This window comes from Narcine bancroftii, chromosome 6 (assembly GCF_036971445.1).
Source record: "Narcine bancroftii isolate sNarBan1 chromosome 6, sNarBan1.hap1, whole genome shotgun sequence".
Classification (NCBI taxonomy): Eukaryota; Metazoa; Chordata; class Chondrichthyes; order Torpediniformes; family Narcinidae; genus Narcine; species Narcine bancroftii.
In genome coordinates, this window is record NC_091474.1 from 5,348,837 (window position 1) to 5,473,310 (window position 124,474).

The 124,474-nt window shown below is 42.8% G+C and overlaps 2 protein-coding genes and 1 long non-coding RNA gene across 4 annotated transcripts; 2 read left to right on the top strand and 1 right to left on the bottom strand.

Annotated features, from left to right (window-relative positions):
• Nucleotides 1–26,109: 26,109 nt before the first annotated feature.
• Nucleotides 26,110–42,116, top strand: LOC138735632 (CCN family member 2-like). 2 transcript variants are annotated; one of them, XM_069883717.1, is made up of 5 exons: nt 26,110–26,181; nt 26,347–26,494; nt 32,041–32,289; nt 36,490–36,704; nt 41,749–42,116. In XM_069883717.1, the coding sequence occupies exons 1-5, from the start codon at nt 26,158–26,160 to the stop codon at nt 41,998–42,000; spliced, it is 888 nt and encodes a 295-aa protein (XP_069739818.1). In that variant the 5' UTR covers nt 26,110–26,157; the 3' UTR covers nt 42,001–42,116. The 2 variants fall into 2 exon arrangements, with proteins under 2 accessions (XP_069739818.1, XP_069739817.1); XM_069883716.1 differs by adding an exon at nt 26,777–26,993 and having other exon boundaries at nt 26,127–26,494.
• A 14,671-nt stretch (nt 42,117–56,787) lies between these two features.
• ada (adenosine deaminase) lies at nt 56,788–112,777 on the top strand. The gene is made up of 11 exons (XM_069883718.1): nt 56,788–57,025; nt 71,789–71,850; nt 78,736–78,858; nt 86,900–87,043; nt 96,259–96,374; nt 98,386–98,510; nt 102,525–102,596; nt 103,026–103,127; nt 103,504–103,571; nt 105,984–106,113; nt 111,321–112,777. Exons 1-11 carry the CDS (start codon nt 56,870–56,872, stop codon nt 111,420–111,422), a joined length of 1,200 nt encoding a protein of 399 aa, XP_069739819.1. The 5' UTR covers nt 56,788–56,869; the 3' UTR covers nt 111,423–112,777.
• LOC138735635 (uncharacterized) lies at nt 108,422–117,991 on the bottom strand. Its single transcript, XR_011339831.1, has 3 exons — nt 117,246–117,991; nt 116,325–116,514; nt 108,422–116,226 (listed from the first exon to the last, which is right to left on the bottom strand). It is a non-coding gene; the product is annotated as an uncharacterized lncRNA (long non-coding RNA).
• Between the last annotated feature and the right edge of the window lie 6,483 nt (nt 117,992–124,474).

The following is a 124,474-nucleotide window of genomic DNA, read 5'->3' on the forward strand; positions in this document are numbered from 1 at the left end:
TCAACGAGACGTGAAGAAAAATAAAGGAAGTAAAATTTTGCTATTGCTGGTTCAAAAACGTGGATGATTTTTAGTCTCACTATGGGCTCTGATGTCCCAAAGGCTGTTAGATATTTCACTTAAAGATATAAATAAGCTCATGAGTATCTGGTTTACCCAAAACTTAACAAATCGAAGAAGATCATAGGTAGTCTTTCTTGCACGTAATCTACTTTTAAAATGCTCTCTTTGGTTATTGCCCAATAATTGCATCTATGGCATGTGTGGAATTTCTCATTTGCATTTACACCAATCCCTATGTATTTGGTGTTTCTGAAGAATAACAGATAATTGCATGTATTTTGTAGAATGTAATAATCTTCCTTTTTTTTGGAATAGAGTAAGTTTTGCAATTTAAAATCAGGTAACAATAATTCATATTCATTACCTAATGATTTCAGTTAATTAAACTATGCAAATCAATTAATAGATCCAGCAAAGTGCTAATGAACTTAGAAAATGGTAGATGCCATATACCATAAATATTTGTGTCTAATGCATTTCGTGTATAATGTGATTTCCACCCCCCTCCCCCATCTTTGAGGGGAAAAGGGAGAAAAATTTTACCCCCGTGTATAATACAAGCCCCTCCACTTGCCCGCCCGAGTCGCACTGCCATTCTCTCCCCCCTCGCCTGCCTGAGTCGCGCTGCCGTCTCTTCCCCCCTCGCCCGCCCGAGTCGTATACAGAGCCGTTGTCATTCCCACACTCCTGTTCGGTTCCGAATCATGGGTCCTCTACCGGCATCACCTACGGCTCCTAGAACGCTTCCACCAGCGTTGTCTCCGCTCCATCCTCAACATTCATTGGAGCGACTTCATCCCTAACATCGAAGTACTCGAGATGGCAGAGGCCAACAGCATCGAATCCACGCTGCTGAAGATCCAGCTGCGCTGGGTAGGTCACGTCTCCAGAATGGAGGACCATCGCCTTCCCAAGATCGTGTTATATGGCGAGCTCTCCACTGGCCACCGTGACAGAGGTGCACCAAAGAAGAGGTACAAGGACTGCCTAAAGAAATCTCTTGGTGCCTGCCCCATTGACCACCGCCAGTGGGCTGATCTTGCCTCAAACCGTGCATCTTGGTGCCTCACAGTTCGGCGGGCAGCAACCTCCTTGGAAGAAGACCGCAGAGCCCACCTCACTGACAAAAGACAAAGGAGGAAAAATCCAACACCCAACCCCAACCAACCAATTTTCCCTTGCAACCGCTGCAACCGTGTCTGCCTGTCCCGCATCGGACTTGTCAGCCATAAACGAGCCTGCAGCTGACGTGGACATTACCCCTCCATAAATCTTCATCCGCGAACCTAAGCCAAAGGCAATAATGCATTTCGTGTATAATGCGATTTCCCCCCCCCCCATTTTTGAGGGGAAAAGGGAGAAAAATTTCACTCCCGTGTATAATACAACCCCCCTCCACTTGCCCGCCCGAGTCACGCTGCCATTCTCTCCCCCCTCGCCCGCCCGAGTCGTGCTACCGTCTCTCCCCCCTCGCCTGCCCGATTCACGCTGCTATCCCTCTCCGCCCCACAGTCGTGCTGCCGTCAATGTAGGCAGATGCTGATAATCTTACTGATTGTTAAACCTGGCAGAAAAAAATTGTTAAAATAATAACCTCATGTATAATGCGACCCCCCCCCCCCCCCGCCCCACTTTGAGCTCAAACTTCAGTACAAAATTTTTCACATTATGCATGAATATTTAAGGTAAGTGAATTTTTGGGTTGCTTGAGATTGCATGTTGCTTGATTTCCAAACTGACTGTGAGGGGGCGCCTATTTTAAACTTTTGCTTTTTTTTTAACCTGTTTATTTCTTGCAATTATTGCTTGAGGCTGCCAGTTGCTTGAATTCCGGATAATGGGGAATTTTACTGTATCTAATTCCTCAGATTATGGATCTATAGAAATTATTCAGCAAATGACCTCGGGATATACTCTGGACTCCAAAATTTCCCAACCAATTCAATTCATGCACAGTCTGAATTCAGAGATTAACCCAGGATTGTTCCAGTTTTTGCAGAAGACTTTTTATGACTTTAAGGAAATAATTTATATAAATGCTTGTAGGTGAGTTTATTGCTCCTCTGACTCCTTGCTTCTAATTTTTAAATTAAATTTTATCTTCAGGGGGTTGCCCACAATGTGAAAATAGGACTGCTTGTGTTTCAGAGTCCACATATTTCTTTCACATGCATCAGGAGAACTGATTTTTTTTTCATAAAAGATCAGTGTTTTTTTAAAAAAAACTATGGTTCTTACAAAAGTAAAATGTGCCCAGATTTGCAAGGAAAAAGAAACCTTTGGCACTAAAATCTTATTTTTCATTCCTTTGTGTGAGAAAGTACTGGCTGTTCAGTTTGGAGAAAGAATCCGGGATATGGCATAGTTCTTTGTACCCGTAGTGAAATTCTTTGTGGTTGTAAACATCTGGAAGGTTTTCATTTTCCAGCCAGAGAATCATTTATTTGCAGTTAACATTTTTTCAATATTTATCAGCTACAAATGATCAAAGCAATTATTTATGGAGGAAATCATTACATTCCATGTATTCTGCATTTGGATCTCGACTATTTGGAATTGCAATTTATTTTTATTTCATCTTTTATGTAGTCTTATATCATCATCTGCTGGTTGCTACACTTTTAAACAAATACATAGCTCCTAATCTATTTTTTATTATATGCATTGTAGTTTGGTGGTTGTCCAGAACATTTGTAACATTATGTGTTCCAGGGAAAATAATTCACATTAGGAATACTGTGAATCAGAGAATGAAGTTCGACGGGGAATCTAGACAAAATGTGAAAATAAAAATGCACCAAAATAGAATAAAGGATTGTAGCTTTTACAAATTTTTTAATTTCTCTGCCAATTTTCTCACTTCTGCTCTCTTGATGTGAAAATTATTTCAAACTACATGTTTCTGAAATAAATGATCGCAGATTTAACCAATTATTGTTCAGCTCAATTTTGCCTGCTAGTTTCTTTCCCTCATGTTATCAGCTTGTGCAGATACCATTTTAACAGCACCTGTCATTCCCCAATTTCTTTCCCACCTTATTTTGTTAATGTTCAGACATTACTTCACTTCAAGGACATCATAACTGAGTATAATCCTGAATTTAAATAATTTTCTTGCATCTTGCAAGAAATCATTGATTAAAACAGTTAAAGCATTAAAACCAAAGCAAAAGTCGTTATAAAGACTGCCTTCCCTGTTGTTTCCATAGTTGCAGGCCTAGAGTCCTCTTTGAAGTATTTGGGGGTCTTTAATCCTAAATGACATTGCACATTTCGAAAGATTTTGCGCATCAAGAGATCAGAAGTGAGAAGACTGGCAGAGAAAATTAAAAATTTGTAAAACCTACAATCCTTTATTCAATTCACAAAAATGCCACAGAAACTCATGCAGTGGAGGGTAGCCTAATGATTCAGGCCTTAGCCCATCATCAAGATATGAGCAAGAAACAGGCAGGTGCCTGAATAAAAAAGGTGTGGGAGGAGAGGAGAGGAAGGAGAATGGGGCAGCGGGAGGGGTACAGGCCAACAGGTAAGAGGTGGCAACGATTGTGAGAGCAGAGGTGATAAAGGCTAAGGTGATGGGGGAAAGGGTAGCTCTCTGAATGGAGAGGGAAAGGTGTGGGAAGCTGGAGGAAAGGAGACAGGGTTAGGGAATGAGAGAGATATAGGGGAGGGGGTGACAGAAACGAGAGTTGATGCTAAGGCCTTCAAGTTGGCAGATGCCCAGACAGAATATGAGATGTTGTTCCTTCATTTTCTGGGTAGCCTCGGTTTGGCAGTTCATGAGGCCATGGATAGACATGCCGGTGTGACAATGGTGTGTGGAATTAAAAGGTTTGACCTCTGGGAGATCCCCTTTATTGCAGCGGACAATGCAATGGTGCTCAACAAAAGAATCTCCCAATCTGCGTTCAGTGAGGAGGCCACAACGGCAGCACTGGGTGTCCCCTGCAGATTCATAAGTTAAGTGTTGCTTCACTTGGAAGAACTGTATGGGATCCTGAATGGTGCTGAGGGAGGAGGCGATGGCAGAAGGGTAGCATTTCCTGCATTCACATATACTGAGGGGACGATTCGCAAATAGGGATGAGTGAATGAGGGAGAGGGGAGGGGAGGGGAAGATGCGTCTGGACGTGGGATCATGTTGTAGGTGCCTTGTGAGAGTTCTTTAGTCAGCTGTCTTTCTGATTACTGCTTGGCAAAGCAGGAATGTGCTCAGTTAGGGTTACAAAACTCATAAACTCATCTCATTCACTCATTAGGAACCTAGTATTCCTGTATTTAAATTCCTGGGTTTTTTTTTTGTATATGGGCATTAAATGCAAACATTTAGATTTACTTGTGTGCTCCTCAGACATACACAAAGGGTCCATACGCTCCCATGAGTTAATGCCTTCATGTTGAAGAACCATGCAGCAGGATTATGCTGGACCACTGCATATAATTGTCCTCTACAATAATCCTATGTTTTTACTTACCTGAACGCATCCACTGGAAGCTATCATTAAGAAAGAAATAGAAAAACATCAGGGTAGAAATTCTTCTATCAGGGTCCGAGATTCAAGGTCCTTTTATTGTCTCGTACATTGTTTGCAACAGGCAGCTGCAGTATGGATTCGGGAAGGTGGATGTTGTGTACTTGTGTCCAGAAAGTGTTCAATGAGGTGTCATGTAAAAGATAAGGGAGGATGTAGTTGTGGGAATGCATTCTCAAGGGCATAGGATTAGTTAGCCAATAGAAAGAAGTGAATTGGTATAATGGATGATCCTCTGGTTGGCAATCAGTGGAGTGCCATGGGGTTGATGTTGGTCATGCAACTGTTCATGATATACATTAACGATTTGGAAGAGGGGACCAAGGATAGTGCAGATGGCACAAAATTAAGTGGAAAATCAAACTGTGCCAAGTCTGCAGAGAGATATACATCAGTTAAGTGTGTGGGCAGTGGTTTGGCAGATGGAGTACAATGCTGGTAAATGCAAGGTCATACAGTTGGGAATGAATCACAAAAGGTTCGTTTGCAGGTGCAACAGATAATTAAGAAGGCAAATGGAATGATTGAATTTAAATTTAAGCATGCAGCATGGTAACAGTAACAGGCTATCCCTGCCCAGGAGTCCAAATATACCAATAAAACTGACAACCCCCTATATGTTTTTGAAGGGTGGGAGGAAACCTGAGCACCCGGAGGAAACCCACACAGAGAAGGGGAGAACGAACAAATTCCTCACAGACAGCGCAGATTCAAACCTGGGTTGCGGAGGCTCTACTACCATTATGCAAACCACTACGTTAACCATGAATTGAAGAGCAGGAGGCTGCGTCGAGAATACTGTGCAGTTCTGGTCTTCTTACTTGAGAAAGGATATACTGAGTTTGGAGGCAGTGCAGAGGAGGTTTCAGAGATGAAGGGGTTAGCTTACGAGGAGAGATTGAATTACCTGAGACTATGCTTGATGGAATTCGGAAGAATGAGAAGGGATCTTATATAAACAAATACAATTATGATAGAAAAGATAGAAGCAGGAAAATTGTTTTCACTGGTAGTTGAGACTAGAACTAGGGGAAATAGCCTCAAGATTTGGGGGAGTAGATTTGGGACGGAGAAACTATTTTTCCCAGTGAGTAGTGAATCTATGGAATTATCTGCACGAGGAATTAAGACACAGCTACTAGATAATAGGAGAATTAAGGGTTGTAGGGAAAAGGCAGATAAATGGAGGTGAGATGACAGCCATTTCAGCCATGATCTTAAATGGTACAGCAGGCTCGACAGCAAGATGGCTTCATGCTTCTACATCTTAAGTTCTTATGAGCTATGACTTCTGCTCCTTTTACAGATGAGAGCAGCTCTTGCGTGGTGACCAGACCTCTTGATTCCCTTGTCGTTCATATATCCATCAGTCTCCATCTTGAATATACTCAGTTACTCTGCCGCTGGGGGTGGAGAAATCCAAAGACTCAAGACTGTCTGAGGGAAAATAAATCCCTCATTATCTCTGCCGTAAATGGGATAACTTTCCAATTTGAAACTATGTTCCCCTAGTTAGAATGCAGACATATCGAATGGAACCATCCTGTTAAACCCCTCAGAATCTTGGGTCTCCTTAAAATTAAGTCTCATAGAAATACACGTCGTAAATAGGAACATGAGAAGACCAAATCAGACTTTGAGCTTGCTTCGCCATTCATTGCCATTAAGGCTGATCAGATTGGATAACGAAGATTTTGCTTTCTGAACACATTTGGGTGTATTTTATGGATGTTGGGCTCCTGATCATGAAAATCACCTTAAAAATGTCCTATCACGTACTGTTTTTTTAGATTTGACCTATTTGTGATTTCCCGTCATATTTTAAGTCTAACTCAAGCATCCAAAATCATAAGTGCAACATGTGACTGAAAATTAATTTCCTGCCTTTGCACGTGGACGTCTTCCCCGCCGATCTGGGTGCAGTCAGTGATGATCATGGTGAAAGTTTCACCAGGACATTGCGATCATGGAAAAGTGGTATCAGAGCAACTGGAATCCATTAATGCTGGCTGACTATTGTTGGACACTGACATGAGAGGCATCAGATGCTGAGTACAAATGAAAAGCAGCAGCAAAACGTTTTTAGGTCAGTTGAACAAACTCAATGTGTCTGCGTCATCATGCAATTAAATATGCTAAATTCAAGTAAAGTTAATTTAATGTTTCTCCAATTACCACGTGACACAGCAAATCTGAAATTCTCTTTTTTTTCTGGAAGCAAATCTTCTGAAAAATGTTGTTATCCAGTGTCATCTATCTCAAGACCATAATCCTGTTTTGTTTGTACCCTGGACAGTTCCTTCAAAACTTAAATAGAATAACTCTGAGCAGTTTCAATTTTATTGGTCCTCTTGGACACTCACCTTGTCCAATCTAAGGAGTAAGCAATAAATAGCAGGCATTAGTGATTTCCAAACTATGCACCAGATCTGGGATCCAAGTCAAGAAATTGTTCAGTTGCACTGAGGCTGTATTGTGGAAGATGAAATAGGTTCTGTGCTGAGAACAAAATCTGGAAATGTCAGTGGAGATGTCTTGGAACTAGTTCACAGCTGATTTTTGAAGTGCAATACAAATGGCTAGAATATTGACTTTGGTTAGCCTGTTTTCATCTTAGCATGAAGCTACATGCCTTTGGCCATGGTAGTCTCCAAGGATTCCTTTGCACCATCCAGGAAAATAACATGTCAACAGCTTGAAACAACTGATGGATCCATGTTGTGTAACTTGGAAACAGATACATTCTTTCACTGTTATTTTTGCATATTCTGCATACCATGAGACACAGAAATTATGAAATGAAACCTCATTTCTCATAGATCAGACACAAATACCAGGGTTAGCCTGTTTTGTATTAAAATGCTGCATCTGATTTGAAATAGATGATGTTCATCAGCTTGTTTAACTTGTCCTGCCTCAGATCTCCAGTGCAAATGTGACTGATCTACAGCAGACCAGCGCATCACATGGTCAGAAAATAATGACCTGGCTATTATCTGGTAAACTGGAACCACACTAATTAAGTAATTGGAGCAGGATCAGATTGGTGACTCCGAGGGACGGGTTTGAATTCCTCCAGCCGGGAAATTGAAATTGAAATAATTAAATAAATATGGAATTCAAAGAAATACCTATCATATTATTGGTTTACAGCAAAAACTCAGCCATTTCACTAATCCTGAACCAGTTAGGCCAACACCCCCATTTGTTTCCTGGGAATTAAACTTGGACAAGAAATGTTGATACAGCAAAGCCTCTGGTATCAGGAATTCAAGCAACCGGCAAAATAATCAAGAAAAATAAATACAGTAGGTAAAAAATATGTACGTTTAAAATTGGCATGCCTTGCTGTTAATTCACCGATCCACGCAACCATTGCAATTCAAACAACTGGAAAATAGACTTCTCCGGCATCTACCAATCCCCATAGGTTCCAGATACCAGGGGGTTTACTGTATTATCAATGATATCCACAGCTGTGAATAAGAAAAGCCAGACAACTCTCCTTTAAATATGGAGTTTAACAGAGAGCTGCTGCATTTCTCTGCCTTGGAGTTCTCCAGCTGCTTCTTGGTCAATTGGCTGGGGAGTTATTTCTAAGCCCACTTTGAAGTTTGGGTGCATGTTTCTAAAAGACACTTGTTCCCAGTAAGTTGCTATTGTCCTGTCACAAGATAGAATTGGATAGAAGTCCCTGTCACTATCACAGGCTATAGAGCCCAGCATAGCTTGTACTGTTTTGAACACTAGCCATTCAGCAAAGAATAGCCACATCTTAGTTAACCTTTCAAAAATATTTGTCTCTTCATTTTTCACTGCAGCTTTTACTTTGGCCAACTGACTAATTCTCGAAGAATGAACACTCTTGGAGTGAAGTCTGGCAGAGAGATTTATGTGAATGCATTAACCTCTTAAACAGATAAGGTTGGCAGCATTTACTGTTCTTCTGGTTGTCTGACATGACAATGGAAGAAGAACTCTCATGAAGGACACATGTGATTTACAGGGTCTTTACGTGGGATTTCCTGATACAAGGTTTAAGAGGTTACAGTAGAAGTCCAAAAATCCAGATGGGAGAAATCAGGACCACCCGAAAATCTGGACTTTACGAAAACTCTTAAACTTTTTAAACTTAGTGGGCTTTTGTGTGCGTGCACGTAGAAATGCCACAGATGGACAGTGGCATCCATATATAGCATATGTATTTACAAACCCATAATAATGGATCCTAAAGTAGATAACATGGTGTGAAGAGAAAGAAGAACACCTTTGAAATCGAGTAACAAACTTAAAATAATTAAACTAGAATGTGGTGCGAGCAATACTGTTCTAATGGAAACATACGACATCAGAAAGTCTACAATTTACGATATAAAAAAGGCTACTGCAGAGAAGTCCATGAAAACGGTCATTAAAATTTCAGTCTTCAAGAGTCAAGCATGCTCACATGGTGCAGAACAATCCTATCGCAAATAAATTACAAAGTCGTAAACAAGGTAATAAACGAAAGTCTTTAAAGAAAGCAAAAGGAGCATCAAGCCCAAGCACCAGAAGCTGAAACTGTTCCAACGACAAGCCGCACAGCTTTATTCCTCCTTAAGTTTGAATATTAAAAGTACTGCTTGAGAATCTGGAAAATCCAAAAATCCCGACCGACCCAACCTCTGAGCAGTCCAGATTTTTGGACTTCTACTGTATAGGGAAAGGATGAAAAAGACAAGAAATTAAAATAAACCTGCCACTGGGATACGGTTTCCAACTTCCCTTTCTTTAATTCCACCTGACCTTCCCTTGCACTTCTGAGATAAAAAGAGAGTTGATGTTCAGAGGTGATTGATTGCAGAGAAGGGTGGCAAACATTGCCTTAGCTTGTATTCTCCTGAATTATGAATCATGTTCTCCATTGAGCAAGCAACAAGAGGTTGCATGCTGGGGTGAGGGAAGGAACATTCCTAGATAAAGGTTTTTGTTACTTATCTCAGAAAACATCAATGATAAAATTGATTACGTGGAGACATAATGAGGGCAAGCATGTGGCAATCATTCTCACAACAGAGCACCTTGGAAAGAATGATTTTCCGTTTATTAGTATGATGGTGATGTTTACTGACAAAACCACCTCCCGTCACTATGCCAAGATTATGTGTTAACTAAAACATTTAAAATAGCCCCATAACATTTGCTATTGTAACCTTGCAACAGTTTTGATTCAATTATGAGGATAGAACCTTTCCAGCAATCACATTGGTCAGGAAACTCAATGCCTCTTGCCAACTAACTGCTAAGATAAATAAAAGCCTGAGGGCTGCAAAGTATCAAATGATTAAATGACAGTAACTGGAATTGCATTTGCTGTGTCAGTCCATTTAACTTCAATGTGTTACCAGCATGGATGTGGAAAACAAAGATATATTTCAGCATATGGGACCTGTTGCAACCTCAGTTCAGGTGTGACTTTGCACTTTATCCTCCTGTTGTCTTAGCATTGGTTTAAGTGCTTAAAAAAAATATTTTTTTACAGTATTATATAAAGAGAGCAATTTCGCTCATCAGCAATTCAATGATAGGTCTAATATTTAATTTCTGAGGAAGACATTTCACAAACAAGAGTTCTGGAATCACAACATGCATCGAACTCACAATTTAGCTCTAGTTTTCCTAACAGTTAAACTGCATGCGCCACTACTGACTGTGAAACCACCTTTTGCATTTTGCATTTTACAAAAATATGTTGCTTTGATAAAATTTATAGAATCCAGGTATCATTTCCTTCTTTTACTTCAAAATGTTTAGATGACTGTTGGCATTAATCCAAAGGGCAGAAAGCCAATGTCATTTCCAAGCATCTGTCAAATGATATCATTTCATATCGGGGATTAATCGCCGCTACCCCTACTCAAAACCCTGGTGTTTGCTGACACTGGCGGGCTGATAAGACCCGTGGATAGCAGAAAGTCGCCTGTTTCCAGTTGAAGGTAGAACACTCCGATCCCTGGGGATGAGTGTGTTCAGTAGAAAAGCAATTAGTGTCCCAGTTAAGGGTGGCCCAGTGGAAACGGCACAAAGGGCTTCCAATCTGTACAGCCAATTAACTGAGATGCCAGTGGAAAAGGGACTAGTGATTCACACATTTATTTGCTGGTCAAAAAAAACCCCAAAAATTCAAATTGAAGATTAAAAATCTTTCAATAGTGAATGTTAAAATGTATGATTGAGTGAGTTTCCTTTATGCAAATGAGTGAAATGATCAAATTCAGAGAATAGATTACCAGAGGAATGACCACATTAGACAATTCAGTCTTCCACTTTTCTAAGATCATCAATGATCCTATTGGAAGGCAGGGCAGGAGAAAGGGGCTGAATGACCATCTGCTGGTTGGAACAAAATTGTAATTTAACAAAACATCAATCTGAACAAATGTATTCTCATTGAAGAGTGGCTCCAGAATGTTTAAAAGGGCAAACATCTATTAAACTTCTTTCTTTAAAAATATTCATGGTAGCTTTTCACATTCCTGGGGCAGCATTCTTTTATAGTTTGCCCATTTAAAATTCCTTAAATAACAAACTCATCAGTACAACTGACTAGAACTTCCAACTGGGTGTCAGTTGAACTGGCAGATTATTATGTATCACACCAACTCATGCAGTGTTAACCATTTAACCATGTACGGAGCGGAAACAGGGCTTTTTGGCCTTTCGAGTCCACACCGGTTCACTGATTTTGTGGTGTACTTATTGCCATTGATAAAATTACTTAAACAATGAAGGAGAACTTGAACCATGAAATGCTATTAAAAGTTACTATTAACATAACGTATATCAAAACAATTACTCATATAATTTTTCACTGCAAGCTTTTATATTAAAACAATTCATAAGGCCAATATAGCATTCATCTTTGCTTGCTATTGTAGTAAGAACTCAATACACTTTGTGGTATGACTTTTGATGCATTGTTCTACCAATCATGGGTTTTAGTTAGGAGTTGCCGGCTTTCATATAACATAACATAACATAGCAATTACAGCACGGAAACAGGCCATTAGGCCCTTCTAGTCCACACCGAACCAAACACCCCTTTCTAGTCCCACCTCCCTGCACAATGCCCATAACCCTCCATCTTCTTCTCATCCATATACCTGTCCAACCTTTTCTTAAATAATACAATTGACTCCGCCGCCACTATTTCTCCCGGAAGATCATTCCACACAGCTACCACTCTCTGAGTAAAGAAGTTCCCCCTCATGTTACCTCTAAACCTCTGCCCCTTAATTCTTAACTCATGTCCTCTTGTTTTAATCTTTCCTCCTCTTCACGGAAATAGTCTATCCACATCCACTCTGTCTATCCCTTTCATAATCTTAAATACTTCTATCAAATCCCCTCTCAACCTTCTACGCTCCAAAGAATAAAGACCTAATCTGTCCAATCTCTCCCTATACTCTAGATGCTTAAACCCAGGTAACATTCTGGTAAACCTTCTCTGCACTCTCTCCACTCTGTTTATATCCTTCCTATAATTAGGCGACCAGAACTGCACACAGAACTCCAAATTAGGCCGCACCAACGTCTTATACAATCTCAACATCACCTCCCAACTCCTATATTCCATGCAATGATTGATAAAGGCCAGCATACTAAAAGCCTTCTTCACCACCCTATTCACATGAGTTTCTACCTTCAGGGAACGATGTACCGTTACTCCTAAATCTTTCTGCTCTTCTGTATTCATCAATGCTCTCCCATTTACCACGTATGTCCTGTTCTGATTCTTCTTACCAAAATGAAGCACCTCACACTTATCAGCATTAAATTCCATCTGCCATTTTTCAGCCCACTTTTCTAAGCAGCCCAAATCCCTCTGCAATCCTTGAAAACCTTCTTCATTATCCACTATTCCACCTATCTTAGTATCGTCTGCATATTTACTAATCCAATTCACCACCCCATCATCTAGATCATTAATGTATATAACGAACAACAATGGGCCCAATACAGATCCTTGAAGCACACCACTGGTCACCGGCCTCCAACCTGACAGACAATTATCCACTACCACTCTCTGGCCTCTCCCTTTCAGCCAATGTTCAATCCATTTGACTATCTCAAAATTTATACCTAAAGACTGCACCTTCCTAACTAACCTTCCATGTGGTACCTTATCGAAGGCCTTACTGAAGTCCATATAGACAACATCCACTGCGCTACCCTCATCCACATTCCTAGTCACCTCTTCAAAAAATTCAATCAGATTGGTCAAACATGACCTTCCTCCCACAAATCCATGTTGAGTGCTCCTGATCAGACACTGTCTATCCAGATGTTTATAAGTACTATCTCTAAGAATTTTCTCCATTAATTTACCTACCACAGACGTCAAACTTACAGGCCGATAGTTGCCAGGCTTCCTCCTTGAACCCTTTTTAAATAACGGAACCACATGCGCAATGCGCCAATCCTCCGGCACTATCCCCATATCTAATGACAGTTGGAAAATTACCGCCAGAGCCTCTGCTATTTCCTCCTTCACTTCTCTCAATGTCCTGGGGAAGATCCCGTCTGGTCCCGGAGACTTTCAATAAAGGATTCTATTTTTAGTTTTACCTCTGCTATTTGCAGTTACATACCAAGTACTGGTAAATGGCATTAACATAGATGGACCTGATTTGTCACTCTATAGCCCCTTTTCCACTGGCACCCTGTCCCAGGAATTAACTGGGAATTTACTGGGACAGGGTCCAGTGGAAAAGGAACAGTCTCCGAACGCCGGTGTCAAATGATATCATTTCATATCGGGGATTAATCGCCGCTACCCCTACTCAAAACCCTGGTGTTTGCTGACGCTGGCGGGCTGATAAGACCCGTGGATAGCAGAAAGTCGTCTGTTTCCAGTTGAAGGTAGAACACTCCGATCCCTGGGGATGAGTGTGTTCAGTAGAAAAGCAATTAGTGTCCCAGTTAAGGGCGGCCCAGTGGAAACGGCACAAAGGGCTTCCAATCCCAGGACACTGTACAGCCAATTAACTGGGATGCCAGTGGAAAAGGGACTAGTGATTCACACAACCAGATATAACACACGCACACACACACACAGACAAGCAATACATATGCTGTGCATATATACGTATATAAAAATAAATAAATATTGTTTAATAAATATGAGAGCCTTGGAGGGTTTATAAGAGCAGTTCATTCAGTCGTTCAGCATCTTACGGCCTGTGGGAAGAAGCTGTTCTTCAGCCTGGTGGTTCTGGCTCTGATCCTCCTGTATCTCCTTCCCAATGGGAATATCTCAAAGATGCTGTGTGTAGGGTGGAAGGGGTCCTCACAATTTTGCCTGCCCTCTTCAAACAATGATCCCATGAAATCATGTCAATAGGTGGGGGGGGGGGGCAACCCCACTGATCCTTTCTCCCCCCTCTTACGGTACTGTGGATTGACCTCCAATCCAATGCCCTACATTGAAAGATAGCTATGTATCTAAAGACTCTTTTGAGAAACGTGTGGTGACTATGGAATCACCCAGGTCACAATCTCTTCTTACTGCTGCCTTCAGTCAAAAGGTACCGAAGCCTCAAGCCCAGTATCTCTAGATCTGAACTATTATTTTCCAACAGCCATCAGGCTTTCCCACATCCCCTACTACCCCAAGCATAAACTGCCCCAGGACTGCAAAAAGACACAGCCAGTGCCAAATGAGTTATTGTGTCCCCTCCCCCCACCCGCAGCTCCAGCATCTCTTGTGTCACTAGTGTCATTAGTCTCCATGCGATCTGAGCAGCACGTTTGTCTGTAACATCAGAGGGAGGGGTAAGTGGTGGCACACGGAGGAGGTTCATGGCAGGTAGACTTGTCAGCCACAAATGAGCCTGCAGCTGACGTGGACATTACCCCTCCATAAATCTTCGTCCGTGAAGCCAAGCCAAAGAAGAACTTTAGACAGAAAAACCTTCATTTGTAATAAAGTTCCCATGATGAGCAAGTGTTTGAACATCAGATTGTGCCCTCCCGCGGTTACCCAAACGCCTCTTCTCCCCGATTAGACTTGTTCTGACGCCGACTCTGCGAAAAGATTTGTCTCTATTGAAATTTTACTTTTTTTCTTGGACTAACTGCAACTGTGAATATTTCTTTCTCTTTTATATTTACTGTCCCTTTCTCTGCCTTGGCATACTGTGGTCATTTAATTTCTATTGTTTGAGTTTGTGTACCTTACATACTTGGAATATGGTGCATCCATGCATGGTGCCTAGGTAGATGTCATTAAACTCTGATCATCATTGATTCCAAGCAAACTAGCTCTTTCCTTAATAATGTCATGCCTTTAGGCACAGATACACCAACCACCAAAAGGCTTAGATAATGACTAATATTTATGTGGAGACAGGCAGTCTGAAGAGAAGGGAGAGTCTAGCCAGAAAGGCATGAGGGTGAAAGCCATGGATATCCAGAAGGGACTCATAATTTTTCTATTCCCAGTAAGGAAGCAATCACATTAACAGGATGTAACTGTAGACAGAGGTGCACCAAAGAAGAGGTACAAGGACTGCCTAAAGAAATCTCTTGGTGCCTGCCACATTGACCACCGCCAGTGGGCTGATCTCACCTCCAACCGTGCATCTTGGCGCCTCACAGTTCGGCGGGCAGCAACCTCCTTGGAAGAAGACCGCAGAGCCCACCTCACTGACAAAAGACAAAGGAGGAAAAACCCAACACCCAACCCCAACCCACCAATTTTCCCCTGCAACCGCTGCAACCGTGTCTGCCTGTCCCACATCGGACTTGTCAGCCACAAATGAGCCTGCAGCTGACGTGGACATTACCCCTCTATAAATCTTCGTCCGTGAAGCCAAGCCAAAGAAGAACTGTAGACAGAAAAACCTTCATTTGTAATAAAGTTCCCATGATGACCATCCTTCACAATCAGGAGAGGGTCAGGTTGCAAGCTGGACCTTGAGGCAATTGTGGTATTAAATGCCTGCTGGTGCGGAGAATGAAGGCTAGGGGTTCAATCCCAGTATTGAGGGCAGAGACCATTCCGATCAATAAAAAGGCAAAGAAAGCATTCTTGTTCCTTTTGGCTGATGTTCCTCCAGACACAATCAGTGAGGATTGGTAAGAACATCTCTTCCACAATCTCCATCTGTACCGAGCACCTCAGGGCTGCATTCTTAGCCCCCTGCTCTACCTGCTGTGCACCTATGACTGTATGGCTCGGTTCAACAACAACATCATTCATTGATGCTATCACGGTAGTGGATTGTATAAAGGAATGGCATGAATCAACATTCAGAATGGAGATTGAAAACTTGGTTGAATGGTGCACCAGCAACAACCTTGCACTCAATGTCACCAAAACGAAGGAGCTGAATGTTGTCATCAGGAAAGGAAAGCCAAAGGTATACTATCCAGTGATTACTGGGGGATCAGAGATGGAAAGGATGAGCAAATTTAAGTCCTTGGAAGTCACTATTTCTGAGGATCTTTCCAGTGCCAACACACTAATGGCATCATGAAGAAAACACATTCCCACCTCTACTTCCTCAGGAGTTTGTGGAGGTTTGGTACGACATCGGAAACCCTGGCAAATTTCGACAGATTCATGGTGGAAAATGTGCTGACTGGCGGCATCGTGGTCTGGTAGGGGAACACCAATACCCCAGAGTGGAAAGTCCTGCAAAGGGTAGTGGACGCAGCCCAAGACATCACAGGCAAATCCATCGAGAAAATCTACAAGGAATACTGCTGTTGGAGACTAGCAGCAATCATCAGGGATCCACACCACCCAGCACACATCAGGAAAGAGATATAGGTGCCACAAGACTCACACCATCAGGTTCAGGAATAACTGCTACCCCTCCACTATCAGACTTCTCAAAACAAACTAATTTAAGGACTCTTACTTTTGCACTTTTTGATTTTTTAAATCTCTGTATTGCATATGTTTATATTTCTTTATTTGTTTACATGTGTACTTATCTCCTTGAGTATAGTTTTTTTTTGCACTACCAATCAGTGGTAATTCTGCCTCGCCCACAGGAAAATGATTCTCAGGGTTGTATGTGATATCATGTATGTTGTCTGACAATAAATCTGAACTTTGAACTTTGATAAGGAGTATTATATATAAAAAAAATCACAAACTTCACCGAGTGTCAGCCACCTCGCTTTGACCCAGAACTTGTGCACTTTCTGTATGAAGTTTGCAGATTGTCCCTGTGACCCTGGGTATTGCCATTCCCACATCCCAAAGACATTGATGTATTGGGAGTGGTAGGAATATCAGCCAGCAGTTGAAGGACATGTGAGAGAGTAGGGGGACATGTAGCAGAAAGGGATGGATTGAAATGCTCAGAAAATCAGAATGCACTCATTGGGCTGAATGGCCCCCTTCATTGTCATCTGAGGATATGGGAAATATGAAAAACTGGGTAGGCCACATTTTTCCCTCTTTCACCAATGGATGTCACAAGTCTTGGGAACCAGGCTCTGCAATGACCAATTAATGTGAACAATTATCTCTAACCAAGATGGGAGCAAACTATGGCACAAAGTCCTGGTGTGAAAGTGATAACAGGTGTAGGAGCATCAAGTTGGTGATAATCTTAATGAAGGTTTTGCTCCTTGAACACGTTTGAGTGTATCTTATGAATGTTGGGCCTGCTGATCATGAAAATCACCTACTACTTTTTAGATATAGCTTATTTTTAAAAATTTCCTGTCATATTTTAAGTTTACTTCAAGTTGACAAAACCATGAAGCGTAGCAGGTCATTGAAAATTAATTTTTTGCATTCGCACTTAGACTATTTCCCTCCTGATCTTGGTGCAGTCAGTGACGGACATGGTGAAAGGTTTTACCAGGTCATTTCGACCATGGAAAAGTGGTTTCAGGCAACTGGAAACCATCAATGCTGGCTGACTATTGTTGGGCACTGACATGAGAGGCATCAGGTGATGAGTACAAATAAAAATCAGTGGCAAAATATTTTTACGTCAGTTGAACTAATGCAATATTTCAGCATCATTATGTGATTAAACCTGCTAAATTCAGTGAAAGTTAATTTAATGTTTCTCTAACTTCCTACGTGATACAGCAAATCTGAAATTATCTTTGTGTTCAGCTTGAAGTTATGGATCATAATCCCCAACATTTTTTTCAGGCAGCAAACATTTGAAAAAAAATTGTTGCCCTGTGAAATCTGCATTGGGTATAAATGGGTGGAGATGAGAGAATAGGCTTAAGTCCCCTTCTAACAGAGAACCTTAATTTAAAGATTGCTGGTCCTCCATTTAAAATTTTGTTTATTGAGGTTTAAAGTGTTAGTGATCATGCCAAAGAGCAATCTGTAGATGACATATCCATGCAGACCAGAGGGAGGTGCTCATATGCAGCTTTAAACTGATAGTTTTGCAGTGTACTGTGGAGCTGGTGGCAAATCCAAGGATATCTGAAGCCGAACTAAGCTGCAAAATCCCACGTTCCTGATACACAAGAGCAACATTTCCACATGTTACTGCAGTGGTAGTTTTAGAATGTTGGTAGTCTATGGGATTGGTCGGAATGAAATATTACACATAGCTTCATTGATTTCCTTGTTGCCATTGCGTCTGTTGTCAAATGAATTAATTTTGGAACAGTGTCTAAAGAGAAGAAGATGACGTGAGATGAAAGGGTTCAGAGAAGAAATTTTAGATCTTATGGTCTAAGTATGATAAGAGATACAGAAATGGGTAAAACTGTGGATGCTTAAGAAGCTAGAATTGGAGACGTGTCAACCCTGAGATCCAATGTAGATCAGAGAGTACAGCAGGGGTGTGTCAACCCTGGGATCCAATGTAGATCAGAGAGTACAGCAGGGGCGTGTGAATGGGACCTGATGTTATTAGGTTATAAAAGCAGAATTTTGGTTCTCATGCTTATATAAATGGACGATGCAAGGTATTATACTGGAACAGTTGAGTCTAGAGTTAACAAAGGCATGAATAAGGGTTTCAGCTGCAACTTAGCATAATGCATAGTAAAAATAGAGATGGAAATACATTCCATTGATGAAAGAGCTTCCCTGTTCTTCAAGTGATAGATAACTTGTGAATATTCAGGCTTGTCAATGAATATGGAGAAGTTTATGGCAGTAACTGAAGGTAATTGTTGTGCTCTTCCAAATATTGAATTGTAGGATGTTCTTATTCATTTAATGGAGGTAAAATGCGCTATACTGAGTTGCCCCATAACACCTGAGCCTTCCCCATTATTTCTTAGCCAAATGCTGTTAATTAGTTAAGACTTCTGGAGTTCTTTAAAGACCTTCACTATTTTTGATGACAAATTAATATTTATTTAAAATGATCTCCACTTCCTCATTTACATGCGATTTTCTGCTTTGATAACATTTCTCCACATCTGGTCCTAAGACTATGATGAAAGTAGCATACTGATCTGAATTTGCCTAAAACCTGCCAATAACCATTCATATTTTAATTATTTCAATATCTAAAACTCTAGACGATGTTTCCAAAACCACATAATGGAACAGAGGAATCAACAGAAACTGAATGAATTGCCTCACTGTTTCCAGTACATAATCAGGGAAGTCAAATTTTGTGGCAGAAAGCTGAACAGAAGCCATTGCCACTAACTTTCCACCTTTAAACAACTGTCCACTAATTCACTCATACACTTTGGCTCTACCTACAATTGAACCGCTGATCCCTGAAAGCTTTATTTAAATATTTGGTAATGTAAACCAGTGGCACTGTAGCTCAAAGTTTGTTGACTTTATATTTGAAGTACTCGGAATAATGTAAACTGAGATAACTGAGATTCATAAAGTGAGTCAGGGTCAACAAAGTAGAAAGAGTTTTAAGAAACTGACGATCAATTATATATTTTTTGGCAACTTTGCCTATGCACCTGGATGAGTTTCTCATTGGTACCAAAAAGATCAGACAACTGGCACCTTTTCATAATCCTACCTGCATTCAGTGATTATGGTCAACCATATTCTGATTCTCTATGCCAGCTAACATTCTTAAAATAAAAACAGATGATGCAGGAAATGCTTAGGCCAGACAGCCTCTGTAGTAAGAGAAACAAACTTAACATTTCAGGTCAAAGCCCCTTCACCAGAACAGACTTTTTAATAACAATTTCCATCTAAACATGAGCCGGCTCAACTCATTATTTTAATTTTCTGGGTCAGTATTCGAAGTTCAGATTTTAAAAATGCTTTTTACGTCCTTGTTAACCGTCTGCAAGAATTCTGGGGATCTCCAGGAGAGAGTTGGGTGCCTTCCAATTCATTGCATGTCAGTTTCAAAGGAGAGGATGATCACTGCAAGGTGGCCCAAGGACAGCTTCTTCCCTTCTGACATCAGATTTCTGAATGGACGATGAACCACAGACACAACCTCACTTTATCCTATTTTCTTGAACTATTTAATTTATTTTTGAAATGTAATTTATAGCAATATTTGCGCTGTTATTCTGCCACAAAACAATACATTTCGTGACATTTTAATGAGAATAAGTTCAAGTTTTGATTCTGTATCAAACTTCATAAAAATGGTATAAAGCCCTTTTTCTGCATCTCACTGAGAATAAGTCAGTATTCAGATTCTGCAGTATATTCGAAATCATGTGTCAATAAGACGTAATCTATTGTTTTCCTCACAACAATCGAATTCCGGACCCTGAAGGATGATACCGCATTTATCTCCCAGGTGGTGAAAGAGCTGTTTTGCACCGTCAAAGTTCAGATTCATTGTCAGAATACATACATGACATTACATACAGCCCTGAGATTCTTCTTCTTGCGGGCCAAGCAAAATTACTACTTATCAGCAAAGATATGTATACAAAACAGAGAAATGGAAACAAAGAAAGAAATATAAACTGAAATATAAAAGTTTAAATATTCAGTAATAAATAATCTGGAAATGTCCTTTGATAAGTGGCTGATTGAGTTTGTTGTTTATAAGTCTAATGGTGGAGGGGGAGCATTGGTTTCTGAACCAGGTGGTGCAAGTCTTGTGGCATCTGTACCTCTTTTCTGATGGCAGCAGCGAGAACAGAATATGTCCTGGACCATGTCCTGGTGTGAATCCTTGATGACAGCTCTCTGACGGCGGCATTCCATGTAGATTGTCTCATTGGTGGGGAAAGTTTTGCTGTGATGTCCACTACCTTATGCAAGGCTTTCCACTCAGAGGCATTGGTGCACACTTTTCACCACACATCTGTAGAAGTTTGCCAAGCTTTTCAAAATCATACGAAACCTCCACAAACTCCAGAAGAAGTAGAGGTGCCAAAGGGTTTTCTTCACAATTATGTTAGGGTGTTAGGTCCAGGAAAGATACTCTGAGATAGTGACTCTCAGAACTTTCAATTTGCTCTTCCTCTCCAATGATCACTGGATTGTACCCCTCCAATTTTCCCTTTCTAATGTCCACAATCACCTCTTTAGTTTTGGTGACTTTGAATGGGTTGTTGTTAGTGCACTACTCAGCTAAGCTTTTAATCTCCCTCCTGTATGCTGACTCATGGCCCCTTTTTAAACAGCCCACTACTGTGGATTATCAGACAATTTGTAGATAGTGTTGTTGACATTCCGAGCCACACAGTCATAGGTGTAGAGTGTGCAGAGCGGGAGGGTGGTGGGGGGGAGTTAAGAAACAGATCCTTGACCAGCAGAAGAGCCCATTTGTGAAAGGTTATGCAGTTCTGTTCCTGTAGTTTGTAGCACACTAACAATCTAATAACAGCCCATGGATAAAAGGTTTATTGATAAGATTATTATCATGTACTTTTAACATCAGGAGGCAACAAGCACCCTTCAAGCTAAAGGAGTCAGAGATTATTGGAGCGGAAATAAAAGGAAACTGTAATTTGATTATTTTTCATTCTTGCGTCCATTCTCTTTCCAGTACCACTGAGCACTTTTGTACAAATTAATTGATTTTCCATAAATTTATACTCTTATTTATATATTTCTAAAATTTTACTTTAATACTAAGTAACTCATTCTAAAATGCTATAATATTTTTTCCAGATTCCATAAACAATTTATATATATTTAATTTTGAAATTTCTTGTTTGACGTTACATTATTTGTAAAAATGTTAAACATTAAAGCTAAATATATCAGAAATAATATACCCAAAAGTTTTAAATTTTCTAAATTAGTGCAACTAAAGAAACTTAAAATGATGGTGAAGATTTGGACAATTCTCAGAAATGACATCACAATGAAATTAAACACATGGAATATAGAAAAATACATCGGCAGGTCCTCTGGCCTTTTGGGCAAGCTCTGTCATTCATAGATGATACATGGGGTCCGCATCTTGAAATCCTGGTCCTTCCTCATAGCCCTCGATTCTTTTCGTTTTGATGAAATGCAAATGAGGTACATGCTAAAGAATACTGTTTTTGCATCACATTGGAAGAGTTTTTTTACCTCACCTGATGTTGATATTTTTGACACACCAATTGGCGACCATCACCCAGGGTAAATTCATCAGCACTCTGTGCTTATGCACAGTTTTGTACACTCAATAAGTTGTGCTGAAGAAAAGTTCTTCAACATAACTAGACTTAAAATGTTCATTGGCACAGGGCACCTAAACTGGTAACTTTCAATCTCTGGATTTGGATATTTCACTTTGCCATGTCTTTCTCAAGTTTCAGCCTGCCTTAAATTTTTTTTGAAAATTTCACAATTTGAATCTGCATTTAATGACACTGGTAGGTCGGCATGGTGTCATGGGCCGAAGGGCCTGTACTGTGCTGTGTTCTATGTTCTATTCTCTGTCGTTCTTAAGCACCATTAAAGAATTACCTACACACTTACTCTGGGCTTTGGTGCAAAACCTGATCATGTATTTTTAAAATTGCTTTTTGTAGTGATTCCAACATTTTACTTGAGAATGTGGTAGGTGGCCATCATTTGGCAATTCATGTGATTAAACCTATTTAAATATCACAGGGGCCATAGTACCTTACCTCGCTACAATAGTTCAATTCAAATCCAAGACTGTTGAGGTTAGCAAGTTCTATTCTCCAAAGAATTTTTGTGAACAACTTGATTGTTTTTGGCCCACTCTGTTCAGAATACATTGAACGTGATTGAATAAACTGTCATGTTGCAAATTTGACTCTGGACTATTCTGGAGTGGTAGGTGGTGTTTAATCCATTCCATAACCATCACATTACTAAAGAAGAAGGATAGCAATAAATAAAAATATGACAGAATCTAATAATAACGGAGACTAATATCTGGTCCATCCAATCAGATACTGGGAATGTATGACAGTATTAACTAATCCATGTTCATCTTGAGGGTAAGAAGACTTATCATATAATCTTGACTGACATGAAATAGAAGCTGTTGAAGGATGGTCTATGAGCATGATGTTTCAGGTTGAAAGTGTTGCTCATGGACTGTGTGCTCCCACCTTCACGTTCTTTATTTGCAATCATTAATCCCTTTATTCCCTTCTAATCATTCCCCACTTTTCACCACTCTCTTCTCATACGGCAACTTCTTACCACTCAGAGATCACATACCAGCTGTTCTACATAAAATGCTGGAAATGCTCAGGAGGTTTGGCACCATCTGTGGGAAGAGCGACGGAGCTGACTTATTAGGGTGAATGTTCATCAACTGAACAGGGAGGGAGGGAGGTAGAGTGATATTCTTTATTTCAGATTTGTAGTTTCTGCAGTTTCTTTTTTCATTTTTACAGGACATTATCCAACAGTAGCTAGACAGGAAAGACAACCAGAGGAAGACAATATCAGATGATACAGGGAGGCTTAGAAGAATAAAGCAGATAGTCCACCATGGCTGCAATCACATATATAATTTTAAATAAGTAAGTTCCACATTTCCTAATGGCACATTCTAGCTTTAAGTTGATGATATGAGTGTGCAATTTAGATTGGTATTTCCATGTTATTCTTAGAAAATGCTGTTTTGCTGATTAGGTATTGGTCAGATGCAATGGAAGACTGATGTCCTTCTGTTTAGATCAATGCAGAAAGTTCTACACCATTATTTTAAGCACAGCAGTAAGTTCTTCTTGTGTGCTGTACGGCATTCTACTTCCACCAAAGGCGTCTCTACCAGATGAGCAGGTGATTCATCTTATTTGCTATTTGTAAGACTTACAAGCAACTGGTATGTCTATAAACCCAAGAAATTGGAGAAATCTATTTGGAACCCCCTGGAACTGGAAATTGACTTCAGAATGTCCTTGAATGGCAACTTTAAAATGTTTTAGATTGATATCAGGAAGATTGGAATATGATAAAGTGTAACTGAAGTTCAAATTCTTTCTTTCAAGAGTTTTTTTTCTTTTTAAAAAATAGGATTAAATCTTTTTGCAAACCAAAATGTTTAGATTTGGCATTAAAACCATAACCCTGAAATAAAATTAAGAAACTAGGGATATAGATTGATTTTGCCTGAAATTCCACTGAGGAGATTGTACAGGTCTTTGGGACAGCGCAGTAAGTGCAATGGTATTACAGTGCCAGTGATCCAGGTGTGATTGCCACCTCTCTGTAAGGAGTTTGTGTGCACACAGGTTTCCACCAGGTTTTCCGGATTCTTCCCAAGTTCCAAAGATGTACGGGGTCAGTAATTTAATTGGACACATGGATATATTTAGGATGCATGGCCTGTGCACCCTGGATCTCTAATTATACAAGCACCTGGTGTACTGTATGCAAATTTGGTCTCCATATTTAAGGAAGAATACTTCAGGCAATTCAGAAAAGGCTTACTGGGATGAGGAAAGATTGAGTAAGTCGGAACTATACTCAATGGAGTTTGGAAGAATGAAAGATAATCTTATAGAAACATGACTATCCTGAGGTACATAACAATGTAGATGAGAATGTATCCACTCTTGAAAAATCTACAACCTGAAACATAGCTTTGGAATAAGGACTTGCCTATTTGAGTTCGTAATGGGAAGAACTTCTTCCTGAGTCTATGTGCCTTTGTAATTCTTTACCCAAGGGAGCTGTGAGAGGCTGAGTCACTGAGTACATTAAATCTGAGTGGACAGATTTTTGTTCTGCATGGGAACTTCTTTTCTCAAGGTTTTTGATAGATTGGCACCCAAGCTGAAGAGGGTTTTCCTTGAGTGGAGTGGAGATCACCTTAATCCATGAGTAAAACATGACACTCTGCAGACACCATGACTGAAGTAAAAGCACAATACTGGAGAAACTCAGTGTACTTTACATAGCAAAGATAAAGGTACATAACCAACATTATGGGCTTGAGCCCTTCATCAAAATGTGGGCAGGCGCCCGAACAAAATGGTGGGGGGGAGGGGCAGGGAGAGGAGTGCAGACCCACAGGCAGGAAGTAATAGGTGGATAAGGGAGGGTGGGCACACCAGCAAACAGGGTGAGGTGGGATGGCTCTGAAAGGAAGGGGAAAGGGGTGGAGAGCTATAGGAAAGAAGAGGGGTGGGGAAAGGAGGGAGTATGGGGAGTGTGCTAGCAGAAATCGGAGGTCGAAGTTAATGCCATTCGGCTGGAGAGTATCCAAACGGAATATTGGGTGTTGCTCCTCCAATTTATGGAGGCCTTGGTTTGGCTGTACATGAGGCCATGGACAGACATGTCAGTGTGGGAGTGGGGCGCAGAATTGAAATGGTTGCCCGCTGGGAGAGCCTTGTCATTGATGCAGACAGAGCGACGGTGCTCAGCGAAGCGATCACCCAGTCTGCGCCCAGTCTGTCCAGTGCAGGGAAGGCCACAAGTGGAGCACCAGGTGCAGAAGACGACTCCCGCAGGATGACACATGAAAAGTTGCTTCACCTGGAAGGACCGTTTGGAGCCCCGAATGGGGGTGAGGGAGAGGGTGCGGCTGCAAGGGTAGCACTTCCTGCAGCCGCAGTGGAAGGTCCAAGGGGGGGCGATGAACGGAAAGGGGTGGATGAGGAAGTCACGGAGAGAGCAGCCCCGAGAGAAGGTGGAGAGGGGAGACGAAGATGTGGCTGGTGGTGGGATTATGTTGTAGGTTTACAGAGGATGATGGAAGGGATGCAGAGGCAGGTGGAGTGGGAGATGAGGACAAGGGAAATCCTGTTTTTGTTGCCTCTGGGGGCAGATGAGCGGGAAATGGAGGAGGCTGAGTTGATGGTGGAGGAGGCTGAGTTGATGGTGGCAGAGGGGAAGCCACGTTTTTGGAAGAAGGGGGAATTTGTGCTTGTTCTGTTTCAGTTCATGAGTCCAATTTGGATGTGGGCCATAAAGGGTATTGCTATTCAATCTGGCATAAGTCTGCTCTTTTATCCATGTCCAATATCCTGTGCCTGCTGGCACAACTCGACTGAGTGTAGAATCCATCAGTTTTAATTATTCTTGTGGGTTTTGGATTTATCAGCATTTGAGTGACAAATAAACCAGGGAATCAAGCCGGGGGCATTGTGCTTCTGCGATCATGACCCGATGGTCAAACAGGAACTAGGCAGCAGTCATGAGTGAGGTCCTGATTGTGTGTTGGATTTGCAATCAAAGACGCTACCAGTCAGAATGACATATTCTCTGACATCTAGGGTAGGAAACTCTCGTTTTTTGGGTTGTAAGTGATTAACAGGTTGGATCTCATGTTTGCGGATGTCAGAAGGTATCCGGAATTCGGAGAAACTTGGTAGTGTTCCAGGGTTGTCTATGTTTGCCATCCTGCCTGTGATTAAACGTCACTCTTTCCTATAAATACAGTTACTTCAGGGCTCGCAAGAGGTTGCAACTTTGAAAAGAAGCAGCTTTGCTGGAACCGCTTCGCGCAGACAGGGCGGAAAACACCATGAGGAGGGATCCCTGGCGCAACTGCGCCTTTACCTTGTGTCTCCTTTGCACTGCGTACACGGTGAGAGTCTCTTTGGAAACGATGACCATTTGTTTCCACCACGGCAATAGATGTAGTCGCTGTCCATCGTTTATGTTCTTCGGCCCGGATAACATCTGCTGTCATGTCACTTGATCTGCAAGTTGCCGACCAGTGTGGATGTGACAGGAACAAAACGCTTCCCACCTTTGAACGCAGATAATCTTCAGTCCATGCCCACCGTGGCCGGTGGCTCATTCACAGCCGGAGCATCGTGCGGTGCCGCGGCTGAGGGTGTGTGATGACCTCTGTCCTCCTCCGCAGGTCGCTGCCCAGCTTTGCCCGTACCCCTGCCGCTGTCCTCGGATCCCGCCTCGCTGCGTCCCGGGATCCGCGCTGGTTCTCGACCCTTGTGGGTGTTGCCGGGTTTGTGCCAAGCGCTTGGGCGAATATTGTACCAGGTCGGACGTGTGCGACCCCGAACAGGAACTGTTCTGTGATTACAGCATCAGCTACTCCGGGAACAGAGGGATCTGCACCTGTAAGTGAAGGATATTAAGTGTGTGTGAGTGAATGGGCGTGTGAGTGTGTATGTGTGTGTGAGTGTGTATGTGTGTGTGTGGGCGTGTGAGTGTATGTGGGTGTGTGAGTGTGTATGTGTGTGTCTGGGCGTGTGAGTGTGTATGTGTGTGTGCGTGTGAGTGTATGTGTGTGTGTGGGTGTGTGAGTGTGTGTGTGTGGGCGTGTGAGTGTGTATGTGTGTGTGTGTGCGTGTGAGTGTATGTGGGTGTGTGAGTGTGTATGTGTGTGTCTGGGCGTGTGAGTGTGTATGTGTGTGTGCGTGTGAGTGTATGTGTGTGTGTGGGTGTGTGAGTGTGTGTGTGTGGGCATGTGAGTGTGTATGTGTGTGTGTGAGCATGTGAGTGTATGTGTGTGTGTGGGCATGTGAGTGTGTATGTGTGTGTGTGGGCATGTGATTGTTTGTGTGTGTGTGGGCGTGTGAGTGTGTATGTGTGTGTGGGCGTGTGAGTGTGTATGTGTGTGTGTGGGCATGTGAGTGTATGTGTGTGTGTGGGCGTGTGAGTGTGTATGTGTGTGTGTGGGCGTGTGAGTGTGTATGTGTGTGTGTGGGCGTGTGAGTGTGTGTATGTGTGTGTGTGTGTGAGTGTGTGTGTGTGTGTGGGCGTGTGAGTGTATGTGTGTGTATGGGCGTGTGAGTGTGTATGTGTGGGCAAGTGAGTGTATGTGTGTGTGTGGGCGTGTGAGTGTGTATGTGTGTGTGTGGGCGTGTGAGTGTATGTGTGTGTGTGGGCATGTGAGTGTGTATGTGTGTGTGTGGGCATGTGAGTGTATGTGTGTGTGTGGGCGTGTGAGTGTGTATGTGTGTGTGTGGGCATGTGAGTGTGTGTGTGGGCGTGTGAGTGTGTGTATGTGTGTGTGTGTGTGAGTGTATGTGTGTGTGTGGGCGTGTGAGTGTATGTGTGTGTATGGGCGTGTGAGTGTGTATGTGTGGGCATGTGAGTGTATGTGTGAGTGTGGGCATGTGAGTGTGTATGTGTGTGTGTGGGCGTGTGAGTGTGTATGTGTGTGTGTGGGCGTGTGAGTGTATGTATGTGTGTGGGCGTGTGAGTGTGTTTGTGTGTGTGTGGGCGTGTGAGTGTGTATGTGTGTGTGTGTGCGTGTGAGTGTATGTGGGTGTGTGAGTGTGTATGTGTGTGTCTGGGCATGTGAGTGTGTATGTGTGTGTGCGTGTGAGTGTATGTGTGTGTGTGGGTGTGTGAGTGTGTGTGTGTGGGCGTGTGAGTGTGTATGTGTGTGTGTGTGCGTGTGAGTGTATGTGGGTGTGTGAGTGTGTATGTGTGTGTCTGGGCATGTGAGTGTGTATGTGTGTGTGTGTGTGAGTGTATGTGTGTGTGTGGGTGTGTGAGTGTGTGTGTGTGGGCGTGTGAGTGTGTATGTGTGTGTGTGAGCATGTGAGTGTATGTGTGTGTGTGGGCGTGTGAGTGTGTATGTGTGTGTGTGTGGGCATGTGAGTGTATGTGTGTGTGTGGGCGTGTGAGTGTGTATGTGTGTGTGTGGGCGTGTGAGAGTGTATGTGTGTGTGTGGGCGTGTGAGTGTGTGTATGTGTGGTGTGTGTGTGAGTGTATGTGTGTGTGTGGGCGTGTGAGTGTATGTGTGTGTATGGGCGTGTGAGTGTGTATGTGTGGGCATGTGAGTGTATGTGTGAGTGTGGGCATGTGAGTGTGTATGTGTGTGTGTGGGCGTGTGAGTGTGTATGTGTGTGTGTAGGCGTGTGAGTGTGTTTGTGTGTGTGTGGGCGTGTGAGTGTGTATGTGTGTGTGTGTGCGTGTGAGTGTATGTGGGTGTGTGAGTGTGTATGTGTGTGTCTGGGTGTGTGAGTGTGTATGTGTGTGTGCGTGTGAGTGTATGTGTGTGTGTGGGTGTGTGAGTGTGTGTGTGTGGGCGTGTGAGTGTGTATGTGTGTGTATGGGCGTGTGAGTGTGTATGTGTGTGTGTGGGCATGTGAGTGTATGTGTGTGTGTGGGCGTGTGAGTGTGTATGTGTGTGTGTGGGTGTGTGAGTGTATGTGTGAGTGTGAGTGTGTATGTGTGTGTCTGGGCGTGTGAGTGTGTATGTGTGTGTGTGTGCGTGTGAGTGTATGTGTGTGTGTGGGTGTGTGGGCGTGTGAGTGTATGTGTGTGTGTGTGCGTGTGAGTGTATGTGGGTGTGTGAGTGTGTATGTGTGTGTCTGGGCGTGTGAGTGTGTATGTGTGTGTGCGTGTGAGTGTATGTGTGTGTGTGGGTGTGTGAGTGTGTGTGTGTGTGGGCGTGTGAGTGTGTATGTGTGTGTGTGAGCATGTGAGTGTATGTGTGTGTGTGGGCGTGTGAGTGTGTATGTGTGTGTGTGGGCATGTGAGTGTATGTGTGTGTGTGGGCGTGTGAGTGTGTATGTGTGTGTGTGGGCGTGTGAGTGTGTATGTGTGTGTGGGCGTGTGAGTGTGTGTATGTGTGTGTGTGTGAGTGTATGTGTGTGTGTGGGCGTGTGAGTGTATGTGCGTGTATGGGCGTGTGAGTGTGTATGTGTGGGCATGTGAGTGTATGTGTGAGTGTGGGCATGTGAGTGTGTATGTGTGTGTGTGGGCGTGTGAGTGTGTATGTGTGTGTGTGGGCGTGTGAGTGTATGTGTGTGTGTGGGCGTGTGAGTGTGTTTGTGTGTGGGCGTGTGAGTGTGTATGTGTGTGTGTGGGTGTGTGAGTGTGTATGTGTGTGTGTGGGCGTGTGAGTGTGTATGTGTGTGTGTGGGCGTGTGAGTGTGTATGTGTGTGTGGGCATGTGAGTGTGTATGTGTGTGTGGGCATGTGAGTGTGTATGGGTGTGTGTGGGCGTGTGAGTGTATGTGTGTGTATGGGCGTGTGAGTGTGTATGTGTGTGTGTGGGCATGTGAGTGTATGTGTGTGTGTGGGCGTGTGAGTGTGTATGTGTGTGTGTGGGCGTGTGAGTATGTATGTGTGTGTGTGGGCGTGTGAGTGTATGTGTGTGTGTGGGCGTGTGAGTGTGTTTGTGTGTGTGGGCGTGTGAGTGTGTATGTGTGCGTGTGGGTGTGTGAGTGTGTATGTGTGTTTGTGGGCGTGTGAGTGTGTATGTGTGTGTGGGCATGTGAGTGTGTATGTGTGTGTGGGCATGTGAGTGTGTATGTGTGTGTGTGGGCGTGTGAGTGTATGTGTGTGTGTGGGCGTGTGAGTGTGTATGTGTGTGTGTGTGGGCGTGTGAGTGTGTGAATATGTGCGTTTGTGGGCGTGTGAGTGTATATGCGTGTGTGGGCATGTGAGTGTGTATGTGTGTGTGGGTGTGTGAGTGTGTATGTGTGTGTGTGGGCGTGTGAGTGTGTATGTGTGTGTGTGGGCGTGTGAGTATATGTGTGTGTGTGGGCGTGTGAGTGTGTATGTGGGTGTGTGAGTGTGTATGTGTGTGTGTGGGCGTGTGAGTGTATGTGTGTGTGTGAATATGTGTGTGTGTGGGTGTGTTTATATGCGTGTGTGTGGGTGTGAGTGTGTGTGGGCGTGCGAGTGTGTGAATATGTGTGTGTGTGGGTGTGTGAGTGTATGTGTATGTGGGCGTGTGAGTGTGTATGTGTGTGTGGGCTTGTGAGTGTATGTGTGTGTGGGCGTGTGAGTGTGTATGTGTGTGAATATGTGTGTGTGTGGGCGTGTGTATATGTGTGTGTGGGTGTGAGTGTGTGTGGGTGTGAGTGTGTGTGGGCATGTGAGTGTATGTGTGTGTGGGCGTGTGAGTGTGTATGTGTGTGAATATGTGTGTGTGTGGGCGTGTGTATATGTGTGTGTGGGTGTGAGTGTGTGTGGGTGTGAGTGTGTGTGGGCATGTGAGTGTATGTGTGTGTGGGCGTGTGAGTGTGTATGTGTGTGAATATGTGTGTGTGTGGGCGTGTGTATATGTGTGTGTGGGTGTGAGTGTGTGTGGGCATGTGAGTGTGTGAATATGTGCGTGTGTGGGCGTGTGTATGTGTGTGTGGGTGTGTTAGTGTGTATGTGTGTGGGCATGTGTGTGAATATGTGTTTGTGGGCATGTGTATATGTGTGTGGGTGTGAGTGTGTGTGTACATGTGAGTGTGTGAATATGGGTGTGTGTGGGCTTGTGAGTGTGTATGTGTCGGCATGTGTGTGAATATGTGTGTGTGGGCGTGTGTATATGTGTGTGTGTGGGTGTGAGTGTGTGTGGGCGTGTGAGTGTGTGAATATGTGTGTGTGTGTGTGGGCATGTGAGTGTATGTGTGTGTGTGTGGGCGTGTGTGTGAATATGTGTGTGTGTGTGTGGGCATGTGAGTGTATGTGTGTGTTTGTGTGGGCGTGTGTGTGAATATGTGTGTGTGTGTGTGCGAATATGTGTGTGTGCGAATATGTGTGTGTGTGTGTGTGTGTGTGGGTGTGAATGTGTATATGTGTCTGTGTGTGGGTGTGAATGTGTATATGTGTGTGTATGCATAATGGCACAGGGATTACTTAAAGTGGTATGTGAGATTGAGGGGAGGGGGGAGGAGCAGGTTGAAAACCATTCATTTAAAGTAATCGATTCTGATCAGGGCCAGTGTTACCAATAGGTCATCTAGGCGTCTGCCTAGGGCGCAGAACTCAGAGGGGCATTGTTCAAGAGAGATTTCAACAGCTCCAGCACCTCTGGGTCATGAATGACATGGTTCTGACCAATGCACTATAAACATGTGCATTAGTCTGGTAAGGCAGAGGGACGAAGTGGAACGGCGCACGTCGAATGATGCATCACGCATTGCATCTCTGGTTTAACAATGCAGTTATTTCATACATAATTTTGGAAATGTGCTGTTCTACCTTCTGAAAAATTTGCAAAATCTATTATAAATTGACAAGTGATTAACAAAGTAACGTTTTAGATTATACTCAAGAAGTTGTTAACAAGTTATTGAATAATCAGTTTTTTAATTATATAATGGACTGAATGTGCTCTAAGCAAAGCATGTATGATGCTTACAAGTAATAATTTAATGATTCATAGTCTTTGTTATGAATGATGAACATTTTAAAATTATGTCTAGACCTTGAAGCTGGAACATGCGAATACAATGGAGAGCTCTATAAGGATGGTGATGTATTCCAGCCCAGCTGTAAATTTCACTGTTGGTGCTCAGATGGAGCAATTGGTTGCATTCCACGCTGTAGTGAAGATATTCGCCTACCTGGTCCAGATTGTCCTTATCCAAAACGCATGGAGATCCCAGGAGAATGCTGTCCTCAATGGATATGTGAGAAGCAAGGTGATGGTATCTTTGGCAATGCTTTGGCAGGTACATATTTTGACTTCATTCCAAAGTCAAATTCTTGTTTATCTAAACAGAGAAATGTGGTCTTAGTGACTGGCAACCCAAATAATCAACACGAACATGCCTGAGCTATCCCAAACTATTATGATGATTCAAGCACACATTTCCAGTTCAATTGGAAAGGGAAATTGGTGTAGCAGAAGTGGGAAAGGGTGAAAATGATCTCTACCAACTAAAGCAACATGGTTGGAAAGACTAGAGAAGGGAAAATATCAGCTTATTCCTTGGTTGTTAAATATTTCATTTATGATCCTTCCATTTCACTGCTTTTACTTAACTCTTATTACAAACAAAATTAGTTCAAAGTATTTCAAAAATGAATCAGCTGATGACGATTCAGTCTTTAGGAGATCATATTGGAAAATGCAAAAGGTAAGAAGGGCAGACTGTGGGACCTAAACATCTCAAGGCATGAAGGGGTAACGCACAGAAAAGCAATATTTGTGGGATTAGAGGAGGTGAGGAGATTGATAGCAGAACTGAGAAACTGAAGTGATATTTTTTTTTCCAAAAATAAACTTTATTCATAATAAAACTATGTGCAAAGTGTTTTTGCTTCCTTAGTGCCTTTCATATATGCATTCTTTTGCTGTATATTTTTACATTAATCCTCTAATCATCATGGCTATCCCTCATAATGAGGACGATGGCCTTCGTTCCGTTGATCCACAGAGCGAAGATGCCTGTGCATGTATTTGTTTAACATGTACTTGATGTTGCACTCCAAGAAGCCCACGATACTTCACAAATCAACCAACTATTTCCAATGGCATGGAAACCACGACGATTGGAGCTGATGGATTTGTTGCAGCCTTTGTCCGTCTTCACAGCTGTTGAGCTCAGAGTAACTTCATCCACCTGTTCCACTGTTGAGGAGTTAGTTGGATTGTTCTTTGTCAGTAACCTCACCCTCAACCTTGGGTGGCCCTACCAGGAGCATAGCTCCAGAAGGCTTTACTCTCGGGATCTCAGGACCGCGCAAGCGTTTCCACCTTGACAAGGTGACAATCCATGGAAAAGAATCTTCTCATATGTTATGTAGCAATGAAAACTTGATTAAAGTTACAGGCTACATTTTTTCATCTCTTTTTAAAGATGCATTCACCCTGTAACTATTTTAGGGCTGAGACAAAAAGTTTGTGGTTAATTGATAAGACAGTGTATCACTGTAGAAGGCAATGGGAACAAGGAAGATCTTGTGCAGACAGGAACAGAGCACATTTTTGGAACTGCTGAGGGAATAGGATCAAATTGGTGACTGTAATATGCTATGAAAGCAGTGTCATTTTGGCAACAGATTTTCTGTTATTAAATCATCATTTTGGAACGGATGGATGCTAAGAAGCCCAGATTCTATAAGGCTTTTGTTTATTTGCTATTCAGTCATGTTTTCTTGTGCTATTCAGTCAAGACACTTGTGTCCAGGTCAGAGATCCTGAATTCCCAAGGATGACCACATAATCTACTGTGAGTGGAAGGCTTCTTATCCCACTGGCTTCAACGTCCTACATTTTGGAATGGAACACGTGCTTATTCCTTTAAATAGCTGCTTAAGTTAAGATGTAATTTGTGATCTGTACAGCACTTTGGTCAACGTGAGTTGTTTTAAATGTGAAATACAAATAAACTAAACTAAACTAATCCATGAAAGCTGCTTAGCAGGTTGTGCTATGTGACATATGCCATGGAATCCTGTGCTGCCTGCAACTTGGTCTCCTGTAGCAGGGCTGAGATCTGGTCTTATCCTCAGAAAATCAGAATATTTGGCTTCCCTTTCTGTTGCCTCCTGCTGAGTGATGTTTTTTTTCAAAACAGTTTCTGCTGGATATCACTGTCTGTTCCATTTGGGGAGGTAATCTCTGAGGTGACATCTGGACAATATTATACCAGTGACAGCGCTTCCTGCATACCTTAAACTTCCTGCTTAAAATGCAAAATACCTAGCAAAGGGGGAGACAGACAAATGGGTAAGACAGATAAGACAAAGCTACCAACATTTACCAGTGTTACGTATCACACAGTTTCCATTCAGGACTGTGGAATGAAAGGTGATTGTGGTAAGTGAGCAAGCAGATATAAGTTTGGGATTTGTACCAACCTGATACAAACAGGAGACTGCAGATGCTGAATCCCCAGTCTCAATAAAGGGTTTTGACTTGAAATAACAACTATACCTTTTCTCCCACTGATGCTATTTGACCCACTTATATCCCTCCGCAAATTGGGTTTAGCTTGGGATGGCTTTCATCATTGCTCTGATCCAAAAAATGAATGAGTTTCACTTCCATCAGTTTGCATGGTTGGGGGTACAGGAAACCACTCTGCGTTGCAAATCCAAATTCACCTTCTAACCCCAGATTTGTTTCTTTATCTGTTTTGCTTCATCTTCTGCAGAAGAACAATCTGAAGATTTATTTTCTCATCTGCTCTCTCCTTTGAAGAGCACACATGGGCTAAGGCAGCAAATGGGAGTGGGTGATGGAGGGAAGGGAAGAGAGAAACTGGTCGGAGTAAAATAACTTCATTTTAAGAACATGGAGCATTTGTTTAAGGGCATAAACAGTGATCTGTGATCTGCTGGAATGCAAGAAGAGAGCAATGGGTTTTGGATAAGGGCAAGTGGATGTAGAAAAGCTGCCACAAAAAGATGTGAGATCTAAATGCAACCCAGCATTTCAGTTTTGCTGTCATAGTGGCCCCTTTCTGCTCTGTAGCTTTGTCCTTGGGCTGCTGGCAGTTGCCACCGAAGCAACATCTGCCTTCAGGACCACTTTGAGTAACCCTCTTGCTATTCTTTGGGAAAAGGACATTGGTGCACTTTTACACCTGCTGTACAAATACCTTCCTTGCTTTGGCTCAGAAGGTCTCCTGCTTGGAATGTTCTGAGACGGTAAGCAAATGGAGTAACAAAAATGAGACTTTGAGCAGTGGGTGGCATGGTTAACGTAGAGGATAGTGCAACGCTGTTACAGTGTCAGTGACCGGGGTCCAAATCTGGCAGTGTCTGTCAGGAGCTTGTACGTTCTCCCCGTGTGGGTTTCCTCCAGGTGCTCTAGTCTCCTCCCACCCTTCAAAAATGCATGGGGATTGTAGGTTAATTGGGTGTAATTGGGCGGCACGGGCTCGTGGGCTGAAAGGGGCTGTTACCGAGCTGTATGCCTAAATTTAAATTTAATTGCAGAGCTGAGAAACTAAACTGATTTTACTGGATACCTATCAATCAGCAAATTTTTTTCTCAAAAAATAAACTTTATTCATAATGAAACTATGTATAGATGTTCCTCTATTTACAATGGGGTTGCGTTCCGTACCTATCGGACATCATAGCCTCGCCAACCTTAAATGTGCACAGACCACTTACCATAGCTACAGCTGGGCGAATTTATCTAAAACAAAGCCTATTTTTATGCTTAAATTTTGAATACCTTTCATTCCACACTGAAGAAAACAATTTTTCATCATAAAATATACTGACCATGAGAGTCAGACCAACACCACAATGCAGCCATCACACCATCATAACGTTGAAAAATCATCAACGTAAGTAGGAAGCACCCGTACAAAAGAAAACTGCAAAATATTTTCTCCTCCATCGCATCATTCACTTATACGTTCTTTCACTGTATATTTTTGCATGAATCCTCTAATTTGCTACATAGCAATGCAAACTTGATTGAAGTTACAGGCAACATTATTTCAGATGACTGTACATCCTATAAGTGTTTGACGGCCAAGACAAAAATCTTCCTTTTCATTCAATTGGCTGCCTGTCAATATTCTCATTGTCTGGGCAGCCCAACAATGGAATGCAAAATTACATCCATCCTGCAAAATAAACTGTAAACATGGCGCTGGCGATGTCATCCTTTACATGTCTTGGAGCTAGTCATAGGAGCTGTTAGTGAAGGGAAACTGAATAAAGATTTTTGGAAAAGGGCCTGAAACCAACTATTGCTTTATTTCTTTTTGGTTATGTATGATTTGCTTATTCAAAAGTGTTCCAACCAAATTCTCTAGCTGTAAACTTCAGTGATAATATACTGGTCAGTAAAATTAATTGATTTAAATGTACAATTGTTGAAAACAATATTTGACAGGCTAGGTAGATGTATGAATTGTTGTTTGGTTCATTTCAACTAAGGCTATTCTTTATTTAATCTTTAGCATTCAGATCAGGAGGATTGTATGGAAGATATCTCTCCAGTGTGCCTTTCACCTGCCTGGAGCAAAGCAGTGAGTGGTCTGCTTGCTCCAGGAGCTGTGGGATAGGGGTCTCGACTCGGATTTCCAACAAGAATCACCGTTGTATTTTGGAGACACAAAGCCAACTTTGCATAGTGAAGCCATGCCAACAGAGTCATGCAAGACGAGCTCACGTGGTGAGTCTTTTACTAGCCAATCATCAGGTTACCAGTGAGGTTGGTGTTGAAGTGCGTCGTAATGAATGTCAACATATATATTTCATTACACTATATTGATAGTTGAAAGTGTTTCAGTTATTGTAAATATGTAGTGAAAGAACAACTATTGACCTGAATAGGGATTACCATATTTATCCGCTGAGATAATGGGGATCTCCCAGTGGCCAACCATTTAATTCCCTCACTAATATGTCTGTCCATCTCCTCATGCACTGCCAAACTGAGGCCACACACAAATTGGAGGAACAACACCTAATATTCCGTCTGGCCACTCTCCAACCAGAAGGCAATAACATTGACTTCTCCAATTTCTGTTAAATCCCTCCTTTTGAGTTTCTCTCTTTCCCTATTTCTGTCTCCTTTCCTCCAGTTCCCCACCCCCTTCTTTCTCGATCCCTCCCCATCGCTCCTCAGCTTTTTTTCTCTTCTGCCTTCCCTATGCTCTCCTGCCTATTGGCTTGTGATCTTCCCCCTCCCCCTTCTTCCCCTACCTCTCTATTCAGACATCTGCCTGCTTTCTGCTCATATTGAAGAACGCAATCCCAAAACGTTGGTTATAAAAATAAATCTCTTTGCTTCCTATGAACAGTAACCGGATGAGTTTCTCCAGCATTTTTGTGCATTGCGCACCATAATCACGGCTTCAGCAGTTTCCTGTTCAACAACAATAGAAAGGTGAAGGTCTTGCAAATTAAACAAAGATTTCAGTCGTGATTATAAGTAATTTACCCCCTCCATAAATCTTCGTCCGCGAAGCCAAGCCAAAGAAGATAAGTAATAATGTATTAGAAGAGGATTTCTATGAGTATCAAATAAGGTAAGTACCATATTAGCACACGTGACGATCTTATTTAAAAATGTAGATGAGAAATGGCCACTGGTTTACAGTGCAGCAATAAGAGCTCACTGTCTTTGACAAATGGATCCTGCAGAAACTTGTGTAAATGCAAAAATTAGGGAGCTGTCTGACAAGTTTCCCTGTTTTCCCAAAGGTTATTACAGGTAGAAGGAAATGGAGATTGCACTTGAATGCCATGCCTCTGTTCCCGCATGATCATTGTTTTTAACCCAAAGCAGACTTTATTTATAATATATTATTTCGAAAAAGAAAAGCATTCCAAGTCTCTTTGCACCCTAAGTGTTGTATCTCTACATTTCTATCGCTGTACATTGTTACATTCACTTTCTATTTACTTCCCCTTCTGTTGTTTGAGGGGCTTCCCCTCGTTTCAGCTCCTCATTGTGGACAAGCCATTCTCAATTTTTTTTTGGCTATGGCCAGTTTCTGCTCAAAGTTCATGGGTCCCTTTGCCTGTGAAGCAATTAAGTTTAGTTGGTATTTCTCCCCTACCAACTACATGAAAAACATAACAAATATTTTATGATTTCAGACCGAGGCCTCCCCTTAAATTTGCTGTGGACCCCATTGAGAATGGCTGCTCTAGACTGTGGTCCTTCCTTGCCACATTCTCAGCACGTACCCCAGCAGCATTCCTTCATTGACATCTCCGTGTGCTGAAAGACCAACAGGTGACTTTTACTGAGTTGATGGTCTTCCAGCAGTTCTGGATAATCTTTTTTTTTTCAAAAAAATACTTTATTTACAGGAGAAAAAACTGTTCAAGACTTTACATTCCTAGTTTCAATCATAATGAGTAAGTTATTTACAAAAACTGTTCAGAACTTTTACGTGTGACCGGTGTAACAACCTTGTGCTCAATGTCAGCAAAATCAAGGGGATGATTGTGGACTTCAGGAGGAAGTCAGGGGAACATGACCCAGTTCTCATCAAGGGCTCAGTAGTGGAGAGGGACAAGAACTTCAAATTCCTGGGTGTCAACATCTCCGAGGATCTGTCCTGGAGCCTCCATGTTGATGTAATTGTACTGACAATAACCACACCAGCAGTGCGAGTAGTGAACAGCTTTAATAAACTAATATGTACACTACGAGGTCTTGTCTCTCTGCAAGACGAACCTGGAAGGCTAGACTGTAGCTCAGGACTGATTTATATACAAGGTCACCGGGATGACCCCTGGTGACCTAGTGGTGTAATTACAAGAGGTCTTGTCTCTGCAAGACGAACCTGGAAGGCTAGACTGTAGCTCAGGACTGCTTTATGGACAATGTCACCTGGTTGACCCCTGGTGACCTAATGGTGTAATTACATATCACCACAGTAATTACAAAGAAGACTCTCCAGTGGCTATACTTTGTGAAGTGTCTGAGGCGGTTTGATACCTCACTAAAAACTCTTGTAAACTTCTACAGGTGTACTATGGAGAGCATTCTGACTGGTTGCACACTGTCTGGTATGGAGGTGCCAACTCTCAGGACTTGAAGAAACTCCAGAGGGTTGTTAACTCAGTCTCTGACTTCACAGGCACCAGACTTCCCTCCATCGAGGGCATCTACATGAGGTGGTGTCTTAAAAAAGCAGCCTCAATCCTCAAAGACCCCCACTACCCAGGCCATGCCCTCTTCACTCTGCTACCATCAGGCAAAATGTACAGGAGCCTAAAGACGAGCAGCACAAGGACAGCTTCTTTCCCGCTGACATATCCATGAACCAAAGACACGGCCTTATTTTCGTGCACTACGGTTTTTATTTATAATAATATTCTAAGATGGTTATAATATGAATACTCACACTGTGATTCTGCCACAAAACACTGAATTTCATGACTTGTTCATAACAATGAATCCTGATTCTGATAGTGTAAGTCATCTCATATCGAGTAAGTTATTTGCAATACATGTACAGTAAAAACGAATCAAACAATTTTTACACAGTGACAGTCATCTCATCAATGTACATTTCATGTTTTACGTTCTCTTATTACTCACTCACCACCTGTGGTGCGCTGAGGTAGCGGCGAGCAACAGGATTTATTCCAGTAAAAGTCTGAACACCAGTTCACGCCTTGGTGACTCCGTGTGTGACTGGGCCCAGGTTTATATTCAGGTTGGCTGATTGACAGCCGGCCAGGTGGAGTCAGCCTACCTGCCAGGTGGTCTTCTTGCAGGTACAGAGATCGCCCCCTTCAGTAGGCTGGTGGTCGTATCACCACACCACCATTGTGGCCCCTGGATAATTTTGCACAATTAAAAAACAAAGCAGGAGAAGATGAATTAGGAGGCAGAGCCTAGGGGATGATTTTGCAGGAATGTTAAAGTTACTGAAGGATCCATTCTTTAAAAATAGTGAGCTCTAATAGCTGTGCTGCAAACTGCGGGTCTCTGCCTCTCTGGTATAAGCAAGCATAACTCTCTGTTTAAGTAGTGCTTTCGTTTTTGGCAGGTGGATGCAACTTACAGACTGTTCTGCACAGCAGAATTTTACGTAAATAACATTTAATCAACTGTTTATGCTGATTGACTTCACTGCATATTCTGACGGCATATCCAGAATTGTACTTTTAAAGTTTACTTGCAGAGCTTGTAAAAATAGGTTGTGCTACATAAAGGGGAGGAAATTGGAGAAGTTATAGGCTGCATGTTTCAGCAAGCTCTCTTCACTCCACTTGCTAAGCAGATCAATAGACAATTTCTGCTGCAAAAGCAAGGAGCTTCCAGTTGCCATCAACTTCCATTCCTCACCACACTTCCACACTGATATGTCTGTCCGTGGCCTAATGTATGGCCAAGTTGAGGCCATTCATGAATTGGAGAAACAAAACCTTATATTCCATCTTGGCTGTCTCCAACTTGACAGCATCAAAATCAACCTCCAATTTCTATTAACCTCCTCCCTTGGCCTCTCTCTTTCCCTTACCCCTCCTTGTCTCCCTGCAGCTCCCAAGCTTCTTCCCTTCCTTCTATCAGTCTCAGCCCTCTACCTCCACCCCCAATCACTTCTTTCTCTTCTTCCTCCCCCCCACTTTGTATTCACCTATCATCCCCATACCCACCACCAACCTTAAATGGGGGTCTGCCTGATTTTTGGCACTCCTGATGAAGGGTTCAGGCCCAATACATTGGCTGCCTTTTGCTTTTCTTGAATGTTGTATGTCTTGCTGAGTTTCTCCATCATTTGTTTTGTGTACTGCTGGAAACCAGTAGTTCTCGACCTTCTTCTTCCACTCACATACCAATTTAAATAATCCCTTACTAACTGCAGAGCACCTATAGCATCCTATGCAGTATGGTATGTGAGTTGGAAAAAAAAGTTGGGAACCATTGGCTTAAACAATTTTCTTGGATCCAAGGTTCCTGTAGTCTGTGTTGTACTTTTTAGGTGACTTATCAACACAGTCTAGAAACCCAGAAAAAGTCTATGGAAAATGTACATGAAAATGTAAATGCTATTTCTCTTTTTTTTTTTGCTGACTGTAAGATCAAGCTTATGGTAAGAGGATTGCTTGTGTGAGCTTTACCTTATCACCATGCCGATTTTTACCATGATGGTGTAGAGCAGGGGTTCTCAACCTTTTTCTTTCCACTCACATACCACTTTAAATAATCCCTATGCCATTGGTGCTCTGTGATTAGTAAGGGATTGCTTAGGGTGGTATGTGGGTGGAAAGAAAAAGGTTGAGAACCACTGTTTTAATTGTACCTCATTGACTCGTTACGGTTTCGTAGCTCCAAAGGAAATGGGCCAATGACAATTTTTCTCAGGCAAAAATATTTCAGAAACAATTAGGTCTAGAGCAGTGATTCTCAACCTTCCCTTCTCACTCACATCCCACCTTAAGCAATCCCTTACTAATCACAGAGCACTGATGGCATAGGTATCACTTAAAATGGTATGTGAGTGGAAAGAAAAAGAACCACTGGTGTAGATATTAAAATTTTGTTTGAAGGTGAACGTGAGTGCAGTAATTACAACAATAAGTTTGGAAAAATTCAATTACAGTAAAATTTTTGAAGCTGGGAGATCAGGAAATTATTAGAGACTTTAATGAACTACAATCTACATGAGGTATATTTTGAACATGAATATTTGGAAGTAATTGTACTGTATTCTGACTGCTTTGTTCAAAAAGTGTCCCTTTTTCAGGGAAGGAAGATTTGCGAGCCGACAACAAGGGCACTTCAACCAATTCACTTTGAGTACAACAACTGCATCAGTGTTAAGAGTTACAGACCCATCTACTGTGGTTCATGCTCTGACAGGCGTTGCTGCACACCATACAAAACCAGAACAGAGCGCATAGAGTTCCTGTGCAAGCATGGCAGGATCGTGAAACTGCAGATGATGTTCATCAACACCTGCTCCTGTCATTATAACTGCTCACATACTTACAAATAATTCAAACCCTCTAACAACTGTTTATTTCCATTCAAGATTGTACAGAGTAAAAAGAAGTTACTATATTGAAGATTTAAATGTGACACGTTTCCAAACAATTCAAATGGAAACATTTATTTTTGAATTACTCTTGTTTCATTCACACTTCACTTTTAATATTGTTTATAGCATGAAATAACATAATTTCCATGACAAAAAATCTTGGTGAACATTTTAAGTTACGTACAGTTCAATTGCTTTGCAGAATTCATCTCAAGCCCTTGTTGCTAGAGTTTGGGATTACATGGTTACCACAGTGGTTAGCACAATGGGATTGGGACCGGGGTTTGAATCCCATGTTGTCTGTAAGGAGTTTGTATGTTCTCCCCATGTCTGCGTGCATTTTTCCTGGTGGATCTGGTTTTCTCCCACCCTTCAAAAACGTCCCAGGGTGTAGGTTAATGGGGTGTAATTTGGGTGGCACGGACTCGTAGGGCTGAATTGGCCTGTTACCGTGCTGTTGGTCTAAATTTAAATTTTAAAATTTAAACAGTGCCTCCCTGGATTGGGTTCCCAGGGCTGGGTGCTGGGAAGGCAGGCTCTCCTTGAATCACACTGTGCACCTGAGTTCCTTTGTGCATTTGCACATCAGGTACGATGGACCTGGAAGGAAAATGCAGAGTATGTAACTCATCAAATTGTATCCCTGTTCCATTTCATTGTATTTCTCATTGGACAAATTGGATAAGAACATTGCAGGCATGGATTCAAAAGTAAAATATGCCAAAATTGCAAAGCAGAACTCAACTAAAATTCTAGAGCATGCAAGAAGCAGCAGGGTCAGTCAGCCGCTGTGGAGAAAGAAGCAGTTATCGTTTCAGGTCTGTGTCATTTCATTAGTATTGGTCTGATGGGGACTTCTGGTGACGTCACAAAAGCAGTAGCTGTGTTAGTCAACCTGCTCATTGAGAAACCCTCTTTAAACCAGCCATATATAAAAGAAATACCGAGGCAGATGCTATAATTCAAGTATTAACGATTGATTGAGTGTGATGAGCTGACCTAGGGCTAATGAGCACGGAGGAAGGAAGGGAGTGACAAAAGGGGGCAGACGGGGAAGGCACCCCCCCCCATCCCCCACATGATGGCAGTGAGTCGGATAAGGAAGAACAATTCTCTCCGAGATCCGCGAACTGAGAAAAGAACACAAAGTGGCCTCAAAGATGTTAAACAGAGGCCAGCGAGAGTGGAGGATAATATGAAAGATTTAACTGCTGGAGGGGAAACAGAAGGAAATGGATGACAGAGTAACCTCAACAGAAGACAGGGGAATGTGACATGAGAGGGCCTATCAAGTACCTGTTACACAGAGAGATGAAGCTGGCAGAGAAATTGAAAATATGGCGAGATGTGAGAACCTGCTGATTTACGAAGTTGCAGAGGGAAAATTAAAAAAAAGACATGAGATGGTATGTGACTGAACACTTAAAGAAATCGCTAGAACTGCCAGAAGACCTAAATATCTGAATAGAGAGAGCACATAAGTCCCTTGCAGTCAACGGAGAGTGGAACAAACCCCACCATGATCTATCATAGTCAGATTTTTAGCAGGCTTGGAAATAGCGGCAGATATGAGGGGGACAGAGTGTATTTTGACCAGAAATTCGGAAAAAGTAAGGAAGGTACAACAGGTGATTAAACAACAGTGGGAGAAAAACATCAAAGCCAAGTCTTCATTCCCAGCGCAGATCAGGATTTTTCTAGACTCTGGAGTCAAGGCTTTCAAGACACACCGGGGCAGCGCCCATACTAGTGAAGAAAGAGATCCTCATCAGGACGGATCCCAGAGAGAAGCAGAGAACTGCTACAGGATCGCTGGTTGTCAGCAGAGGAGCTGGTGGGGGGGGGGGGGGGGGGGGTGGGCAGAGAGGACTGCCAACTCTGTTAGAGGAAGATCTTTGCATTTTCCTTGGCACCACAGGAGAAGGACTATAGTCAGGTTTGAAACAAATACAGAAATGAGGATCAAATGGAAACAAAAGGCTGTGGTCATTATTGTGTGTGTATATATATCTTGGTTTGTTGTTTTAAAGAAAGTTGACTATGCCATTTTAACAATTCATACCGAGGCCGGTTATGTATTTTATTTCTGTATTTTACTTATACGTAATATCTAAGAGAGGGTCTGTAGAGGGTTTTCTCAGAGCAGGGGTTGGGGGGGGGGGGGGTGCGGGGCTGGTGGTGTTATAACTGTCAGGATTCCCAAAGAGGGATTTTGAGCAACCTCATTTCGTTGCAATGACACAAAATGTGGGCTCACCCAGGAGAGATGCAGCTACATCTCTTCTCCTCTGTACAAGGAGCTGGCACACCAATTTGTTCTGGGTGTCCAGTTGGGTCGGTTAGGTAGGAATTAACTTTTTTCTCTCTTTTTTTCCTCTTTTCTTGCATTCACTTGTTTTGCAAATGTTTTCTCATACATGAGCATTCCTTGTACAGCAACGCATTCCTATAAATTTTGTCTGAGTGTGGTGTGCTGTTAGCCAGAATCAGACACACACAAGGTAAAGACTGTACAACAGGCTTTAGTCCACAAAGACTTCCACAGAGCCAGACTGGCTGTAGCTGCAGCAACTCTGAGTGAGGCCTCGGGAGGTCGGTGCAGGCTTATATCCCGGAGGGTGATTGACACCTGACTGGGTGGGGCTTGATCCATTCAGGCCGACTGATTGACAGCCGGCTAGGTGTTGTCCTGTCCCCTTACACTCCTGCAGGTACAGAGCTTGCCCCCTGCAGTAGGCCGGTGGTGTACCACCACAATGAGGTATCGCAGTTATATAAGAACATAAGAAATAGGAGCAGGAGTAGGCCATCCGGCCTGGTAGCTTGCCAAAACAAGAAACATAAATGGCACGTAGAGTTAATCTTAGAATACAAAATGTTAGATAATGACTAATTTAAAGATAGAAAGCTGTAATGTTCATGGACTAAATCACCCAATAAAGAGGAGAAAAATTCTTAACCAACTTAAAAATCCTGGATGTGGAGTGGCAGTCATACAGGAAACCCATTTGGTGGACATTGAGCATAAAAAGCTCAGGAGAGAGTGGATGGGCCAGGTATTTAGTGCCTCCTACAGGAAAAGGAGAGGGGTGGCCATCTTATTCAATAGGAGTGTTGTCTTCTCTGAATAAAAAGTGGTCCAAGACACATTCAGGAGATATGTCATGGTTATCAGTACAATAAATGGGAAAGATATATCAATACTGAATATTTATGCTCCGATAGATAACGATTTCTCTTTGGAGACATTGTGAATATAATTACAAATAACGATAAAGGTATGGATAGTTGTTGGTGGAGACTTTAATGCTGTTCTGGGTGGGAGGCTGGATAGATCACCGATAGTACACAAGCTATTAAAAAGATCTAAAACACTGAGTAACATGGTAGGAGAGTAGGGGTTAGTAAACCCATGGAGACACAGAAACCAAAAGGAGAGGGACTTTAGTTTCTTCTCAAGGATACAAGGGAGTTATTCATGTGTAGATATGTTTTGTGTTCCAAAACAATATATGTATGAAGTAATAGATTGTAAAACAGGCTCAATAACAATCAGTGACCATGCACCTTGGATTTAGAAATGGAAAAGTGTTTTAAGTATTGGAGAGGAAACATTTCTCTATTGACTGACCCTTCACTGACTCAGGAAATGAAACAGTGTATGGAGGAGAATTTTGATATCAATGATAATGGTGAATCCATCTTGTGGGATGCCACTAAAGCAATAAGAAGGGCAAAAATGATTGAAATATAAAGTAGAATAAGAAACAACAGGTCGAAGAAGCCAAATTAAGGGACTAGAGTCAGTACATAAAAATAACAATAAAAACGAAGATCTCCTAAATTAATTAAGACAAAAATGACACGAATTAGAGGAGCTCCTGACATAAAAAGGCCGAAGGGGCCCTGAGATTTTTGCTTCAAGAATATTATGAGAAGGGAAACAGAACTAGTCGCCTCTTGGCATTTCAACGGCGTAAAGAGAAAGATAATTGAGTTGTCTCCAAAGTCTTTCACCCGGCCTCTAGGAAGTTAGTTTCACAACCAAAGGAAATAGCAGAAGTTACTTGCATCCTTTTATGAACTAAATAACTTCTCCTGCAATCATAGACAAAGAGGGGAAGATAAGAACATTCTTCTCGAGATTAAATCTATCCTCCCTTTCCCAAGAAGAAGAGGTAAAATTAACAGCATATACAGAAGAACAGGAAATAAAGGGAGTTCTTAATAATCTAAAGACCAATGGGATTCCAAGAGAATTCCACAAGTGTTATTGGGAGGTGCTCTCCCGACTCTGGTTAAAGTCTATCATGTCCTATCAGAAGGAAATCTTCCTGAATCGTGGGCAGAGGCTATAATCTCCATTGTTCATAAGGATAGGAAGTGTGAAGGTCGATAAGTCTATGATAATCAAAAGATACTTAGTGCTAAATTTACAAAGAGAATTCATAAGGTTATAAGACAGTTGATACACCCTGATCAAACAGGATTTCTACCTGGAAGATAGGGAGCTAATAACATTAGGTGTGTTCTTAACATTATGTCTTGTGCAAAAAAGAAACATCAGGCATTCATGATACTTAGTTTAGATGCGCAAAGGCTTTTGATAGAGTAGACTGGGTCCATCTTAACCATACATTAGATAAGATGGGGGTTTCACCCGAAATTTATGAAATGGTTTAAAGTATTATATTCAAACCCAAGGCCAAGAGTGAGGGTGTGGCTTTTGGTTTTCAGGAGTTAGGAAGGGAGATAGTTTGAGTCCCCTGCTCTTCAATATATGCTTAGAGCCACTTGCTGAAATTATTAGGCAAGAGGGTTATGTTAAGGGAATAAAAGATGATGGGGGTGGATCATAAGATATCCCTATTTGCGAATGATGTCCTGCTGTATATGACCAACCCTATTCCTTCAGTCCCTCACATGATGCAAGTTTTAAAAGAATATGAAGTAATATCTGGTTATAAAATTAATGACTCAAAATCAGAAGCAACATTGCTGTCAGGTACGTGGCCATCACAATTAGATAACCAGGCAAGGTTTCATTGGTCTAGAGAGGGTTTTAGATACCCAGGCAAGGTTTCATTGGTCTAGAGAGGGTTTTAGATACCCAGGCAAGGTTTCATTGGTCTAGAGAGGGTTTTAGATACCCAGGCAAGGTTTCATTGGTCTAGAGAGGGTTTTAGATACCCAGGCAAGGTTTCATTGGTCTAGAGAGGGTTTTAGATACCCAGGCAAGGTTTCATTGGTCTAGAGAGGGTTTTAGATACCCAGGCAAGGTTTCATTGGTCTAGAGAGGGTTTTAGATACCCAGGCAAGGTTTCATTGGTCTAGAGAGGGTTTTAGATACCCAGGCAAGGTTTCATTGGTCTAGAGAGGGTTTTAGATACCCAGGCAAGGTTTCATTGGTCTAGAGAGGGTTTTAGATACCCAGGCAAGGTTTCATTGGTCTAGAGAGGGTTTTAGATACCCAGGCAAGGTTTCATTGGTCTAGAGAGGGTTTTAGATACCCAGGCAAGGTTTCATTGGTCTAGAGAGGGTTTTAGATACCCAGGCAAGGTTTCATTGGTCTAGAGAGGGTTTTAGATACCCAGGCAAGGTTTCATTGGTCTAGAGAGGGTTTTAGATACCCAGGCAAGGTTTCATTGGTCTAGAGAGGGTTTTAGATACCCAGGCAAGGTTTCATTGGTCTAGAGAGGGTTTTAGATACCCAGGCAAGGTTTCATTGGTCTAGAGAGGGTTTTAGATACCCAGGCAAGGTTTCATTGGTCTAGAGAGGGTTTTAGATACCCAGGCAAGGTTTCATTGGTCTAGAGAGGGTTTTAGATACCCAGGCAAGGTTTCATTGGTCTAGAGAGGGTTTTAGATACCCAGGCAAGGTTTCATTGGTCTAGAGAGGGTTTTAGATACCCAGGCAAGGTTTCATTGGTCTAGAGAGGGTTTTAGATACCCAGGCATTATTATCACTCCCTCCATCTCAAAACTGTGCAAAGTCAATTATGGGAAGTTACTGAAAGAGATAAAGGCAGATATGCTCAGATGGGAGATTCTCCCCTATCATTAATTAGTAGAATTGAAACTGTCCAAATGAATGTTTTATCCCAACTGCTTATTTTATTCCAATCTTTGCTGATAGGAATTCCTATGATAGCATTTAAAGCTCTTGACAAATTGATATTATTACGAGCCCACTAGCAATAGAAATTCACCAAGACAAATGGTTACTTACACAAAAGTTTTTAAAAATTTTTCTTAAACATTAAAACAGGATCAAACTTTATCTTATTTCTATTAACTTAACAATCTAATTTAACCCCTTTCTAATTCTAGTGCATGTGTATGTAATGTGTATACGTTCAGGAAAGTTCTTTGCTTTAATAGGCCAATCATTCACTTCTCACTTCTCCAAGTTCAGCGGTATCAGGCAATTCTTATACTGTGCACAGAATTTAACATTTATGAATTTTCACCAGGCTCTAGTGCTTAAAGTTAAATGGTTACTGCTCAGGAAGGTTCTTGTTGGCTTCAGAGAGATATTTGTCACACATTGGACACACACCTCTTAACAGCCACTTCAGTGTCTTGCCAAAGAAACTTGCCCCATCATGGGTTTTCCAAATGATAACCTCTTCTTCCAGGTCACCACAGAGTTCCTCTTGTTTCCTTTCTTTCAGAAGAAACACTCTAGCCAGCCATCTCCTCTTGTAAAAACTGCAATGCTTTTCAACAGGCTGAACTCAGAACTCACAACCCGTCTTCAAAATGGGGTTTTCAACAAGCTGCCAGCTTGCCATGTTGCAGCCTAAAAATATGAACTGACTTCTCTCTCCCTCTAAGAGAAATCCTGTTTTTTCTTTCCTCTCTCTCTCTCTGCTTGTAAAAACCAACTTCACCCAAGGCTCCAAATCCAATCTTTGAAAGATCTTTATCAGCACTTGAGCCCGGACTTCGGTCCATTTGCACCTGCTTCTGAAGTTCCTCCCAAAGCAGTTCCATTATCTCTTCCAAAGCCACTGGTGCATGAAGGTCTGGCTTCAGCAAAGCTCTTGCATTTTAAATGAGATGTGGTGTAAGTATCTGTTTGTGAAGTGACCTACACTAAACCCCCACAATCTATCTTTTAAAAAAAAATTATATATAAAATATAATATAACCTGTAACAATATCAAAATTTGTATGGCAAAATTAAAAAAAAACCTAGAGTTAGACATAAGACTTTGTTATTGTCAAAACAAAAAGGGGGCTTTAATTAGCCCAACATTAAATATTATTACTGGGCAGCACAACTGAGGACCCTGATAACATGGATAAAAGATGATATGAAAACGGGTTGGGTGATTATGGACAACCATTCTAAGCCAAGCAAATTGGAAGAAATTAAAAATAGGTACTGAATGGAATTAAATCACAATGAAAACTTGGTTGGCCTCAGAAAACAATGAAACCTTTTTAACTCTCTATCCAGAGAATTAAAAATAGTAGCTATCCCAGAATTCCTACTTGGAAAAGTAGGTAATGGCTTTAGAAAATGGGCAGATAAAGGACTATCTAGTGTGGATCAACTTTTTTGTGGGTGGTGATAGGACAGGATACTATCACCAATGTATCTATTTGTATATATTTACATATAGTAGTAGTGATTGGCTGAGAGCCGTAGCCACGCCTACTGGCAGGTCATAAAGGGGTGCTCCTAACCAGACCCAGGTCAGTCTGGACTGGTCGACCTCGATGTACTACGCTCCAGTCTTTTGTTAATGAAAGCCTTGGTTTGAGTCAACAAGTCTTTGAGTCATTCGACGCACTACATGTGAAAACTGAAATCGTATGAACATCTTCAGAAATAAATTGGTTGGTCCGGGGTGGATTTTTTTAGATTTCTTCAAGCGTGGCCCTTGTTACAGACATGTGCAGATTGGGAGCAGATATGTAAAAAAACTATCTGCACTAGAAAAGATTTTCATGCTGACTATGGAGGGAGAGATAAAGTAGAACCTGATAACTCACTTATACAGTTGGCTTAAAGATAACGTAACAGGAAACACTGTGGGAATAAAACAGAAATGGGAATTAGAAATTCATATTTATGTAACAGAGGAAATGTGGGGAAAGACATGCCTTGATGGTCACAAATTAACAAGTAGCCCTACCTGGATCGAATTTGAATGGAAAATTAAAATGAGAGTATTTAAGACTCCTCAGGTATTGGCGAGATACAGTCGCACCTCCGAATTCTGCTGGAAAGAATGCGGGAAGATTGGTGATCGTACCCATATTTTTTGGCTGCCTCTGAATTAAAAAAAAAATGTAGACATACAGGTCTGTGACGGCCAATTCAGCCCGATGAGTCTGTACTGCCCAAATTACACCCCACTAATCTACACTAATCTGTTGTTTTTGAAGGGTGGGAATAAACCAGAGCCCCCAGAGAAAATCCATGCAGACGTGGGAAGAATATACAAACTCCTTACAGACAGCGTGGGATTTAAACCCAGGTCTGGCCCTGATCGCTGGCACGGTAAAGGTGTTGCACTAACCACTATGAGCCTACTCACTGAAAACTTCTCTTCATAGACAGCATAATGTGCAACAATTTTTCAGTCCCCATTACTTGAGGAGAGTACTTTTAAATTAATATTGATCCAGGTACAGCAAAGCATGCCTTGAATCCATCAGCAATCAATTCTCATTTTCCTTCACAGAAAATAACAGTGGATATGGCTGCATTAGTGACCAAATCTAGTTTGATAGCATCATTCATTCAGGTGCCTTGCCATTCAGTGTGGGCTATCATTTCTCTCCATCCATCAAGATCTCTGACCCTCTGAATTGTACTTGCTGCCTCCTCTGTTCTCCTTCGGTGAAGGCTCCATCTTTGAGCTGAGACCATAGTCAATGTTGAGTTCAAGGGAAAAATACTGAAGTGGTTTCCCATTGCCTTCTTCAGTTGCAGTGTCCATACTGGATGGGTGAGGCCTATTTGAAACAGATGGGCACCACACCCTGTCAGAGTGAGATGCTGAAGACATCCACTGGCAAGTTGGTCAGCACAGGTTTTCAGTACCCGGCTGTGTACCTTGTCTGAACCGGACGCTTTCCTTAGATTCATTCTCCTGAAGGCAGCCTGTGTGTCTGAGAGGAACATCAGGGGACACTGGGGTGTACAGTGGCTCTTCCTTGTTCTGGTGGTCAAATTAAGTGCAGAAGGCATTGAGTTCATTTGGGTGTGAAGCTTTGCCATCTCCTATGCACTGGAATTGATTACGTAATTTACGCTCAGCCACAGCTGTTATCTACCTTTTGTTGTTTCCACTCTCATCCAGAATTTCCAAATCACCCAGGAGATAGCTTTACATAGGTTGCTCTGATAGTTCAATGGTTAGAGCACTGGTATTGTAAACCAGGGGTTGTGAGTTTGTTTCTTGCTGGGGCCTCTTTGCTGTGATGGGCGCTGGATAAAGTGGCAACTCTCTGTCTTCCTTATGGCTGACAAAGTTAAAGAATTTCATGTATGCTATATTCTAAGTGTACTATTACATTTCAATAATGGACCCTTTACCTTTATCTTTTACCTTTACCTGCTCTTTGTGTATTGTTTTGGATCTCCAGACTTAAATGCCTATGATCTGCCTTTCAGCAGATTCTGGATTTCATTGTTCTTCCAGGCCTTCTGGTTGGGGAAAACCCTGGTAGGGACACACTCATCCAGAACTGTTTTAATAAAGTCTCTAATGACCTTGGTGTAATCATTCAGATCCTTTGCTGAGTTCATGAACACCACCCAATCCACGGACTCATGGCAGTCCTTTAACTGTTCTTTAGCCTCCCATGACCACCATCTGGAGCCTCTCTTTTTAGTTGGATCACCACTAGGTGATCCAACTTGCCAAAATGCGGTCTCAAAAAGAATGATAGGGCTTCTTTATCTTGGTGTAGTGGTGATCAACTGTGCTGGGATCTCTGTTATAGTAGGTTATGTGATGGTGGTAATTAGCAGGCCTGAGACAGGCCTGGTTAAAATCATATGATTATGATTTGTGGTGAGTTGAGGTGACCCGTCTCTTGTTTACTGACCATATCACACAGTTCCGCAAATGCCTATTTGTTATCAGCCTCGAGGGATATAAACTCTGGTGAGAATCACTGAATTCGCGGGGTAGATAGAAGGGTCTGCATTTAATCAGGATTTGCTCTAAGGCAGCTGGTATTAATTATAAAGCACACACTGCCCCCCTCTCTCTTTGCCAGAATACGAGTTATGATCTAGTTGTAAATGATGAAACTCTGGTCAGATCGTGGTGTTTGCTGCGTATTGTGTTAACCAGGTCTCAGTGCAGCAAACAACTGAGGTACGGTAAGCCTTCATTCACATGAATCCAACATAAACAAAAAAACCTGCAATAAATCAGGAACAACTGCAGAAAGAAAGAGACTTCAGAAATGCAGACTCCACCTCTACCCAAAATGTTAAATTGTCTTTATTCCCCCCCATATTTGTCAATTAGCCTGCTACCAGTATTTTATAGTTTTGATTCTCGCTTCTGCCATTGCTTATACTGTGTAATTGAAAATAGGTGTTTCTAGATTTCTGAGATGATGTTGGAAAAAAACGTACTTGATTAAGTGAACAACTGAATCAGTGTGTACAAACATGAGTCTAAAAGGCTATCAGTATGATAAATACAAAGCCAGTCTTTTCTGTCCTTATAAACAATAATTAAACAGTGCTACTGATTATAATAAATCAGAAAATATGACTAGAAATTGAAGCGAGCCAGGGTTCCATATATCCCAGAGCCAGTACCTTCTTTATTGTGAGGTAAACACTAGCCTCTTTTAAATTGCACCACCCCTCCTGGGAGCTGGGTGCGATGACTGAGGGTGGCAATTATAGGAGGATCCACCCATTAAATCACCCACCCTGTGATTTAAGGTGGATTCCGCACCCACAATGACACATCACATACTTACCGGAGGTACTGCCAGATGTTTGGATGCTGGCTGCCTGGTGACGCATGTATGCAAGTGAATAAGTGGGTCAGCCGTTTGCATTTTCAAATTGCCTGTGGACATGACCTCGGTAAGTTTAACTAGGTTCCCTGACTACCTCTGAGGTAGGTCATGGACCCGGATGGATTCCGACGGGGTTGACTGGGTCAGACCCTTTCTAACTGCTGCATAACTGGGGCGCTAACCTGGCAAATTGCCAGATTAACTCCATTTTACATGGCAGTTTGAAAGGGCCTAGTGTCAAAGTAGAAGAGGGACATTATGAAAAAAAGATAATCTAGTCTGTCACCAGCAACCTTCCGTCAAACCTAACATTAGGTCGTGATTTTGTCCAATTGATCTTCTGAGGTGAAGAGAACAGTTCTATACAAATATTTATTAATCCACAAAAAATAAAACTCAGAGAAAACCGACTGAACAGATTCTCAGAATGTAAGAAAGTGCATGGACTGAATATGTAAATTCACCCAGCTTCAAAGCAATGAAATAAAATGGATTTTTATTGAGAAAGGAAAAAAGCATCTCAGGGTTGTAACCAATGTCATGTATGTACTCTGACAACAAATCTGAAATCTGTCTTGGGTGCTTTTTGCAAACCAATCCACCCTTTTTTCTTAGAAGTGATTGTTCTGGCCAGGGTACAAACTTGGAAGCTTGGAGTGGAGACATAATTGTGTTATTAAAAAAAATACTGGACAAAGGGGGTTGGGGGTGGATAACTAGATTAGATGGAGTCGAAGCCCAGATGTTGAAGTCATTGTTAGAAGGATCAGGAGGGGAGATAGAGGCAGAATCCCTTGATACAGGGGTGTCAAACTCAAATTCACGGAGGGCCAAAATTAAAAACTTGGACTAAGTCGAGGGCCGAACTAAATATTTATTGAAAATTTTCAACAACATCTGCATGTTTTTTCTTCTTTCAACATATGTAACGTTAAACTTTTTCTTATTAAAATAAATGTTTAATAATAGTTTTGGATAAACTCTTTCCAGAAGCATTAACAAATGAGAAATAAAATATTCAATAAATAATATTTCTCTTTAGAGGATTTGTCAAATGTGGCTAGTGTGCTGTCGAATAGTAAAATCTGAGGGCTATTGAGAATGTGGGAGAATAACATGATTCCTGAAACAATCCAATGGATGACTGATTGTGGGCATGAACTCTAGCAGGGTTATTTGCCATGCCCTTTTTCCATTGGTACAGATATCCTTTGATTTACACACTTTTCAAGTTTTATGCCTAATGAGCTTGTATCCAGGTGCAGGACCATTTTTAACCAGGAATATATTTATCACTGTGACATGAAACTATTGGAAGATTGTTTTATCCTGAGATTAAAGTTCATAATCCTTACTCAGGCCTGTGTGCGGGAGGGCGGGGTTTGCGGGCGATCGGATTGGACAACGACAGTGCGGGGGCATCGGCTCTCGCTGCAGGGCGGCATCTCGGCAGATCAGCGGCCCCATCACCGTGAGTCGCGGGTCGGCCTGCGGCAGGGAGGGGGAGTGGGCAATGGTCCTGGCGAGGTCAGGCCCCCCCTGAGTTTCTGCCGGACCCCCCTTGACCTGCTGAGTTTCTCCCGGACCCCCCTTGACCTGCTGAGTTTCTGCTGGACCCCCCTTGACCTGCTGAGTTTCTCCTGGACCCCCTTGACCTGCTGAGTTTCTCCCGGACCTCCCTTGACCTGCTGAGTTTCTCCTGGATCCCCCTTTGACTTGCTGAGTTTCTCCCAGACCCCCCTTGACCTGCTGAGTTTCTCCCGGACCTCCCTTGACCTGCTGAGATTCTCCCGGACCTCCCTTGACCTGCTGAGTTTCTTCCGGACCCCCCTTGACCTGCTGAGATTTTCCCGGACACCCTCCCCTTGACCTTCTGAATTTCTCCCGGACCCCTCCCCCTTGACCTGCTGAGTTTCTCTCGGACCCCCCTTTGACCTGCTGAGTTTCTCCCGGATCCCCTTTTGACCTGCTGAGTTTCTCCCGGACTCCCATTGACCTGCTGAGTTTATCCCGGACCTCCCTTGACCTGCTGAGTTTCTCCCGGACCCCCTTTTCTTTCCGTGCCGGTGTCCCAGGACATTTCCAGGGCAGTCTCCGCGCTCAGGACCGCGCTGGGATCTCGGTCAGCGGTGGAGGAGCAGGTGAGCGCGGCTAATCCCAATCCAGCCCATGCCACTCCCGAGATTGGTGGGGGGGTTCCCCCTACCTGCCTGACCAGCCTCGCTCTCCACGTGTACTCCGGGCACCCGCCGCTGGGAAGGCGCAGGGGGGCCGGCGCCCCCATCGCCCGGCGGGGAGCCCCAATCTTCCCTCCGGCGTCCCGACTCCATCTGCAGCTCCAAGAAATGCTGTGCCACTGGGGTTCCGGGCGCTGGGAAGCGGCCTTGGCTTCCCCTGACACCGGCCAGGCCGCGCTGCGGTGGGGGTGGGGGGACACGACAGCGTGTTTATAAAACCACCCACCACTACTTTTCAAGGACCAGGATTTTTCTCTCTCTCTCACCCTGGGACACAGCGGTTACTGTGCATGCGCTATACTGGCGCGGCGGCCAGCGGGCCACCTCTAATACATTTTTGATATGATCTTGCGGGCCAAATATTATATCGCGGGCCAGAGTTTGACATGTGTGCCTTATTAGATTTAGAATGGTAGAACATGGATACAGGCCCTTCGGCCCAACTGGCCCATGCTGACCAAATATCCTACCCACACTGTCTCCCCTGCCCACAATCCGTATTTTTTTTCTTGAACATTGCAACAGCACCTGTGTTAACCACCTCCTCTGGAGGCGGGGAGAACCCGCCTTTGGCTCGCCCCTTGACGAGGGGCTCAGCCCCGCAACTCGGGCTGTCCCGGCAAGATCTGTCAAAGGACAGGGACCCCCAGCTACCTGGTACTGAGAGTTGACCCGAGGATGGACAGAAACGAAACGCACGTTGCCACCTGACACGAAGATTTAAAAAAAAGACTTTGCACTGGTTTCCTGTATTTCTCTTTATTGTGGATCAAGTTTATGGTGGGGGGGGGAGAAAAGGAGTTTCAATGGAGCCCTGGTCCGTCCCCCAGCGAAGCGGTCTGAGCTGCTCTGAACACTGAGAGCCGCAGTGACCAGGGGGACACCTTCCGACCCGTGCTCTCGCCCCCACCTGAGCGCCCCGGGGCCAGTCGGGCTCGGCGCCCCGGGGCCAGTCGGGCTCGGCGCCCCGGGGCCAGTCGGGCTCGGCGCCCCGGGGCCAGTCGGGCTCGGCGCCCCGGGGCCAGTCGGGCTCGGCGCCCCGGGGCCAGTCGGGCTCGGCGCCCCGGGGCCAGTCGGGCTCGGCGCCCCGGGGCCAGTCGGGCTCGGCGCCCCGGGGCCAGTCGGGCTCGGCGCCCCGGGGCCAGTCGGGCTCGGCGCCCCGGGGCCAGTCGGGCTCGGCGCCCCGGGGCCAGTCGGGCTCGGCGCCCCGGGGCCAGTCGGGCTCGGCGCCCCGGGGCCAGTCGGGCTCGGCGCCCCGGGGCCAGTCGGGCTCGGCGCCCCGGGGCCAGTCGGGCTCGGCGCCCCGGGGCCAGTCGGGCTCGGCGCCCCGGGGCCAGTCGGGCTCGGCGCCCCGGGGCCAGTCGGGCTCGGCGCCCCGGGGCCAGTCGGGCTCGGCGCCCCGGGGCCAGTCGGGCTCGGCGCCCCGGGGCCAGTCGGGCTCGGCGCCCCGGGGCCAGTCGGGCTCGGCGCCCCGGGGCCAGTCGGGCTCGGCGCCCCGGGGCCAGTCGGGCTCGGCGCCCCGGGGCCAGTCGGGCTCGGCGCCCCGTTCGAGGGGCGCGAAGGCGAAGCGGCGAGACCCGATGCCAGATCGCGGTGGGCGGAACGAAGGTGGGGCGAAAGTTTATAAAATGGGCCGAGCCTTGTCCGAAACAGGAAAGCCGGCGGGCGGAAGCGTTGAGCCTGGCAGGATGGCTCAGAACTCGGCCAACAACGTGCGGATCTTTAACAAGCCCAAGGTAAGGCGAGCAGACTCCGGCCGGCCGTGGGGACGAGTCCGCTGCTGCAGGCGAACGCTTTCCCCCGAAACCAGAGCTGTTGCAATGAATAATGTGGCAAAGGGACGGATTCGCGCCAGGAAAACGATGCCGGTTTTACTTTCATTTAGCTTCAACTCAATCTTCGCCTCTGCTTCAAGTCTGTTGGAAAGAAGCCTCGAAAGGGTTAGGCTCCAAACCACGGGGAAGATTATTGGTGTAATCCGGATGGAGATTAATGTCCAAAATAGAAACCTGCTGTGGATGGTGATCATTGTTTAAACCTGCGAGCCCCGGGACATTTCAAGTGGTGCCCAGCGGGTGGGTGAAGGAGGCGGGCGGGGGGTCTGGGGCCACATTGTGGCTTAATTCTGCTCGTTGTGGAGGGGATGTACATGGAAGAGCCCGAACAAACTTCCCCGGGCTGAGAGCTTGATTTCAAAGTTCCAACCCGCCGAGAGCCTCACCAGTCCGATTCCCGCCAGACAATGTCGCAATCTGGAGGGCGTGGCAGTGAAAGTGGGGAGGGGGTCGCAATCTAGAGGGCACGGAAGTGAAAGTGGGGAGGGGGTCGCAATCTAGAGGGCACGGCAGTGAAAGTGGGGGGGGGGTCCCAATCTAGAGGGCACGGAAGTGAAAGTGGGGAGGGGGTCGCAATCTAGAGGGCACGGCAGTGAAAGTGGGGGGGGGGTCCCAATCTAGAGGGCACGGAAGTGAAAGTGGGGAGGGGGTACCAATCTAGAGGGCACGGAAGTGAAAGTGGGGAGGGGGTCGCAATCTAGAGGGCACGGCAGTGAAAGTGGGGGGGGTCGCAATCTGGAGGGCATGGCATTGAAAGTGGGGGGGGGGGTCCCAATCTGGAGGGCACGGAAGTGAAAGTGGGGGGGGTCGCAATCTGGAGGGCATGGCAGTGAAAGTGGGGGGGGGTCCCAATCTAGAGGGCACGGAAGTGAAAGTGGGGAGGGGGTACCAATCTAGAGGGCACGGAAGTGAAAGTGGGGGGGGTCGCAATCTGGAGGGCATGGCAGTGAAAGTGGGGGGGGTCGCAATCTGGAGGGCATGGCATTGAAAGTGGGGGGGGGTCCCAATCTAGAGGGCACGGAAGTGAAAGTGGGGGGGGTCGCAATCTGGAGGGCATGGCAGTGAAAGTGGGGTGGGGTCGCAATCTGGAGGGCATGGCATTGAAAGTGGGGGGGGGTCCCAATCTAGAGGGCACGGAAGTGAAAGTGGGGGGGTGGTCGCAATCTAGAGGGCATGGCAGTGAAAGTGGGGGGGGGGGGGTCCCAATCTAGAGGGCACGGAAGTGAAAGTGGGGGGGGTCGCAATCTGGAGGGCATGGCAGTGAAAGTGGGGGGGGGGGTCGCAATCTGGAGGGCATGGCATTGAAAGTGGGGGGGGGTCCCAATCTAGAGGGCACGGAAGTGAAAGTGGGGGGGGTGGTCGCAATCTAGAGGGCATGGCAGTGAAAGTGGGGGGGGCGTCCCAATCTAGAGGGCACGGAAGTGAAAGTGGGGGGGGTGGTCGCAATCTAGAGGGCATGGCAGTGAAAGTGGGGGGGGCGTCCCAATCTGGAGGGCACGGAAGTGAAAGTGGGGGGGGTCGCAATCTGGAGGGCATGGCAGTGAAAGTGGGGGGGGGGGTCGCAATCTGGAGGGCATGGCATTGAAAGTGGGGGGGGGTCCCAATCTAGAGGGCACGGAAGTGAAAGTGGGGGGGGTCGCAATCTGGAGGGCATGGCAGTGAAAGTGGGGGGGGGTCGCAATCTGGAGGGCATGGCATTGAAAGTGGGGGGGGTCCCAATCTAGAGGGCACGGAAGTGAAAGTGGGGGGGTGGTCGCAATCTAGAGGGCATGGCAGTGAAAGTGGGGGGGGGGTCCCAATCTAGAGGGCACGGAAGTGAAAGTTGGGGGGGGGTCGCAATCTAGAGGGCATGGCATTGAAAGTTGGGGGAGTTTGAAGGGGAAGTGCGGGGCAGGATTTGACAGGGAGTGGTGGGTGCCTGGAATGAGTCGTGCTGGAAGCAAAGTGGTGGGAGTGCTCGAGATAGACTCCTGATCACGCGGGGAATAGAGGGATGGGAATTCCGCAGAATTGTACTTTCAGCTTCGCAGAATTTTGACGCAGACAGCATGTGGTGACTTGGTTTTGGGCTCTAACAAGAGGAAATGATGAGTTTTTCGATTCCACTGGTATGCTGACCAAAACCCACATCCACGATTGGCCCTCCCTGCACTCTCACCCAACTGATGGCCTGTCCAACCATGCAACTGAAGAAATCTACACGTGGCAAAATGTTAGGACCTCCATTTTGATGCTCAAAGCCAGAGCAAAACATGCAGATACAGCAGGCCACAGGGAAGGCATGCCTTTCCTTTTCAGAAAAGCAAGAAAATCATACCCTTTACTCAAGGGTAAAGGCCCTTGCTGGTAGTCCTTGAAGGACGGATCCAAAATGCTGGTAATGCATCTATGGATGCCACAAGACTGACTGAGTTCCTCCAGCATTTTTTGTGTTTTTACTAGGCTGAATTAGAACCAGGAGTATGACATACATTTTTGGCTGCCTTCTTGAAGAAAAGGTGCACAGTCCTTGTGACCGAGGCAGTATAGTGGGTTCCAGGGATGGTGGCTTTGTAGCTGGAAAAATTTAAGAACAGCTCATTGATGTTGGTGTTGCTCATAGAATGAAATATTCCATTTCGTTCTTGGCCAGCTTCCACCAATCCACTCTCCACAAACTTGAGATAGACAGAATTGAGGAACGTGTTGGTAATTGCTGGAAGACCTTAAATGAAAGATGATTGGATAGGCAAGATTAACATTTCAGGAACAAATGCAGGAACATTGCTCTGTGGTTCATTGGTGACTGTTATGTCTCTGGGTTACTTGGGAGGCTTCTTAAATATTTAGAGATGCAACATTCAAATAACAAAAGAGACTTCACTGATCCCCTCCACCATCTCAGGAAACTGTTCACACACACTCTATACATACGCTCCACAGTATGTGGTGTACTACAGTGAGAAGGATGTATTCTTACATGGTTACATAACGGTTCACATTACCCTGACTCTATAGCATCCCTCCTTCTCAAGATTAAGAAAAAATTGTGTTCTTTATCACTTTCTTTCAAGTGCAACTGAAGTAACTGAACTTGTACACTAATTTATTTACACAACTGTTTTTAAATCGTCCTTATCGATATCGCACTGGCGGCAATATGTTCCTTCGCCATCTTGTGGATTTGGCTGCGACCGTTGGGCCCTGTGTTGCTGGTGTAGGTGACGTCACTTGTGGTGCTTCTCCTGACAAGTGCTGTGTTGGTGTTTCGGATTTAGTGGTTGTGGTCTCTTCACTCGATACCTCACTTGATATTAGTGTTGCAGGCTTTGCTGGTATTAAAGTTTTCTGCTTCATCACATCTTGTGCTGGCCGGATGTGAATTCTGTTCCTCCTCAGCTGATTGCCAGATTCCGTCTCGACAATGTATGATCTTGGTGTCTCAGCTTCTCTGGTGACCTTTGCTGGGGTCCATGTTTTCAACATCGGCTCGAATATGCACATGCTGCCCTCTGAAGAGTTCTGGCAATGTTTGTTATAATGTTGGCATTCTCCTTGCGTGTCAGCCAGTCATTTTCTGGTTTCCTTCTTATCTTCTGGAGGGTGTATTTTGCTTGGCAGAGTTGTTTTATATCTCCTGCCATTAAGAAGTTCTGCCAGGGACTTCATGTCAGCCCTTAAAGGTGTTGTTCGTAATGATAGAAGAGCGAGGTATGGGTCGTCTTTTGTTTCACATCACTCAACTAGTGTGCATTTCGCAGTTTGCACTTGTCTTTCAATGAACCCATGACCTTTGGGGTAGTATGGGAATGATGTAGTGATAACAAACCCATACTCTGCAGCCAGCTTTCTGAATTGTTATGACTTGAACTCTTCCATTATCACTTATTACTTGCTTGGGAATTCCTTATTCAGCAAGGAGCGCTCTCATTTCTGAGCTGATGGTTGATGCTCTCAGGTCTTTCACCCTTTTGATGAATGGAAAAGTCGAGTAGTAACAGGCTAATATTAAACACCACTCTTGATTCTCGGTGAACAAGTCTGCTCCTACTGTGTACTTCTGTAAACCATTTCATCTTTTTGTGTGTTCCTATACTTTTGGCACATTTGACATGTAGCCACCATATTTTCAATGTCTTTGTATATACCAGTCCAGTACACGGCTGACTTTGCTCTGAGTTTCCATTTCTCCATTTCCATATGACCTTCATGTATTTTTCTGGAGAATCTCTTTCTGCATTGTTTCAAGTCTAATCAGTCTTAATCCAGCCAGCAGAACACCAACCTCCAACAATATGTCATCTCTGATAGACCAATATTGACGTATTGAAGGGTCTATTTGCTTTATCCTCTCTGGCCATCCTTGTTGCAGCACATCGTCCTTACTGGTTTCTTCTCTGATTTGGCTTAATTTATTACTGGTCACACTGACAAGATTATGTATCTTGATCCCCATGTGTTCCATTTCATATTTTTCATTCATGGAAAGTCATGACAAGGTATCAGCAAGCACCATCTCTTTGCCTGGTGTGTGTTTTAAGTCGAAGCCGTAGCGCCGTAGACTCTGCAGTCTAGCTGGTGCCTTGTTTAGGTTCTTTCTCTAGATGAGTTCCAGTGGGCAATGATCACTTTCCACTATAAACTTTCTTCCATGCAGAAACTTGTGATATAACCGCCAACAGCTCTCTCAATATTGGCATATCTGGTCTCCGCTGTTAGTGCTTTTGAGGCAAAAGCTATTGGTTTTCTTCTTGTACTAATGCTTCACCGAAGCCTGTTAGATGCATCTACTTGCAGAGTGAGGGCTTTTTCTCTGTCATAGTATCGCAACTCCATTTCTGCATATTATTTCTTTGACCTGGTCAAAACTTCTCTGATGTGATGGTCACCACTGAAATTCCTCGCCATCCTTCAGCAACTCTCTGATGTTTGCTGTGTGCTCTCACATATGTGGTATGAAGGAACTCATTTATTGGACCAATCCAAGGAAACTTGTGTTCCTTCTTGTCCTTTGGGTGCTCCATCTTGGCAATGGCTTTAACCTTCTCTGGGCTTGGCTTTACCCATCAGGAGTGGACACGATTCTGAAGAATTGGCATTCCTTCTCTTTTATAATGCATTTGTATGCATTAAGTTTAATTCCAGCTCCTCTTGTTCTCTCCATGGCCTCATGTAGATGAAGATCATGAGTTTTTCCATCTCTGCCAAAAACCTGGATGTTGTCCGTGATGCCATCAGTACCTTTACAACCTCTGTATGCCTCATCGATCTTCTGTTGGAGCATGTCCTGACTCAACTTTAGGCCGAAAGGTAGTCACAGGAACTTGTAATGACCAAGTGGAGTATTGAACATTGTTAGTAGTGTTGATTACTCATCTAGTTTCACATTCCAGATTCCATTCTTGGCATCTAGCTTGCTAAAGATTTTGGATCCTGTTAGTTCCGCTGTGATGTCTTTTAGTGTCGGTGTTGGGTAGTGACCCCTTTTATTGCTTGATTTAAGTGATTATGGTCCAGACGTATTCTCAAGCGGGCATTTAGCTTTTCTAAATACCCATGGAATTTACCCAGTCAGTTGGCTCGGTCACTTTAGCTATGACTTGCATCCTTTCCATGTCCTTTAGTTCTTGCTCCAGCTTCTTAAGTTCTGTTGGTACTTGGAGAATAGACTATTAGTTTGGATCTATGGCGATTTGATATTCAAAGCATCAGATTGAATAACTGAATCATCAAAACATTCCGGGTACATGCTCATGAGCTCAGCCTTGTTTGTGACTGGAGGTCGGTTCTCCAATGGAGTGTCTGTTGATCCTTTTGGATATCTTCTTCATCTGAATCTTGTAATTTACAGAAATCATTTGCAACTCCCGGCAGCTATCCACACCTAGAATTGCTGGTCTGTCCGCGTCTACCATGTAGAACATATATAGGATGTTCTTTCCCTTAAGGCAGCCATTGATTTTGGCTCTCCCTAGCTGCCTGATCATGGGTCTACCATAGGCCATTAATGTGATATTTGCTGTTTCCAATGCACATCTTTTGGATCCCCTTTTATTATGTTCTCCGGGAACATCTGGCGGTAGAATCTGAGTGGAAGGACGTTGCTTTGTGATCTGGTATCCAGCTTCACCTTTTGGTTAAATATTGTAGGTTTGTTCTGGATTGTCCTCTGTATTTGGATCCTTGTGGGCAACTCGCTTCCTTCTTTCATCTCACGCGATATCCAGTATCTGGGTATCGGAGTCCTCATTGTTGTTTCCTTTTATGTGGTGAATCTTCTTTTATTCTTCACTGGTATTACTGTTTTCTTCAAACCAGACTTGCACATCCTCGCCCAGTGGTTTGCTTTACCACAGGCTCTACATTCAGAACCGTATGCAGGGCATTTGCTTCGGTCATCAAAGGGGTATTGTCTGCCGCACTTCCTGCAGATCTTGGGAGTTTGCACTTTTCTGATTGTTCTTTATAGTATCAACCTTCTCTTTGCTGTGGGCGGGTCTGCATAGATAGGGATTTCATTTGTGTCCTCGTGGCTTCGAAGGCTCTGGGTGTGTCTATATCTTCAGCCATCTTCAAGCTATCCTTCCGTATAAGAGACTTTTGTGGTTCAGGATGGGTGCTTCCCCATATTAGTTGATCAACTAATCTTTCCTCTATATTTTAGTGTAGTGAGGAAGTTATCAACAGTTTCATCAGTCTTTTGCATTAAGCCTTGGAATTTATAGTGTTTAATTCTATGATAAGACCTGGATGGGTTCAGGGTGAGAAGCAAACTTTGAAAATATCTGCTCTGGATCATTTTTCTCCACCTCTGTAAGCTCCCAGCTATTAAACAAGTCAAGGCCTCGCTCCCCTGTTCAGAGAACTAGATAATGGACCTTCCCCTCTGCTGTTGCATTTTTAAAATAGCCCTTGAATGCTAAATTGCCCTTCTGCTGAATCTTTTTAAATGATTCAACAATGTCTTCAGCCTCGCCGTCTGTCACTGGGTGAACTGCTGTTGCTCCAGCCATTTTTTTTCAGAAATGTTTTTTCTCTTTTTCCCCTTCATATTTCAATGACTTCCAATCAATTGTGTGGCTTTATTCTTGTTCTTTTATACCGCTGCCACCATGTTATGACTCTGTGTTATTTGGGAGGCTTCTTAAATAACTTAGAGATGCAAGATTCAAATAACAAAAGAGACTTTACTTACTGATGCCTTCAGGATCTGTTCACATACTCGCACTCTAAATACATATGCTCTATAGTGGGTCCTCTACCGGCATCACCTACGGCTCCTAGAACGCTTCCACCAGCGTTGTCTCCGCTCCATCCTCAACATTCATTGGAGCGCCTTCATCCCTAACGTCGAAGTACTCGAGATGGCAGAGGTCGACAGCATCGAGTCCACGCTGCTGAAGATCCAGCTGTGCTGGGTGGGTCACGTCTCCAGAATGGAGGACCATCGCCTTCCCAAGATCGTGTTATATGGCGAGCTCTCCACTGGCCACCATGACAGAGGTGCACCAAAGAAGAGGAACAAGGACTGCCTAAAGAAATCTCTTGGTGCTTGCCACATTGACCACTGCCAGTGGGCTGATATCGCCTCAAACCGTGCATATTGGCGCCTCACTGTTCGGCGGGCAGCAACCTCCTTTGAAGAAGACCGCAGAGCCCACCTCACTGACAAAAGGCAAAGGAGGAAAAACCCAACACCCAACCCCAACCCACCAATTTTCCCCTGCAACCGTGTCTGCCTGTCCCGCATCGGACTTGTCAGCCACAAACGAGCCTGCAGCTGACATGGACATTTACCCCCTCCATAAATCTTCGTCCGCGAAGCCAAGCCAAAGAAGAAGACAGTTACTAACAGTCAGAAGGGTGTATTCTTATGCAGTTATGAAATAGTTCACATTATCCTGACTATAACAACAGGTATCTGAATAGTCACTGTATCAAGGGCTATGGGGAGAAGACAGGAGTGTGGGGCTGAATGGGGGTGGGGAATGGATCAGTTCCTGATGAAGAGTGAAGCAGACACGATGGGCTAAATAGCCCACCTTGGCTCTTGTATCTTGTAGCCTTATGACTGGGACCTTTTCCAGAAGAGGACACAAACATGAGGATAGATACGAAAATCATTTTCATCGGCAATTGATGCATAAAAATGGGCATAAATAGGTCTGAAATTTGGGATCCCTTATCAGTCCTGCATTCACGGGGTACTAGTTAAGCAAGATCTCAATTTTAAAATTTCTCTTATCTTTTCAATTGTCCATTTCTCATTCTCCTCCCTCGCACCTCTTCTCTCTGCCTTTAGCCATTCATTCTATTCTTGGTATCTTGGTCTTCTCATGATCTCTCGATTATTTCCAATTATAATTTCTCCACCCATTGAACTTTCGCAAAGAACTGATCTTGAGACTACTCAAGCTCAAACTGCAGCTATAGCATATTAACTTTGATTCAAGTAGAATGTACTTACACGGAGTTGGTCAGAAAGTCCTGAGTTAGGATGCATGCACATGTGCTTGAGTTTGCACATTCAGGTAACCTGGAATTCCCAAGCAAGTCTCTGTAACCCCATAAATTCAGACTTTAGGTCAAATCCCAGAGAGCCCAAGGAGGTGTTAATGTCTTTAAGGTCTGGAATTCCATATCTAGTAATTTTTAACTCCCCACTAATTATTTCTCTTTTCAGATGCTCATTAGAAACTTGCCTCTGACCAACTGTTTGCCATCTCCCATTGTTACCTTGTATAGCTCAAACTTTGCAGTGTAAAATCCAACATTATAATACTGATTTTTGTGCTTCAACCAATTGCTGTATGTTAAACTCCAATATGCACAGCTTTCCTAGTACAGTGAAAATGTAAATATTTTTTTTAATTCAGATGCACTCCAGAGGGTTTTGCACATCTTCAAATTAAGGCCTGAACACACTCTCCGAGTGGGATCTTGTATATTTCCCACCTGGGTGTGAGCTTGATGGCCACTTTGAATTATACTACAGCAAGCACTGCAACATTGGAGACCCATGATGTATTTTAGATGTCAATACAGACATATGCTTTGATCTCTGTACAGTGCTAAATTGGTTTAAGGCAGGGGTGTCAAACTCAAATTCACGGAGGGCCAAAATTAAAAACTTGGACTAAGTCGAGGGCCGAACTAAATATTTATTGAAAATTTTCAACAACATCTGCATGTTTTCTCTTCTTTCAACATATGTAATGTTAAACTTTTTCTTATTAAAATAAATGTTTAATAATAGTTTTGGATAAACTCTTTCCAGAAGCATTAACAAATGAGAAATAAAATATTCAATAAATAATATTTCTCTATAGAGGATTTGTCAAATGTGGCTAGTGTGCTGTCGAATAGTAAAATCTGAGGGCTATTGAGAATGTGGGAGAATAACATGATTCCTGAAACAATCCAATGGGTGACTGATTGTGGGCATGAACTCTAGCAGGGTTATTTGCCATGCCCTTTTTCCATTGGTACAGATATCCTTTGATTTACACACTTTTCGAGTTTTATGCCTAATGAGCTTGTATCCAGGTGCAGGACCATTTTTAACCAGGAATATATTTATCACTGTGACATGAAACTATTGGAAGGTCGTTTTATCCTGAGATTAAAGTTCATAATCCTTACTCAGGCCTGTGTGCGGGAGGGCGGGGTTTGCGGGCGATCGGGTAGGACAACGACAGTGCGGGGGCATCGGCTCTCGCTGCAGGGCGGCATCTTGGGGGATCAGTGGCCCCGTCACTGTGAGTCGCGGGTCGGCCTGCGGCAGGGAGGGGGAGTGGGCAACGGTCCTAGCGAGGTCAGGCCCGAGGCCTCCAGTTCCGGGCGCTGGGAAGCGGCTTTGGCTTCCCCTGACACCGGCCAGGCCCCAAAACCAGAGTCCACGGTGAGAACCTGCAACATAAACAGAGGAGGTGGGGGCGATTAGCGGGCTGACGCCAATGCATTCTGGGATTTGTTGTATTACTGTGCATGCGCTATACTGGCGCGGCGGCCAGCGGGCCACCTCTAATACATTTTTGAAATGATCTTGCGGGCCAACTATAATTATATTGCGGGCCAGAGTTTGACATGTGTGGTTTAAGGTATTATGATTGGGGAAAACTTTGCACAAACTGACTTTTGATAAGGATCTGTATATAGCAGTTGCTTTAAGCCAGTGAATACGGAGGTTGGGCTGACAAAACCCCAAGCAATTATTCAATACTTGAAACTCATTTCATTGCAATAGGCAAATTGATGATTTGACTATTAAATTTGACAGGAGAATTTGGTCTCCATTGTCACAATTCAAATGTAACCTGTGATGCAAAGGGGAAAGCACTTAATGTGGGTTTGCCAAGTTTAGTTGACCAAATTCCTGAAGGTTTCAGAGCATGGCCTCCAGCCTCCTTTACTTTGGCTTGGCTTCGCGGACGAAGATTTATGGAGGGGTAATGTCCATGTAAGCTGCAGGCTCGTTTGTGGCTGACAAGTCCGATGCGGGACAGGCAGACACGGTTGCAGCGGTTGGAAGGGAAAGTTGTTTGGTTGGGGGTTGGGTGTTGGGTTTTTCCTCCCTAGTCTTTTGTCAGTGAGGTGGGCTCTGCGGTCTTCTTCAAAGGAGGTTGCTGCCCGCCAAACTGTGAGGCGCCAAGATGCATGGTTCGAGGCGATATCAGCCCACTGGCGGTGGTCAATGTGGCAGGCACCAAGAGATTTCTTTAGGCAGTCCTTGAACCTCTTCTTTGGTGCACCTCTGTCTCGGTGGCCAGTGGAGAACTCGCCATATAACATGATCTTGGGAAGGCGATGGTCCTCCATTTTGGAGACGTGACCTACCCAGCGCAGTTGGATCTTCAGCAGCGTGGATTCGATGCTGTCGGCCTCTGCCATCTCGAGTACTTTGATGTTGGTGATGAAGTCGCTCCAATGAATGTTGAGGATGGAGCGGAGACAACACTGGTGGAAGCGTTCTAGGAGCCGTAGGTGATGCCGGTAGAGGACCCATGATTCGGAGCCGAACAGGAGTGTGGGTATGACAACGGCTCTGTATACGCTAATCTTTGTGAGGTTTTTCAGTTGGTTGTTTTTCCAGACTCTTTTGTGTAGTCTTGCAAAGGCGCTATTTGCTTTGGCGAGTCTGTTGTCTATCTCGTTGTTGATCCTTGCATCCGATGAAATGATGCAGCCGAGATAGGTAAAATGGTTGACCGTTTTGAGTTCAGTGTGCCCGATGGAGATGTGGGGGGGGATGGTAGTCATGGTGGGGAGCTGGCTGATGGAGGACCTCAGTTTTCTTCAGGCTGACTTCCAGGCCAAACATTTTGGCAGTTTCCGCAAAACAGGACATCAAGCGCTGAAGAGCTGGCTCTGAATGGGCAACTAAAGCGGCATCATCTGCAAAGATTAGTTCACGGACAAGTTGCTCTTGTGTCTTGGTGTGAGCTTGCAGGCGCCTCAGATTGAAGAGACTTCCATCCGTGCGGTACCGGATGTAAACAGCGTCTTCATTGTTGAGGTCTTTCATGGCTTGGTTCAGCATCATGCTGAAGAAGACTGAAAAGAGGGTTGGTGCGAGAACGCCGCCTTGCTTCATGCCATTGTTAATGGAGAAGGGTTCAGAGAACTCATTGCTGTATCTGACCTGACCTTGTTGGTTTTCGTGCAGTTGGATAACCATGTTGAGGGACTTTGGGGTGCATCCGAGGCGCTCTAGTATTTGCCAAAGCCCCTTCCTACTCACGGTGTCGAAGGCTTTGGTGAGGTCAACAAAGGTTGATGTAGAGTCCTTTGTTTTGTTCTCTGCACTTTTCTTGGAGCTGTCTGAGGGCAAAGACCATGTCAGTAGTTCCTCTGTTTGCGCGAAAGCCGCACTGTGATTCTGGGAGAACATTTTCGGCGACACTAGGTATTATTCTATTTAGGAGAATCCTAGCGAAGATTTCGCCTGCAATGGAGAGCAGCGTGATTCCCCTGTAGTTTGAGCAGTCTGATTTCTCGCCTTTGTTTTTGTGCAGGGTGATGATGATGGCATCACAAAGGTCCTGAGGCAGCTTTCCTTGGTCCCAGCAGAGCTTGAAAAACTCATGCAATTTGGCATGCAGAGTTTTGCCGCCAGCCTTCCAGACCTCTGGGGGGATTCCATCCATACCTGCTGCTTTGCCATTTTACAGTTGTTCAATTGCCTTATATTTCTCTTCCCGGGAGAGGACCTCATCCAGCTCTAGCCTTAAGGGCTATTGAGGGAGCTGGAGCAGGGCGGATTCTTGGACTGAGCGGTTGGCACTGAAAAGAGATTGGAAGTGTTCTGACCATCGGTTAAGGATGGAGATCTTGTCGCTGAGGAGGACTTTGCCGTCTGAGCTGCGCAGTGGGCTTTGGACTTGGGGTGATGGGCTGTACACAGCCTTTAGAGCCTCGTAAAAACCCCTCCTACTTCAGTAGAAAAACTCTTTATTTCTTGTCCAATACTTTTGTAACTTGTGAATGAAAGTATTAAAAAAAAACAGAAAGAAAAATGCTTACTTGTTTTGAAAGTTATTTGCCTCCTAGAAGTTGACATTGGTAACCAGAAAATTAATCTTAATTCCCAGATATTTTTGGGTAATCCATTTCCATAAGAGAGCATTTTGAGTGATCATAAGGTTTGAAAGTTATGGACAAGGGTATGTCAGGACCTTGGAGGAAAGTGCTAAATTTGGGTGGGTTGGGGAGGGGGGAAAGGAAGATAATATTGGACAAGGTTCTTAAAGGAATATGAAAGAAACAGAAAGAACTCAAACAGGAAGGACCAAAAGTGGTCACAACATGACCTTGGGAAGTAGGATTAGGCAAAATCCCAAGGCATTTTGTGCACAGGTCAGAAGGCAGAGGAAGGAATTTATGCCTGGAAGAGGGTGAAGTACCAAATGACTGCATCTATATTCACCAAGCAGAAGGGTGTGAAGGAAGGTGAGATCAGGGAGGGTTGTGTTGATATTTTGGGGCATGTTGATATCAGAGGAGTAAGTGTGGAGATACCATGTGGTGTGGAGATTGCTGGAGCTTTGTCGGAGATCTCGGACAAATCCTAGATGACTGGAGAGTAGATAAAGCTGTTCATTTGTTCAAGAAAGGTGACAAGGACTGGAAGGTTGCAGGAGCATTTGAAAGGGTGTCGAGGAAGTTCAAGTGGACTAAAATGTATCGGCCACAAGAAAAGGTTCAACAAATTTGGATTGTTTTCTGAGTGTTGGAGGCTGAGGGAAGATGTGATAGAAGTACATAGATAAGGTCCTTTCTTTCCAGGGTTGAACTATCAAATTTTAGAGAGTATAGCTTTGTGAGAGGGGGGAAAGTTTAAAGAAGATGTGAGAAGTATGGATGGGTTTAGTTTCATTTGGCATCATGGCTGGCAAAGATGTCATGGGCTGAAGGGCTGCCCATCTGCTATATTCTGTTCTAGTCCTTGAGGATTGGAGCATCAGACAGGATCCAAAAGGAATTCAATTCATATCTGTACAAAGTTGAAATGGATACAGGAGGAGCTGACCCATGATTACCTATCACTGTCGGTGATATTGGGGCATTGGTACTATTTATGTTGTCCAGATGTGACATGGAGGCACCAGATGGGTGTCGTACTCTACCCTGGAAAGTTGTAGTCTTCCAGTATCAAGCTACCTTTCGAAACTATAAGGACTCTAAGTCAGACAGTATTCGTGCTTGATTTTCTTTGGGTTGGGACCCCTTTTTCAGATTCAGATGGGAAGGGTAGATAGCAAGCATAAAAGGTGAGGGGGAATGGGAGCACGAGCAAGGGGCTAGAAGGTAAAAGGATACTGGATAAATTTTTCCTCCTCTTCATTCCCAGCTTTTTATTCAAGCACCTGCCTGCTTTTTGCTGATAACTTTGGTTATTTATCTTTACCTCCTGTGAATGATGTGCTCTTTACTGAGTTTCTCCAGCACTGTTGAGCAGTAAAGTACAATCATATTGCCTGCAGACTTTCTGGTTTAACTGGACACATGAAGGTGACCTAAATCCCAACGGTATGAACCCTGAATTTTATCGTTTTAGGTAGCCCACCCTCATTTAGTTTAACTGTTCATCCATTATTTACCCATTCCCATAATTGCTTTTCTCTTAATCTCTTGCCCCACTCTAGTTGTCTCTTCCTTTCTTCTCCCCCCACACCTCCCTACCTATTTCATCTCCTCTTCTACTTTGTCCAGTCTGGAGTGGATACTGGAATAAGAGGTTAATGAGAAGAAGTTAATCTGCAGGGAATCTTAAAAGAACAAGTAATTTAATTGAATCACATTTCTGAGACTGCACCATTTTCAGACAGGATAGACACAGCCATTCGGGCTGACTAAAGGAATTTTTCACTCTAAGTCGTTGATATCATTGTAGAGGGTTGGCAGATGCTGAGTCATTCAAAATTTATTTAAGGAGAAATCAATGCAATTTTTTGGCTCTCTTGAGGAAGCTCCAAGGCCTTTTGGTATTGAGTGGGAAAGTGAATGGGACTGAGTAGCCACAATTTTGTTGAATAGCAAGAGTTTTCAAATGCCACTATGATTTTCTGTCTTTATTCCAATTATTTTAGATACATGACAATCACTGCATTTACTCAATTACACATTTTTAAGAATCATTTAGGAATTTTATAACTAACAAAAAAATTTCATGTCTTTTCATCACAGATAGAACTTCATCTTCATCTTGATGGAGCTATAAAACCTGAAACAATTTTGTACTTTAGCAAGTAAGTTGATAAATAGTTACTGTTTTAATGTCAAATTGGTTGTTTGCCATTTGTGTTGAAAAGGCTTCATTAATGGATTTATTCTTGTACTGTACCATTTACTTAAGACACAGAAAGTGTTTGTTATTTATGTCTGGAAAGTGAATGATTTAATATTCAAAAATTTTTAAATACTCAGCACTTTTAAGAATATTTCTAGGCTATTGATCGGAGGAATATTTAATATGTGGTATTATTTTTGTAATAACTATAGATGAGGAGATGATAGGTTGATGTCATTCAATTGAAAGGGGAATTTTAATATTTAAGTTAAATGTGAATGATATTCAATAATTTTTAAATACTCAGCACTTTTAAGAATATTTCTAGGCTATTGATCGGAGGAATATTTAATATGTGGTATTATTTTTGTAATAACTATAGATGAGGAGATGATAGGTTGATGTCATTCAATTGAAAGGGGAATTTTAATATTTAAGTTAAATTTTTAAAATAAAGACTGTTTATTTGGAGGTTATTTCACAGTGAATCCTGGGATTGTTTCACAGATTGTGTAGGATTTCTGGTTATTGACCAAGGCAATTTGATTTTTTTAGGGTTCAATTGGACTTAGTTCATATGATATCAGTTCATTTGGCCTTTTTGAGTCTCTTCCACTTTTCATTTAGCCTACTCTCATTCTGTGTCAAGGATCAATCAAGTGATGTGCTTTTCTCCTTGACATGTGGGAGGCAAATGAGGAGCCTTTGTATTGTAAAATCACGAGGGGCATAGATTTTGTTTCTAAGGTACAGGATACATATTTAAGATGAGAAGGGGAAGATAGTAAAGGGTCCTGAGAGGTATCTTTTTCACAGAGATGTACAATTGTAATGTTTAATAGACAAAAAGGATATGGAGAAATATGGAGCGAACATAGGCAAATGGTATTAGCTTTGGTGGACAACTGTTTCATGCTGTTAAATTCTAAATCTAAGCTCTAGATCTTTAAATCTTCTTGTCCAAATATACCATTAATTTCTATCATAAAAGTTTCATTTGACCTAACATTTATAGCCTTTGATCAGATACTGTTTAATGTCATTACATGAAATTGCCTTTAGTCTGTCAAAAGGAAGACAAAGATTTGCCATTAACATTGGCCCATGGAGCTTCCAGTCAAGAGAAAGAAGAAAGAGAGAGTTGGCTCAGAGTCATTGGTTTTCTGTGGATTTGCCTCCAGCGCTCCCGCAGCCTCAGCATTTTCACAAGACTGCAGTTCAGTTCAAGCCATTAGCAACCCGAGCCGAGATCCAAACATCCGATACAAGGTGATTGCTCTCAGCCAGTCTCCAGCAGCCCACAAAATGGTGGAGTCCTTTGACCTCAAGTCGCTCGCAGTCCGTGTCGGTTCCTCGCTCACAAGTTGCCAACAGTTCGCAGCCTACGTGTGTCTTTCAGTCGCAGAGATCCTCACTGGTCTTCCTATGTGGTCACTGGTCTTCCTATGTGGTCACTGGTCTTCCTATGTGGTCACTGGTCTTCCTATGTGGTCACTGGTCTTCCTATGTGGTCACTGGTCTTCCTATGTGGTCACTGGTCTTCCTATGTGGTCACTGGTCTTCCTATGTGGTCACTGTTCTTGAAGTCATCTCCTCTGTTTCTCCTCATTACTGGTGCCCTGCACCAATTTGTTGATACTCTGGCATCTGCTGCCCTTTGTGGCTGCTACTGAAAGCAGGCACCGCCATCTCATGCCTGGACCATGTGTTTGCTGGATTTTAAATAAAACACTGTCTGCTCCTTCAACAGGCCATTGAATGTGGGACTCAATGTGCACCAAACCAATGCCCAGCCTATTGGAAAAGTGTAACAACTGAAAGGACAGAATAACTCTCCAAAGCAAAGCTTTTCCAAAGGGAAAGAAAACAGAAGGGAGAGTGTGCACATGATAGAAGAAACTGTCCTCAGTGATACATTCTTTGTAGCACAGGAAGATTTCACACCAACAGACGCTGAACAGCCAAGCCTAAGCAGAGTTGAGCAGGACAAGTGGATGGTGCCATGGCATCCAAATGGAGCAGATATTCCTTTCAAGCTGGACTCAGGGGCAAAGGCCAATTTGATCGGTGAGTGCGACATCAGGGCAATGAAGATGAAGCCACACATCCATCCAAATTCTGTTCAGCTCAATAGACAGCATATTGACATGAAAGGCACATGTTAGCCCAAGGTGAAGGTTAAAGGAAAAGAGTACCACCTCGTGTTTGTAGTAGTCCCAGATGGACATGATTCACTGCTTGGTGACAAAGCATGTGAAAACTTAGGCCTAGTCAAGGGGGTGTACAGTATTAACAGAGCCAATGCAGAAAACAGTATAGAGGAAATACTGGATCAATTTCCAGACATCATCAAGGGGGTTTGGTGTTCTATCATTCACTGATAAGATACAGTTAAAAGAGGAGGCACAACAAGTAGTGCATGCCCCGAGGCAGGTTCCAGCAACTCTAAAAGAAGAGCTCAAGCAGGAATGATGGCACTAGGGGCCATAAAGAATGGGTAGATTCAATGACATGTGTCAAAAAGAAGAACGGTGACCTACGTGTAAGCATGGACCCAAAAGACTTGAATGCCAATGTAAAAAGGGAACATTATCAGATTCCAACCAGGAATGGAATTGCAAGTGAGATGGCTGGTGCAAAGATTTTCACCAAATTGGATGCATCCCAGGGGCACTAGCAATTAAAACTGCATTAAGATGACACAAAATACTGTACATTCAGTACACTCTTTGCTGATACTCCTGTTTAAGGATGCCTTTTGGAATTCCTTAGGTCCTGGGACAAGAAGGCCACTGTTCTTAAAGAAGTAAATCTAAGATCCTACAATGTTAGAACAGAGAGGATGGTCAGATTCTGAGGGGGAATCGAGAGTCTGCTGAAGACGCAAATGAAGCTGCAAGAACAGACAAATGCAGAAGATCCAAGCTGTACAGCAACAGGGGAAACACCACCAGTGGGCTAGCAGATCTGACACATGCATCTGTGTTGAGAAGATCCACATGCATTATCAAAATACTTGTCTGGCTGAATCTCTAAAAGAAAAAGAACTGCACACTTAAAAAGTTTGCGCTGTTGATGTTTATGAAATTGAAATGAATACTGTATTTCCATGTAATGTTGTTAGATTGAACATCTTAAGAAAAGGGGATGTGGTGATTAGGAGTTGGTAATCCTCCTGACCACTAGAAGGTGTTGGAGATGGAAGGTCCCACCTTGGGTTAGATGTACAAAATGGATGTGCCCCACGAAATTGTGAGTTGATAATAAAATATAAGTAATACAAAAGAACCCAAGTTTCTTTATCACAATAGAAGAAATATCCCAATCACCTCTTGTGCAATGCTTTACCAAATACCTTCTGGATGTTCAACAGGCAAGATTACCTGTCAATATTTCCATGTTTATTTCAAATGCCATGAATGGGAATGTCAGCTCCTGGAAAATGTTGCCTTGTTTTTAACAAAATTCATTATATGTGCCATCCATATTTTCCTTGGACTTCTTGTTGCTTCCCTCCAATCAGTGACTCCATAAATAGTTGATGCCTTTCCCTGGAAGATTTTTTTTAAAATATAATTTTTCCTTGATAACAACAGCTTTAAATAATTTGTTTGATCTTAGTACAGCAAGGCAGTGGTGAACAACCTACAACAACCTTTTTAAAATTTCTCATCATTTTGATATCAATAAAACAATTAAGCTCCCATGATAGTGACCTCCTAAAATACTGACAAACCATCCATTAATTTGACTTGATGTCGTGCAAAAATGTCGATCTAAAATGCATTAATTTTGAATTAATAACAGTAGACTTAATATAACATGAAGGGAAATTGTGTAAAGAATATTCAATGACATTGAAAGAGTTGTACACGCATACAGTTGAAAATAGGAAATGTGGCCTGATTTTTACTGCAGGTATGGTTGGAAATAGTTCCCTACGTGGGATCACTGTTGCAGCATCTTAAATTAAAGTGCAATTTGACTTGTGATGGTCTTTCACGTTATTTTATCTGATTTTAGGATTCGGAGAAAGTTGACTTTTAGTTTATGAAATGGATTTAATCTGTTGTAAGATTGATCTGTGGTCACACCAAAGTTCATTGATGAAATATATATGAATTGTATTTAGATAGTTCAACATGTCTGATGGACTTGCATGATATCAACATGCATTATCCCATGGTTCAATCACTGGATTGGGGGTTGGGATTGACTTTCATGCATGGAGCACAGCTGCAGGGTGAAACATTGAGGTACCCTTGCAAAGATACCAGCAAATCATTCTCATGTTGGGCTTGGTTTGAGGATTCACACTGTGCTGGTCATGAACTTTTGCACTGAGGAGGAACTCACAATTCATGAGCTGGGATTGGGATATGGTAGGTTTCAGGAGATCAGTTTGCTTCTTAACATCTTCTCATTCAGTATAGGATAGGGAGAGGAGGGGCAGCAATCACTGAAATGGCTGGCCAGACATGGAAGACTTGGCTTTGTGTGCAAGGCCATGATGCATTTTCCATATCCACCAAGATTAAGTCCACCGTATCCTTGCTTTGCATCTGATCTTGTTTTGGTCTAATTTTGCCTATAAATCTGCAATCAAAGTGTCTCCTGATTATTTTCCCTTTTTTATCAATGCACAAGTACCCCTGGAAATGCCAAATCATCTAAGGATCTCTTTGTTTGTACCATAACTTCAGCCTCAGCTATTCTTTGACTTGTCTGTGCTGTTATCAACAGCAGTTTTGATTATTCAATTGATCCCCTGGAATATTCTTTGCCTTGCATCAATTCAGCAATTTGGATGACCATGTAATTTTTAAAACCAATTTGGACGTGTTCCACCAGTTTCTCCTTGTCCCTTATTTTCTTATTCCTCCATGTAACCCAGAGTCTGGCATCATCTCTTCTTTCTGTTCTTCCTTTGACTCACCAGTGGGTACTGTTCTTTTGTCCAACCAGTGTGAATCTCTTTTCCAAACCTCCTTGCTTGTCCATGTGCCATTCCTCATCTAACCCCTTTCTAAATATTTAGCTCTTTCAGCTAGCCTTGCCATTTGGCATAGAGTATGTTTTAGACTGACTACAGTTACACAGTATTCTGGCAAGCTTTTCTTAGTTAAAGATTATGTTATTAGCTGCTGCACGTTAATAGATCTGTGGTGTATAGATGTTTCTTTGTCACCATCTTTCTTCTTGGGCCTCCAGATTCAAGGACTGTTCCTTTTCTGCTCTTATCATTCTCTGAAATGAACCTCTCAGTGGTTAAAGATAATGCCCTTGTGCTGTTTAACTGCACTTTTCTCTGTGCCTTGCTCTTTGTAACACTACACCATGCACTTCTGTTTAATTATTGCCCTAACTCAGGGGTGTCAAACTCAAAGTCACAGAGGGCCAAAATTAAAAACTTGGACTAAGTCGAGGGCCGAACTAAATATTTATTGAAAATTTTCAACAACATCTGCATGTTTTCTCTTCTTTCAACATATGTAATGTTAAACTTTTTCTTATTAAAATAAATGCTTAATAATAGTTTTGGATAAACTCTTTCCAGAAGCATTAACAAATGAGAAATAAAATATTCAATAAATAATATTTCTCTTTAGAGAATTTGTCAAATGTTGCTAGTGTGCTGTCGAATAGTAAAATCTGAGGGCTATTGAGAATGTGGGAGAATAATATGATTCCTGAAACAATCCAATGGGTGACTGATTGTGGGCATGAACTCTAGCAGGGTTATTTGCCATGCCCTTTTTCCATTGGTACAGATATCCTTTGATTTACACACTTTTCAAGTTTTATGCCTAATGAGCTTGTATCCAGGTGCAGGACCATTTTTAACCAGGAATATATTTATCACTGTGACATGAAACTATTGGAAGGTCGTTTTATCCTGAGATTAAAGTTCATAATCCTTACTCAGGCCTGTGTGCGGGAGGGCGGGGGTTTGCGGGCGATCGGGTAGGACAACAACAGTGCGGGGGCATCGGCTCTCGCTGCAGGGCGGCATCTCGGGGGATTAGCGGTCCCGTCACCGTGAGTCGCGGGTCGGCCTGCGGCAGGGAGGGGGAGTGGGCAACGGTCCTGGCGAGGTCAGGCCCGAGGCCTCCGGTTCCGGGCGCTGGGAAGCAGCCTTGGCTTCCCCTGACACCGGCCAGGCCGCGCTGCGGTGGGGGGGCGGTCGGGGGGACACGACAGTGCGGGGGCATCGGTTCTCGCTCCAGGGCGGCATCTCGGGGGATCAGCAGCCCCTTCACTGTGAGTCGCGGGTCGGCCTGCGGCAGGGAGGGTGAGTGGGCAACGGTCCTGGCGAGGTCAAGCCCGAGGCCTCCGGTTCCGGGCACTGGGAAGCGGCCTTGGCTTCCCCTGACACCGGCCAGGCCCCAAAACCAGAGTCCACGGTGAGACCCTGCAACGTAAACAGAGGAGGTGGGGGCGATTAGCAGGCTGACGCCAATGCATTCTGGGATTTGTTGTATTACTGTGCATGCGCTATACTGGCGCGGCGGCCAGCGGGCTGCCTCTAATACATTTTTGAAATGATCTTGCGGGCCAAATATAATTATATCATGGGCCAAATTTGGCCCGCGGGCCAGAGTTTGACATGTGTGCCCTAACTGTTGTACTTTAAGTATGGGTTGACTTGCCTGGATAGCATGCTAAACAAAGCTTTTCCCATGATAAACAATTCAATCACAAAATAATTTAATGGGCAAAAGATGGTATTTCTCCCAAATTCTCTGTTTTACGTTGTCATTATGGAAGTTGTATCAACTAAAATATTGAACATTCTGAAAGTAACTATAACCATCTGGAGCAATTATGTGTATCCTCTCTTCAGAAAACGCAAGATTAATCTGGCAGCAGACACAGTGGAAGAACTTGTGAGCAATATTGGATATGATGAACCCCTTGATCTCACTCAGTTCCTGAAGCGATTTTGCTATTACATGCCAGCAATTGCGTAAGTGAGGCCACTACTTTATTATTCTAATGTATTTATTGAAATCAAGATTTGTTTTTTTGACTTGAAATCTTTTTAATGCAATTATTCATTTTGGTCTGAATTGTATATTGCATTAATTAAAGAATGTAACTTAACATGATGTCACAAGGAACCGTAGCGAGGTAATAAGAAAAATGAAACTCCAGTTTTAATCCTGTCCGTCTTTCTATTGAGGCTTTGTAATAATGATATGGCCTTGTGTGTTTAAGCCAATAAACTCCTGTCTGAGAGATGGGAATGGTGGATGTGACTGGGTTTGGGTGAAACTGCTCAACGCTAGTTAAGTGTTTTGCTGTAAGGAAGGAATGGCATCGAAATTGGTGGAAGGCGATGAAGACCAGGAATCAAGAACCACAAGATTTACCTTTTGAGGTCCTAGACAGGCACCTTTGCTTCTGTGGGTTCTGCTATTGGTTCTTCTGGCGACAAGGGGGAGGTGCCTTAGAAGAGGTTCTGAGTTTAAGTTGCATTAGGTCATCAGTAACATTGGAATCTCAAATTTGGAAGAATTGATTTGTCACCTTCCAGCGTGACTCTCTAGCTGCTTAGAAGTGGATTGCAAACGCAATACATGGGCATCCAGTGAACAATTGCTTCAGCCACTTTACCACATCTGACAGCCAAGCTTGTAATTAGTTTTCATTTTCATATTTGAAAGGAGATTGAAGGAAGGTGCTGGATTGAATCGATAGGCTTCGGCAGTTGGGGAGAGAGACCATGATGTGTAGGGCTCAGTAAAGGTAGGCCTACTCATGATACAATATAATTGGTTACACAGACTAGATAATCATCCCTCAGAAATTAAGAGTGGGACACAACAACGTCAGACAGATGCTTTCGCTGTAAATAGGAAATTGTAACAACAAAAGTGAATACTTTCTGGGAAGAACTAAGCCAGATATTAAGCAAAATCACAAAGAATATCATACCAAAAAAACAAAATTTTTTCTTTTAAATAATATAAGAGGTAAAGAACTAGGTCTTAAATTAGATAGAGCCCAAAAAAGATTCATTATGATAGCCCTAGCAGTAGCAAAATAATGTATAATGTAAAATGGAAGAGAACCTAAAAAATACAACAATGGTATACAGAAATGAATAAGTGTATTCCATTAGAAAAAATTATGTATAATTTAAAAGACAAATATACATTATTCGAACAAATTTGGGAACCATGTATGAAATATGACAGAAAATGCTGACTTCGGACCTTCATCTCCTAAAGTGATAAGAAGATAAACATGATTAGATTCAATATGCAAAAGTAGATGACACGACCTTTCTTTGCTTTTGCTGTGTGGATGTTGTTTTATTGTATTTTGTATGTTTAATATTTATTGGTTTTAGAGGGGGGGAGGGTAGGGGGGAAGAAAAAAAGGGAAAAATGTCACTGTGTATATTTAATGAAGAACATTTGAACATGTTGTTGATACGGTTCATAGTGTAATAAATAAAAAGTTACAAAAAAAGGAAAGGTAGGCCTGTGCCACTGGCATATAATCCATACAGACTCAATGTTGATCAGTGAGTGAAAAGGAAGGAACATGGATGAATTTTGGTGGTGGTGGGGCGGGGGGGGGGTGGGGTGGGGGGGAGAAATGTTGAGATAGAGAAAGATGCATGACAAGGCAGAAGCTATGAAACTTCTGTATGAGAAAGTTGACTTGTGGTAAAGTAGAAGATTCCCTGGCACAGGTAATTAGTATAACCAAGATTTGATTAGTGGAGGAGAAAGAAGTGGAGTCTGCTGTTGAGTACTTCAGTTGGAATTGGAAATATTAGGCATTTAGGTAGCTAATATAACAAAGCTGAAGTAAACTAATTCAACATCATCTATAAAATTTGAAACTCCAAGGTCGAGCATGTTCAGGTAACACAGAAACTGACTGTTCGGCCCACCATGTCCATACTAACCACCAATTAGTGACAGTAAAGATCCCCATTTACCAGCTCTGGGTCCTGACCTTCTGAGCATTTGCAAATCAAATAATTTGCCTGTACATGCCTTCTCCACCCACTCGATGAATTCCTGATTTAAATCAACCTCTAGGTGAATAAGGTTTTCCTCTGATCTTTTCAAAGCTCTTAGTCTTGCTCTAAATTATTTTCGTGCTATGGGGAGACACTTACCACTTTCTGTGCCCCTTATGATTTTTATATAACTTCCTACTTTCCAAGGAAAACTCAAAACTGAAGCACTCCATCCAGACAACATCTCTTCTGCGCCCCCGTACAATTGTGCCCTGTGCACAGTTTTCCAACGGTGTCTTATCCTATATAATGGCTAATGTCGGCAAGTATCTTGTATGCCACTATCACAATCTCATCTATCTGTTGTGCCACCTGCAGGGGTCCTTGGACTTGAAAACCAATGCCCCTCAGTTCCTCAATACTTCCTGTAGCCCCATCATTCATTGTTTGCATCCTCCCCTTGTCAGTCCTACTAAAGTTCATCATGCTCTTAACAGGATTAAATTGTATTTGCCATTGCTCTGTGCATCTAACCAACCCATTACAATCATCCTGTGGCTGATATCTATCCTTTTTATCAATACTTAATAATAAGTAATTTTCCTGACATTTGCAAGCTTAGTAATTCTACCTCCTACATTCATATTCAAATTGTTAGGGTATATCAATGATCAAGGTCCCAGCACGGATCCCCGTGGTAATGCACTGGTCACAGGCTGCACAAAAATATCCCTGCACCATTGCCCTTTGCTGTTTACTGCCAAGTCAATTTTGGATCTAGTCTGTCAACTTGCCCTGGATTCAATACCCTCCATTTTTTCGGACTAGTCTCTTGGGTGGTATCTTTTCAGAAGGGGACATGCAAGCCTGGAAGAACCAGATGGCTCTCATCAGAGCATTGTATTACCTCTTAGAAAAATTCAATCGAATTGGTAAGATGGGATCTTCCCCCTTCAAACCCATGACAATTATTTTACGTAACTTAATTCTCCATTAAGTTGGAGAATGTGTTGGCTCATTCATAACTTGACAGCAGATAGTAAAGCACAAATCATAGAACAGAAATTGTGATGAGCAGGCAAGATTATGTGGTGAAATCTTGAAGCACAAAAAGGTTGAATGACTTTGATCAGTGGGCTGTTACCATGGCATAGGTAGCAATAATTTTGTGTGAAATAGAGCATTGATAGTTCTGTCAAGCTAAGATAAAGGTACAAGATTCAATGGTCTGCTCAAAGCTTTTTTGATATCTGCACTTGTGGCTGTTCTCCCATAGAATGCTGCAAGCCAAAAATAGGGTATTAATCCCATCTAGTCCATGCTGAACTATTATTCTGCCTTGTTCCATTGACCTGCACCTGGGCCCTAGCTTGCCATATCCCTCCCATCCACGTACCTGTCCAAATTTTTCTTAAATGTTGAAATTGAGCCAGCATTCACCACTTCATCTGGCAGCATGTTCCACACTCTTGAGTGAAGTTCCCCCTAATGTTTCCTTTAAACATTTCACTTTTCACCCTTAACCCATGTCTTCTGGTTCTCGTCTCATCGAACCTCGGTGGAAAAAGCCCGCTTGCATTTACTCTTTCAAAGTTGCCCTTCTTTAGACAGAATCCACAACACTGGAGTGGTAGCAAGTTACCCTTTTTACCACAAATTTTCCTGGCAATCAGAATCAGTATTTATTGCCACGAACACGTCAGAAATGTGTTGTTTTGTGGCAGCGTCACAATGCAAACCTTTCTATAAACCACATTTTAACATAAGAATGCAAAGACAGTGAAGTAATGTCTGTGTTCATTGATCATTCAGGAATCTGATGGCAGCGGAGAAGAAGCTGCCTTTGTTCCGTTGAGTGCTGGTCTTTAGGCTCCTGTACCTTTTTCCTGAAGGTAGAGTGAAGAGGGCATGGCCTGGGTGGTGGAGGTCTTTGAGGATAGAGGCGGGTTTTTTAAGACATTGCCTCATGTCCTCGATAGAGTGAAGTCTGGTGTCTGTGATGTTGCAGGCCAAGTTGGCGACCCTCTGGAGTTTATTCCTGTCCTGATCGTTGGTGCCTCCGTACCAGATACTGATGTAACCAGACAGAATGCTCTCCACGGTACATGGGAAGTAATTTAATTTTCAGGAGATACCGCATTAATAACAGATACACTGTGTGCAATATTGGCAGTATGGAAAGCAACTGGAGTCTGTCTTGAAGTAACAGTGGAGTAAACGTTTTGGCAAGGAGATGGGAAAAATGAACATCAATATTGGAAACTGTTAATTTCTCTGCCGTAATTTGGAAGAAACATCTGAAGCAATTTAACACTTTTTTCAGCTAAATTTAAAGTACAAAATCTTCAGAATGGTTTTTACTGTTTGAACATCCAATCTCCCTTGGGTCTGCTGCTCTTTAAACTGTGCTTCCACATACAATAATGTGCAGCAAATTCCCATTGTATGACCTATTTGTTAATGACTTGTTCATAAATGCTGATAATTGGGATTTCTGTAGATTCACAATATCACATAAATGTTAAGTCTTTTGGCCCCTGCTAACTTCACATTCACCAACATCCTATTTCTTTATTTAAAAAAAAGCATAGTGTGTAATATTCAAACCAGCTGTGCGAATATAGCATTGGACTTGTGTGAATATTAAAATGTCAGACTTTGAGCCATTGATTTTTGAATTGCTGGATTTGCCTGACAGCCCTTTGAGCCATCTGTTAAGAATGTCCATAATCAATGTGTATCTACATTTCACAGTATCTGGACTCTCATGACTCCCTTGTTTTTTTTTCCCCTCTTCTGATCAAACATCACTGAGTACACAAAGTTCAATCAGAGCATGTATGATGAATAAACACGATCCCGCCTGCCCAAGTGTATTTGCCTTGACACTCATCTGCTTGATTACCGGTGCATCAATTCTTCACCTGGTTGGCACCGTTAGGATCACCGTTTTAATTTGTGATCTTGGTTTTTGGCAGGCACGTTTCCATTAGCAATGCTCTTTCTTTGGATAGGCTCTCTGGAGCAGTACCAATGCTAGTCTTCCTGACTTAACAAGGGTGTGAGAAGCAGAGTAGGGGGTGGGGAGGGGGCAAGACAGACTGACGAGAATGTGAAGATGGAAGGACGCATTGTGTCTTCATGTCTGATATTCGTCCGTGTCCCCCTCTGATATTGGCCCTAGGAAAGGAAAAGACTGTCAGTTAAGGGCTGTGCAATTTATTTCTTTTCTGTGAGCTGCAATCAGGCAGGAGGTGCAGCAGTCCAGCAGACTGGGAGTGCTTGTATCAGTATAATTCCAGGGTATCAAGATGAAGTCTGGTAAATTACCTGGCAGGGGAAAATCGGTGGTCAGGAACAGGTGGCTCAGTTAATGTTGCAGTCAGCACAGGGGATATTACAGCACCAGCCATGCGGATTTGAATGTGGTGCTGTCTGTGAGGAGTTTGTATGTTCTCCCAATGTCTGTGTGGGTTTCCTCCGGGTGCTCTGGTTTCCTCCCACCCTTCAAAACATACAGGGGTTTTATGTTCATTAGTGTATTTGGGGGTGCTGGGTTCGTGGGCCAGAAGGGCCTGTTACTGTGCTGTATGTTTAAGGAAGAACCCATGGCCTAGTTAGTGTGGGTTCACAGTGAAATGTTGATTTGTTAGCCACTTTCAGGTGCATTCTCCACCAAGAATGCGCCGCAGAAGCGGATTCAGACCTGTGGAATGGTCGTTCAGGTGGCAGCGCTGAAAGTGCAGCGCTGGCCACCTGAAAGGGACAGCTGCACGAGTGGCGCCTTGGAATGCACTCTGGCTCCTGTCCCTTCGGGCTGTTAGCGCTGGGGTGGCCGGCGCGGGCTGTCAGCGCTGGGGCGGCCGGCACAGGACATCCCCACACTGATCCCACTGCCCCATGCTCTCCCCACAACCCTGTGTCAGTCCCCACACTGAGGGACGGCCAGCACGGGCTGTCCCCATACTGATCCCACTTCCCCGCTCTCTCCCCACAGCCCTGTGTCGATCCCCACATTGATCCCACTGCCCCATTGTCTCCCATGTCGGTCCTGACGCTGATCCTACTGCCCCACTCTTCCCATAGCCTCATGCCGGTCCCCACACTGATCCCACTGCCCCACTCTCTCCCCATAGCCCTGTGTTGGTCCCCACACTGATCCCACTGCTCTGCCCGCACCAGCCGCCCCAGCATCCCGTGCCTGCCGTCCAGCGCTAACAGCCTGCGCCGGCTGCCCCACAGTGTGGGGACTGATACAGGGCTGTGGGGACAGAAAAGAATGGCTTGGATACATGTGGGGAGGGGTGAGATCTGTATCAGGCCACCAAGTCCACATGTACACCCACCTGTATCTTGTGCCACGAGTGACTACAAAACACTAAGCTGCAGGCTGACCAACGGGTCAATGATCTTTCCGCGCAGGTCATAAGTGACTGGAAAAACAAAAGGATGCTCTCAATGGAGGAAATTCCAGTGAATTGTGTAATGTTATTTTGGCCATTTAAAAGTGAGGCTAGAGATCCTGTGTGCAGGACACGAGACCATGACATCTCGCTTCTGTTTCTCTTTGTGAGTGAACAAGGAAGGGTATAGTTTTCCGACAAAAGATCCACTTTCTCCCGATTATGGAGGGAAGTGAGCACCTTAGTCATTTCTCAGGTTGCCACTAATGTGTCCAGAAATGATCAACGGCTCCTCTGCATAAGAGTAAGAGCCCAAATGTTCTAAACAATAATGTAAGTTCTCCAAATTATACAATTATTTCAAAATAATCAACCAAATTGCAGACAGTAACAGACCAAACACAGTAATGGATGAATAAATCGGATCAGTTTACAGTTGAGAGGAGGAAGTTGTGAACTAAGTAGTGGCCTGGGCATTTTAATACACTAGTGGCAAACTTTAACAATAAATCCAAATGTAGTCGCTCTTCGTTATCACATCGTGACAACTTGGTTTATTTATGCGACTGAGATTGGGTTTCCAATTCAGTGTGCGGCCTGGAGGAAGGACTGAACTGTTTGAACCAATTGGGTATCCTTTGCCAGTTATCTGCCAACCTAAAATAGTGTGTTACTTATAGAATTTTACAGCTACAGTCATTGCTTCATAGCAAAAAAAACCCGCAGGACGTATTAGAAGCGTATGTAGTACATTGAATGCAGTGCACAAAATGCCAAGGTTAGGGTTAGAATCTGCATCACCTCCCAATTAGAAGCGCCAGGGCAACAGAGGAAGGCCACCATCTGCAGGTTCTTTTCAAATCCTGTGCCAATCTGATTTGGAAATTTTGCATTTATTTCTCCCCAATGGAACTGAATCCTGCCAATCCCTAACTGTACTGTGGAAATATCTTCACTGGATAACCTGCAGCAACTCTACAAGGTGGATTATTGCTGTTATCTCAAGGGCATTATGGATGGGCGAGCCCAGGTTCGAATCTCGCATTATCTGCAAGGAGTTTGTTTGTTCTCCCTGTGTGGGTGTCCTTCAGGTGCTCCGGTTTCCTCCCACATTTCAAAGAAGCATGGTTAATAAGTCACGTGAGTGTTCTAGGAGGGTGCCGGCTTGTGGGCTAGAAGGACCCGTTAACGTGCTGTAACTCTAAATTAAAAAAATAAATTAAGAAAGATCATGTATTGAGTGCAAGAGATGGTTTTGATGGTTCCCTGAACTTTTAATTCCATATGGCTGATGTTCCAGGTACAGGTAGTCCTCGACTTCCGACGTACGGGAGTTATGTCCACCCACACATACAAATGATTAAAAAAAAATCTTTATTGAAACTACTGTACAAGTACATATTTTGTATTAAAAGCACTGTATCCTGAGGTCCCCAAGTTACGACCAACTCAGCGGTCCCAATTACAGTGGCAAGTCAGGGACTACCAGTATATTATTTGCCTACTTGCTGAATCTTGACTAATAACGTTTTCAAAAATCACTTGAACATTATCTCAAATATTAAACAATTTGGTGTATTCATAACATTGATAATTAATACTTTTATTTTCCCCCTTGTGAACAGTGGAGACCGGGAAGCTGTAAAACGGATAGCTTACGAGCTTGTAGAAATGAAAGCCAAAGAAGGCATTATATATTTAGAAGTAAGATACAGTCCACACTTATTGGCTAACTCCAACGTTGATCCTATTCCTTGGGACCAAAAACCGTAAGTAATTTTGAAAGTAACATTACTCAGTAATTATTTTAGAAATATTTTTTACATGGGAAGATGTAGAAGAGAAACCAGTGTAAAGAGGATAGGAGAGGAGGGATGGGACAGGGGCTCCGGTGGGATTGGTGAACCAGGTAGAGATGAAGAGGAGGCAGTAGATTGTCAGGTGTCAGACAAAGGATGAGAGAGGGACACGAAAAACAAAGGGGTCAGGAGAGGTTTCCCTTGCAACAGCAAGAAATGTAACATTAGTTCCTTCCTCACCACCATCCAGGGACCTAAACAGCTCTTATCCTGCCACGTGTCACCTCTCTGGTTCACTAATCCCACCTGGGCCCCTGTTCTTTTTGCACTGTTTCTCCAGTCTCAATAAAGGATTTTGGCTTGAAACATCAGCCACTCTTTTTCTCTCACTGATGCTGCTAAATCCACTGAGATCTTTCAGCAGATTGTTTTGTATTCTGTCCTTGTGTCTTTTTAACATTGTAATTATACCAACTCAGCAACGGTCGGGATACATTCAGCTCTCACCATGTCTACAGTTCTCTCTGGCTGCTCATTCCATATAACCACCCCCTCTGCATGGAAAATCTTGCCACCCCCCTCTCATTTTAAATCTAGGCCCTCTAGTGTTCGATTACTCTACTCTGGGGAAAGAATGACCCATCCAGCTTTATCTCTGCCCTTTATAATTTTATCAACCTCTTAAGGTCAATCCTCAACTGTGCACAAGTACAGCCTAACCAACAATTGTACACCTGGAATAGGATGTACTCAGGACATCCAGAACTTGTCCACCTATGGTCACTTCAAGATTTCCAACTTTTGTAATGTTGACATGCTTCCCACCTGACTCGAAGGCATTTAGCAGAAGTTGAGGAATCAGGCCTCACTTCTGCGGGAGCTGATTTCACTCATGGCTGCTGCAGTACAACAGAGCACTTCTCCCTCTCCACAACACCAAACTCCCAAACCCCAGTGCAGCGCTCCTCCATCCCAGAGGCACCATTACTATTCCCCGCCACATGACAATATCAGCTTCATCCAGATGGCTGAAGCATACGAGTTGTCTGGTCCACATTCCTCCTCCTCCTTCCTCCAGATGGTGGAGTGATGTAAAATTAATCCACTGCTTTGTGCCTTACCACTTTTGAACATCATACTTACTTTGCACAGTTGTAAATAGTCATTTCCAGTTGTATTTGAACCCTGTTATTATTGTTTTTTTACAAGTGCACTAAAAATACCTGACGTGTGCCATAAACATTTACGAAAAGATGTTATTTGTTGGCTTCATCAGCTTACGTTCACACAATGGACATGATCTGTTGACAGAACTAGTTTACAGAATGGACATAATTGCTTCACGGATAACCTGGTGACTGAGTGCTTGTGCTGCTTGATAAGAAATTCATTCAGGTTCAGGGAGATTGGGTAGCTCAGTGTTCCACTCTGGCAAGAAGTGCTCCTTGTTCAGTTCACATATATTGTGTAGAACTCAGCAGGCAACAACAACGTCTGATACAAGAGTGGTACAAACATTAAACTGCTTGGCCAGGCACCTCCAGCTTCCTTTGAGACGTCTGAAAGCATTCTCTGCCACCATCGATGCAGTTCACTAATAACAGGATAAAACCAAATCCTTGAACTTGTCATAAGTTTCATTTGAAGTAAAGTCAGTCAACCATTCCTTCAGTTTAACATATAAAATGCCATTGTCATTACATCCTATGTGGTACATGTGATAATGAAAATACATTTTATTGGTGATCCGCACATATATTACAGTTCAGTGGGATATATAGACTTACTTTAAGTGGGAGAAGGTATCCATCCTGATCTCCAGCCTCTCTGTAAATGGGAGAGTTGGCTAAAACTCGAGCATCGTGCGTGCGGCCAGGCCAACCCACATATATATCTGTGAAGCTGGGTAAACAAAAGACTGAGGGTATAGATCGACATATGAAACACTACACATTCACTGATAAAGAGAGATAATTGTAACTCGGGTCAAGATCCTTACCAGTAGTTGTGGTCAACAACTGCTTGAAGAACAATCGAGAGAACCTTTCTGATTGTAATAGGCTTGTGTGTTGTCATGGGAGGGTGAAGATGGGAATATGTGTGCCATCGAAGGCACCAGTGCGTATTGGATACCCTATTCTGTAATCGTCCATTGTCTCCTGGAGACATGCACCACTTGGCGGTTCAACAAAATGTTTAAAAAGGGCCTTTCTCAATGGTCCAATAACCTGGCATACCAACACACACTGTGGACACCAAAAATACAACTGATGGATTGATATTCCCATGGGGTAGCATACCACCACAGAGCAATGGTAAGTCTAAGCCAAGGTTCCAGAGGCTCTCGCCATTTTGTTGCCTTGCACGTCAGGTGGGGGTTCAGTGAGTTCCAAAACAAGGTCAAAAGTGTTTTGAGACACATGAAAATGACTGCCATTCATCCTCATCAAAATTGTTGAGGACGTTACCCCAGAGCACGGGCCCCTGTGGTCTCTCTCCTCCATGTTCTATCAGAGTCCAGCGCAAATTGATTCAGAAGATCCGAACGTCTCAGTTTACAACATCCAAGGTCTGCGCACCTTCTGCCTCAAACTGCCACCTCCCTGCTTCTTTACAAATTCTCCAGTGTTTTTCTGGTCGCACTAACCTGTTCACATGATTGCGACATCACATGCCTAAATAAAGTTGATTCTGATGTGCAGAAGATTTGTTTGCGTTCCAAGATTGCAAAAAAGGTACATGGTTAGGAAACGTAGCTGCTGTCCCACCACCATTATTGCGTACAGAGCAATGTCTCTTCCTGGCGCTTATGTTTTACATCGCACTAGACGCCGATGTTGCTGTGCTACATGTCCTGCCTCTTATGCTCCGGGAAGCTGGCTTGCTATGTGAACAAAAGCCATCTTCCAGAGATGTGTCATGTATATGGCAATAATGTAGCTTTTCAGTGTAAAAGGGGTAACTATTAATTTGTACTTCCCGATAATCTTTTGTATCTTTGTCCTTTTTTCATAGGCCAGCAAGGTGTAAATGCCTTGGGAATTACAGTAAATGTTTGTCAAACAGGGTGATACAAATCATAATTGAGGAACCATTACTTTTTTTAAGGAAGGAAGGAATATCGGGGTCAGCAGAACATCGAGAGCTGAAGGGCCTGGACTGTGTCGTATTGTTCTGTGTTCTTTAAGTTCAGGCTGACTCATTGGTCCTGTGACAGACTGATCTGTGTGTTTCATTGTTCTCTCGGCCTTTTTAAAGTTTTGCAGTAAATGAAAATAAGTTAACTAGCCAATAATTTCTTGGGTTATCACAGGTAAACCATTTTCCCATATCCTTTAGCCCCAAATATAGAGCTAATGTCAATAGAGATGACCAGAATTTACAAATGTCATTTGCAAGTTTGTTGGTGAATAACCAAGGTCGATGTAATCTTAAATGTTAAAAAAAGATGATGGCCTGACTGTTATAGCCAGTGTAACTATTTTAAAAAGTTTCATTGGTTGTCCATTGTAGTTACAGTGGGTCAATGTTCTGACATAACTCCCCAAGTATGTGAAGTGAGGAAAATCTATGAACTATTTTGAGAGAGTGGTTTGAAATGGCGGCTCTATATGTAATGGGGGCATTTGTGACTTTTATGAACCAATACGTCACTGATTGATTAATGAAGCTTTGATTTCCCCTTCTTATTGCCAGAAATAAATTGTACATTGTCACCATTCACAACAAAGTAACGGTAAACTTCTGGCATTAAGCGGGGGCAATCAAAGCTTCATTAAAGCTTCATCGATGTAGAAGTATTTCAGTAATATTTCACTATGGGTTGCAGCAATTTTAAAGGATTGATTTTGTATTGAAATCAACAAATCTGAAAATACCTCAGTGAAATTATCCTTTTAATCAACGTCAGCTTCAATGTATGTGATTTTTCATATTCAGATTTGCAGCATCTGCAGTTTTGTTTCCAGTGATGTTCCTCTTTTCTCATCATCTGTGACTCTTTCCCCCACCTCCCCCCCCCCCCCCCAACCTTTTCACAGCATTGCTAGTTCTGCTTTTGGTTTACTTTCACTCTTAATCTGAACATTTTCAGAGTTTTTATTTTAAACATTTATCATGAAGCCTTTGAGTAAATTCCAAAATATCGGTCCAAAGCATTCTTTTTTATCGTTAGCTGTTGGTTAGATTTTTACCTTGTCTGTGACATTTTGAAAGTACAGTTTGTTTGTTTCTGTCAGGATTAAAGGCAGGGTTAGCTGGCACAGGGAAGCTTGGTTTTTGAGGGATATTGGGGATTTGGATTGGAAGAAGAAGAGAGGGGTATGGCAGGCAACATGGAGCAAATGAGGTACTTGAGGAGGATAAAAAAATGGAAGAAAAACCTCAAGAAAGAAATCAGGAGGCTAAAAAAAAAGACGAGGTTGCTTTGGCCGACAATGTGAAGAAAAATCCTAAGGGTGTCTACAGGTATATTAAGAGCAAAAGGATAGTAAGGGACAAAATTGGTTCCCTTGAAGATCAGATTGGTCGGCTTTGAATGGAGCCAAAAGGGGGAGAGGGGAGATCTTGAATGTGTTTTTCTTAAGTATTCACTCAGAAAACAGACACAGAGTAATGGGAAGTAAGGAAAACAAGCAGTGAGGCCATGGAACTGTTACAGATTAAAGAGAAGGAGGTGCTTGGTGTCTTAAAGCAAAAATGGGTGGATAGATCCCTAGGGCTTGACAAGAAATTCCCTCAGATCTTGAGGGAGGCTAGTGCAGAAATTGCTGAGACTCTGGTAGAAATAATTAAAATGTCCTTAGCCATGGGTGTGGTGCTGGAGAATGGGAGAGTAGGTCACGTTGTTTAAAAAGACTCCAAATGTAACCTCTGGAAATATATGCCTGATGTCAGTAGGAGGTAAATTATTGGAAAGTGTTCTAAGAGAACTGGATATACAATTATTTGGTTAGCCAGGAACTGATTAGGGATAGTCGACATAGTGTGTGGTAGGTTGGTGTTGAACCAATCTTAGAATTTTTCGAAGAGCCACTAGGAAAGTTGACGAAGGAAAGGCTGTGGATGATGTCTACTTTAGTAAGGCCTTTGTCAAGGTCCCACATGGGAGATTAGTCAGGAGGGTTCAGACACTCGGTATTCACAGTGAAGTAGTGAACTGGATTTGACAATGGCTGGATGGGAGAAGCCAGAGAGTGGTGGTGGATGATTGCTCCTCAGACTGGAGGCCTGTGACTAGTGGTGTGCCTCAGGGATTGGTGCTGGGACTATTGTTGTTTGTCATCTGTGTCAATGATCTGGATGATGATGTGGTAAATTTTCAAGTTTGCAGATGACACTGATTAGAGATATTGTGGAAAGAAGATTTTCAAAGTATACAGAGGGATCTGGACCAGCTGGAAAAATGGGATGAAAATTCGCAGATGGAATTTAATGCAGACAAGCATGAGGTGTTGCATTTTAAAAGGACAAACCAAGAAAGTTCATCCACGGTGAATGATAGGGTACTGAAGAGTTCGGTAGAACAGAGGGACTTGGGAATACAGATACATAATTCCTTGAAAGTGGTGTCACAGGGAGTTAGGGTTGTAAAGAGAACTTTTGGCTTATTGGTGTTTATTAATCAAAGTATTGAATATAGGAGCTGGGATGTTATGGTAAAGTTGTATAAGACATTGGTGAGGCCAAATTTGGAGTATTGTGTGCAGTTTTGGTCACCTAACTACAGGAAAGATATCAATAAGATAGAAAGAGCACAGAGAAGATTTACCAAGATGTTGCCCGGACATCAGGAACTGAGTTACAGGGAAAGGTTAAACAAGTTAGGACTTTATTCTCTGGGGCATAGAAGAATGAGGGGAGATTTGATAGAGGTTTTTAAAATTATGAGGGGAATAGACAAATTAAATGTCGACAGGCTTTTTCCACTGAGGGTAGATGAGACACAAACCAGAGGACATGGGTTAAGAGTGAAAGGGGGGATTAATTTATAGACTTCTTCGTTAAGCCTTGAATTTCGTTGATCTCCTTGAAAGTATTAAAATTTATAAACGATTAATTCTGTGTGATGAGGGGTAACTTCTGGCAACCAGGTTTCTATTCTAGTTTTTTTGCTTTTCTTTACTCTTGTTTTCTTACATATTTCATTTCTTTGTCCTTTTCCCTTTTTTTTGGGGGGGGGTGCTAGTTAGTGGGGATAGGGGGTTGGGGTTTATATCATCATGTAATAGATTTGATATTAACAATTTATTGTCACATTTTATACTTTGATATTATTAAATATATGGAAAACTTTTAAATAAAATGTTCATTTAAAAAAAAAGTAAAAAGGGAAATTGAGGAGGAACTTCTTCACACAGAGTGTGGTGGGAGTTTGAAACGAGCTGTCAGCATTCTTTACAATGACATTTGTGTTGAGACCTGGAAAGTTCCTTCAAGATTGCGACTCCCAGGAATTCAAATTTGCTCTCCCTCTCCACTTCTGATCTCCAGTGATTATTGGAGCATAAACGTCTGGTTTTCTGCTTCTGAAGTCCTTAATCAGCTCATTGGTTTTTGGTGACCTTGAATGTGAGGTTGTTTTCAGCCACATTTTTAATCTCCTTCCTGTATGCTGACTCGTTTCCCCTTTTATTACAACCCCCTACTGTGAAATTGTCAGCAAATTTGTAGATGCTATTGTTGGTAAGAAAACAGCTCCGTGGTGCTCTGGTACTGATGGAGATTATGAACGAAATGTTCCAATCATTACTGATCATGGTGTTGAGGAGAGGAAATCCAGGATCCAGTAATACAGTGGATTATTGAGGCCCGGTCTTGGAGTTTGCTGATCAGTTTTGAGGGAAGGATGGTATTGACTGATGAACTGTAATTGATTAAGAGCATCCTGACGTCTTTGCTGTCCAGGTGTTCCAGGGTTTTGCCGTAGACCTGTTGATGCAGTCAGAAAATTGGATTGAATCCATATTTGCTGCTCAGTTAGAAGGTGAAATCCTGCAACACGAGCCTCTTAAAACATGTCATCCCCATGGATGTGAGTCATTTAGGCAGGTTAAATATCAAATGGACAAACAATAAACCACAAATGGTGTTCGTAACATGGACGTCGCAAGGTCGGAACAATGGCATAAATTGAAAGGCAAACTGGGCCAGACAAAATGGTGGATCAATAAAGGCTTTATTTAGAAAGCAAACAAAAAAGTCTGAGATTCTTTTTGGTGGCCTTTTATAATTATATTAATGTGAAGTGTCAAAATCTGATTGGGAGTTTTGAATTCGTCATTTAAAACCAGTTCCTAGACTTTGTCTTAACTTTCTGCACCTAGTTTACTGTGAATCCACAATAGAGGTGCCATTTCTGCTGGAATCTTGCATCGAATATTTTAGTGGCTGGGTGACCAGCACTGGGTTACTGAGCTGGCAGGGCAATTTCTCTGACAAACTGGCTTAATGCATGCTTTAAATGAATATCTCCCCTCACCTGAAATTGCTCTGTCAGTTGGTGCATAAACAAGGGCTATAGCCATTATTTTCAAAGTAGTTCTTGCTTTTGTCATCTAAACTAAATTGATTTTGTGTTCATTAATCTGCCTATTAACTGAAAATGAGAATGTTTGGGTGGAGTATGATAAAATCTTGCTGAAAGGTTCTTTCTTCAGCTACAATTGTTTACCTCCAGGCATTAGTTGGGCAGAGACCACTCAGTTCAAAATGATTTTATTGTCATCTAATAAAACAAAAAATGTGACATGAAATTTCCTTCAGTCTACCGTATGGCAGCAATGGCCCAGTGCCATTTACAGCTGGAGAAAAAGCAGTGTGCCTCCAGAGTCACTGATGTCCATGGCTTCGCCTCCAGCGTTCCTGCAACTTTTGCAGCCACTCAACCTTCAGTCCAAACCCTCAGCGCCTGATGTGCACCTCTGACCCAATCAGGAAGCCTCCAGCGCCCTCTTTCATCCCGGTTCCGGTAATTGGTACTCCTTCGGGCAGTCTCCAGAAGTCCGCAGCCCAGTGTGAGTCCTTTGGCCGCAGTCGCCAGCAGCCTTCTGCCTACTTGGGTTCTTCGCCTCGAGACACCAACAGCTCACCACCTGCGTGTTCTTCAGCCTCAGATAGAGGCAGGAAAATTATTTTCACTGGTAGGTGAGACTAGGACTAAGGGACACAGTCTCAAGATTCAGGGGAGTAGATTTAAGACAGAGATGAGGAAAAACTGTTTTTTCCAGAGAGTAGTGAATCTGTGTCATGTTCTGCCCAGGGAAGTGATTGAGGCTACTTTCATTAAACATATTTAAGGTTCAGTTAGATAGATTTTTTACATTAAAAATAAAAGGAATTCAGGGATCTGGGGAAAAGGCAAGTCGTTGGAGTTGAGTCAATGATCAGATCAGCCGTGATCACATTGAATGGCGGAGCAGGACCGACGGGTCAGATGGCCGACTTCTGCTCCCTTTTCTTGTATTCTCACTGGCCATCCAAAGTGGTCACCATTCTGTGGATTGTCTCCTCTGCTTCTCCTTCTCAAACGGAATGTCCTACGCCAGTCTTGTGCTTCCCTGGAGTAAAATCCACTTACCAGAGTTGGAAGTCAGAGTGAACTCTGGCAGAGGATTGCAGTGTATTAATTTTAAAAAAATGATCAATTGTTAACTTCTTTTAAAGAGCTGGTGTTATTTTTCTGAGAAATTGTTAACAGTAAAACTTGTATCTTGAAATTGTCCAAATGTGGTGATCTTGAAATAAAAATAGAGGGAGAACACTGAAGTCTGCAGATGCTGTGATTATAGTAAAAACAGAATTGCTGAAGGAACTCAGCAGGTCTCGCAGCGTCCATACAAGGTAAAGATATATTACTGACGTTTCGGCCCCGAGCCTTTCTTCGTTAGGATCAAGAATTTTGGCTGAAACAGAATTATTGGCATACTATTTAAAAAAAGTAGTCAATCCATGGAGTTACTTGCAAAAGGCCTTCTGATATTTTGTGAAAATTCAGAACAGGTTGTCAATGTGGGGAAAAAGCATTCACCTGTACTGTGTATATATTTAAAAAACACTATATAATTACCAATGTTGGTTTTATCCAGACTTGGTTGTTTAAATATGTACAGGTGTGTGAGTATGTGTGAGGTCAATCTGCCACTGGCTCTCACATCAAGTGAATGCATGTTTCCTTCTATATCCAGAGGGGACTTGACTCCTGATGAAGTGGTTGATCTTGTCAACAAGGGACTCAAGGAAGGAGAAAAGGATTTTAAAATTAAAGCAAGGTCCATCCTTTGTTGCATGCGGCACATGCCAGGTAATGTTACTTTTGCTGAAACAAATCTTTTTTTAACCAATGTTCACTCTTTAAAATCTAATTCTCACACATTGGGCATCTTTTCAGCATTGTCGGTATTGCTGTCTGAAGCATTGATAAAGCTATGCCAATGTTCAATTTCTTGTTCATTAGAATCCCCTTTTCCACTGGCACCCTGTCCCAGGAATTAACGGAGAATTTACTGGGACAGGGTCCAGTGGAAAAGAAATACTGTCTGAACGCTGGCGTCAAAGGATGTAATTTCATGCCGGGGATTAACCACCTCAACCCCAACTCCTATCCCTGGTGTTTGCTGACAAAACCAGGGAAAAGGGACAGCAGAAACTCAACTCTTCAGTTGAATGTAGAACACTCTGATCCCCGGGGATGAGCTGTGTTCAGTGGGAAAGCAATTGGTGTCCCAGTTAAGGGTGGTCCAGTGGAAACGGCACAAAGGGCTTCCTATTCCAGGACACTGCATAGCCAATTAACTGGGATGCCAGTGGAAAAGGGGCTGTAGAGTTGTAATTTGGGTTTACTAAACTAAATGGTCTTTTGAGATGCCCTATTTTTTTGCCATTTAGACCATGGAAAACAACCGTCCTGTTTCTTCCATCTCTTGTCATTGATTTTTTTTTTTGGCCACTGCTTTCATTAGATATTGATGATGGTTCCAAGTCCAGTTTGTTTTTTAAGGCTGCCTTCAGGTCCTTGTGCCGGTTTAAAGTTCTTCATTTTTTTGTTGGTGTTTTTTTTTTGTTTTGCTTCATGCACATCAGATTCAAAATAATTTCTTATTGCCGTACTGAAGAACAGGCCACAAGTCAGGAATTTAGGAGAGAAGTAATTTCTTGGACCAAATTGGATGGGATGGAACTTGGTTTGGAAGTTGCCACTGTCAGATCCTGGTCTGACCTTTCCAGCTCTCCCCCTTCCATCTGTCCTCCACTATCACTTCCACTTTGCTTCTCACTCTCATGCCAGCTGCCCACCAACCCAATTTGCAGCACACACTGGTATGAATGAGACCATTGGAAAAACTATGGTATAATTAAGATTTATTTTTATACAGATGTTCCCATCAGAGTTTGGATTCCACTTTTTAGGATTGCTAAATCCTAAGCCGACTTCCTCAGTTCTAAAAAACCATTGAAGCTGATTACAAATTTTCAGAATCTTTATTTCCTCTTAGACCTCAGAAGGCCACTTCTGCATTCTTGAGACTCTCATCTGCCAACAGTACTGAAATCCTCAGTGCATTGCCTTGGATAATCTACTCTCTTTTCCCCAGCACAAGTGGACTCAGATTCCATTCTCCCCCTCTGCCTGCCAAATTCAACTCCGAACATAAAGGCAGCAGCTAGAAATGAGCAAACTCCTTACAATCTGTGGATTTTAATAATTATTCTGTTATCAATTGGATTACTTAATTAGATTAGCCAAAAAAAAGTTGCGCAATGTTTCTCCAGAAGATGGAAACTTGAGTAGAACCAATGAATTCTACGGTTTATTTTGTCATTTAAAATAAAGTGGCAATCTTGTTGAACCAGACAGGAGTAGGGGAAGTAGCAGCGAGTTAAAGATTTTCAAAACATTTGAGAAGGGTTTTTATACACATCTGGTACATTGATTTGGAAGAACTGTTGCTGTGCAGCTCTCACAAAGTACTACATATTACCACTCAAATCTTGGGAATCTTAAAAATAGTGGTCACATTAATAAACTGAAAAAATCTAATTGATCTTGATGATTTATTTTATTGGTGGGATCCAGAGATGCCCCACATCTCATTACTGATCTCTCACTATATTACATACTAGTATTTGAATGGAAATCTTGAATTGTGCCAGTATGCTTTGACGTGAGTTGGTAATTGGTGATACCTCCTTGAAGAACATGTCATTAGTCTAAATTGTGTCTTTTTTTGGTCTAAGCTGTGCCTTTTTTGGTCGATGGGATGGATAAAAACTTGACTGACAGTGATAACCACGTGCTTTTGATGTCTTTTCAGAATGGTCTGCTGAAGTTGTACGCTTGAGCAAGAAATATCACAGTGAAGGCGTTGTGGGCATTGACTTGGCAGGCGATGAATCTTTAAGTGCAGATGTCCATTCAGGCCATGGCTTGGCCTTTGAGGTAGGGGATTGCATTAACTTGATGGGAAATACGGGTTTGGAGCTTAATTCAAAAATAAATTTGGACTTTTGGAAAAGTCAGGGATGGTTATTATTCTCTGAGGATCTGTCCTGGACCCTCCATGTTGATGGAAGGCCTGCCAGTGGCTCTATTTCATGAGGAGATTTGGTATGTCACCGAAGACTCTCAAAAAAACTCCTACAGATGTACCATTGAGAGCATTCTGGCTGGTTGCATCACTGGCTGGTATGGAGGTGTCTATGCTCAGGACAGGAAAAAAGACATCAGTGTTGTTAACTCAGCCTGTGACATCACAGGCACCAGTCTTCACTTCATCGAGGACATCTACAAGAGATGTTATCTTAAGAAAGCAGCCTTTATCCTCAAGGATTCCCCACCACCCAAGGCCTGCCCTCTTCCACTCTGCCACCATTGAGTGGAAAAGGTACAGGAGCCTGAAGACGAACACTCAGCGGCACAAGGACAGCTTCTTCTCTGCAGCCATCAGATTCCTGAATGAACAATGAACCACAGACACAGCCTTACTTTCTTTTTTCATTTTCTTGCACTATTTTTATTTATTTTGTAGTTTATATAATTATTTGAACTGAGACGCTGCTGCAAAACAACAGATTTCATGACATGTTCATGACAGTAAGTTCTGATTTTATTCCTGCATGTCCATGTGGTCAACCCAGGAAAAGCCATTTGTTTGTTTGGAGAATGACTGCAACAGACATCTATTTATCTCTGGTGTCCAACTTTCTTATGGTAATAAGAGCCATAAATATTTATTTTTGGATTGGTACTTAGTGTGGCCTTGCACAGGAATAAAGGGAAGCAGTGTATTTAAAATGAGTTCTGGCAGTATTCCCTGATGGAACATTTTCAGATTCCACTCCAAATACAAAGGTCATGTATTCATAACAGTGGGAGGAAACCATTTGTCCATTGGGTCAGTGCCACCTCCCGACAGAGCAATCCCACCAGACGTATTTCCAAAGACCCTCTTTCTCTGTAACTCAGCAACATTCAGCAACATCTCTCCTTTTGCCACTTAGCTACATGAGGAGGTTACTTTTCACAGCCAAATTATTTGAAATGTATGAGAGAACTGGAGCATCAGAGGGTTACTCATATGGTTATGTGGAGAATGTGCAGATTCTACACAAACAGCATCCAAGCCCTGGGTCCCTTGATCCAGGAGAGCATGAGATATCTTGCCAGTCACAGTGGAAGGTGATGCAATTATCCTTTAAAATAAATGGCCAGTTGTGAGGGGAAAAAAAAAATCTGTTCATTCTCCATCCCTTGTGCCTTCTGGTCTTGGACTCCTCGGGGAAAATATTCTCCCTGGTTCCAGTCTGTCAGGTTCATAAGTAAATTTAAATGAGTGGCCCTTTAAATTCTAAAAACTGGCCAACCCAAGAACCAGTGCAGAGAATCCTAACTGCATTTTGATGGCAAGTTCTTCTGTGGTCACAACTTCATTTGTGTTTGGTTAGTGAGCTTGGAAATGTGACATTTTGTACCGCTCAGCCAAATGGTATGGATCACAAGCACCTGGGTCCCCATCACCAACTCTTGTGGTAACCCACTTGACTGGCGACTAGTAAGGAATCCATATTCCCAATCTTTAAACTGTGCAATAATCAATTCTTAATCCATGCCAGAATAGTACCCCAATTCCTTGTGCCTTGTGTGATAGAATATGTTGTTTTCTAATGCAAACCCCGCCCTCCCGCACACAGGCCTGAGTAAGGATAATGAACTTTAATCTCAGGATAAAATGATCTTCCAGTAGTTTCATGTCACAGTGATAAATATATTCCGTGAATTTGAGTTTGACACCCCTGGTCTAGGGAATACTTAAAGTGGAATGTGAGTGGAAAGAAAAAGGTTGAGAACAACTGCTTTAAATGGACCTATACACTGTACAAGCGCTATTGATCAGCTTTTCTTTCTTAGTAGGGAACACGCCTTATTCTATCTTGCCTTTATCAATTTCTTGGTTGGCTATTACTGAATTGTCATGTGTGCTGAGATAAAAATTAACAACTTTGTTTTACATGCTTTCTAGCTTATCTTGCATTCTGCATTTTACAACGCTCCTAATTGTAAGGTCCACCTTTATTTCTGGCCACTCTCCACCTCTTGCTTTGAATGAAAACTCTTTAATTTTTCTGCTTACCCACGGCTGAATCACTTTTCCATTTAGGACGTGTGCTTTCGTAGATGTTCATTTAAAACTTGTGCATTTAAAAAAAAATTCTAGCCATTGCCAGTGGAAGGTCAGCACATTGTAATTGTGTTCACCCACTAAATCATAGCCAGCTCTCATCGTAAACTTTGTTCCCTTTTTAGATTTGTGCTTTTGACACGCTTTGAAGTGAAATGAAAAATTTTAACATTTTATGCACATTCAAGATTGTTAGTCAAATCTCATAAGCTTCAAAATGGCTGGTCCCTCATGAGAGGAAAACCATCTTGAACACACTGTGGATTCCTCTTTCACCTTAGACAGCAAACTTGATTTGTCAAGAGCTTGTGGGTCAAGGTCTCCCATGATTCCTGTATTACGACTGTTGCTCACTCCTCATTTTTATTACTGTTATTTAGTGGTCAATAAATACCTTGATATTTCTCATGCTGTATTTTCTCTGCTCCTCCCAAATTAATTCTCATTCTATTTCCACTGGCAGTCATGGCCGGTTCATTTCTCAATACAGCTTTGGTAACTCTGTTGTTAAATTTCCAAAATGCCCATTAGATCATACCCATTTACTTCCATGAAGCAATTTATTAATTTCAGATGGAGAATGGTCAACCTGAAAGGTTAAATGTCTCCTCCACAATATTTGCTGGATTGTCTGCTTTTACTTTCGAGATTAATAAACATGTGCAGTTTTGAGCTTTTGAACTTGCTCGGGAGATTATTTATTGAAAAAACTAAAAACAATCCATTAGTTATCAATGGAACCTTCCGTGTGCCTTTACAACTTAAAAAAAAACACTTGCCAATTCTCGTCAGTACACCACTTCAGAAAATAAGGTGGACTTTGGAAATCCTGATTCACCCTTCGCAAAAAGTATTATTGGTAGCAGATTAATTCTTGGATTGGATATGTTGAATGAAAAATTGTTCTTGCCTACATCAATAAAATAATTAATTTATCAGGTAGTAATTTGGATGACTTTTTAAAAATGGTTATCTAAAGGTTCAATTATTAGGGATGAAAGTTCATCAATGATACAACAGGAAGAAAATGTTAGTCTTCAAAGATTAGTTTGTCCTTCACAGAAAGGTCACCTGAAACCATAGAATGAAGTGTCCACTAATTTCCCTATAGATTATGAACAAGTAAAATTGTTAGAAATTGTAATGCTTGGCCACAAATTTCAGAGATGAAAGAAATTGCAATTTTTCAGTGCATCACTTTATTATCAAATGAATTGACAAAATGGAGGGAATCCAAAAACTTTAAAAAAAAAATAATGGTGAATAACTTGTTCAACCAATTGGACATCATAAACCAGAGGTGAATTGTAATAGACTTTTATGGCAATGCAATGTACAAGAAGACAAATAAAAATGAAAACACAGTATTTGGATTAATGACCAAAGAGTTGGTCAATGAGCTGTTTTGAAATTGAGATGGAAGCAAAGTCCAACATGGTACCCTGTGGCGTGGAAATTGGTTATGTGCTCAGCATTACCTGAGACTACATTTACGTCATTTCATGGTGAAGCCAACTGGGTTGTTATGAGGCCTGAGGTTACAAAAGGGAATGATGCAAGTTTTTAGTACTCTAGAGGTGACCCTTCTATTGGACAAACCATAGGTGTTCCTCATCATTCATTTTAGTGGCAGGTGTGGTTGGAACACCCACCCCAAGGAATTTAAGTCTTGCGCTGCTGGGTCCAACGTACAGGCTCTGCATTCTGCTTCTGTGATGATGTGTTCTGTTATTTTTACAAATTCAGTAATCTCATTTCTTTTGTTACTTTGTCAGGAAGCCGTTAAATGTGGCATCCATCGAACTGTACATGCTGGTGAAGTTGGACCACCTGCGAGAGTCAAAGAGGTGAAACAGTATTTATGGTTCATGCTATTTTGTATTTAATCCCTGAACATTCTGACTAAACCAAATCAGTTTCTCTCTGTTTTGTGGCAGAAATCACCTTCTGGGTGGGCTGAAATGAATGAATGGATAAATGTAACACTCACACCAAATAATGACGAGATTGAAAGGGGACTGGTCATTAAACAACTTGTTTGAGAATGATCTGACTGGTGGGAGCATGGATTTGAAATACAACAAATTAGGATTGAAGTGAAGTTAAATAACCAAATATAAGGAAAAATGTGAACTTCTAGATATTTCCAATATATATTGACAATTTTTTTTGTTTATGGCTTTGGCTGAATTAATTATAAATCATACAACTTTGACTTCCACTAAATTAAGTTATTGTTTTAAACAGATAATTAGCTGACGTTTCTGTATTGATAGGCTGTTGATGTTTTGAAAGCTGAACGAATTGGACATGGATATCACTCAATCAAAGATCCCGATCTCTACAATCGCTTGTTAAAACTAAACTTGCATTTTGAGGTACGCAATTCCTGGATATATATACCCAACATTTGTCAATTTTTGGAAAAAAGAACCAGTTATTTGTTTTTTGCTACTCTTGAAGATCAATGACAGTTTTTCAATGGACCATTCATTTCTGACCTTTAATTTAGCACAGTAACAGGCCCTTTTGGCCCATCAGCCTGTGCCACCCCATTAACCTACACCCGTGGTACATTTTGAATGATGGGAGGAAACCAGAACCCCCTGGGAAAACCCACACAGATATGGGGAGAATGTACAAACTCCTTATAGACAGTGTGGGATTCAAACTCTGGTCCTGATTGCTGGCGCTGTAACAGCGTTAACTTAAGATATGAAAAGTTTCAGTTGATTGCGTTTTTTTTTCCCCCAGACCTGTCCTTTGTCAAGCTATCTCACCGGAGCTTGTGACCCAGATTTTACAAAGCATCCAATCATAAGGTAACTCCAATTCTATTTATTTTTATTTGCGGGAAATTCAATATTTTTCAAGGACGAGCACGTTCATTGAAAGTGTCGCATTATTGCTGAGGAGTATGGTCAAATGGCAATAAAATGTCTCCCAGATGTTTATTAAATGTGTGCTGATTTTAAATACAGTAAAACCTCTGGTATCCAACACCTAGGGGGAATTGCAGATGCCGGATATGCAAATTTTCCGGTTGCCTGAGACTTGCTCTTCCAATGCCTAAGTAATACCCCTGCATTAAGAATAAACAGTATAAAAGGCAAAAGGCAGTGCAAAATGTAAAGTAATTTGAAAAAAAAATCAGTATTGTCATCCTTAATTATGTAAAGTTCACTTTAATTAAGTAATTCCTGTAACTTGCAAAATTTAAATTGAAACCCTGGTCACTAGCGCTTTAACAGCATTGCACTAACTGTTCCACCATCATAATTAACCCCCTCCCCCAAGTTTTCAGGTACACCCTCTCTAATATATGTAATAATATTCTAATAAAAGATAGACTCTTAATAGGCAGGGATAGGGAGACACTTTAAGAGAATCGCCCCAGTGGTATCGGCCGGCTCTTCACCCACAAAGACAACTTTATTGAAACTTTAATCAAACAGCTGGGGCACGACTGGGCTGCTCTGCTGCCTGAATGTTTGCTCCCATCTTCACCAAGGGTTTGTGTTGTTTTGGACAATATTTATTTTACAATTTATTTAAATTTTTGTTTATTCTCATTTATTACAATTTATTATTTTTGTTTATTTATTTCTTTTTTGCCAGTTGCTTGGGGTTGCCAGTAGATCGAATTGTGGATAATGCGGATTTTTACTGAAGCTGCAACCATGTTGGAGAGTTTCTGTAGCAGACAGGGAATGACCACCTCAGAGTGTAGTGCAGTGGTTCTCAAACATTTTCTTTCCAATTACATCCAACTTTAAGCAATCTCTATGCCATCGGTGCTCTGTGATTTGTCAGGGATCGCTTAAGGTGGGATGTGTGTGGGAAGGAAAGGTTGAGAATCACTGTTCTAGCCCCAATTGTTTCTGAAATATTTTGCTTGAGAAAAATTGTCATTGGTCCATTTCCTTTGGAGTTATGAAACTGTGCACATAACGAGTCAATGAGGGACGATTAAAACAGTGATTTTCAACCTTTTTCTTTCCACCCCACATCCCACCTTAAGCAATCCCTCGCTAATCACAGAGCACCGATGGCATAGGGAATACTGAAAGTGGGATGTGTGTGGGAGGAAGAAGGTTGGGAACCACTGGTTTAGTGGCATCAGCTCATTGTGGGGTCGCTCCGATGCTTGAGAAAGTACAGAATTGTGAAGCAGATGAAAGACTTCATTCAAATGATCTTGCTGAATTTTTTTTATGTAGCAGAGTGACGATTATATTACCTTCAGAAGACATCCAATAAACAGTCACACAATTAGAAAATACAAGTCTGGATGGAATCAAAGATCAAAAGTGCAAAATGAGACCATCCCACCCATATCCATGCTGTCTCAGGGATGATCTTAAGAACGTAGGCTAAAAATTGATTTGAAGGTAGTTTGACACAGATGGCATTTACTCATGATCAGTATGTCTCGGGCTTATGAACTGAAAGAAGTGGGGAGTTGTAAACTTAAATTGACAGGTTATCTGAAAGGGAAAAAGATAACAGGTAGCTGAAGTACAGTCCAATATTTTGGAAGACGAGAATAAAAACTAAAAGATTTTCTGTGTCAAGGCACAAATTACTAAAGGATAGTTCATTGCTGAAGGAAAATGATCTGTAAAGCTTATTATCAATAAGATTAGCATTTGTCTTGGGAGTGAGGATATCTAGGCTTCAGTTGTATTGCTTTGAGGCAGATTTCTATGTGAAGCTTTGCATTCGGTCTGGGAAGTGCATCTCAAAATGTGCTGGTTCGGTCAGGAGGGTATAGTACAGTTCATCTCCAATTATCCGAAATGGTTGAGATTGAACCTATTTCAGATAAGCAGTTTATCGGAGAACTGGTAATTAAAAAAAAAAAATTGCCCCTTGTAACCGTGTTTAAACAACAACAAACAAGAGAAGGCTTTTTAAGCATTAAAATAATGTTTAATTCTCACCAAAAAAAAAATGCAGGCCACCGCCGGGAGCCCAAAGTCCCTGATCCTACCTGAGAGCCCGAGGTCCCTGGTCAATTCGGCTCTGTAAAAAAATTTTGGATAAATGAGGATTTGTTTTAGATCCTCATTTATCCAAAATTTTTTTAAAATCTCTGTTAATTGAGGATTTTGGAGGATCTGATTTCAGTTGTTCTGTGCATTTAATACAAAGGTACATTTGGGGTTAAATTATCTGAATTCTATGAAGGCTTCCCATGTGACTTAATTCTTCACAACTTTTTACATTCACAGGTTTAGAAAAGATAAAGCTAACTATTCACTGAATACTGATGATCCATTGATATTCAAATCCACAATAAATATGGATTATAACATTGCATCAAAATACTTGGGTTTAACAGAAGAAGAATTTGAGAGAGTGGTGAGTTGACATTAGTGCTTCAGCTAAAAAGAAAACTAACCGTATATGGCAAAAGTTGCATATTTAGTGAACTTGACCATTTATTCTAGACCACATTGAGGTTTTCAGGCAAATAAATATTTACAAATGGACAAAATATCACAAATGTTTTATTCATAGTATTATTTATTGCTCAATGTGAATGCAAACTCACAGGGAGATATTGGATTCTGGCAAAGAGAGAGGGTGGTTCATGCTTTTGAGTCAATACCAGCTGGTGCACAGACGTTGGGGCCTCGTCGACCTCCTGCTTCACTGACTTAGAGCAAATCTGGATTAAATGCAGACTCTGCTATCTACCCCGAGATTTCTTGTCAGTGTTTCTCACTGGAGTTTATATCCCTCCCGATGCCGATTACCAACAGGCACTTGTGGAGCTGTGTAATGTGATCGGAAAAACAAGAGATGGCCTAGCCTGACGCACTATGAATCAGGTTTGGTGACTTTAACCAGTCTGTCTCAAGAAAGCTGCCCAATTACCACCAGCACGCAACCTGTTGTACCAAAGATCCCAGCTCACTTGATCACTGGGACACCAAGAGAGGGAAGGCCCACCATTCTTTCCCGAGACTGCATTTTGGCAAGTCGGATCACCTGGCTGTGTTCCTTCTGCCTTCATACAGACAGAACCTACAAATAGAGGCTCCAGAGATCAGGCCAGCCAGCAGGTGGTCACAGGAGGCTGAAGAACAGTTGCAGGACAGCCTCGAGTCAGTGGGTTGGACAATGTTCAAGAACTCAGCTGAGGATCTGAATGATTACACCAGGGTCGTTACAGACTTTTAACAAAACAGTTGTGCATGAGTGTGTCCCCACTAAATCATTGGGGCTTTCCCCAACCAAAAGCCCTTGATGAACAATGAAATCTGGAACCTGTTGAGAGCCATATCACAGGCATTTAAGTCCCAAGATCCAGAACTACACAAGGAACATTTACGACCATGGGCGAAATGGAGATTCCAGACAAGATTGGAAATAATGATGGATACCGACAGCTGTGGTAAGGCCTGCATGGCATAACCTGCTGCAGAATGAAACCTGGTGCAGGAGACTGCAAAGCTTCACTCCCATATGAGCTCAATGCCTCCTACACCTGATCTGACAATCAAAACAAGGAAGAGCCACTGCATACCCCATGTCTATTGTCAGTGTCTCATTATCTGAGGATGATGTGCAGGCTGCCTTCATGAGAATGAATACAAGGACAGGATCAGGTCTAGACACAATAGTTCTGAAAACCAGCGCTGACCAACTTGTCGATGTATATATGGATATCTTCAACATCTCTTTTCTGCAGGGCCTGGTACCAATCTGTTTTGAACAGGCCTCAATTGTACCTGTGCCCAAAAAGAATGTGGAAATCTCCCTAAAATGAGTACAGACCAGTGGCACTCTCATCCACAAAAAAGTGTTTTGAGAGGCTGGTGTTGAAGCATAACAGCTCCTGTCTGAGTAGTGACATGGATCCATTCCTCTTTGCGTACTGCAGCAACAGGTCTATGGCAGATGCCATCTCTCTGGCTCTATGTAAAGCCCTGAAACACCTGCCTACATCAGGACGCTCTTTTTCGACTATAGTTTGACACACAATACCATCATTCCCTCAAAACTGATCAGCAAACTCCAAGACCTTGGCCTCAATATCCCACTGGAATTGGATCCTGGATTTCTACAATCAGTGAAGATTGGCAAGAACATCTCCTCCACAATCTCCATCAGTACCGGAGCACCACAGAGCTGCATTCTTAGCCTCCCTGCTCTATTCACTTTACACCCAAGACTGTGTGGCTCGGAATGACAATAACACTATCTATAAATCTGCTGAAGATATGGTAGAGTTGTATAAAGGGGTGATGAGTCAGCGTACAGGAGGGAACTTGGTTGAATGGTGCACTGACAACAACCTTGTACTCTTTGTCACCAAAACCAAAGAACTGATTGTGGACTTTAGGAGGGCAAAATCAAAGGTGTACAATCCAGTGATTATTGGAGAGGGTGAACTAATTAAAATTCTTGGAGGACCTTTTCTGGACCCAAGACTCTAATGTCCTTGTGACAGAAGCACGCCAGCGCCTCTACTTTCTCAGGAGTTTGTGGGGGTTTGTTATGACATCGAAAACTGTAGCGACCACTATCCATTAAAAAAAGCCGCTTGGAGGCTAAGTGGGCTCTTTACTTTGGCACGTTTGAGGAATTCATGACGGAGTCCAGATGAGTTTTCGAAACCATTTATTAATTGATGCAAAAGGACTCTTAACGTGTGTGGTAGTGTTCTTTAAACTTGGTAATGTTAATGTTCAATCTCCTCAGTAGCGTAACATTCAGAAAATATCGGAGCCTCACTCACCCACCATTACAGTCAATGCAGGCTATCTAATTTCCAACCGCCCGAAACCCCCAGTGAATAGCACGTGCGCCCTGGAAGAAACAGAACTCATGCAGCCGGTGCCCACAGCCAAACCAACAAAGGTAAACAATGAGCCTTTGGCTCTTACAAAAACCTTGGGAAACTTCGACAGATGTATAGTGGAAAGTGTGCTGACTGGCTGCATCACGGCCTGGTGTGGGGGCACCAATACCTCAGAGCGGAAAGCCCTGCAAAAAGTAGTGGACACAGCCCAGGATATCCCAGGCAAAACCCTCTCACCATTGAAAAAATCTACATGGAATACAGCAGCAATCAAGGATCCACACCGACACCAGGAAAGAGGATCAAGTGTCACAAGGCCCATACGACCAGTTCAGGAACAGTTGAAACATCATACTCAGACTTGTTTAAGGACTCTTGACTTTGCACATTATTTATTACTGAATATTTGTTTTTTTGTTTGGTATTGCAGTTCATTTACATTTCTTTGTTTACATTTCTCTCTTTTGTGTACGTATAGTTTCCTAAGTACAGTTTTTTTAACTAATTGACGAGTAGAAATTCTTCCTGGCCTGCAGAAAAAAGAATCTCAGGGCGGTGATGTTATGTATGCACTCTGACAATACATTTGAATGGTGAACTCTAATCTTATACAGAGAAAGTCTGGTAAATGAGGTGTATAAAAGCAAAGTTATGGTTCATTATTAAGATCAAAGGTGTTAAACTCATTTGGAGGTTGTGTCCAATCCAGCATCTAAATGATTGATTAGTCACATTCAGGAAATGTTATTGGGTATCCTTGCACATGTTTTGATTATGGAACTGGCCTAGTATATATAAATTTTTGAGATTGAGGTCCTATGTTCAATTTGCATCGAGGATGACTCGAGCCTGCTTGGTGGCCTGTGCTGTCCATCAGGGTAACTGCTCCTTTTCAGTTCCTGATTTCCACTCACAATGCCTCAAATGGCAGTTCTCCCTCAATATCCTCTCTCGTGATATCTTCTTTGACCATTATTTTAACCATGCCCTTCACCTCTCTGTCCACAGAGCTGGTCGTCCTTCAACCATGCCGGTTATGGCTACACACACTGAGCTCATCTGCTTTCCTGGTCTGGCTTCTTTGTTAAAACAAAGTTTACCTGTTATTTTGGCGTTTGACCTCCACCATCCTATTCTATTTCAATGCACTTCTTCCTCACTCTCCTTAACCTCTTCTGTCATTCTCTCACTCCATCTTTTATCCCATTCCCTCTGCCAAACTTGTACAAAGCCTCGGACAGACAATGGCTGGACTTGCCAGTGAACCCCAGATCTCAAGAGTGAATAAACCCTCTTGTCCACGTAATAAAAAGGCACTGCCAGAGCTGCTGTAACAGCAGGCAGAATGGGAAGCAGAGATACAGTGCTCCTCTGTGGGACTCTACCACCCAGTCCAATTTTTGAGGCCACCATAAAGGCTTTAAACAGCCTGTTAATGGAGCTGACAGTGCTTTACTATAAAATCCTGCTGCTGGCGGGGTATGGGCCCAAGATGATGGTTCAACAGCAGCCTTGAAGGGTTGCAAACTCAGGAAGCAGAGGAGACTACCCTATGGGACAGTGATCATGGCAGTAGACCAGTGAGGGGCTGAAGAACACCGAGGCGGCAGGCTGCTGGTGGCTCGAGGCAAAGAACACACGCAGGCTGTGGGCTGCTGGCAGTTGGCTCGAGACTGACCGAAGGGGCACCAGGTATCAGAACAGGGATGCGAGAGGGTGCCGAGTGCACTGAAGGTTTCCTGGACGTGTTGGAGGTATCTAGAGCTCAGGTTGCTGATGGTTTGGAGTCTGTGTGGATGCAGAGGCTGTGGGAGTGAATCCATGTATGCTCATCAACTCTGGAGTGCAGAGGAAAGAGACTTTCTCTTTTGTTCCTCTTTCTGTAAGAGGGACTGGGCAATTTCTGCTGATAGTTAATCTGTCTGCCTTGTGGCAAATTAAAGTCATTTTTGTGTAATATTACAGCTGTGTCAATAAAGAAATCTTGAATCTTAAATTAATTTACAATGGATTCAATAGGATGCTGTAGGGTGGCTGAAGAATAAAATAGTTTATGATTTTAAACTGGCTAATTTAGCGAGAGGCGTACAAATGTGGAATTATTCCCCAATTTTCAGGTTCCAGAATCCGGTTGGATAGCTCCTTTCCTGTTACGGAAATGATCGAAAGTTGCAGTCAGGGAAGGGTCGTCTAGTCCGTAGAAGATGATTGTTTAGAGCCATTTAATTTAGTAGTAGTAAGATGTTCACAGGTGGAGTAGTCGAAGAAGGGCTTTTTTTTAACTTTAGTGCACTGATCAAGGGTAAGGGGGGAGAAAGATCACAAGAATATCTGTCAGCGCAGTTAGTGAAGTGGCTCGCGCAATGATATCACAGAGCTAGCGGTTGGGACCGGGGTTTGAACCCCACAGTCTGTAAAGAGTTGGTACATTCTCCCCATGTCTGTGGAGGTTTTCCCTGGGGATTCCGGTTTCCTCCTCCTGTTCAAAACCCATCAGGTATAATTGGGTGGCTTGGGTTTGTGGGCCGAAATGGCCTGTTAGCTATGCTGCATGTTTACAGTTAAATGAAAGATTAAAAATTTTAAAAATCGTTAAAATGGTTACAAGGCAGAAATGGAAAGGCTTTGGTACTATATAGTCCTTTACAATGTAATAATTTGGGTTGAATTCAGGCTGAGTTGCTTAAAAAAAAGTTATGTTTAGTGTGGAAATTTGAAAATAAGAAATTGATTGTAGTCTTTTTTACATTAATTGCAGAATATTAATGCAGCCAAGTCCAGTTTTCTCCCTGAAAAAGAAAAAGAAGAACTTTTATCCACATTGTACAAAGCATATGGGATGATCCAGAACACTTTTTAAAACAGCTACTGACAAATCGACAGAAAATCCACTCCAAAGTGACCACGAGAGATGTCCAATTAATTGAGTAGAATATTTTTGTTTTGGAATATTCCATTGTTAATTCTGTTGTTCAGCGTTCCCATGGACATTTATGAAAAGTCTTCAAAATGACCTAAATTGCTTTTGATTTTGTGTTGTATAAACCAAGCACGTGATTTTAATTTTGTGTTTAAGGCAATGGCTGGCAGAATTGTTCAATAATCAATTATATTAATTAATTTGGTCATGTACTGAATAGGGAGGATAATTTGAATTTCAAATCAGTCCAGCATCTAATGTAGCTGAAGATTGTTTGGTCTGGTGGAATAAGGTGAGGTCAAGGCCTGACTTGGCCAGGTGATCCACCGCTGGAAGTGAGAGCAAGTGACCCCAGGATTTGTCAAGAGCTTGTAGCTCAGAATATTGGTTATAACCAGGTTTATAGTATTTGAAAAGAAATAATTGAGAATGGCTTCACCCGCACTGTAGTGACTACAGGAGATTTGAGCTACTGGTAGTGGAGCCATCCAATTTTCACCACCTAGTGGTTTAAGCAGATTCATATTTTGCTGTTATTCCAGTATTACAGTCAATATGGGTGGAATGGTTGGCATAATACAGCACCAGCGACCCGGGTTTGAATCCAGTTCTGTCTGTAAGGCGTTTGTACATTCTCCCATCCTTAAATGTATGGGGGTATTTGGGCTCATGTGCCGGAAGGGCACATATTTCTGTTTAAAATATTGGGTATTTAAAACTTACTGGGATAGAGTTCATTGGTTAGCTACAAAGATTAAATTTTACTGCTGAATTTCCCCTTATTAAGTAGCCAGTTAACTGTACAATTTTTAAATGTAGATTACTGTACACCTCATTTAACGTGTGCTGAAGTTCATCTTCCACCTCTGCCATTAGCATCTTTTTATTCTCAGCATTTCTGCAAATGACCACGTCTTCGTTAGTTCAACTGGAAACTTGACTTGTGATGAGGGATGCGTTTCCTTCGCTGCACTGGCACAAGGTAATACTGAAAGCATTTATTAATCTTCAATCCAATCAGCCACCACCAATGACTTGCATCTTATTTAGTGCATGACCAAAAGTTACATATTGGCACTCATTTTATTAAGTAAATGAAGTACCTTTTCTGGAGGTTATACATACAAATATACTTTTTTTTAATATTCTCTCAACTATACAAAAAGTATTGTTGGCAGACAACTTGAAATAATGTGTCATATCTTGACTGAATTCAAATGTACAAGTAAATCTCTTTCCGAGTTAATTTGTATATGGTAAATTTCTAAAATGTATAAATAAACAGCTTTTCCAAATTTGTTTCAAACTTTTATCTGAGTCCCAAATCTTAAAATCTCTATTTGAATATTATGCTGGTTCTACTCTACATCCTGTAACCAACAATTCTATATATGACCCTGCATTACATTGAATTTGAACACCAATTTAAAATAAAATGAGTTCCCTTCAAAATTAACCTTTTTCTTTCCACTCACACACCATTTTAAGTATTCCCTATGCCACAGGTGCTCTGTGATTAGTAAGGGATTGCTTAAGGTGGGATGTGGATAGAAAGAAAAAGTTTGGAAACCACTGGTTTAATTTGTACCTCATTGACTCGTTATGTGCACAGTTTCATATCACTAAGGAAATGGGGCAATGATAATTTTTCTCAAACAAAATATTTCAATATTTGTGTCTAGAGCAGTGATTCTCAACTTTCCCCTCCCACTTACATACTATCTTAAGTAATCCCTTACTAATCACTGAGTACTTATTGTTACTGAAACATAGCGGTTCCAGCTGCATGTTGAAGTATGGGTCAAGAAGTTGGCCATTGATCATTTTCACAGTGTTTATATTTCACTCTCACTTACCTGTGAGTTTTTGGTTCTGGATATTGCAAATCAAAATGGTCATCATCAATGGGGCCATGGACTTTCTACTCCGCTCCTTTGTCCTTCTCAATCTACTGGCCGCAGCGGATCAGGATCACGAAGCCCATGCCAACCATTCCGCAGCAGATCAGTCAACCCTGCCCGACAGCATCTTCATCCAGTTGCTCCTAGGCACCTTTGCCTTCAAAGTGGATTTCGCCGCTTTTGGCTGCTTCTCAGTATCCATCACTTTGCTTTCACCCTCTTCCAATGGTGGTAGCCTGAAGCCCCAGTGTTTGGCTCCCGTGCCTGTGGGGCTGGCTCCATCCCCAGACCAGCTACAAGTGGACGATGGCGGTGAGGGGGTCAGTCATTTATGGAACGAGATGGAGCACTCCGCTCCACCTCTGACACAAGCCCACAGAAGGATTGGAGGCGCTCATGGACCATTTACGAAGGTAAGGTTTGCAATGCGAGGGCAGAGAATCTCCGCCTTTTTGCTTTATAAAAGGGCCTTTGGATACAGGTAACCTTCATTGGAATAGGTCACTTTCCTGGGTAGAAAGAGCCTGGTTATGCACTTGTAACGAGCAATACATTGTAAAACAAAAGCACCCCAAGCAAGCTTGGTGGGAACAGTCTTCAATTCAGGACAGGAACTTCACTCAATTAGAAAGTGATTTTAAAAAAGATCACCAGTTTTGTGTAAATGGGCTTCAATAATGTTGCAATAATTTTAAACTAGATTCTGTATTAAAGTTCCACATGTATTGCACATTGAATATTTCAACTAGTAATGAATCCTATTTTCTGATTATGCATTTTTTTTCCCAAGCTAAATCCAAATGCCAGAAGCCCCTCAGACTCTAAAGCCACACTAACCTTGCATTGTGAAAGTCCAAAGCCCACCACAAATGTGCAGTAGGACAAACCTGGAGGTGGGGAATTAATCCATTCAGACCCACACTCCTGATTGTTTACTTGTAAATGTAAGATCACTAGAGAAGAAAATGGATTGCCCGAGGCAGCATGTGACCAAGAAAGAACTGCAGGGCTGCTGCACTCGGGTGATTACAGAAACATTTACTCTAGCACTGTATTCCAGATTCAGTGGTCCAGCTAGATGGCCTTATTTGCTCCGGGGCACAGGGAGACGCAGCTGCTTTTGGCCAGACTCGAGGAGGGGGGGAGGGGGGTGGGTCTCTGAATTTATTTCAATGAGAAGTGGTGCACAAATTGTCTCTGTTGTAAAGATCTTCTGCTGAGAGATGGAGTACCTGAAGATGAAATGCAGCTCCTTCTACCTACCCAATTCATGGCCACACTGATTACATTCTGCCTTCAGCAAATGAGGGTGAAGCAATGAAGGAACTTTCTGGTGTCATCCGTGAGGCCCAGACATCCCACCGTGATGGAACCTTGCAAGTCAACAATGCCTCCCTTCTGGACAGATTAAAGTTTGACGCCAAAGAAAGCTCTGCCATTTCGTGAAGAATATGACCCTTGTGTAGCTGCAGTGGGGTGAGAATGCAATCCAGGGTGAACCCACTCAAGGCAGCGGGACCAGACAACATACCAGCCTGGTACTGAAAGACCATGCAGACAAACTGACCAAAGTTCTTGCAGAGATCTTCCACACATCATTGCAGCAGTCAATCACCCCTTTGGGTTTTAAGGCAGCTACCATCGTCCTGGTACCAAAGAGGGCAACAGGAGAAGGCCTCAATGAATACCACCCAGTGGCATTTACCTCCACCATTATGAAATGCTTCGAGCATCTGGTAACACTGGTCCCATTTCAATTCACCTACAGACTGAACCATTCCATTCTAGCTTTGTCCCTCACTCTGTCCCAACCCACCTGGAGAATGACACCTCATTACTCCAGGCAGCTGTTCGTTGACTGCAGCTTAGGGCTTAATACAATCATACCCCAGAAGTTGGTGGAGAAGCCGTCCCCACTGGAAGTTAACACCCCCGTCTGTAACTGGATTCTGGACTTCCTAACAGAAAGGCCAGTGTGTCCGAATTGGCAGCAGAACACAGAGCACCATCACACTGAGTAATACTGCACCTCAGAGCTGTGTACTCAATCCACTTCTATTCACGCTGCTGGCCCACGAACTCCAACAGCCATCAAATTTGCAGATGACACGACAGTAGTTGGCCTCATCAGCAATAATAAGGAGTCACAATACAGAGAAGAGATGGAAAACCTTGTGGAATGGTACGAGAATAACAATCGCAGTCTCCATGTGCAAAAGACAAAGGAGAAGATTATGGATTTCAGGTGGGCCAGCGACAACCGCATTCACTACATATTAATAGATCGGTAGTGAAGAACACAGAGTTCCTCAGACTTCACTTAAGAAGTGACCTATCCTGGACACACAGCATCTCCTCACTTGTCAGGAAGGTGCAACAGGGGGTGCACTTCCTTAGAAGGCTGAGGTGGAGAAAGTTATTGGCCACCATTCAGTCAACTTTCTCCAGGAGCTCTACTGAGTGTGTCTTTTCCAGCTGTATCACAGTGTGGTGTGCTTGCATTGGATTGGAGGGCAATCCACAGGACCATTGAAAGTGGATCACTGATGTTTGTAACCACCCTGCCCCCCCACCTCCACAAATCGACATGATTTACCGGGATCGTTGCTTAAAAAGAGCTTGCAAAATCTGTGAGGACCCCTTCCACAATGCACACAGCATTTTTCAGGTACTCCTGTCGAGAAAGAGATACAGAAGTATTGGAGCCAGGTTTACCAGGCTGAAGGTACAGCTTCTTCTCATGGGCAGTCAGATTGGCAAATAACTGCTAAATTGTTGAAACAACTCCCTGTGACGACTAATTTTAATTTACAGTAAACCGCTGGTAGCTGGAATTCAAGCAACTGGCAAAAAAGGAAAATAAATAAAATTATAAAAAGTAAAAAAAAAAAATTCAGGTTTAAAACTGTAAAAGTAAATATTCCTTGAAGTAACTACAAACCTTGGTGAAGATGGGAGCAAATATTCAGCCAGCAGAGGAGTGCCTTGGTCGTGCTCTTAGCAACTGAATAAACGTGTGAAAGAGGATGAAGAGCAGGTTGATGCCACTCACCGCTGGGGTGACTCTCTTAAAGTGCCTCCTTATCCCTGCTTAGTAAGAGTCGGCCCGGTCAGAGGGTTTTATCTGTAAACTTGGGGGAGATGCAGCCACAGTTAAATGCTTTCAAAGAATGACCAAAAATAAAGTAAAATGCCTTAAGGTTTATATCAGTGGATCTCAATCTCTTTCTTTCCATTTTAAGTAATCCCTATGCCATCAGTGCTCTGTGATCATTAAGGGATTGTTTAAGATGGTATGTGAGGGTTGAGAATCACTGCTCTAGACCCAGTTGTTACTGAAATACTTTGCTTGAGAAATATTGTCATTGGCCCATTTCCTTTGGAGTTCTGAAACCATGCACATAACGAGTCAATTAGGTACGATTAAATCAGTGGTTTCCAAACTTTTTCTTTCCACCCACATACCATTTTAAGTATTCCCTAAGCCATCCCTAAGCTCTGTGATTAGTAAGAGATTGCTTAATATGTATTTACATAATGTGCTTTAAGCAAACCGATGTGCTGATGGTTAAAAATGTAATAAACAAGTTTCTCTTTTTGATATTTGTATTTTTTTTAAAGTAATGCAGGAAGCGGGGGGCGTGGCAAGATGGCGTAAGGATCAGACGTGCCTTCCAGTCCTCTCCTGACTCTATCTTATTGTTTTGTCTAGAAATGCCCGTTAAAATTCTTTAAAAGTTTAGATAATTTCAGTGCTGTTAATTTAACTTATGATGGTACAATTGGTGGAAAAGAGCAAAAAAATATGACAACAGATCATCAAAAAACTACATTTTCCAAAAGTTCAAGTTTTGGAGCCTACCTGCAGGAAAGACACCGGGACTCAGCGTGAAATGGATCCCAGGAGAGAGGTATAGTGTTCAGATGTAGAGCTCTATGTTACATCGGTCAAGCCCCCTACAGAGAGTGCCAAACAACCTTTAGAACAAAGAGTTACTCAAAGGCATTTGTCAACTGTAGAGGTGGCGCTGCAAACTGCATCTCTTGAGATACAAGAACCTATACAACTTGATGTACTGGGAGAATTTAATACATTATGGACTGGGGAAAACCACGGCCAGCGTCCTCCAGTCATGGCTGGGGTTTCCACACGCAGTCATACTACAAGGAAGGCAACCAGAATGAAGGAAGGAATAGAAGATCCTTTGGAGAAGAAGCAGGAATCTGTTGAGCCAAAATCTCTTCCAATTGAAAAGATTTTTGTGAATCTTGAATCTAAATTATCTTATACAATGCAGGTATTATTCAAGATTAAGACTGAACTTGGTAATAGGTTTAATACTTTGGTGAAAATACATTCTCAACAGATGGCTGAGTTTGGAGCTTTTAAGCTTGAAGTGAGAGATAAATTTAATTTGTGTAAAGAGGATATAGACGAAATATGGGATCAAGTTTTTGATGTGACCAAAATGGTCGAAGACTTACAAACTCAAAATAAAAATTTGGTGAAAAAGATTGATTATTTGGAAAACCAATCCAGACAGAACAATATAAAGATTATTGGTTTGCCGGAAGGTATGGAGGGACCAGACCCAAGAAAATTTTTTACTGAATAGATTCCGCAGGTGCTGTGTCAAGAACGTTTCCCGGAAGGTATAATACTGGAACGTGCTCACAGAGCCTTGCGTAGAAGACCTATTTCAAGTCAAAGTCCAAGACCTGTTTTGGTTCGTTGCTTGAACTATTACGACAGAGAAATAATTTTATGAGTGGCTATTAGAAATGCACAACAGACAAAATCACCCTTGATGATTCAAAATAATCGAGTTTTCTTCTATGCGGATTTGAGTCAAGAAGTTATGTTCCAACGACGGGAATTCAATCCTGCTAAAGAGTTGTTGTGGAAGAAAGGTTACAAGGCAACCTTTAGATATCCAGCTGTTTTGAAGGTTTTTCAAGATGGTTACCAACCAAAGTTCTTTGATTCTCCAAAGGAATCTATAGCATTTGCTCAAGAGCTGCCAATTACTCAGTTTCAACAGAGACATAGTCCGCCGCGATCTCTAAGGAGACAAGAGATGGAAGAAAAGAGCCGTGCTCCAAGAAGGAATGGTGTAATGGTGACTCGGCAGTTGGAGCTGATTAAAAGAAAAGTTGTCTTTTTTTTTCTAATGTTTTTTTAAAAAAAAGGGGATATTAAATAATGATGATGTTAGTTTAAGATGAAGTGAGAGTTGGGGGAGAGAACTGGATAGGCACTATTTCCTGAAAGTCATCTGCTACGTGTGAGTTATCTCACACCCATTTTTTTTGGGGAGTTACCGCATTGCGCGGTTTAGATGGGAGGGGGAATTTTTAATCTCCTACCCGTTTTTTTTTTCCTTTTTTTTGTATTATTAGATTAAAGAGTGAAGGGTTTTTTTTTGTTTAAATATAAAAAAAAAGCATAAGAAAGTATTTGATTGTTTAAAAAACTAAAAATTGATGTGTTTTTTTTTGTAAAGTTTATTCAGTAGATAAGGAATATCTGAAATTTAAATGTGAATGGGATGGATAAGTTTTTTTTATATATTTTTTCTTTAACTTTAAGGTGAAAGGAGTGGTAATTCTGGTGTATATTATTTTGCTATTTTAGTTATAGAACGAAGGGAATAATGGTGAAAGTTATAAATTGAATTGTACAATTTTTAATGAGGCTTGAATTTTGTTTGTGGTTTATGCTCCATTTGTTGAAGATATAGATTTCGTTGTAGATGTGTTTTTATTATTCGGATATCTGAATTTTAACGAAATGATTGGGGATATTTAAATGTGGTATTGGAGCTTTTATTGGATAACTAAGAGTAAAAGGGAAAAATGGTGGAAGAGTACTAAAATTGAATTGTACAATGCTTAATGAGGTTTGAATTTTGTTTTAAGATGGTGGTTTATGTGACTAATATGATGATAGATGTGAAGTTAGTTGATATTTGGTGAACGTTTATCTCTTTCGAGAAAGTTTTTTTTTCATTTTTTTTTAAGAATTGATTATTATTTAAGAATTTTTGATAGATAATGTTACTAACTTTATTAATTTTTTATATTAAGTTTGAGTTAAATATATGTTTCATCTTAACTCCGTTTGTTAAATATATGCATTTAAGTTTGATTTAAATATGTTTTTTAAGTCTGATATTTTAGTATTAATTACTTTTCTTTTTGTTAGTATTTTAATCGGTTATGTTTTTGTTTTTTTTTGTAAGTGGGTTTTTTTCTCACATATTATTAACTTTATTAATTCTTCACTCTTTATTTTTGGGGGGAAAAGAGGGGGTTGGACTAATTTGAATTGGGTTATTAATGTGTAATAATTATTGGGGAGGGTGTAGTTTATTTATATTACTGATATTGTATTGTAATTTTATTATTTTATTCTTAATTTTTTTTAAATGTAATCCTATATGTTATTCATGTTATAAAATCTTAAATAAAGTTCAAAAAATAAGTAATGCAGGAAGCATTAAAATACTAATTCAACTCATTAGGAAGGTGATATTTCTAAGTTTATGTATGGGGCATGATTAGCAATTTTACAATACAGTTTTCTGAATAAACTGTAATTTATAGACTGTTATAATTTAACTGTTCTAGCATTAAAATATTTGTTCATTATGATCAAGAAGGCAAATTCAATTTAAACAGGAGTTTTTAAATTAAATATTTGGAACATGTAAAACTTGAATAGAAAATAAGTGATTCTCTAATAGTGAATTAAAAAAATCATATTCTGTAGTGGCTTAGAACAAAATAGCCTGCACCTACGGGACTGGCCTGGACACAAGATAGCAATGCTGCCACTTAATTAGGTTTACAAAATCCAATGAATTCCTGTCATGTACCGTGGCTGCAAACAACAGTAATGTAGCATGCATATAAATGTTGACTTCCATAAAATTGTTAAACACCAGTAAATAAAAAGGATCTTGGAATTGTAAAACATCCACAAATAACTCATTGTTTACCTTGTAATGGAACTTTAATGCATCTAATTTAAATATGGAAAAATCAAACACCTGAAAAACATTATCAAAATAATAATAGTGATGAACAATGCTATAGTTTTGCAATAATATTCTTTTTGTTGAAAGTATATTAATGTATTTTGTTACATGCAGAATGTGTATTTTTGTTCAGCTCGAAGGTGTAGGTGATAGGTGCTGGGGATCTAATGGGACCTCAACTAATCTCAACGATTATAAACAGATTAAATGAAGAAGTTGACAATTATGCAATGACAGACATATAGATAGAAGCAGGGGATTTCAAAGATAGATCAATAAATGAGTTAGTGGGGCATCACTGTGGTACAAAGAATGTCACTATAGGTAAACGCATGGTCAAGTATTCTGTCCTGCAAGGAGAGAAGAGATATTCTAAACCATAAAAAACTAGGACAGTGAAGGTCCAAATGAGACTTAATGGCCCATTCACAAAAAAAAATTGATGCATACAAGTCCAGAAAACAATGGAAAATTAATGTTATCCTTCAGATAACTAAAGTTGTGAAAGATTGAGCAAATCAAGAGAGCTTTACTGCTCTTGGAGAATGAGCACAGCATAAATTTATCAGAATGATACCTGGATTCTAATGAGGGTTTATACAAGGATGGTGCAGGTAGTACAGTTGATGCTTCACAACTCGATGATTCATCAATGCACATTTTCACCCGATAATGTGTGGGTTTTCCCCCAGGTGTTCCAGGGTCCTCCTGTACCCCAAAGGCTGAGGAGTTCGTTTCTCTTTGGCTTGGCTTCGCGGACGAAGATTTATGGAGGGGGTAAATGTCCACGTCAGCTGCAGGCTTGTTTGTGGCTGACAAGTCCGATGCGGGACAGGCAGACACGGTTGCAGCGGTTGCAGGGGAAAATTGGTGGGTTGGGGTTGGGTGTTGGATTTTTCCTCCTTTGTCTTTTGTCAGTGAGGTGGGCTCTGCGGTCTTCTTCAAAGGAGGTTGCTGCCCGCCGAACTGTGAGGCGCCAAGATGTACGGTTTGAGGCGATATCAGCCCACTGGCGGTGGTCAATGGGGCAGGCACCAAGAGATTTCCTTAACAAGTCCTTGTACCTCTTCTTTGGTGCACCTCTGTCACAGTGGCCAGTGGAGAGCTCGCCATATAACACGATCTTGGGAAGGCGACGGTCCTCCATTCTGGAGACGTGACCCACCCAGCACAGCTGGATCTTCAGCAGCGTGGACTCGATGCTGTCGGCCTCTGCCGTCTCGAGTACTTCGATGTTAGGGATGAAGTCGCTCCAATGAATGTTGAGGATGGAGCGGAGACAACGCTGGTGGAAGCCTTCTAGGAGCCGTAGGTGATGCCGGTAGAGGACCCTTGATTCGGAGCCAAACAGGAGTGTGGGTATGACAACGGCTCTGTATACGCTTATCTTTGTGAGGTTTTTCAGTTGGTTGTTTTTCCAGACTCTTTTGTGTAGTCTTCCAAAGGCGCTATTTGCCTTGGCGAGTCTGTTGTCTATCTCGTTGTCGATACTTGTGAAGGGGGAGGCGGCGGCCCCAGCCTCGGTTGAGTGAGGCAGGCGGAGGCCCCGGTCCGGGCACAGGGAGAGCGGCGGCGGCCCCGGACCAGGCAGAGGGTGGGCGGCAGTGGCCCCGATCCGGGCAGGAGCAAGGGGGAGGCGGCAGCCCCGGCCTTGGTCGAGTGAGGCAGGCGGAGGCCCCGGTCCGGGCAGAGAGTTGGAGGCGGCGGCCCCAGTCCGGGCACAGGGAGAGCAGCGGCGGCCTCGGCCCTGGTCCGGGCAGTATGGACTGACCTCGGAGGGGAGGCAGACCCCTCCAGCCTGGGTAAGAAACCTGCATAGGAGAAGGCCACTCCGATATAAAACCTACGACCCAAGGACCTCGCTGCCACGTCCCAGCTTGCTTGGCCACGGCACAAGAACCATGGGTGTAAAGGGTGGGGCGAGTACTGCGCGCACTGCACTCCACCTAAAAGCTCCTTTGTGCAGGCCTGAGGACAGGTCCACGTCCTCCCCCTCCACGTCCTCCCCCTCAAAAGTTGCTCACAAACTCAAGCTAGCATGCTGGAAAATCAGAACCATGCTAGATAAGGCTGACAGCCACCGACCTGAACATCGGTCTGCCCTCATTGCACATGAACTCCTCAGACTTGACATCGACATAGCCGCTCCCAGTGAAGTCCACCTGGCAGATGTAGGCAGCGTCCAAGAACGCGGTGCGGGCTTCACACTCTACTGGTCTGGCAAGCCTTTGGATGAATGACGCCTATCTGGTGTAGGCTTCATGGTAAAGAACTCCATTGCCTCCAAACTCGAAAACCTCCCGACAGGCCACTCGGACCGGATCATGTCCATGCGACTCCCCCTTCAAAACAAGTGTTGCATCACCCTCATCAGTGTCTATGCTCCAACCCTCCAGGCGGAACCAGCAGAAAAGGACAAGTTCTACACTGACCTGCGCAACCTCATTCAACGCACCCCTACAGCCTACAAGGTTGTCATCCTTGGCGACTTCAACGCTCGCGTCGGCAAAGACTCAGAAACCTGGCCAGGAATCCTGGGCAAGCATGGTGTCGGCAAGTGCAACGACAATGGGCGCCTCCTGTTGGAGCTCTGCGCAGAACAGCGGCTTGTCATTACAAACACCCTTTTTCAGCAGAGGGACAGCCTGAAGACTACCTGGATGCATCCCCGATCCAAACACTGGCACCTCCTGGGCTACATCCTGGTGCGAGGAAGAGACAAACGAGATGTGCTCCACACCAGGGTCATGCCCAGCGCGGAATGCCACACTGACCACCGGCTGGTTCGCTGCAAGCTCAACCTTCACTTCAAGCCAAAGTTCAAGAACAGTAAAGCCCCCAGAAAGAGGTTCAATGTTGGAAACCTGCAGTCAGACGAAGTGAGAGGAAACTTCCAGGCAAACCTCAAAGCAAAGCTCGAAGATGCAATCCGCCTCACGGACTCGTCCCCTGAAACCCTCTGGGATCAGCTGAAGACTACCATACTGCAATCCATTGAAAAGGTACTGGGCTTCTCCTCCAGGAAAAACAAGGACTGGTTCGATAACAGCCAGAAAATCCAGGAGCTGCTGGCAAAGAAGCGAGCTGCCCACCAGGCTCACCTTACAAAGTCGTCCTGTCCAGAGAAGAAACAAGCCTTCCGTCGCGCATGCAGCCATCTTCAGCGCAAACTCCGAGAGATCCAAAATGAGTGGTGGACTAGCCTCGCCAAGCGAACCCAGCTCAGCGCGGACATTGGCGACATCAGGGGTTTCTACGAGGCTCTAAAGGCTGTGTACGGCCCCTCACCCCAAGTCCAAAGCCCGCTGCGCAGCTCAGACGGCAAAGTCCTCCTCAGCGACAAGATCTCCATCCTCAACCGATGGTCAGAACACTTCCAATCTCTTTTCAGTGCCAACCACTCAGTCCAAGATTCCGCCCTGCTCCAGCTCCCTCAACAGCACCTAAGGCTAGAGCTGGATGAGGTCCTCACCCGGGAAGAGACATATAAGGCAATTGAACAACTGAAAAGTGGCAAAGCAGCAGGTATGGATGGAATCCCCCCAGAGGTCTGGAAGGCTGGCGGCAATACTCTGCATGTCAAACTGCATGAGTTTTTCAAGCTTTGTTGGGACCAAGGAAAACTGCCTCAGGACCTTCGTGATGCCACCATCATCACCCTGTACAAAAACAAAGGCTAGAAATCAGACTGCTCAAACTACAGGGGAATCACGCTGCTCTCCATTGCAGGCAAAATCTTCGCTAGGATTCTCCTAAATAGAATAGTGTTTAATTTAGTGTCGAGTTTGGAGAGAATTGATGAAAATTAGAATAAGCATAGATTACTTTAAAAAATAATGGGAAAATAGATTTGTGATCTATATTTTAAAGATATTACAGTAAACTGCTAATATTTCTCCATCTTCCACTGGTTAGAACACCAGGAATGGCAGCAAAATTAACAAAAGCTGTCTTTCAGAAGTGATTTCACCCCCACGAGCCTGTGCCGCCCAATTACTCCCAACTGACCCATGCCCCCATTACATTTTTTAACAGTGGGATGAAACCAGAG

Excerpts from the sequence above, each read along its gene's own strand:
- ada (XM_069883718.1), top strand. The coding sequence starts at position 56,870 with ATGCCAGATCGCGGTGGGCGGAACGAAGGTGGGGCGAAAGTTTATAAA. Across the intron at positions 102,597-103,025 it reads CACCTGCGAGAGTCAAAGAG|GCTGTTGATGTTTTGAAAGC; the intron begins GTGAAACAGTAT and ends CTGTATTGATAG. Across the intron at positions 103,128-103,503 it reads AACTAAACTTGCATTTTGAG|ACCTGTCCTTTGTCAAGCTA; the intron begins GTACGCAATTCC and ends TTTTTCCCCCAG.
- LOC138735632 (XM_069883716.1), top strand. The coding sequence starts at position 26,432 with ATGAGGAGGGATCCCTGGCGCAACTGCGCCTTTACCTTGTGTCTCCTT. Across the intron at positions 26,495-26,776 it reads TCCTTTGCACTGCGTACACG|GTCGCTGCCCAGCTTTGCCC; the intron begins GTGAGAGTCTCT and ends CCTCCTCCGCAG. Across the intron at positions 26,994-32,040 it reads GAACAGAGGGATCTGCACCT|ACCTTGAAGCTGGAACATGC; the intron begins GTAAGTGAAGGA and ends AATTATGTCTAG.